Source organism: Quercus robur, chromosome 4 (genome assembly GCF_932294415.1).
Source record: "Quercus robur chromosome 4, dhQueRobu3.1, whole genome shotgun sequence".
In the NCBI taxonomy this organism is placed as follows: domain Eukaryota; kingdom Viridiplantae; phylum Streptophyta; class Magnoliopsida; order Fagales; family Fagaceae; genus Quercus; species Quercus robur.
The window spans coordinates 83,477,130-83,621,308 of NC_065537.1; the positions used below are offsets into that span (position 1 = coordinate 83,477,130).

At 33.8% G+C, this 144,179-nt stretch overlaps 3 protein-coding genes and 2 pseudogenes across 6 annotated transcripts; 1 reads left to right on the forward strand and 4 right to left on the reverse strand.

Moving 5' to 3' along the window:
• Positions 1 to 991: 991 nt before the first annotated feature.
• Positions 992 to 69,188, reverse strand: LOC126722789 (clustered mitochondria protein-like; annotated as a pseudogene).
• On the reverse strand, positions 10,915 to 16,414 carry LOC126724039 (receptor-like protein 13; annotated as a pseudogene).
• A 798-nt stretch (positions 69,189 to 69,986) lies between the features above and the next one.
• On the forward strand, positions 69,987 to 80,010 carry LOC126722790 (chaperone protein dnaJ GFA2, mitochondrial-like). Its single transcript, XM_050425936.1, has 18 exons — positions 69,987 to 70,067; positions 70,214 to 70,307; positions 70,590 to 70,664; positions 71,183 to 71,265; positions 71,963 to 72,046; positions 72,132 to 72,170; positions 73,159 to 73,245; positions 75,266 to 75,313; positions 75,379 to 75,466; positions 75,640 to 75,704; positions 75,791 to 75,865; positions 76,384 to 76,462; positions 76,869 to 76,894; positions 77,096 to 77,167; positions 78,485 to 78,541; positions 78,917 to 78,965; positions 79,508 to 79,574; positions 79,763 to 80,010. The coding sequence occupies exons 1-18, from the start codon at positions 69,987 to 69,989 to the stop codon at positions 79,857 to 79,859; spliced, it is 1,266 nt and encodes a 421-aa protein (XP_050281893.1). The 3' UTR covers positions 79,860 to 80,010.
• A 664-nt stretch (positions 80,011 to 80,674) lies between these two features.
• LOC126724043 (receptor-like protein 15) lies at positions 80,675 to 88,175 on the reverse strand. 4 transcript variants are annotated; one of them, XM_050428146.1, is made up of 5 exons: positions 88,007 to 88,175; positions 86,976 to 87,811; positions 86,735 to 86,881; positions 83,064 to 83,102; positions 80,675 to 82,975 (listed from the first exon to the last, which is right to left on the reverse strand). In XM_050428146.1, the coding sequence occupies exons 2-5, from the start codon at positions 87,067 to 87,069 to the stop codon at positions 80,814 to 80,816; spliced, it is 2,442 nt and encodes an 813-aa protein (XP_050284103.1). In that variant the 5' UTR covers positions 87,070 to 87,811; positions 88,007 to 88,175; the 3' UTR covers positions 80,675 to 80,813. The 4 variants fall into 4 exon arrangements, with proteins under 4 accessions (XP_050284103.1, XP_050284102.1, XP_050284105.1 ...); XM_050428145.1 differs by having other exon boundaries at positions 83,064 to 83,210; positions 88,007 to 88,174; XM_050428148.1 differs by lacking the exon at positions 83,064 to 83,102.
• A 32,467-nt stretch (positions 88,176 to 120,642) lies between these two features.
• LOC126724040 (receptor-like protein 15) lies at positions 120,643 to 127,540 on the reverse strand. Its single transcript, XM_050428142.1, has 5 exons — positions 127,007 to 127,540; positions 126,621 to 126,779; positions 126,381 to 126,455; positions 123,093 to 123,239; positions 120,643 to 123,015 (listed from the first exon to the last, which is right to left on the reverse strand). The coding sequence occupies exons 1-5, from the start codon at positions 127,389 to 127,391 to the stop codon at positions 120,782 to 120,784; spliced, it is 3,000 nt and encodes a 999-aa protein (XP_050284099.1). The 5' UTR covers positions 127,392 to 127,540; the 3' UTR covers positions 120,643 to 120,781.
• Between the last annotated feature and the right edge of the window lie 16,639 nt (positions 127,541 to 144,179).

The following is a 144,179-nucleotide window of genomic DNA, read 5'->3' on the forward strand; positions in this document are numbered from 1 at the left end:
TAATACTTTGACTTTACTATTTTTACACTCGTGAATGTGTCTCACACATATCTACAATTTTAAATCTGTTTTTAACTTTACTATAACCAGATTATCTTGGCATGTACTTTGCTATTTGATATCTAAAAATCTTTACTCATTACAGAATGCTCAACCATTTATTTTTCAATTAATTTGTATGCAGTTATGTAAATGTATCAATTGTTTTCTTAAAGCTCACAATAAACAATTAAACCAATATTGTCTTAATTTCACTATTTTTTTTACCAAAAAAAAAAAAATTTTAAAAATGGTTCGGGTTCGGGTCGGGTCGCGGGTCGGGTCGGGTTGACCCGCACAAAACACGGGTCGGGTCACGGGTCAACCCGTTTTTGCTTCGGGTCAAAAAAATCGGGTTCGGGTCGGGTATTTTCGGGTCGGGTCGGGTCGGGTCAAAAAATTCTGACCCGTTTTGCCATGTCTAAGATTGATGGCCTCCATTAGTAGGTGAGAACCAAGACACAAAATTTAAACCAATCCCGACTGGGTTTCAATACCCAGAATCAAATACACTGTAAAATTTATTGGAAGAAAAAGAAAATGCGAGCAAAGTGTAACAATGAAAGAGAATTGGAAAGGGTAAACTCATCTTATTGGTTACTGAATTCATACTTCAGATTCTGTATCAATTGAGAGAGATAAGTAATTGGCAGAGAGTATTGATCAGTTGAGAGGGAGCAATATGTTGCCATCGCAATCAAATAAAACAACAAGACAAAAGACCAATGGGAAAATTTTTATTAAATTTATAAACCAATCCCAATGACCAAATTTGGTACCCCTGCCCCTTTGTCAAGTTGATGTTCAATATATTTCTGATAACTAATATAGTATCATGATTTAACTAATTTCTGATATTCAGGTTAGCTTTTACTCTGTATAATGCTACTTAATTGTGCATTTCCTATCACTTTAGTCTTTATCTGTATTTACATTGTCTGAACACACTATCTTATAGGTTGGCCGTGAGATAACGAAGAGCTGTGTTCATATTTCCAATGTCTTGGTACATCATTGCAACATTTATAAAAGTTGCAGCGACATCATGGTGATCTGGGCCTGATGACAAGCTTGGCAAGAGCAATGCCGGAGACGTGCTGTAATGCAAGTTCTGCTTGGTTAAGTCCATGGTAGAAAAGAGCCATATTGCCATAACTGCAGTGAACCAAGAATTAGATCTCTATGTGACTGTGTAAGAGAGGGTTGCTTGGACACCAAAAGAAAACAAAATTTTCTCCTGTTATACTCAGAATTAGAAACAAATTTTTTTTTTTTTTTTTTAATATACAGAAACAAATCTAGTTCATATTTTTCTAACTCATTCTGAAAACCGCATCCACTTTTGATTTCATTATATGAGAATTCTTATTTTTTATTGGTAAATTATGTACACATAAAATAGGTCTTGAACTCATGACCTCACTCTCTAACTTGCACTTAGAATAGAGAGTCGTTTGAGAAAGAGCTCATAACTATTAACTTGTGGTAATTGAAATAACCACATCTGTAATTTTTTTTTTTTTTTTGGATTAGCAAATAACTATGTTCAATGAGTTTATATCATCAAACATTACAAATTGACAGATACTATTCAAACACCTTAGTGCATTAAAACAAATGAAAAGAATAGAAGAGCGTGCCTGAGCAGTGTCAGGGTGGTCCAAATCCAGGCACCATTCATTTATTATCAGTCCCTTGTACTGTTGCAATATCGCACCAGCCATGTCTCCTGCATGATACAAAACCATGGCAAGATACCCGAAAAGTTAAGAAAGGGAACACCGGTCAGGCTCAAGCAAATCATAAACAAATTTTCATATTGATCTGCTTTACTCTTGTAAGTACAGATCAATGGAAAATCAATCTTATAACCAAACAATTGCTACTTTGAAGATGCATAATTTTATAATCAGTCATGTCTTGCAGGGGAACATTAGTGCCTGATAGGTATGATCAACATCGAAGTACAAGATGCATAAATTTTTATATCACTAAGATCAACCAAACAATATCAGCAACAAATATGCAGAATCGTTTTAGTTGAGATGTCTACTGACAGCAATTAGCAACTTCCCGATGCATTGGACTAGTAACCTGCAACACAAGTAAGATAAAAATTTATAAACCATACCAAAGGAATTCAAAGAGGGCAAAATAATGGAATAACATATCTGCTGAAGTATTGAAAATGCCTCAGAAAATAATGTGTAGGCTTCACTAAGCATTCCCTGGAACAAAGAGTCACATGACTAAATACCATATCTTTCAATACAAGAATACGAAATAAAAAGTCATGACGAGAATCACTCAGCAGAAGTTTTAATCTTCTGTAATAGGTAGTCATGTGTGAGTTTTCATGAAATCTATCTAGACTGGTTCTACATAGTGTATGTTTTATCTTAACAGATGCCCTGGAAAAACTCTTTTAAAGATTCAATTTTGTACTAGATGACATTTTAATTTGGCCAAGAAATTATATATTTTATTGCCGATCAAAACCAATATTAATTGTTAAAAATATTTAAATTATAAGCCCAATATGTTAATTAATTTTTGTTGTTTTTTTAATGAGTCAATATGTTAACCTTAGACCAGCTTCTCAAAAAAAAAAAAAAAAAAAAAAAAATGTTAAGCCTTAACCTAACATATCAGTCCAACAAAAATACTAGACACTAGATACCTGTTTACCTGATAAAATTACAATCGACTTAAAAAATAATAACAATAAAAAAAAAAAAAAAAAAAAAAAAGGCTGAATATGAAATAGCATGTGCAATGTGTTAATATATTGTCTTCAGCCACGCACATAAAAACAATATATTCAAGTTGAGTTTGGCATTGGCTAAAAAATGCAGCATTTTTTACTATTCAGCTTATTTTTGTTATTATTCAATTTATTTTTACTATTATTTATATGTCTCATTGCATTTTTTGGTACTATTCATGGGTCTCACTTGTCAACCTTTTCATTTGAAATTGCCAAGTCCATGGCCACGTTCTTGGATAAGATCGTGAGATAAATATTAAAAAGTGTTACATTCATAACAATTTCACAACAAAAGTTACGTGGCAATTTGTTATTAATTTTCATTTAGGCTCACTATTAATATTACTTTTTTACCGGCTAATAATAGTTTGTCACCTAGAATTTGTTGTGTAAGCATTGTGTCCCTAGCGTTTCTCATAAAAATTGTTCGATTGGTTTTAGTTCTATCAATTTTGTGGCTTTATTTTGTCAATGCTTTTATTGCATAAGTGTTGCTTAACTTTTTTTTTTTTTTCTCTCTCTGTTTTTTCTTGAGGGCTGCCTTCTTTGATTTTAGTTGTATGGAAAATTTGGGCATTGCTTGTTTTGGTGCTAAACAACATTTATAGAATTCAAAAATTGTTAGGGAAGCAAACTCCCACCTAGTCCACATCTACTGCTAAGGAAAGAAAAGCAGGGGTCACATAATTGTACACAGTATCCTGTCTTTGCTTCGTGGCGTCTTGCTAACGCATTTGCCACCTGATAAGTGATTCATCTTCAATTGCTCCATTAAATGTATAGCGTACCTGCACCATGATAGTTGGGCCATCGAAAACAAATCTTTCTGAGTTGCATCCATAAGTTCCACAACAATTTCATCACACACTTAATCATAATTCTTACAAAGCCTAGTGGAAACATTATTTGCATTTGTAGCTTTGCTGTTTTTGCTAATGTCCACAGTTTGGTTTAAGCATGGGATGATGATGTATTGTAAACATTATCTACATTTGTAGCATTTTTTGTTTTTGTTTTAAAGGATGTTAATTTCCCCTTTGAAATCTAATGCAATATTTTAATTTGCATGCTGTGGCATTCTCTACTGTGGAGATTAGATATTCGAAGACTTCTTTGGTTGTAGACTTTTTTACTTTATTTATAGAACCTTTGAATCAACTATAAATCTAATTGACTTTTTGAAGGGTGTTTGGTTGGGAGGGAGAGAGGAAAAAGAAAGGTTGGGGTCAGGTGTTTTCTCCCCAGACCTACTAGAAAGTTTTCTCCCCAAAATGGGGAGAAAAACTGTTAAAGGGGGTGGGGGGAGTCTAATTTGTTTATTGACCAAAATGCCTATGTGCACTTGCACATGGGCATGTCAAGTATGTTGGCTCTTTTTTTATTTTTAATTTATTTATTTATTTTTTAGTTCCAGTTTTAAGTGTTTGGTTGTTTGTCACATTTTTGTTTTAATTGGGTATCATTTTTTAACAAGGGTATATGAATAAATTTATACAAATTCATTTTTTCTATCTATCCACTTTTCCACTCTCGATTATATAAAAAAGAGGGACATTATAATATTTTCCATCCTCTCATTTTTCCATGCTCCTACTATTTTCTATCATCTCACTTTTCCACCCTTCCAACCAAATAGACCCTTAGGGTATGTTTGTTTAGAGGGATTTTAGGAAGGATAGAAAATTGAGGAGAGAAATCTAGATAGAAAGAAGTTTTAGTGGGTGTTGTTTGGGAAGAGAAAGGGAAAAAATGTAGTGGGCCCGGGTGTTTTCTTCCTGAGCCCACCAAAATGTTTTCTCCCAAAAATGAGGAGAAAACTAGAGGGGGAAGTCAAATTTTCTTGATTGACAAAAATGCCCATGAGCAATTGCACATGGGTTTCATCCAGTTGCCCCCTCCCCCTTTTTTTTCTCATCCAGTTCTTGTTTTCCATCTCTCCACATTTCCATCCTCCTAGCCAAACACAAATGGGATGAACTAAATTTCTTCTATCCTCCCATTTTATCCCTTCCTAATTTTCTATCCTCCCATTTTTCCACTCCTCCAACCAAATGGACCTTTAAATGAAAGCAAAATGTGTAGAAGAGACAATGGAAGCAAAAATAGTAATAAATTAATAAAAATGAGTTAAAAATTAATTAAAGTAGAGCTAACCATAATATGTAGACTAGATAGGTGTGGACTTATGAAGAGAGAGAGAGAGAGAGAGAGAGAGAGAGAGAGAGAGAGAGAGAGAGAATTTAAGAAAAAAAATTGTTTGTAGGTGGTTGAGATATGATCAAAAAAAAAAATTTACATTCCGTTTGGTAATTTATTATATATATATATATATATATATTTATATTTATATATAGTGGTAACTTTGAAACAGTACATTAATATTGACCAATATCTAAATATATCATTCTTTTAGTTAAACCGAAATAGCTCCTAGTACGAAATTGTCTACTTTAATTATAATGTATTAAGAAACAATGATGTTTTGTGTTTTTTTGTGTTCGTTGGTAGATGATTGCATTCTAAATTATTAATGTATTAACTATTAAGAAACAATAATTTTGGTATTTGTCTTTATTGATAGTTTGTTAATACCATATGGATGTTTATTTGAAGTTTATTTTTATTATTTTTTATTTGGACAAGGCTTAGGTACAGTACTTAGGTTCTGTTCCTTAGGTTCCCCTCTTAAGATTCTGTTATGTGGATTTTTTCTCATAGAATGGAAGTGTATTTTTTAGTTAAGTAGCCACATTGCTCAATCTTAAGTAAGGAATCTAAGAAACAACACCTAAGGTATTGTAATTAAATTTTGTCATTTTTATTTTTACTTAAACTCCAGCCTCTATAGTTTGAAATTATGGTCTGTCCGTGCATTAGTTCTTTGTGGTGAACACTATTGACTTACTTCTGTTATTTGTTTTTCTCACGCCAATAATTTTGCAATTAGAAGATCCTCAACAAGAAGCCAAAGACTTTGTTGGTGTACTTTCTTCATAGATAATGTTTAGTGATGACTAACCTATGCCCTTGGTATTATGAGCATAGTATTATTTGAGAATACCTAAAATCAAGAAGAGGCTAGAGATTTAGGCATAAATGGTCCTAATAATAATGCAAAGCGCGTTTCTCTTAAAGCTATTCCAACGACAGTTTCGAAAAAATTTTCATCTCTTATTATTTCAAGGAAAATATCAAATGAGTAAAGTCCTTGATGAGATGATATTTCAGCATTTCAAGGACTCTAATCATTCTCCTTTTTCCTCTCTATCTCTTAATTGATTACCCTCTTTTTTGTTTTTTTGTAAGATAGTCTTCATTCAATTGGCAAAAAAGTTGCATCCAACACTAGTAATATACCAATTTTGCATTATTTAGGAAGACCTAAACAACTAAACTTAACAAAGATGCCAAGGATTTGGGGTCAATGGTGCTTTCCCTGCACCTTATATTAGGTTTTCTTGGATAATCCTTGCATTATTTGAGAAGACCTAAGCTAGAATAACAATAGTCGAAGACTTCGTGTCATTCCACTATCTACCAACCGGGATGACTTTTGCCAACTTTGTTTTTTGACAAATTAACTTATATGCCTAACGCTCTGTTTGTTTCAGCATTAACGTTTTCTGGAAAATGGTTCATTTTCCAAAGAGCATTTTCTAGAAAATTGTCTCATTTTCCAGTGTTTGGTAACGACCTTGAAAATGAGCTTGAGAATGTTTTCTAGTGTTTGGTATGCAATTTTTTAAAAATATTTCTTGTATAATTTAAAACATGTATATTATGTAAACCAACTAATGTAATCATTATAAATAAAAAACTAAGAATGAATTTGGTTTTCATACTAAAATTTTGACAATAGATACAATCAAAATTAACTAATTGGCAAATTTTTATGATCTCTGCCACTCATTTTGCTCATATATGGACAGTAACGTATGTACGCACGTACACACACACACACACACACATATACATCAACCATTTGTCTATATATATATATATATATATATATATTTCACAAGGGAATACATTTTCAATAAGTATAAATAACAATAACTTTTAATTGTCTACTCTTTTTGTTGGTATACTAATTGTCTATTATGGTCAATCACAAGTCTTCAATATTACTCTAAATTATGTATTTACATAATGTACTGCATAATATATCATCTCTGCATAGTATCTGCATAAAGTATCTTCCAACAAAAAAAGTATTTGCCAACAAATGCAATTCCCCTAAATAATTATCATTCATTATAGAACAATATTATTAGTCCAAGGTAAAGATTGTCCCATGTAGAAGCAATTTAGAGCAATATAGGTACTATGTTTAAAATTTTCATCTTTTACTTCATTCATTCTTTCTTCTTCTTCTTTTTTTTTTTTTTTTTTTTTTGCACTTTATGTACGAAAAAGAAGTAATTTTTGCTTGGAATCCATCAAACCGAAAATTTCTTAGAGAAAAAGGAAATCAAGCTTGAAATTCAAGGCAAAGAATTGGGATTTTGGTAGAGAGGAATGAAATAATTACCACTGCAAATTTGTTCTCCTTTGCAAGTTTGAGCTATTGACCGATCAGTAAAGTAGAAAAAAATTTAATCAGAGAATTGTGTTACAAAGGGGAAAAGAAGCATGGAGAAAAGAGAGAAGAGAGAAAGATCTATGGGAAAAGGAGAGACCAGAGTTAGAGATAGTGAGGGTGTGAGGAGAGAAAAAGTAAAGGGAAGAGAAAAAAGTGAGAAATCTTACCATGAGAGAGGGAAGGAGCCAAAAAATAATGTTTCCCACAGCTACAAACAAAGATAATATTTATAGGAGATGCAACGAGTGAGAGAGAGATTGTTTTCCAAAAATATTTTTTGGAAAACAACCTATAAAAAATAAGCCTTATTTTTATTATGATTTTCTGTTGACCAAAGATAGTTTTCCATTGACTAGTTTTTTTTTGTGCTACCAAACACTGGAAAATGTGGAAAACTATCTTTACAGAAGGTTTTCCAGCGAAACAAACAAAGCGTTATGCGATTCCAGCTTTTAGCCTAAAACTGATCCTTGGTTATTGACAGCTATGAGCTGCTTTTTTGCTTAGTTGAACTTTTATTTACTCCTATTTATTCTTGTTTAGAAGTCTAAGAGATGTAGAATCATGTTTAATGGTTGGGCCAAACTGAGTATCTTATTTTGAATAAATTCTATTAACATATCTTGAGAATTGAGCTGATGTCTGAGACTTTTCAAAACTGATTAATTTGGTTTTTAAAGCCAACTTAACACTTAAAATAGTTGAGAAAAAATTGATTAATTGACTTAACAATGTTTACGGACTAAGTTTGCTTTAGGGACCAAATTAGTCAATTTTGAAAAGCTTTGGACCTGGTTGGGATTTTTCCAAACCTCATAATATTTTAATGGAATTTACCCTAATATTTTAGCTCAAACCAATCGAACTCCAAGTCTGGTTCATGTTTGCATTGTTTTTCCTAAGGTTTTGTGTTCATAAGTTTGTTCATAAACAAAATAATTTGTTGGAGCACAACTTGTTTACAAATAGAGGTCTCAAAAGAATGATCAAGCTTGACTTATTTAAATATATATATAAACAAGTTGAGCTTAAGTAGAGCTCTCCATGAATAGTGATAATCAAGGCCTAAATAGCTAAACTTAACAAAGACGCCAAGGACTTGGGGTCAATGGTGCTTTCTCTGCACCTTGTACTGTGCTTTCTTAGATAATACTTGCATTATTGGAGAAGACCTAGCTAGACTACTATAGTGGAAGACTTCGTGTCTTTCCAGTTTCTACCAACCACCATGACTTTGTCTTTTTTTTTTTGACAAATTAACCTGTATGCCGAAATGTGCTTCTAGCTAAAAATTACCTTAGGTTGTTGAATGTGAGTTGCCTTTTAGCTTAGCTGAACTTTATGGATTGGGCCATGCTCATTTTTTGAAAGCCCAAACCAATTAAATTCCAAGCCTGATTCATGTTTGGATAATTTTTTTCTAAGGTTCTGTGTTCATGAGTTTGTTAAGAAACAAATCAATTTTCTGGAGCTCAACTTGATTACAAAACAACTCTCAAACAAACAAACATAAACAAGTTTTATACCAAGTTTTACAACCCTACCAAAGACTGACAAAGTTATTATCCAACTCTCATGTATGCTTCCAATTAAGCAAAATAGCTTTTGTGTTGAAATAGGCCACCAGCATCCTACTTATATATAGTTATAAAACCGGTCCACGTCACAGTAAAACAATTGATTGTCTTTTTTCTTTTTCTTTTTTGGGAACAATTTCTCTAATAATGCATAGGGTGTTGGTTAAAGCTTCAAATTTTCCTTTTACTATTTTACATAATATTCCTAATTGATGCAAAAATGTCTATATCTTAAAAGGATAAAATTTAGGCACAGTACTTAAGTGTTGTTCTTTAAATTATTTTCTTAAGATTTAGCCATGTAGCTTTATTTTTATTATTATTATTTTTTATTTCATGAGATGAAAGTGTATTTTTAGTTAATTATAGCCACATGACTATGGCATCCATGGTGAGTTTTCCACCCACTACCGTGATAATATTTTTCTATTTTATTAATATAAACTAAAAAGGTGGGAGAAAAGATTGGGGAAAGTAAGTTAAAAAAAAAAGAACACCACACTTTTAAATGGGACATATTAATTAAGTCCACAATTTTAAATGAAACATGCACTTCAAAATTTAAACAACAAACTTAAATAAGTAAAACACTGTAAAGTTTAAAACCGAGCTAGATTGGGTTTTTTTTTTGGGATATAAGCAAATGTTTGAAGTTTACAACCTAGCTAGATTAGTTTTCTTTGGAGCTGTCAGATCATACAAGTGCTTGTGCATAGGATTGGATGTCCTCAAATTCTGGTCAATTTATAATACTAATTAAGTATTATAGTATTTGACAAATAAACTTTAATTATTTTTCAATCATTAGAAAAATAGAAAATGTAAATTTTTTAGATTAATATAATTTAGAATATGAATCTACTGTAATTTTGGTGCGAGGCTTTTGGAGTCTGGATTTTGTTTGCATCACTCTAGTAGTGTGCAACACCATTGGAGAAACATTTTGTTTGAGTGTTGCTCAAGCTAGAATATAGAACGAGTTTGAATTGCTAGTTTGTGTGGAGGCTAGCTCTAGATAACGTAGAACAACCTTGAGGCTTTTATGTGATTGTCAATTTAGGCCAAGAGAGGTATGCTGAAAAAATCGCTATTAAAATTTTCACTGTTCAATGATTTGGGGGGGGGGGGGGGGGTTGTCAAGGGTATTTAGATTTTTCCTTATAAATCACAATGCTAGTATTATTTGAGGCAACGACATTTGATCACTTGCATCCAAAGTATCGAAGTTGTTGTTGTACATATTATTTATTGTTCTTTAATATTTTCCATTGTCACATATATGGAGATTTTTATTTTTATTTTTGAATAAGATTTCACTTGGAAGAAATCTTTTGACTATATATATGATTTATGTAGTGAAGCTTTTAGAAAGTTAAAAATTATTCAATTGGTTTTCGTTGGCACTGTCAGATCTGACAAGTGCTTGTTTCTCACATAGGATTGAATGTGCCCATATTCTGGTTTTAAGCATTATGAAGTCATGAGCATATTAATTCATTTTGGTCTTAATATACATGTCAAATTTCATGTCAATCAAATGTTATTTGTTATTTGATATATAAGTTTATTTTTTATGCATAATCTTATATCACAAAAATTGAAATTTAAACATTTGTTGATAATAAAGCTATTGATATTTGATTTTTTGAAAGTATGAAGGATATGAGAGGATAATGTAATATAATGGTGGATTTGTCAAAATTCACCTTTAATAAAAAGATATTGAGTGGAGTTGTAGCTATTGGCTCCCAACATATTTGGAGCCAAACTTTGTCAAATAAAAAAAAAATTACAAAATATTTTGAAAGAGTTTATGAGATTTAATATTTCCTTGCCATTACCTAACACTTCATGGCTAGTCTCCAAGCCCCTCGGGGGATGGTGTGTTGCACAACTCACATATTCAATTATAGCAAAAAATGCAAAAACACAATCGTATTCAATTAAAATTACACAGTAAATATAGATTTTGCACAACATAGTATTAAAATTCAATATTCAGATACAAAATCCAACAAGAAGACACACACATGTAGGTAATCAATAAAATGCAAGGCTTTGCAAGCCGAAAATTGAGCAACTCACAGTTATGAACCATGACAAAACAGTAGCAATGCAAGGCTATCCACTCCTTAAACTGAATAACTTACGGTAATGAACCACAACAAAACAGTAGCAAGTGTCAATACATACTTCAATGAGGTTAAACCACACCCTACGCCAGTATGGATTTATGTAGAGAACTGCAACAATTCCCAACATGACTGTTATGTAAGCCACCATGAAGCTTATGTAGAAGACATCCTTGTCCATGAAACTACCACCTACTTCCCCCTCATTATCCACTGGCATTGTCGATGGTGGTCTCAATTTGGTGCAACCATTACGTAATGGAGGTCCACATAGGAGAGGGTTCCCCTCATAACTGCTTTCATCAAAAGTAATGAATTGGTTTTTTCTATCAGGTGTTGTACCTGATAAGTTGTTGTGTGCCACACTAAACACCGCTAAAGAGGTCATTTCAGTTAACTGGGGTGGAATTTTGCCATTCAAATTGTTGAAGGAAAGATCCAGACTTTCTATCTCCTTTAAATTTGAGAATGTCACAGGGATTGGTCCGGATAGTTTGTTGTGTGACAAATTCAATGCACGAATGTTGCTGCTCATCCTACCGAGTTTTGGTGGGATTTCACCTGATAGGTTGTTGCACGAGAGGTCAACTCCAAACATGTACTCGAGGATGTCACCCTTGTAGGAGTAAGTTCTACTTTTTGATGCAAACTCTACTTCTTCAAAAGCATTCACATCTCCATTGGACATATGCATAAAATTATTTAGATCTTCAATATTTCTTGATAATGACAAACTATTGGACAAAAATAACTCTCCATATGAATCTCTTGAAAAAGTTCTTTGGGCAGATGCATCGAAAGTAATGTTACTCAAGCAAAGAGGTATCGAACCTGAAAATTTATTGTATGAAAGATCCAAAATGTTTAAGTTCTGCAAGAGGCATAATTGAATTGGAATCTGACCTCCTAAATAATTTGATTTCAAGAGGAGAATTCTCAATGCGGAGAGGCTTCCAATCCAATTGGGAATGTTGCCAGTTAGATGGTTATCTCGAAGATTCAGTACAAGTAGATTGGAGTTATTTGGGAAAGCAGTTGGAATTGGACCGCTCAAGAAATTTTTATTTAATTGAAAAAATTTGATACTTGAGGAATTGAAGCAAGATGGAATAGAGCCAGACAAATTGTTGTCAGAAAGGTCAAGAAATGTAAGAGAAAGGAGTTTGCATAATTCGATTGGAATAGGACCTTCAAAATGATTTTTGGCTATAACAATTTGCATTAAAGATGACATGTTCCCCATCCATGTTGGAAGCATGCCTGAGAAGTGATTGTTGTCCAAATGTAAAAATTGTAGCTTAGTCAAATTAAAATTGGTAGGAAATATTGGTCCACTGAAGCTATTGTTTGATAATGTGAGAAGTTCTAACTGGTAGCAGCCCATTATGAAATGTATTGGTACTGTTCCTGAGAAATTATTCCCAGACAAGTCTAGACGCCGTAAGAAAACCAAATTCCCAAAAGAAGAAGGAATACTGCCTTGAAATTCATTGTTAGACATTTTTAAATAATCTAAATTTGGAAAAATTAGACAGAGGTTTGTGGGAATTGGACCATGTAAGTAATTATCTGAAATATCTATTGTAAAAATTCTGGGACGAATATCATATGGCACTACGAAAGGCCCCGTAAAAGAGTTATTGTTTAGAATAAAAACCTCCAATCTTGTATTGTTCTATAACAGCCAGTTAGGAAACTGCCCAACCAACTGGTTGTGAGAGAGAGTAATTGCTCGCAAATCATATTGGTAATGAAGAAATTTGGGAAGTGTGCTATTGAGAATGTTAAATGAACAATTCGACAAACTGAAAACCTTTAATTGGAACTTTGGAATCCAAGTATGGGAGTCAGATTCTAAAGCCAATATATTGTTATCACTTAATAAGATCTTAAGGTTTGAGAGGTTGAAAAGGAATGACAATGTGGATGGGATCAAGAAGTTGTTATTTGAGAAAGAAAGGTACTCAAGTGATGACAAACTTGATAGTGGGGACTGATCAATGTTCCCATTAAAATTATTGTAAGAGAGATCCAATACACGGAGTGATGTCAAGTTCGCCATACATGAAGGTAGTATCCCTTCAAAGTTATTGTAGCTGAGGTCTATCTCTTGGAGCTTCCTAAGTTCACACCAGCCTGTAAAATGAGATAATTAATTTTTAGGTTCTACTATTGTAATCATTATTTTTCTTAAAGAGGATATTCTAATTATTCTAAATAGTATCATTGTAGAGAAAAAAAATAAATAAATAATCTACCTTGGGGAGGTAAGCTGCCCATCAGTCCACAGCCGTTCATTTCCAATATATTAAGAGAAGTCATAACTCCAATTTTATGAAGAAAGCTTTTATCAATTGATGAATATTCCAAGTACAATTCCTCAAGGTTGTTTAGTTCACCCAACTCTAAAACAAAAACAATTTTTTTAGAGGTAAGTAAATTAATACATGTTAGTGTATAACTTAGACTAGTTTAGCCCATTGGACTTAGCCCAATATACTATACTTGTAGTTTACTCCTATTATTTGTTCTACACACATACCTAGCCTATATAAGGCTCTTTATTGTACATTGTTATTTACACACATCAATATACAGATTATTCAGTTTTTTTCTCATACTTTATATTGTTAACAATACAAATAGGTCGATATGGTAGAACACGAAGTAGTAATTGCAAAACATATCAAGATACCACACAAAAATTATGAAGTGTGTGAAGGTGAGTGCAATTTATTTTGGAACTAAAACAAGTTAATGTACCATCTAAAATTAGAAGGGAAGTTAATGCAATTTTCCCAATTTAAATTAATCAAACATATATCATATATAAATATTTTTTGTCAAACTTTCATGTGCATCACATGTGTTAGCAACTAATATACTATATAATATAAAATGTCTTTCAATATATATATATATATGTAATAAAATGGGTCAAAGAAGTCATGATTGCATAAAATGTTATCCTCTCTCTTTGCTACATAGCTAAATTTTAACATATACTTAATTAAATTACATAATTTCTCTATACTTTCGTAATTTCAAATTAAACACTAAATTTAACTAAAAAAGAGAAATAGTTACTATGATACTTACTAAAGACAACAAGTTTAGTTTCATTGAATTTCATGAATTTTTTTTTTTGAGTAAATAGTAATACTAATTAGAACACAAACGAAAATAATAATAGTGTTTTAAACCGAATTTATAATACATTATATAATCAGAGTACAACTACAAAGGGGCCTAATCTTTGTAGCTATAAACTAGGATTATAAACAGGGGACACTAGACACACACAACAAATATGGGATAAATATCCCTATTCTTTTTTTAAGTAAATAGTAATACTTATTAGAACACACACGAAAATAATAATATTGTTTTAAACCAGGTTTTGATTGTAAATATTTCGAATAGGTTTGTTATAGCTTATGCTTTTTAACGGTTATAATACCACCACCTTGTCTTATCCAAAAAAAAAAAAAAAAAACCACCAACTTGATGTTAAGGGTATAACGTACCTTTAGTGGTAAACAATCCTTTCAAATTATTAAATGAGAGATCTAATGTCTTCAATGATGGAAAGGCAGCCAATGACTCAAGAATTCGTGCATTAAAATTGTTCGAACTCAAGTCTAGGAGTTGCAGCTTACTTAAGATGTTTGTATCTATACGGCAAAATTAAATATATCAAAGCATTGATGTGATAATATCATTTGACATACCATATAAAAGAATTATTTGATTTTAATCCATATACAACCTATCCTACCTTTTTTTGTCACGAATTCATTGATCTCATTGCCACGCATGTAAAGATTCTCCAAATTGCTAAATTCTTCAAATTCTACATTAAAAAAATATTACATAAAAAATCATGGAAAAATAGGAACTTCAGTTGCATAAATACTTTCATGTAAAAAAAAAAAAAAAAGTGAAATTTAGTTGCAAAAAACACAATAATTGATGTAAGGGAAATAAACAAAAAAAAAAAAAAAAATTATGTTCTCGATAAGCATATGAAACACTGTTCCAATCTTCCTTTGCAAATTAAGGAGAATTTTATGTGGATTGATCCATTCAAATTGTTGACGCTAAAATCTAGTTCCTTGAGCGAAGCAATGACACTAAGGGATGAAAAAACGCTATTATTGAAATTATTACTTTCCAAGTGAAGCACCTCTAGCTTGCTCAACAAAGATAAGCTTCCAAAACCTGCAGTTAATTTAGATGCTTTAATTTGCAAGTCCGCAACTATATATTCCCACAAAACGATACAAAATGAATCTTAACATACGTCTAATTTGTGGTCTACATTTATTTTTAAAGAAAAGGTTAAAAGAAAATAAAAATTCAAGCAATTTATTTTGGACAAACATATTAATTGGAGGAGGGGAACCAAAAAGTTTACTCACTCAAGAATTAAGCACTATTCCTTTGCAAATTAATGAGAATTTTACCTTGGATGGGGATTGATCCATTCAAATTGTTGGACCCCAAATATAGTTCCTTCAGTGAAGCAATTCCACTCAAGGATGAAAGAATGCTATTATTGAAATTATTATTTTCCAAGTGAAGCACCTCCAGCTTCTTCAACGCAGAGAATCTTTCAAAACCTGTGATTTAGATTTAGATGCTTCAATTTGCATGTTCACAATTATATATTCCCACAAAACAGTATAAAATGATTCCTAACATAAAACTTATATTTTTGCCAACCATATATACATATTTAAAGAGGTAATAGAAAAAATTAGAATTTTGACAAATACTACCTATTTTTCTTAGGATATAAACTTGGTACCTTCATTTGGGACCCATCCACGAATCCTATTTTCACTCAAATCGAGGTACTGGAGCTCTTCAAAGGGAAGAAACAGAGAGGCATTAAAGTACCATCCTCCTCCACTTTCTCTACTCCAATAGGATATCGTGAGATTAAGAGCAAGTTGGATTACACGGCCAATAGTGATGTTGCACTTCACTCTTTCCCACTCACAGCAATCATTCTCTTTGTCGGCTGAGTCCCAAGGTGTAAAAAAATATTTATCAGTGTAGTTGACAGTGGAAACTTTGTATTGCAAGAGAGCAATTCTCTCTTGCTCCCAGCAACCAAAGCACCCATTCATACCAAAATGAACCAAAACTAACACCACCGGCCACCACCAAAAACGCCCCAACTCCATAAATTTTTCTTTTTCTGATTTTCAATCACAATAAGACTGACAAAGTTTTTGTCCAACTCTCAGTGATTATGATTCCAAATGATCTTGAGTTTAAATAGGCCACCAGCACCATCCATATATACTGTTATCAAATAGTCCACATCAATATTACGATTTCTCTAATAAATATTGTAAAGCGCGTTCTTTTGTGGTGATAACTGATCACCATTGACCAAAGAGCATTGAATTGACTTTGCTAGCTGTTAATGTTGTTTTTTCCCATTTCGTATTTAATATGTTCCTGTAAAATGTTTCATTATTTCATAGTGATGACTAGCTGTTTCATACCATAAATTAATATTAGGGCCATAATATTTTAAGCTTTCCATTATTTGAGGATACCTAGAGTCAATAAAATGCCAAAGACTTTTGGCGTCAATTGTCCTTTCTTGGCTCGTATCATGTACCTTCCTAGAAAATGTTTCACACTAAATACTAAACTATGTTTATAAATATACAATAAATTTTAATTGTAGATTGTTTGGGTAAGAATTTAATTTCAGTTGTGAGTTTAAATTTGAATCAACTGTAATAACTTACTGTCTAGAACTTGTTATAATTTGTTATGAAAGTGTTACAAACCACATACACTTCTCATATCACTAATATCATAAATTTTGCATTATTATTATTACTAGTCGCAAACCCACGCGATGCGTGAGAATATGTAATTATTTTGTAATATGCTATAATCTAAAATTTTTTGAAGATAATATGTTCACCTTAAAAATTGAACTTTTTCTAAAAGTATTTTTCAACTCTCTATCTATACAAATATATCATTATATTATTTTGGGTTTTTTTTTTTTTTTTTTTTTTGAGATCTGATATTTGTAACCTAATAATGGAAGGACATGACAACACAACATTAGATTTCCTTTTTTTTCCTTCATGTGATAAGATTGTATCATATTTTAATTCTTTTGAATTTTCAAGTGCACTCTTCTTACCCGCTACATGGATCCTTAATTCCTAAAAATGATGTCTAGTTAGTTGCCAATAGAAAATGATAAGACCACCAAAAAAAAAAAAGATTAAAGTAGGGTTTAACCGGTTAGAATCATCATATACAAAAATTTATCTACAATAAGGTAAATAAATAAAATATGTTTTAAACAAACCTTCAATAAAATGATCAAATTTAATAGATCCTCACATATACAAATTTCCCTCAAAGACCAAATTGTTAAACAGTATTGTGTCATTGATTCCACCCATGTCCATCACACACATTCATCAGTGTGTCCATATACAAATTACCCACCTGTCATTACATTCATTTTATCAAAGTTCTGAATTCTCACAAAGAATTAAAATAGTGTGTATACAAATTGTAAGTGAGTTAAGAACATAGGTGTATATATTATATCTTACTAACCTGACCCCACACACACACACAGATATATATATATATATATATATATATATATATATATATATATATTTGTGGTCAGACATAGCCTTCCCACATTAAGTCCATATTTTAATTGCATTCAAGCTTGTTCTCCCCATTGGTTCATAGTGGTATAGGTAATGTTTATGAATTCAAAACGTCTGTCATAAAAATAGTTAACGCATGACAATCAATCCTATGATTTGAAAAGCTTGAACACAAAGCCTTTAAGTTTGTGGTCAAAAACAATTAAACCATACGTTATATACTATATGAGATTAATTGTTAAATAGAAAGCAATTTACAAAGCTTAAAATTTGGTAAAAGAGAACTGATGAAAAGGATATGAAAAATAAATTAATTTGATCTTTCCACTCAAATGACCATATTAAATAATAATAATTTTATAAAAATTGTCCAATACATTGTGGTCAAAGTCAGTGGCAAATTTGCTGAACTCGGCCAATTGTTATTGTCTGGGAGAAGATGGCTATTAGCATTCTAGCTCATGAACTTTAAATGGCTACAAGAAATTGTTAGATTGTATAAGCTGCTATGCCCCTAAAATAGTAGTTGTTATTGTCTTCATTGGATCACATCAGCTATATCATATTGTGTTTACTAAAGAAAAAAATAGCAAAATCCAAAATTTTTAACTTGTGGTATAGTAGTTTTGTTAAGTTTTGTATAATATTCATGTACACAATATTCTAGACATTCAAGAGGAGAAAATTCTAAAAAGAAAATAAAGTTGTTGAAAAAAATAGCATAATCCAAAATCCAAAACCCAGCTATTGTTCGTGTGCACAATATAATATATAGGTATTCAAGAATCAAGAACCAATTAGTTTTTCCATCCACACAACAGTTGGCTTAAAGCTAGATATTAATGGAATTTAAAAAGAATTCAGTTTTTTGAATTTTCTCACTCCTAAAATCCCAAACAATTTCTCAAAAGCTAAACAATTCCAGCCATAACACAACAGCCTACGTAAGCTAAAGTACTTTGAAGAAATTATGTTTCCTTTAAAAAATTAAGATTAAAAAAAAAAATTAAACCATAACACCCCAAGTTCCATAAAAAAAAAAAAAAAAAAAAATTAAGATTCAAACACTACAAATGGTCCAATTAAACAATAAACAACAAATTATTAATATAAGGAAAGAGAAATCTAATATAGCTATTATGTATTGAACCATAAAAAGCAAATTATCAAGCACCATCCAAGAAAAACAACAAATTTATTCCCCTTAGCTTCAAAAGGTTCTAAGAAAAAGTGGTTACCAATTGATTGGTATGACCTTCAAAAGAATAAAAAGCTTTCACTGATTGTGCAGCTTGATCGTTGACATCTGTCAATGAATTGACAAACAGAATAGAGATAAAAAGAAATTTAGTTCATCATATAAAACCACAGGAAAAAGAGACAATAGCAATTTCTCTTTGAATGGTGTCTTTCCACCCACTACAAATTTACAATGACAACCTTTTCTAAATGGAAAAGGCGGAAGAAGATATTTTCTTTTCTTTTGATGAATGAATACTTACATTGTGAGAAGAAAAAAAAAACCGATGACCTTGTAGATATACTTTTATGAAAGGGATTTAACTTTTGGTTGATCTCATAATGCTTTTGCTTGAGTCCCAAGATGTAAAATTATTTTCATATGTAAAGTTGATTATGCAAGCTTTGAGTTGTAAGAGAGCTAGGAACAGTTTGACAATGTCAGTGGTGGCTCCAGGAATTTTGTTAAAAGGGTCATTAAGAAACTTAAATTAAAATAATAATAAAAATAATAAAAAGAGAACTTGAATATATAATGTTATCAACTAAAAAAAAAAATGAAGTTTTACAATTTCCTTCTACAAATTTTCAAATTTTGAATTGTTACATGATAGTTCATTACGAGTAATTTATTGCCAATGTGAATAACTATGACCATTTTGTTTTGTTAAGTTTGTCTAACATTTTTAATTTTTTGCAGTTGTTATTATCTATTAATTTGTCATTGTTTTTATAAAAATATTTTAAACTAAATGAATAAACTTAACTCATTGGCACTGTATTAATTATTGATGCACATAACCACACTCATTTATACATAAAATAATAAACTACGTGTCTACTTAACCAATCAAATGCTTGAACAATCACTAAATTTACGCCACCGTGCACCCTTGGTGTGGTGGTCACTCCACAAATATAAATGCTTATGGGGTGTGAAGGGCAAGAGCCAGGGTTCAAGTCTCCAAGAGGGAACTTCACACACATATACACTTAGATTATGTTATTGTAGAAATTCTATCTTGTATCAAAAAAAAAAAAAAAAAAAACTAACTTTACAATTTTTCTTCTTCAATTTTTCTAACTTTATAACAAAAAGTTATTATAACATGAATACAAAACACACACATATAATAAACGCTCTCTATTTCTTAATTATTAAATTATATAAAGTTATATTATATTTATACTGTACACACAAGCATCCACACACATCATTATTTATACAAACAACATTATAACAAAAAGTAATGCTAACAATTAATATTAGACTCATTGACACACTTATAATATAAATTTATAATAAAGAGCGATACTTATAGTTCACAAACACTTACTCGTACTCTTAGAGTTAGAAATATTTGTAGTAAGGGTGTATTAACATCTAACTGAAATAATGGCCAACCCAAATTAGCAGCCAAGGAGATCAAAATCCGAACAGAGGAAATTTTAGCAACAAGTGAGAATGTCTCGGCATAGTCAACACTGTATGTTTGGGTATAACCTTTGGCAACCAAGCGAGCCTTCAAACGCTCAATAGAACCATCAGGCAAATACTTCACAGTATACACCCAACGACAACCAACAATAGTTTTCCTTGGAGGACGAGTAACTAAAGACCAAGTAGCATTTTCAGACAGGGTAGACATTTCTGCCTCCATAGCAGATTTCCAACCCGAGATGGACATAGCCTCCTGGATAGACTTAGGGACAATAGTAGAATTCAAGGATGTGGTAAAGGCATAAAGAGATGGAGACAAGTGACCATAAGAGACAAACTGAGAGATAGAGTGAGAGGTACAAGAATGCTTACCTTTGCACAAAGCAATTGGAAGAGAGGCAGGATCAGGAGTTGGATCACTAGGCAGGGTAGAGGTCTCTGTTGGAGGTTTCCGCCGGCGAAAATATACCTGGAGTGGTTTCTGAGGAGATTCAATAGGAGACACAGGTGGTAGGAGAGGAAGACAAGGAGGAGAACAGTCACTAGGAATCGAAGGAGAGAAATAGGACTGAGATTCATCAAATGTGACATCAGCACTAATGAAACGACGCCGAAGAGTAGGTGAGTAACATCAGTATCCTTTCTGAGTATGAGAATACCCAAGAAAAACACATTTAATGGATCTAGGATCAAGTTTGTCACTCCCTGGACCTAAGATATGAACATAGCACATGCAACCAAAGATCTTAGGAGGTAGATGAAACAAAGGTGCATCAGGAGAGAGCACAGTATAAGGGATCTGACCACCTAGAACAGTGGAAGGCATACGATTAATTAGGTGACAGGCAGTGAGAACAGCATCACTCTAATATGATTTGGGAACATGCATATAAAACTTTAAGGCATGAATGACCTCTAACAAATGACGCATTTTGCGTTCAGTAACACCATTTTGTTGTGGAGTATGGGGGCATGAAGATTGGTGAATTATACCATGATCATCAAAAAATTGAGACAAAAATGTATGAAAATATTCACGAGCATTATCAGACCGAAAAATACGAAGCGAAGCATTAAACTGAGTCTTTATTTCCATATAAAATGATTTGAAAATTGCTTACAATTCAGACCGTTCTTTCATAAGATAAAGATAGGTGACTCTAGAATAATCATCAACAAAAATGACAAAATATCTAAATCCCAACAATAAGGGAGTGTTTATTGGACCCCAAATATCAGAATGAACTAAATGAAAAGGACTACTAACACGACTCTCACGCCTAGGGGCAAAAGGCACCCTATGGTGTTTACCCAACTGACATGCTTCACATTGTAAAGACTCAATTTGATGACACGACGGAACTAATGACTTCAAATTCTTGAGAGATGGATGACTAAGGCGACAATGATGCTGAAGAGGTGAGATAGACAAATGAGAAGCCACTAAACGGGAAGAACCACATCGATCCAAGTAATAAAGTCCACCGGCTTCATGCCCTCCACCAATAATCTTCCCCGTCTTGAGATCCTGAAAGATACAATGATTGGATAAAAAAAGGGCAGCACAATTCAAAATTTTAGTAAGCTTAATAATTGACAAAAAGGTTAAAAGGAAAATCAGGAATATATAAGACAGAAGAGAGAGAAAGATTAGGACTAAGATTGGCAGTGCCCAAACCAGAAACTGTAATGGCCGAGCCATTTGCCAATGTAACATTGGGAAGACTACTAGATTGCTCAAGGTCAGAGAGTAAACTTGAGGAACCTGTCATATGATCAGTAGCACTTGAGTCAATGACCCAAGGGTCCTAAGTGGCAAGACAAGCAGTGGAAGTACCTTGTTGAGCCAAAGTAGCAGTAGAATCAGACCCAACAAAGTTGGAATGCAGAGACGAGAGGCGATTGTACTCTTCCTCAGGAATAGAGACTACTCTAGATGTCGGTGGAAGTGATTGTGAATGTGGTTCTTGAACTTGAAAACTAGCTTGGTTAGCTGAGGGTTTACCATACAACTCCCAACAAAAGTCTACTGTATGATTCTCACCATGACAATAAGTGCACTTATGAAGACGACGTCCTTTACCACGACCCCCTTGTTCACTCCCACGACCCCCTTGGTCGCGACCTCCATGGCCTCGGCCCCCACGACCTCGACCTCCACGACCACCTCTATTACTCCCCATATAAGTGGTAAAGGCAGATTTATCACTAGAAGGTAATGCATTAGTATGGGAGGAAGAGAAAGGGTCAATACTCAAATCAGATAATGTGGCCTATCGAAGTCTACCAAAAACTTCACTCAATGAAGGGAGGTCTGGACTAGCTAAGATTTGTGATTTTACTGGATTCAAACTTTTAGGCAATCCAGAGAGGAAGCGAGCAACATGCATAGAATCTCGTTGTTTCTTCACAATTTTAACATCAGAGGAGATAAGCTGATAAATATTGAGTTCTTCACATACACCCTTAAACTTGTTATAATAGTCTTCTAAAGACATATCACCCAAACTCAAGGAGAAATAATTTTGATGAAGATCATAAATCCGCTTCAAATTGTTAACACCAGAGTAAAGTTCCTTGGCTTGTTCCCAAACAAGTTTAGCAATTGGTAGGAAAAGCAAACTACAACTGATCTTAGACTCCATGCTATTCCACAAACAAGTCCTAATTTGTGCATCTTTGGCACTCCAATCAGCAAATTTAGGGTTTGTAGGTACAGGAGGTTCCTTAATCATGTAATCAAACTTCTTTCTACCAAGAAGAAAGACTTCAACTGCCTGTGTCCATTGAGCATAATTATTACCATTTAGACGAATGGAGGTAATTGATAACATATCAGGAGATAAGAAATAATTAGGGGGCTGGGCACTGTCTTTGGACTCCATAATAGCAATCTGAAGAACAAACTAACACTAAAGAAATAAGCTAGACTGAATTAAAACAAACTCCAACCAACAACCAATGTACTTCAACCAATCAGCCACGTCAACAGTAACTTATCTATCAACGAATCAACACCAAACTATTAAAAAAAAAAAAAAAAAAAAAAAACAAGGCAGCAACAAATCCATACCAACACCAAAAAAAAAATAATTGCCTAATCCACCACTAAACATCAACCTAAGGTTGCCTGAACAGATACGCAGAGAACGTATTGAAGAAGAGAAGAAAATCAGACCATGGTTGAAACCCTCAACTGAAAAAAAAAAAAAAAAAGGCTCCGGCGGCGGCGCTAGGGTGCAGGAGCAGCGGTGCGAGGACCGGCGAGTAAAACCTTGCCTCTCTCGCGATCAAGCGACATCGATTTGGTGTTGCGAGACTGGAGAGAGGGTCACCGGCGCTGGGCAATTCCTTCAGCCACTAAATCGAGATCGTCGGAGTCTCTATTAGGGTTGTCGAAGCTAGCGAGTAGGGATATGGTTGTCGGCAACAACAATATCGATGGGTGGTGGTCGGAGGGTTAACAGCAGCGGCGGCTTGGTGGCTCTGATACCATGTTGTTTACTGTGAAAGTTTTTTAGGGTTTGATAAGTAAACCCTAACACATAAAATATTATTTATATATAAAGTACATGATATTACTGTTTTGCCTCTATTACTCATAACATTTAAAAAGATTAGATTCTTTTCCAAATGCATATATTGCTTATAGAATATTATTAACAATACCTGTTACAGTTGCATCTGCAAAAAGAAGTTTTTCAAAATTAAAATTAATATTTAAGGTCTACTATGTCACAAGAAAGATTAAGTGGATTAACTATATTATCAATTGAAGAAGAAATGTTAGAGGAACTTAAATACAAAAACTTAATTAGTAATTTTGCATCTCAAAAAGCAAGAAAAATAGATTTTAAATAAAAAAAATTAAATATATATATTAATTGATTAATATTTAATTATAAAAAGGCCCCATTTAAAATTTTCGCCTAAGGCCCCAAAAGTTGTTAAGCTGGCCCTGGAGTAGAGTGTTCACCTTTAGTGAAGATTTTGCTGATTTGACAGTAATTCTAACTTGTGCTGCTTCTATTGTGTTTGATTGGGAGAATGAAGGAGAAAGAAAGAGAGGTTTGCTTAATATCCAAGAGTAAAAGTTAACATGAAGTTGTATGCAAGGGCGGCGGCGTTACGTGCTGGCCAGGGGGTTCATTTGAACCCCCTGGACCCCCTGGCCTGGCATTTTTTTTATATATATAATTTAAAAAATAAATAAATAAAAATTGTTTTAACTCCCCTAAAATAAATATTTGAACTCACCCTCACCATAAATTTTGTTTAAATTCAGCTAAAATAAACTTGAATATAATAATTTTAATACTACTTTCACAATATTTTCACAATATATAATTTACTTCATAATGGAAGGTAAGTGACAAGTTGTAACTAGTTTTTACTTTTACTCACAACTGACATCACTTTTTTACCTTTCTTTTTTTGCTAATATATCACCTTTTTTTTTACCTACCTTTAACAACTTGTCACCTATATTTTGTTGTGAAATTTTTGTGTAAGTGTTGTGTCAACAGCACTACTCTTAAAATATTTAATTTTATAATAAAAAATGTTTAAAAATTTTGCTTATTCGTTAATAAATAAATAAATAAATAAACATCCTATCTAGGACTTTGGCTTACTTTTCCATTGACAACAAAATGAAGCTGTTTTTCCTTACACTTTTCTTCCTCATCAGCAAAAAATTACACTATCGTTCCAACCATCATATCTATATTTATATATGTGATTATTTCCTCATTTTCTCTATCTCTCTTTCTCCGTTCTCTGTTTTCTTAGCTTTTATCTTTGTTTGATCAAGTAGTTTTCTTAACTTTTATCTCTGTTTGCTCCAATTCCAAGAGAGTGACCACATTTATGGTTAAAAAGTCATACACTTCAAAAATAAAAATTTATATCAGTTTTTTTTCTTAGTTTCACGTACTCCTAGTCCTACTCCTAGGTTTGTTATTATTCTTCTTTATCCACACAGATATACACTTACATTAAATTAGAGTAGAACTTCTATTCTGTATCCAAAAAAAAAAAAAAAATTTATTATTCTTTATCATATATTTTTATTTAATTAATATTACATATAAATATAATAAGTTATTATGCATTTAATGGTTGTTGTCTTACTAATCTTTAAACTATTAATAAATTTGTTAGACTATTATACGATATAGTTGTATTGTATACTAAATTGTATTTACTTTGGATTACTGTATATAATATGGAAGTTGTATTTATATATATAAAAAAAAATTAATCATTTTATTTTTTAATTGCCCCATAACAAATTCCTAACTCCACTACTACTGATCGCCCTAAAAAAAAATCCTAGAGCCGTCACTGGTTGTATGCTTGCCATTCTCTCACCATAATGACAAGTGCCAACTTAACATGAAGTTGCATTAAATTAAAGTATTCCCTACCAATTCTATCTTATATATATATATATATATAAGTATTCCCTACCAAATGCAAATAGCTTCGGTCTAAACCGCATGGATGGATCATCCTCAAATGTGAATGAAAAACATTCTTAAATAAACGGACCAAAGTAGACCGAAACGGACCAAATAGATGGAAGTGGACCATGTTAGATCGAGATGGACTAAATGGACAGAAGTGCACCGAATGGACCAAATTGGACTGAAACGGACCAAATGGAATGAAGTGGACCAATTTAGATCAAAATGAACCAAATGTACAGAACACAGAAGTGGACGGAGTGGACCAAAGTGGACAGAAACGGACCAAAGGGACCGAAGTGGACAGATTTAGATCGAAATGGATTAAATAGACAGAAGTGGACCGAATGGACTGAAGTGGACTAGAAGGACCGATTTAGACTGATGTGGACTATATAGATGGAAATGGACCGAAAGGACTGAATTAGACGGAAGTGGAACAAATGGACCGAAATGGTGTTTTTATTGATTTGGAGTACCACGTCAATTTTAGTCCCTGAGTAGCTAAAAGTTTCCCATGGAATGGAGGATTTTCTTCATCAAAACCATCATTTCTAAATTTATACAAAACAAAGAATTAGGAAGTGTGATGTTCTCAATTTTTTACAAAAGAAAAGGAAATATGGTCACCTCATTTTACATTGAAATATGGTCACCTCATTTTTTTACGTTGAAATTCTTTCACATGATAACCCGAAATTGTCTCAAAAAATTTAATTAAAAAAAAAAGAAAAAAGAAAAAAGAAGAAGCTAGGAAAACAAGAAGATGGACACATCGAACTCAATTACCAGTTTAGAGATTGCATAAGCAAGCACTTCTTAGAAGACTGTTTTCCCCTGTAATCCGTCTGACTTCGGACCCATGCAGGAGACTGTTTCTCTTCCTCTGATTCTAATTTTCCTAGTTTTCCATAGTTTGGTGTGCTTTATTTTTACTTTGATTCTGTTAGATTCTGAAAATCCTGAGCATAAAACTTATTATTCAAAATCACATGTGTTTTGCATTCTACATTGATAGGCATGTTTCCCCTCTGACCTTGTTGTTTTTGAGCTGGGATCAAGACGGAGAACTCTTTCTCATTTGGTGATCAATATGTGCACTTCAATGTCAGGATTCCAGCGTAGGTTTCCTTGTTCTTGATCAAAATCAATAGTATCATATGGGAAATTCACTATACTTTCTTGATTAAAATGTGCTTGATTTGGAAAATCCATATATTTTGCATGAATCAGACCCCAAGGCAATGTGAATTAATTTAAGAGTTTGCCAAAGAAGAGCAAGGGCAATATAATTAATCACTGTGCTACTGCTGGAGCATCTGTGTAAAATGTAGACCAGAGATGGCTTCATTGTCTGCATTTGTAGCTTTTATTTTGTGTTTAAGGAGGTTAATTTCACCTTCGAAATCTAATGCAATATTTTCATGTGCATGCTGTGGCATTTTCTACAATGGAGACAAGATTTTTGAAGACTTCTTCCGTCATAGACTTGGTGGTGAAGATGTCAAGGTTTGCTTGCTGTTTATGCGCATATCATTTGCTTTTATGTTTTCGATTTGGTTCTTTCGACCTGCATTTCATCATTGATTAATCATCATAGATCACAGGTATCTCTTGAACTATCCTTCATGGAGGCTGTTCAGGGATGCACCAAAACAGTGACATTTCAAACTCATTTGCCATGTGAACCTTGTGGTATGGTGGTTTTTATTCACTAATCAAGTGTTTCAAATGATTCTGCAGTTTTACTGCTAGCAGATATTTTTCCAGAATTTTGGTTGTTTTGCTCTGTTTGGTTGGTAGAGTAAATTTAATTTCGAGGAAAGGTTCCCAACGTAAGATTTTATTCTGTTTCTGTAGTTTTGCAGGTGGGCGTGGTGTTGTCCCTGGAGTCAAACCAGAAAAATGTACTCGCTGTAAAGGTTTAGGAACGGTCAGTTTTGCTAGGAAGAAGAAACCTATACATTTTTATGGAGGATAAAAATTACTCGCAATCATTAACGTAAATCTGAAAGTAATCAATTGAATTGCACTTAAAAACAAAAAGATCATCAATTTAATTGTGCCAGTATGTTGCATTTATCTGAATTTACTCGCAATCATTAACATAAATCTGAAAGTAATCAGTTGAATTGCACTTACAAAAAAAAAAAAAAGAAGAAGAAAAAGAAAAAAAAGATAATCAATTTAATTGTTTCTCACTTTTCTATGGATATTTCATAATGTCTCTTTGGAAAATACTTTTTTTGTAACATAAGTTATTAATTCGTGATTATAGGTTGGCATTGTCTACCTTTTCAATTGGTTTTTGGCTTCTCTCATATATATATATATATATATATATATATATATATATATATATATTCAGGTAAATTTATTATGTGTCTGTCCTCGTGGGTTCAACAATTTTATAAGTCAAAGCCCCCCATCTATATTTCTTTTAAATCATTTATTTTATTTTATTTTATTTATAGAACCTTTGAATCAAATTAAAAAGTTCACTTTTTAAGAAGTGATCAACAATTGTTAGACATAATTTTTTTAGCCTTCTCATGCTGGATGACTGGATGTGATAATTGCAGTTGTAAGTTTTGGGTTCTAGGGAAATTCAGGGATAGCTTTTAGATGTGGGGCTCATCTGCAAGTGAAGTTGATGCCAGTGTGAAACTTTTTGCAATTTAATCCGTGTACTATACATGAATCTCAGTGACTTTATTAGGCATTGATAATAAGTGGTTTCTTCACTTCCATTTGTGTTGATTTTGTATGATGGTTGGTGCAAAGTTTACTTAAATTGCTTTTAGAGTAGAATTGATGAATTATTTAATTTATTTTGAAGGTGATATTATTTTATATTATGATATCTACAAAGAAAATAAATAAAAGATGCAACATGAGAATTATTTTGTGGATTATTCATATTAGACTTTTAGTCTCCTTATTAGTTATGGAAAATGATAAGAGATTAGAACCTATTTGGATTAGGAGTTTAAGTGTTACTGGAATCTTTTAGAGTTTTAGTCTATCTAAACAACCTTAATTTGAGTTTAATTGGGAATTAACTTCTTGGAAGCTTATTTAAGTTTTAGTGGGACTTAAACTCTAGCTCAAGTAGGAGTGTCATTTATGAGTACTAATTAGAGTGAGATTGGTCTTCCTAGACTGAATTGGAGTGTTATTGTAGAGGTAACTTCATTTAGAGGATTCCATTCTTTCAACTGGACTTTTATATAGTTCACAAATACCCTTATTAATGAAGGATAACTTCATTTAGAAATAGGGTCATAAATGTCAAATAACAAATTCATTTTGAATTAAAAAAGAGAACCCTTAAAAAATAAATTGTAGTTACTGCTTATCTCTAAAGTTTATCCTTTTTATTTGTTTAAAAAAAATATTTCTAAATTATAATAGATGTAAATTATTAACTTTTATCCAAAAAAATAGAAGAGTCTTTAAACACATGCGTGAATGCGTGCTAAGATGCTAGTACCATATATAAGAGGATATCCCTTTTTCAACTGAACTTTTATGTAGTTTAAAAATACCCTCATTAATGAATGGTAACTTCATTTAGAAATAGGGTCATAAATGTCAAATAACAAATTCATTTTGAATTCAAAAAGAAAACTCCTAAAAGAGAACCCTTAAAAAATAAATTGTAGTTAATGCTTATCTCTAAAATTTATCATTTTTATTTGTTTAAAAAAAAATAAATAATATTTCTAAATTATAATATATGTAAATTATTAACCTCTACTCAAAAAAATAGAAGTGTTTATTCTCTCTCTCTCTCTCTCTCTCTCTATATATATATATTGGGTCTCTTTTTTAGTCAGCTATGTGAAAGGTAGAGGGAGACTGCAAGATTCAGGAAAAAAAAAGAAAAAAAAGAGAGAGAAGAAGTCAGTGCTTAGCGTATAAAAGATTAAGAATAGAGAATTAGGGTTTCTCAAAATTGAAAGGAGAAAAGACCATGGTACTGCTAGGGGCAGCCAGCAATTTCATTGTTTTAAGGTAAACATCTATTTATGCATGCCCTATTGATATCTTTGAACACATACTTGATTAAGGAACCTTCATCTCTAGGCTGCTTGAAAGTATTAGAATTATACTAACAGTTGCATAGGAATAGAAGTTATCATGGAAGTGTTATTATAGACATGCATTATTTTATTTGATTTTGAAACAGTTGCTCATATATGTACGTTGAGTAGCATCACATCCTATATAGGTTAAGCACTTGTAGATGTCCTTGGGTGGTGCTCAGATGGTCTACGTGTACTTATATATAGGTATAACAAATTTTAGTTTTAGGGAATACACTACAATTATATAAAATCTAGAAAACGTATGATGTATATTAGTGATGATGCCGAAAATTCATCAGTAAGCTACATGGTTCTCACGTGCTCTTGGACAAGACTTGCATAGCAAAGAAGAAAAAGAAGAAGACCCAAATGAGAGTACCGGTGTGGTACTGGTCAAATACCCTCCAAAGGTTATGTTAGAGAACTTTCATAACTCTAGAGTGTCAGAGTTAGGGTAAATTTTGCGTACCTTATTTTCTGAGGGTTTTGGGTTTTTATAGTAGTGTAGAACCAACCTTTGTTTCTTGGTGAAGAAGATGTTTCCTTGTGGGGGAAGATCCTCATAAATACATGTATTTTGTGGGATTCTTCCCATATAGAGATTTTGTTGACTAGGGTTAATTGTAGGGTGCAAGACATTTCCATTTGGGGTTTCTTGGAGACCACTCAGGCCATGTAGATGCCATGTTGCTTTGCTATCTATCCCCCCTTTGTCTGTTTAGTTGGAATCCGTTCACTACAGAGGGTCAGTTAGTCTATAGTTCGTCATCTTGTCCATATGCTTTGACCATCCCCTTTTGCTTAGTACCGTTGCCTATGGCTGGCCTTTTTGAACGGATCCGTCTACCTCAATTTTCCAGCCTCTCATTTTCATAGTAGATTAAAATGCTTGATCTGTGCAAGAATTTAACCCCCAGGCAACGTGAATTGATTGAAGAGTTTTCCAAAGAAGAGTGAGAGCTCGGATTTGTGTGAATAAAACACAAGAGCTTGTTTAGACCCTCGATTAAAAATTACGACTAGATTGCTTTTACTCTTGCTTAATCAAAGTATGGAACAAGAGTAAATGTGCGCAATGAATTGATACTACTCTAGTGCATAAAAATGAACAACAAACAATAAAAGTAAAGCACAAGAGTAAGGGAAGAGAGATGCAAACACAAGATAAAACCAAGACGTGTTATCGAAGAAGAAACCGAAGAACTCGGCGAAAAACCTCTCCGCAACCTTCCAAGTCGAAATCGATCCACTAGAGAATAAAGTTGGAGTACACGAATAACAAAAGACCCTCCAAGCCTAGTCTACCCAATGAACTTGAGCCCTTCAAGCTCTTGTTACCAATGGACTTCTCGGAGTCATGTCTTTTCTAGCTTTTCGGATCCCGCAATAGACTCGATTGCATCCGCCAAGTCTCACCGACTTCTTTTGGCAAATTCCCAAAGCTTCCCAAGCTCCAAAACACTCACTACAATCTAAAAATGTGTGGGATGCGTTTGGATACAAATCTCCTCTTAAGGTATGACATTGGGAGAGAAAAGGAGAAAAGACTAGAATGATTTCTCACTAAGGATGAGTAGCTTTCTCTCTAAAAGATGGGTGTGTGTGCTATAAAAACCTATCTAGGGTTTTTATCTCTGAACGGCCTCATACTTTTGTGGGTAATAAGGGTATATATAGTATGAGTGAAGGGTAAAAAAGTCACACTTAAAAATCCTTCAGGCAGAATGTTTCGCGAGTATTTCTCAAGAAGGCCTTACCCACGAGACACTCACGAAATCAACAGCCTGGCATGACTCTTCAGCTTCTGGCATGACTCTTCAGCTTCTGGCATGTGCTCCTCATGTGACTTTTAGCTGTCTTGATCAAATCTCCACCACTTAATACTAAACCCATTATAAATAAATCCCACAAAAATACAAGGAAACAAATTTATGCAATTACAACACTTTTTGTCATGGAATAAACCAACACTAATGTTATGAGAAAAATCATAACTTAACAAAGAGCAAAGGAAATATGAAAAGCATGCTATTGCTGGAGCATCTAGGTAAAAATGTAAACCAAAAAAGGCTTCATTTCTTTGTGAATTCATAGAAAGTCAAGCTTAGCAAAAAAGGATAAAGGCAACTGAAGGAAAAGCATCAATTGTTGAAAGACCCACCCACTCTAAGTTTTGTAGGAGTGACTCTGGGTCGTTTTTGTCCAAGCTGTTTTTTTTTTTTTTTTTTTTTGGGGGGGGGGGGGGGGGGGGGGGTTGAGGGGGTGGTTGTTAAGGGTATGTAGATTTTCTTACAAATCACAATGGTAGGTATTATTTGAGGCGACCAAATTTGATCACTTGCATCTAAAGTATCGAAGTTGTTATTGTACATATTATTTATTGTTCTTTAATATTTTCCATGGTCAAGAACATCAAGTCAATTTATTTGTGGTTTTTGTATTATGTTATGACTAATGTCACATGGAATAAATCTGAAAGTTGACTATATAGATGGTTAAATATGTAGTGAAGCTTTTAGAAAGTTAAACGTTATTCAATTGGTTTTTTCTTGCTTGTTTCCGCAATGGGATTGGATGTGACCCTATTCTAGTTTTGAAATTTGTGAATTCATGAGCATGTTAGATGCAATTTGGCAGAGTTCATGGCAATAAGATTTGACTCCAAACATGTTTGGAGTTAATGGTTTACAACACTCACTAAAAAAATTAACGTAATTATATATTTTTGAAAATATTATTGTTGGACTGTGTGTTTTATATGTTCTCTAAGTACATGCTAAATTTTATGTTAATTGAATGTTATTTATTATTTCATTCAAGAATTTATTTTTTGTGCATAATCTTATGTTTCAAAAAACTTGAAATTTAAACATTTGTTGATAATATAGCTATTGATCTTTGATTTTTTTGGAAATTTTGCAAATATGAAGGATATAAGAAGAAAATGTAATTTAATGTGGGAATTGTCAAAGACTCTCAAAAGTAAAAATTCACATCAATATCAATATATATATATATATATATATATAAGCAGAGATCTCAAGTGGGAAAGCATGGGGTTCTATAAAGTGACTCATTTTATGTAAAGAGAATTAAAATATTCTCAAGTGCCACATCAGAAATAAGAACAAATGAAATGTTGACTTTTTGTTTCATTTGGTTCACCGTTTTAGGACTTTTGTAATTAAAAAATAAATATTCTTTGTATCCTTTGGTTCAATATTTCAAGACTTTTCATCCCTCACACATACACAAAAATCTCTTTGCACTTCTACCCTTTTATATGTACTTACCCATAGCCCTTCATGCCATCTCATGTCAAATACATGATGTCATTTGCCTTTAATCTTTCGACGACACCTACCTAGCTCTAACATGGTTGTTTCATCTAATCCTAACCTATATGAATTGGCAACAATCAACAATGGGGGACTTGCCTTTTATATTAAGTGACAACGACAATTACAATTTTGATGTTAAGTTCAGAAGTTGTAAATTTGTGAGTTTTGTAAATGATATAATTAACTGTGGGTGTTTAGAATGTGTATTTTGTTTTAGAATTAAGGAGAAATAGAAAGATACATTTTATATAAACTTTTATTCTACAATATTCTTTCAAAGTTGTTTTTTTTTTTTTTTTTTTTTTTTTTTCCTCATCTTTACTTCAATTGAATAATTATAATAGATATGTGTGTGAAAGCTCAATTAGTGTGAAAACACTAATGCTTGTTTGGACCCTCAATTTTAAATTACGGCTTAATTGCTTTTACACTAACTTATCTAAGTGCAGAACAAGAGTAAATTAAGCACAATAAACCAGAACACTACTCTGAGCCCTAAGCAAGTACAATTAGTGATAAATGTAAAGGTTAAAGAGTAGGGAAGAGAGATGCAAACACAAGATAACACTAAGACGTGTTATCGAAGAGGAAACCGAAGTACTCGGCAAAAAACCTCTCCGTGGCCCTTCAAGATGAAATCGATCTACTAGTGAATAAGTTGGAGTACACGAATATCAAAAAGACCCTCCAAGCCTAATCTACCAAATGTACTTGAGCCCTCTAAGATCCTGCTACCAACGGACTTCTCAGAGTCTTGTCTTCACTAGTTATCCGAATCCTGCAATTTTGCCCGATTGCATCTGTTACTTAATGGCTTCTTCTAATGCTTTCCATAGGCACCAAAACTTCTCTCAACACTCAGAATGGGTGAGGTAAGTGTTTGGGCTAAGAACCTCTCAAGGATGTGTAGATGGAGAGGTAGGAGTAAATGGAAACTCTAGAGAAATGATATAAAGAATTGTGGGTAAACAATATCTAACTCTCAAGTGTTTGGCTAGGGTTTTCTCTCTCAAAAGTTTCTTGTGAATGCTCCTTGCTCTTCTTACATTTCGTGAGTAATGAGGGTTTATATAGTGTTGGTAAAGGAATGAGAAAAGGCACACTTAAAAAGAAATCAGGTAGATAGTTTTGCGGGTCACTCACGACTTGGCCGAAGTTGCGAATGACTCGCAAAATCCATCCTGTAAAAGATTCTTCAAATTATAGCATGTGCTTCTCACGTGGCCTGTTTCATGAGTCAAAAGTTGCGAGCCAGTCATGAGCTAGTTGTGAAATCCTCATCTTCACAAATTCTTTACCAAACTTTTACACATAACCCTTACATTAAATCCCACAAAAATACAGGGAAATAATTGAACAGAATTACAATCAAATTTGACATGAAATTAAAGCGAATATAAAACATAGTTTAGTGATCACTAACCTATGCCCTTGGAATTTTGAGCATTGCATTATTTGAGAATACCTAAAATCAAGAAGAGGCTAGAGATTTAGGCATAAATGTTGCTTTCCTGATTCATACTATTTGTATTATGTGTTTTGCATTATTTGAGAAGACCTAAACTCAACAAAAGATAGAAGACTTGGCATCAATTGTTCTTTCCCAACTTGCATTTAGTGCCTTCTCGGAAGGGTTTCATAGTGAACACTAGTTCATGATATTATGAGTTCTGCATTATTTGAGAAGATCAACACTCAAGAAGAGGCTAGGAACTTTGGTTTCAATAGTGCTTTCATGGGAAATGTTTCGTAGCGATGACTAATCCATAGCATTGGTATTACGAGGTTTGCATTGTTTGAGAATACCTAAACTCAAGAAGATGTCAAAGATTTTGGTGTCAATGGTTTATGATTTTTGCATTATTGGAAACTTTGGTTTCGATATTTTTTCACAAAAAATCTATTGTAGTGATGACTAGCCCATAGCATTGGTATAACTCCGGTTATTTTTTTTTCTTTTGTTTGTAATTTTGCAGTTATGTCCTACTCAAGAAGACCAACACTCAAGAAGAGGCCAAAGTCTTTATTTGGCTTCTTCTTCTTCTTTATTTATTTATTTATTTATTTATTTTTAAGATGGTTACAATATGTTGTTAATCTTGCAGCTAGAACTCTCTCTCCCCCTAAACCTCCAAGCATTTTGTACATGAGAAGATGTCATTTAAGCTACATTGCATTTGAGAAAGTCTCATTTATTTATTTATTTATTTGATAAGCACTTGAGAAAGTCTTTATTTGACTTGAATGGTGCTTGTCCTAGCTTCGTATTTAGTACTATCTGGGAAAATGTTTAGTAATGACTAATCTATTGGTAGTTTTTTTTTTTTTTTTGAGCAAAACTAATCTATTGGTAGTTAATTGAGAATACCTAAACTAAATAAAATTAAGGCCAAAGACTTTGGCAACAATGGTTTATTCCTAATTTGTATTATATGTTTTTGGAATATGTTTGATAGTGATGACTAGCTTATATGGACAAAGTTTGACTATTGATATCTTTTTATTGGATGTGAATTTTGACAAATCCTCAATTGGATTACATTTTTTTCCTATATATTACATAGTTAAAAAAATTTCAGAAGATCCAAAATCAATAGCTATGTAATCAATCATGTATTTAAATTTCAAGTTTTTGTAGTTTAAAATTATGCATAAAAAATAAGCTTTTGGATTGAATAGTAAATAAAATCTAATTGACACGAAATTTAATATGTGTATTAAAAACATAAAGAACATGAAATCTAACAATTATATTTTCAAAATATAGAGTCATGTTAATTTGTTTTAGTGGGAGTTTTAGCCTTAGGTTACAACCAAATTTATAGCTAAACTTTGTCAAGCTCATATGGTTTTGGTTTTATTATTTTTTTTTTTTTTGAGTTAATACTTAGTTATTTTGGATGTGAGAATTTGAATTATATCAAAAAAAAAAAAAAATCTTGGCTATGCATTTGAATGTGCCAATTAATTATTTGAGTAATATTAAAAAGTATTTTTACTATGAGTTTTGATTATCATGATAATCTTCTGTAAGAAAATGAGCAATTTGGATAATTTATTTGAAACTTAAAAAGTTTAATTGCACAGGGAAAAAAAACATAGCACACTATAACAAAATTTCAAAGAATATGGACCACCTCATAAAGGATTAATATGCATCAAACACACCCAAAATAATAGAATGATATATTGGTAAACAGAGAAAGATGAAAAATAATTTTAGAAATTGTTTAATTTTTAGAGAGAACAAATTATTTTCAACAAATTTAGAAAGCAAATTATACATTATACCACAATTACAACATAATTATTTATTCTTACGCATTGCGTGGATCTGCAACTAGTATAAATTAAATCAAAAATGCAAAAACAAAAGCTTAGTCCATTAAAATTACATAGAAAATACAAACTTTGAAGAACATGAATCCAACAAGAATAGACACATGCATGTAATCATTTGTAACTAAGGCTATGCAAGCCTGAAATTGAACAACTTATGGTAATAAACCACAACAAAACAGTACCAAGTGTCAATGCACTCTTCAATAAGGTTAAACCACGCCTTACGCCAATAAGGATTTATGTAGAGAACTGTAACAATTGCCAACAACACTATTATGTAAGCCACCACAAAGCTTATATAGAAGACACCGATGTCCATGAAACTCCCACTTTTTTCCTCCATATGATCCATTGGCATTATAGATAGTGGTCCAATTTTGGTGCAATCTTTATGTAATGGAGGTCCACATAGGAGAGGGTTCCCCTCATAACTATTTTCATCAAAAGTCCCAAATTGATTTTTTCTATCTGGCAATGGACCTGATAAGTTGTTATGCGTTACACTAAAGACTTCTAAAGAAGTCAATTCAGTCAATTGAGGGGGGATTTTACCATTCAAATTATTGTAGGAAAGATCCAAACTCTCCATCTGCTTTAGGTTTGAGAATGTCATAGGGATTGATCCGGTTAGATAGTTGTATGACAAGTTTATGGCACGGATGTTGCTGCTTATCCTTCCGAGTTGGGGTGGGATTTCACCTACTAACATGTTGCACGACAGGTCAATTCCAAACATGTAGTTGAGAATGTCTCCCTTGTAGGAGTAAGTTCTACTCTTTGTTGTGAACTCCACTATTTCTATCAAATCAATTGTTGGTGCATCAAGTGTATATGCCCATGTTGGACTCTTTGGGTATATAAATTCCTGGTAGGAGAGACCTCCTAAAGTATGTTCATGGGCTGATGCATTAAATGTAAAGTTACTTAAACAGTGGGGAATTGAACCAGAAATTTTATTGTAGGAAAGATCCAACAAGTTTAAATTTTGCAGAAGGCATAGTTGAATTGGAATCCTACCTTCTAAATGATTTTCTCCCAAAAGGAGAATGCTCAATGATGAGACACTGCCGATCCAATCGGGAATGTTTCCACTTAGGTAGTTATCTCGAAGATTTAATGTAACCAGGTTAGAGTTGTTTGGGAACACACTTGGAATTGGGCCACTCAACGAATTTTTATTTAGATGAAAAAACTGGATTGTTGACGAATTGAAGCAAGATGGAACAAGGCCAGACAAATTGTTCTCAGAAACGTCAAAAAATATTAGATAAACGAGCCTGCATAACTCAATTGGAATAAGACCTTCCAGTTGATTGTTGGCCATAACAATTGCCTCTAAAGATGACATGTTCCCCATCCACATTGGAAGCATGCCTGACAAATTGTTATTACTAAAATCAATGTTAATAACTTGAATTTTGAGGATGCTATTTGGGATCTTTCCTGAGAAGTGATTGTTGTCCAAAAGTAAATGTGACAGATTAGTCAAATTAAAATTGGTAGGAAATATTTGGCCATAGAAATTATTATTCGACAATTTGAGAACTTTTAAGGAGTAGCAGCCCAATGTGAAATGCACTGGCATTGTTCCTGATAAATTATTTTTAGACAAATCTAAATGCCATAAGGAAACCCAATTCCCAAAAGAAGAAGGAATACTACCATGAAATGCATTGTCAGCCATGTTTAAATACTCCAAATTTGGAAAAATTAAACCGAGGTTGGTAGGAATTGGTCCTTGTAAGCAATTACTTGAAATATCTATCTCTGTAATGTTGGGACGGTGATGATACGACACCAGGAAAGACCCTGTGAAAGAGTTATTTCTTAAACTAATAACCTCCAATCCTGTATTGTTCTCTAACAACCAAGTGGGGAACTTCCCATTCAAATTGTTGTTGGAAAGATCAATTTCTTGCAAATCATATTGGTAATGAAGGAATGTGGGAAGCATTGAATTGAGTCCATTAAATGAACACTTTGACAACCTGAAAAACCTTAATTGGAAGGTTGGAACCCTAGTATGAGAGCCTGTTTCAAAAGCAATTTTGTTGTTATCACTTAAGAGGATCTTGAGATTTGAGAGGTTAAAAAAGGAGGAGAAGGTGATTGGGTTCAAGAATTCATTATTTGACAAGGAAAGGAACTCAAGTGATCTCAAATCAGATAGGGATTGGACATTCCCACTGAAGTGATTGTTAGAGAGATCCAAAAAGTGAAGTGATGTCCAGTTTGCCATACATGAAGGCAATATCCCTTTAAGATGATTGTTGGAGAGACGTATCTCTCGGAGGCTCCTCAGTTCACACAAGCCTGTAATATGGGACGATTAGTTATTGGCTTCCATTTAGAATGAAGTCAATACTTTAAGTGAAGTCATAACTCCAACTTTACGAATGAAGCTTTTATCAATAAATGAGATTTTTTGAAAGAAAGAAATTTGATTTTATCTAATTATAGTGTATAGACTACCACGTAATGTGGCAGTCTATATATACTTTCATATTTTAGAATTTAATTCAAATTATGAAATTAATTTATTTCAATTAGAGATGATGCTTTTCCTTGAAGATTTTAGTCTTATTTTAAGAGTTGTGTTGTTAAACCTCCCTTTTTTTTCCCTGTTTTCTACGACATCTAAATCATTAAATTTGTTGTTGCTACAATTACTTCCAATTTAGGTAAATTCCTTTTTACACAAATCATATCAAAACCTTTTTTCTTTTTATTTGAACACTTCAATTTGTAAAATCTAGCTGATGTCCCACTTGATGTGGGTGTATGCTATAAGTTTATTCTGAAATATTTGATAAGAAATTATTTTTATGATCAATTTATAATACTAATTAAGTATTATAATATTTGACGAATGAACTTCAATTATTTACAAGTCATTAGAAAAATAGAAAATGTATTTTTTTAGATTAATATAATTTAGAATATGAATATATTTTAATATTGGTGTAAGGCTCTTAGGGTGTGGATTTTGTTTGCATTACTCTAGTTGTGTGCAACACCGTTGAAGAAACATTTTATTCATGGGTTACTAAAGTTGGAATATAGAACGAGTTTGAATTGCTAGCTCTAGACAATGTAGAACAACCTTGAAGCTCCTATGTGATTGTTGGTTTAGGTCAAGAAAGGTATCCTAAAAAAAACCGATATTAAAATCTCCACTACGTAGTCTTTGTTTTTAACATTTTAAATACAAAATTTTAACAAGACAAAAATAAATTATGATAGTTATGAAAGACAATAAGTTTAGTCCCATTGAATTTCAAGAAATTTGATTATCAATATTTAGAATAGGGTTTTTATAGAGCTTTTCTACTATTATGCCAGTGATGAAAAGAAAAACGTAAAACAACGCCACTTTGATGTTAATGGTATAACATACCTTTAGTAGTAAACAATTCCTCCAAATTGTTATTTGAGAGATCTAGTGTCTTCAACGATGGGAAGGCAGTTAATGACTCAAGAACTCGTGCACTGAAATCATTCTCACTCAAGTCTAGGAGTTGCAGCTTAGTTAAGATGTTTGAATCTATAGGACAAAATAAAATATCTCAAAAACATTGATGTGATAATTTCAATTGACATACCATACAAAAGAAACATTTGATTTTAATCCACGAACATATATTTTACAAACTATCATACCTCTTGTTGTCACAAAGGCATTGATCCCATTTCCTCTCAAGTAGAGATCCTCCAAGTTGCTAAATGCTTTAAATTCTATATTAAAAAAAAGCACATGAAAAATCATGGAAGAAAAAAGGGACTTCGGTCGCATAAATACTTTCATTTAAAATAGCTAAGAAAAAAAAAGGGTGAAATTTAGTTGCATAAATATCAATAAGCATGAAACACTCTTCCAATAATATTCCTTTGCAAATTAATGAGAGTTTTACCTTTGATGTGGATTGATCCATTCAAATTGTTGAAACTCAAATCTAGTTCCTTGAGGGAAGCAATTCCACTCAAGGATGAAAGAATGCTATTATTGAAATTATTACCATCCAAGTGTAGCACCTCCAACTTGCTCAACGCAGAGAATCTTTCAAAACCTGTAATTTAGATGCTTCAATTTTCATATTTGCAACTATATATTCCCAAAAAATAGTATAAAATGATTCCTAAAATACAGTTATTTTTTTCTTGACCGTTTAAAAAAAAAAAGAAAAAAAAAAGGATGTAATAGAAAAAATTAGAATATCAACAAATTAAATACTTCCTACTTTTCTTAGGATATAAACTTGGTACCTTCATTTGGGACCCATCCAGGAATGGAATTATCACTTAAATCTAGGTATTGGAGTTCTTCAAAGGGAAGAAACAGAGAAGCATTAAAGTACCAATCTCCCCCACTTTCTCCACTCCAATACGAATTTGTGCTATGAAGAGTAAGTTGGATTACATGGCCAATAGTGATGTTGCACTTGACTCTTTCCCACTCACAGCAATCACTCTCTTTGTTGCCTGAGTCCCAAGATGGAAAATAATATTCATAAGCGTTGTTGATGGTGGAAGCTTTGTATTGTAAGAGAGCAATTCTCTCTTGCTCCCAGCAACCAAAACACCCATTCATACCAAAATGAACCAAAAATAGCAGCACTGGCCACCACCAAAAACGTCCCAACTCCATTACTTTTTGTTTTTCAAATTTCCTATGACAATAAGACTAATAGTTTTTGTCCAAATCTCAGTTATGATTCCAAAATGATCTTGAATTGAAATATATAGGTCCTAAATATGTACTGTTGTCAAACACTCCATATCATTATTACGATCGTGGACAGCTATGAGTTCCCTTTTCACTTAGCTGAGCTTTTGTTTACTCCTAATTGCTAGACTACAATAGTCGAAGACTTCATGTCTTTCCAGTTTCTACCAACCACGATGACTTGTGTCAACTTTGTTTTTTGACAAATTAACCTATATGCCGAAATGTGCTTCCAGCTAAAAATTTCCTTAGATTGTTGACAGTTATGAGTTGCCTTTTCACTTAGCTGAGCTTTTGTTTACTCCTAATTGCTAGACTACAATAGTCGAAGACTTCATGTCTTTCCAGTTTCTACCAACCACGATGACTTGTGTCAACTTTGTTTTTTAAAAAATTAACCTATATGCCGAAATGTGCTTCCAGCTAAAAACTTCCTTAGATTGTTGACAGCTATGAGTTGCCTTTTCACTTAGCTGAGCTTTTGTTTACTCCTAATTGCTAGACTACAATAGTCGAAGACTTCATGTCTTTCCAGTTTCTACCAACCACGATGACTTGTGTCAACTTTGTTTTTTTAAAAATTAACCTATATGCCGAAATGTGCTTCCAGCTAAAAACTTCCTTAGATTGTTGACAGCTATGAGTTGCCTTTTCACTTAGCTGAGCTTTTGTTTACTCCTAATTGCTAGACTACAATAGTCGAAGACTTCATGTCTTTCCAGTTTCTACCAACCACGATGACTTGTGTCAACTTTGTTTTTTAACAAATTAACCTATATGCCGAAATGTGCTTCCAGCTAAAAATTTCCTTAGATTGTTGACAGCTATGAGCTGCCTTTTCACTTAGCTGAGCTTTTGTTTACTCCTATTTGTTGGGAATGTAGAATCATGTTTATGGGTTGGGCCAAGCTCATTTTTTTTTAAAGCCCAGACCAACTAAATTCCTAGCCTGATTAATGTTTGGATTGTTTTTTTCTAAGGTTCCGTGTTCGTCAGTTTGTTAAGAAACAAAACAATTTTCTGGAATATATATGTAAAAACAAAACAAAAAAAGCTATATTCATGTGCTTTCTTCTAAAATCATTGAGAAGACCTAGACTAAGACTTGGCATCCATGGTGACTTTCCAACCGACTACCATGAGAATATATTTCTATTTTATTAATATAAACTAAAACATTAGGAGAAGCAATTGGGAAAAGTACGTTAAAAAAAAAAAAAGAACACCACACTTTTAAATGGGACATATTAACTAAGCTCACACTTTTAAATAAGACACTTCAAATGAGATGTTTTAAATGGTAAAAAATTTGGCATGAATGAATAGTACTGTTCCAAATTTAGCCTAACAGGATTTTTCAATATTTTGACAGGATTGTTTTTTGGGTCCAAGCACTATGGGAGTTCATAAAAGACACAACTCACAAATAAAATTAAAGGTGATAATTCCTTATAATGAATATATGCTCTCTTTCATAAGGAAGATTTTTAATTATTAATATATGCTCTCTTTCATAATGATAAATAATCATGCCTAAAGTCAATTAGAGAATCTTTTAGATGTGGCAAAACAGGTGTGCAGTTTGGGTCGGGTCAATCGGGTTTGAGTTGAAAACATGTCCATGTCAAAATGGGTCATTTTAAACATATAAGAAACGGGTCGTGTTGATTGGATTGTAGGTTGGGTCAGTTTGGGCAAGGCAACCCGTATTTTCCACATGAATTTTTTATTTAGGGTAAATTATAATTTACCCACTGTGATTTAACCGAAATTTTAGTTTCTTATCTGTAGTTTGAGGAAAAAAAAAAAAAAAAAAACGGTTGATTAATCTCTGTATTACGATTGCTCTTAAAGCTATATTCCCTTAGTTCCCATTGTTGGCATTGGCTTTTTTTTTTTTTTTTTTAATCTTTTGTAATAAATTAATTAATTAGATTCATTATCACATATCAATTTGTAATTTTTTTTTGGTAATAAATAAATTTTGTAATAACTTAACATTTCCTTTAAGATTACCTACACAACAACGATTGAAGACTTGGCATCAATGGTTTGTCAAATTAATCCAAACCAGACACGAGGAATGACCTTTGGTTGTCGGAAGCCAAGACTTGTCTTTCTTATTTTTATTTTTATTTTTTGTGGGGAAAGGTTAAGAAATATAAGGAAGCATGTTTAGGGGCAAGGCCAAAGTTTTGAACATTTTAAATGATAAAGTTTTCCTTAAAATCTAGTTGAAATTCCAACCCATTTTGTGACTGTTTTATAAGATTGTATATACATGTATATTAAAATATATATATATATATATAATTCATAAAATTATTTAAATAATCACATGATTATTATTATTTTTGAAAACAATCACATGATTATTTACTAAATCATGTAACTAAAATTAAAAGTATACATTTTTTTTTAGAAGATAAATAAAAGTATGCATGGAGACAAAACAAAAGACTTTAGCCATACACGGTACTTTGTCATCGCATCGTGGTCTCTTGCTAGCACATTAATTGCCACAAGATAAGTGGTCCCGCTTCACTTCCATTAAATGCATAGAGTACACTATAGTGCACAACAATTTCATCATCCATTTTTCTCAACAAAAAAAAAAAAAAAAAACCAATTTCATCATTCCCTTTATCATAATTTTTGTCAAGCCAAGTGTACACTATCTACATTTGTAGCTTTTCTTTTGTTGCTAATGTTCACAATATGGAGCCAGAACTTGGAGTTAGGGAGAGTAGTTTTAGTAGTGTCGGCTTTATACTATATCAGTAATTAAGGCAGTCGTCTAGAGCCCCAAGTATATAAAAGGCCTCCAAATTTTAACTAATATGATTTTTTTTTTTTTTTTTTTTGTAATAGTATTAATTAAAACCAAATATTAGTCAATAAATAAAATAATATTTTTATATCAAATGAAAAACAAGAAAAAAAAAAATAGTACATCCATAACATTTTTCACACAATTTTTATAACAAATCTTAAGTAGCATGATATTACGAGCTGTTATTGATCATAGCAAAAAAATAATTTCAGTAATGGATTGAAATTAGAATTTAGAAACAGTAACAACTTAACATCTAGGATTTGATGTAGCACTTCTCAAAAAAAGAAAGAAAAAAAAAAGCAATACACAAAAAAATTTACAACATTTTTCATAACAATTTAGTTGGCAAAGTTTTATTAGTACTCATTTAGATCCACCACTACTATCACTCTTTTACTTACCACTATCAATCTATATTTGGTGACAAAATTTTCTTGTAATTAAAATTTCAATTGCTTTGGAATTTGTATTTTGTGGGTTACTTATAAGTGGGAGAAAAAAAAGCAAAAAGAAAAAGATACAACCCGATAACTTACTACAGGCCCAAACTCCAATTTAGGCTGGAATGGATTGAAATAGACTAAAATGACCCGTAATTTTATTTGAAGGAGAAAGGGGGTTTCTTGTTCCAATTTGCATTCCGGAAAAAGGTATTGACAACATTGGTAGGAACCCAAATGACTACCTGACTCGTCATTTGTGAATGAATCTGACTCCAAAGCAACGTGAATTGAAAGAGCATGCCAAAGAAGAGCAAGCAGAATATGATAAGCCCATCATTAAGGCAGAGAACATTTAAATTCTTGCATCCAGATATCCAAGTTGTTATTGTATATATTGTTTATTATTCTTTACTATTAGAATTGATGTATGCATGTTAATTGTAAAGTCAGTCTATCATTTTAAAGTATCACATCTTTTTGAATTTAGAAACGACAAACAAGAAATTTATCATTTGGCTTTATTGTTTATTAATCTTCGTTTTTTCTAGGTTCAAAAAAAAAGAAAAAGAAAAATAGCCGGTAACTTGGATGATATAAGAATGCTTAAAAACCTGTCCATTTTGTAGGTTTTTTTTTTGCACACGTTTAGTAGGCCATGGTGAACCTCAATACTTGTATAAACCACATGTATCAGCTAATTAATACTACCATTGAATAGGTTCGCACATAACTTGATAAGAGAGGAATTTAATTATGAGACAAAAACCACCACGTTTGGTGTGAGATCTAATATTCCTTTGCCTTTGCCTAGCACGTTAATTGATCTGTTTACATTTTAGCCACTTTGTTGCTGTGTCAATTTTGTTTTTTCTCAAAATTTTCCTCTGACTTTGTGCAGGGATCAAGACGTTTAACTTGAATGCAAATTTCCTATACCTTTTTTTTATGTACTATTCTATGTTTCACCAATAACAACTGACTATATATATAATTTTTTCTATTTTCAACTCCAATTATTTTATAAGGAAAGTAAAATCACTATATGGAAAATTGTTATTGGTGGAACATAGAGTGGTACAAAAAAAAAAGTACAGAAAATTTGTATTAGTGTAACTCATACTCATTTGGTGATCAATATGTGCACTTTGTTAAAGGGAAAACAGAGCTTAAACGACATACAAAGCTAAACGGCAATAAGAAGAATATAGAACAGAAGAGAACGACAGAAGGAAAAGCAGTTACAACACTTGCCAGAAGGAAGAAGTGGTGTATTACAGCTGTCAAGCACTGATTGGAGTTTGCTAAAGTTTGTTAAGAAGTTATTTTGGGCGGGAAGTTTAGCCCCTGTTTTATTGGTGTATATAAATAGGAAGTAGTTAGTTTTTCATTTTGTAAACATTCAATCAATGAGAAGTTTCTTTCTTTACATGGACGTTCGTGCCTCGGTCGACGGTCTTGAAGTTGTTGAAGATGAGCTCGTGTTTGAGCTTTATGGTCATGTCCGCAGAGAATATAATCCTGTTTTTTGAGACAAAAGAAACGTAGACTGTTATGTGTTTGATAAAATGCCTAAGAGAGAGTGTGTTTGTGTTTTTAAGTGAGAGTAGTACCAGAGGGGTTCGTCTTGGATAACGGCATGGCGGAGAGTGCAAGTTGAATTTTTTATTCACTAATCAAGTGTTTCAAATGATTCTGCAGTTTTACTGCTGGCAGATATTTTTTCAGAATTTTGGTTGTTTTGCTCTGTTTGGTTGGTAGATTTAATTTAGTTTCGGGGAAAGGTTCCCGACATAAGATTTTATTCTATACATTTTTATGGAGGATAAAATTATTTTTCCATTTTTAACTTGAAGTTTTGCTGCCGATCCAGATTTCCATGCTACAGGGCCCATTTATGGTGCAGATTACTTGTCCTCAGTGTCATGGAGAATGGGAAATTGTACGGTTCTCTTCGTGATGAAAAAATCTATTGTAGTTGTGATATCCACATTTTTACCAATAGTCGTAAGCGACGTAGCATGGTTAGGGCGCGTTATTCTGATTTGAAGTGTAATCATCTGTGGTTTTACGGTGAACCTCACAGACGATTACAGACGAGATTCGGAGACTTAATGCAAGGTGATTGGAATCATGTTGATATTTCATGTATAATCGATCACTGGGCAAGGTACATGTGGAATGCATATGTCCTGTCCTCAGAATTCCGTTATCATCCAACACAATTCTCAAAATATTGATGACTGACACAGAGCTGCTCACCTTTACTATCTCAAAATGGTTCACATATGAATGTTGGTATCTCAACGGACTCAGACACGGGAGACCCTTCAAGCTCCTCTAGTCCCTGTGGATTTACTCAGCAGATGGCAATGGGTTCTTTAATAGCCAATCCCTTTATAAAAAGATGACTCCATTTTCAATCTATATCCACTGTCAAAGAAACTGAGTCCAATGCAAAGAAATATGCCCAGGTATGTTGCATTTTATCTGAATTTACACGCAATTATTAACGAAAATCTGAAAGTAATCAATTGAATATCGTGCCAGGTATTTCTTTTTTTATTTTAGGTTTTTTTTTTTTTAATTATTTATGTTTTTGTTTCTTTTTTTGGCTCTGGTGGTTGTATTGCTAAAATATCGTACTGTTGTCAAGCTATTCTTATCCGTGTAGAATAAATTCCTCTGCTACAAAGTCTAATGCATGATCTTATCAATTCAGGCCTTAAAATTTGTATATGGTTTGTTAGGATATAGTAGAGTAGGTATTTGGGAATGAAATGGATGGGCTTGCAGGCTTTTTATTTTATAATTACAGGTCTGTTTGCATCAGGTAGCAAAAATCAGATTTCGTTTTTTAAGCTTTAAGAAGAAAAGAAAAATAATCGGTTTTATAGGATTTTTATATGCTAGTTTTTATAGGTGCTTGACTCTCCTCCTTTACCATTTGCAGGAGTAGATAATTATAAGACCACAAAGGTGAGTAGAAGTGGTGCGCAGATCCTGATGGAAATCAACCTGGTGATCTTTATATTGTCATTTAGGTCACCTGTTATGCTGTTTCTTAACACCTCCTCAGTCACCTGTTAGCAATTAATGGAAGAGGGGTTTAGGGTCTATAGGATGATTATGGTTTTAAAAAAGATAGAATATAAATGTAAAGATAGCTGTTCTTAAAGATATATTTCAGGAATTTTCTGGCAGCAGAAAATTTTAGGTACTTTTTGATTTGTTATCTAAAATCCATTAGAGGAATGATAAAAATAATTGAATTACATTTGTAGAAACTTATCTGTTTCTGTATGGAATAGGAAAACCTCCTAATATTAGTAAGTTTCTTGAAAATTTTATTTACTTATTAGCCAATCCCAATAACCAAATTTGGTACCCTAGTCCCTTTTTGCAAGTTGACGATCAATATTTCTGATAGCTATATTTGTATATATCATTTGTCTCAAGTTACTTTTATTTTTGATCTATTTGATTTTTGATGTTCAGAGTCTACAATTCATCTTTCGATTTGATTTGCTTGTTTTTGGTTTTAAGTGTTTTGTGTTTATCATTGTGAGCATAGAGTACTTTTTTTTTCTCTGTTAATAAAATCTTTATTACTTATAATTAAAAAAATAAAAAATAAAAACTTTTATCTTTGGTCTAGTTGTTTAATTTAGTGGGTTTATTGGATTGCAGGCAATTTTGGGGGGAACAATCCAGGTCCCAACTCTCACAGGAGACGTAGTCGTCAAGGTTTGTTTAATGTTTGTATATGATTAGTGCTTGTGCAATGGGAAAATTTCATTTGGAATTTTCATTTGATTGCTTTGTTGAGGTTCTGTCATTTCATTTGGAATTTACTCATACAACTCATGCGACTTGATTATTGGACTTGACCCCCAGATAGGATGATGACTGGGTCAGTTAATAATGAGATCTGGTTTGTTTGTTGAGGTTCTTTCATGTCCACCCTTTGTTGGGACTATGAAAACCAAAGCCAAATAGCATCTCTCTATGCCTCCATGTCATTCCTATGGGGTTGGCCTTTAGCCTAAGATTACTGGCTTCTTGTAGAGGTTCTTTCTTGTTCTAGTTCCTATAGTATCATGGCTTAACTATTTTATGATGTTCAAGTTTGCTCTGGCGCCCAGCTTGGTCAAATGGTAGTTTTGAAGAAGAAAGGTTGGTGAATTAGACATGCTCATTACGTTCATTTATAGAAAATTTTGTGTGATAAATGATTCTATTTTGGTTTGCCACTTGCATCCTTCTCTCTATTGAGAATAGTGTGTGACATAATTGGTCCTTTAACATTTTAGCTACTTTGTTCCTTGTATCAATAAACCCTCAGAATTTCAATTGAAGCAACTTCCTCAGCTTGTGTCAATGTGATCTTTTCTTATTGCCACAATTTATTCTTTTTCTTTTTATAAAGTAAGGAATCAACATGAAATTTTGACAGAAGGGTATCCTCTATGACTAAAGAGTCCATATGAGTCGCGTTAGATATGCAATTTGTTGCTAATCATCATTTCAATGTGAGATTTAATGATTTTACCCTAGTTAAGCAAGTTATTAGGTGTAATATCATTAATTTTTATTACTTATATAAAAAAATATATTGCTAATTTTTTTATTTTCTGTTAAGATTCTAAAAAACATTAGTAAAATTTATTTTCTCAAAATTATGTGTATTCCCTCTGACTTCGTTGTTTTTTTGCAGGGATCAAGACGAGGAACTCTTATACATTTGGTGATCAATATGTGCACTTCAATGTTAGCATTCCATCATAGGTTTCCTTGTCTTAGCCATTGTTTTTGCAGTGTTTTTCACCTTCCAAAACTTACTTTTATGATTCAGTTCAATCGAGTGTGTGGACTACAGAATGTGTTTGCAGCCTCTCATTTTCATAGTATATTAAAATTCTTGATTTGTGTAGGAATTTACCCCAAGGCAAAGTGAATTGATCGAAGAGTTTGCCAAAGAAGAGCAAAGGGAATATGGAAAGTGTGCTACTGCTGGAGCATCTAGGTAAAAATGTAAACCAAAAAAGGCTTCATTTCTTTGCCAATTCATAGAAAGTCAAGCTTAGCAAAAAAGGATAAAGGCAACCGAAGGAAAAGCATCAATTGTTGAAAGACCCACCCACTCTATAAGTTTTGTAGGAGTGACTCTGGTTCGTTTTTGTCCAAGTATTTTTTTTTTTTTTTTGGGGGGGGGGGGGGGGGGAGGTGTTGTTAAGGGTATGTAATTTTTTCCTTACAAATCACAATGGTAGGTATTATTTGAGGCGACTAAATTTGATCACTTGCATCCAAAGTATTGAAGTTGTTATTGTACATATTATTTATTGTTCTTTAATATTTTCCGTTGTCAAGAACATCAAGTCAATTTATTTGTGGGTTTTGTATTATGTTATGACTAATGTCACATGGAATAAATCTTAAAGTTGACTATACAGATGGTTAAATATGTAGTGAAGCTTTTAGAAAGTTAAACGTCATTCAATTGGTTTTTTTTTTTTTTTGGCTTTGTCAGATCTGACGAGTGCTTGTTTTGCAATGGGATTGGATGTGACCCTATTCTAGTTTTGAACATTGTGAATTCATGAGCATGTTAGATGCAATTTGGTAGAGTTCACGGTAGCAAGATTTGACTCCAAACATGTTTGGAGCTAATGGCTACAACACTCACAAAAAAAAATTAACATAATTATATATTTTTGAAATTATAATTGTTAGATTGTATGTTTTTTATGTTCTTAAAACACATGCTAAATTTTATGTCAATCGAATGTTATTTTTTATTTGATCCATGAATTTATTTTTTATACATAATCTTATATTTCAAAAAACTTGAAATTTAAACATTTGTTGATAGTATAGCTATTGATCTTTGATTTTTTGGAAATTTTGTAAGTATAAAGGATATGAGAAGAAAATGTAATCTAATGTGGGATTTGTCAAAGACTCTAAATTCACATTTAATAAAAAGATGTTAAGAGGAATTGTAGCCATTTGATTGAAGCCAAACTTTGTCAAGTAAAAAGAGAGTTAACAAATTTTTTTTAAAGAATTTGCAAGATTTAAGATTTGTTTGCCATTACCTATCACTTCGTACCTAGTCTCCTAGCCCCTTGGGGGAAGGTACATTTCTCTGTCTTTGCACAACTCACTTATTCAATTAAAGCAAAAAAAAAAAAAACATTCTTAGTCCATTAAAATTATATAGCAAATACAAATTTTGCACAACATAGTATTAAAATTCAATCTTCGGATTCAAAATCCAACAATAAGAGACACACATACATGTAATCATTAAAATGCAAGGCAATGCACTCTAAAAATTGAACAACTTACAGTAATGAACCACAACAAAACATTAGCTATGCAAGTCTGAAATTGAACAACATACGGTAAAGAACCACAACAAACCAGCGGTAAGTATCAATACACACTTCAATGAGGTTAAACCACACCCTACGTCAGTATGGTTTTAAGTAGAGAACTGCAGCCATTTCCAACAAGACTGTTATGTAAGCCACCACAAAGCTTATGTAGAAGATACCCATGTCCATGAAACTATCACCTTCTTCCCCCTCAAAATCCACTGGCACTGTAGATGATCGTCTCATTTTGGTGCAACCATTATGTAATGGAGGCCCACACAGGAGAGGGTTCCACTCATAACTGCTTTCATCAAAAGTAATGAATTGATTTTTTTTATTGTGCGTTATACCTGATAAGTTGTTGTGTGCCACACTAAAGACCGCTAGAGAGGTCATTTCAGTCAATTGAGGTGGAATTTCACCATTCAAATCATTGTAGGAAAGATCCAAACTTTCTATCTCCTTTAGATTTGAGAATGTTATAGGGATTAGTCCAGATAGATTGTTGTGTGACAAGTTCAATACATGAATGTTGCTGCTTATCCTACCTAGTTCCGGTGGGATTTTACTGGCTAGGTTGTTGCTTGTAGGAGTAAGTTCTACTTTTTATGGCGAACTCTACTTCTACGTCAACATTCACAACATCATTGAACATAAAGAAAAAATTATTTGGATCTTCGATATTTATTGACTTTGTGTACCAACAAAATGAAAAACTATTGGAACTAGACATCTCTATATATGAATCTCTTGAAAAAGGTATTTGGGTGGATGCATTAAAAGTAATGTTACTCAAGCAGTAAGGTATCATACTTGAAAATTTATTGTAGGAAAGATCCAAAATGATTAAGTTCTACAAAAGGCATCATTGAATTGGAATTTGACCTCCTAAATAATTCGCTTTCAAGAGGAGAATTCTCAATGTTGAGAGGCTTCCAATCCAATTAGGAATGTCACCAGTTAGATGGCTATCTCGAAGATTTAGTGCAAGTAGATTGGAGTTATTTTGGAAATCACTTGGAATTGGACCGCTCAAGAAATTTTTATTTAATTGGAAAAAAGTGGTATTTGAGGAATTGAAGCAGATGGAACATAGCCAAACAAATTATTGTCAAAAAGGTCAAGAAATCTAAGATCAAGGAGTTTGCATAACTCAATTGGAATGGGACCTTCAAAATGATTTTTGGCCATAACAATATGTTCTAAAGATGATATGTTCCCCATCCACATTGGAAGCACGCCTGAGAAGTGATTGTTGTCCAAACGTAAAAACCTTAGATTAGTCAAATTAAAATTGGTAGGAAATATTTGTCCACTGAAGTTGTTTGATAATGTGAGTGTTAGCAACCCATAATGAAATGTATTGATAATGTTCATGAGAAATTATTCCCAGACAAGTCTAGGCGCTGTAGGAATACCAAATTCCCAAAAGAAGAAGAATACTACTTTAAAATTCATTTTTTCAAAATTTTTAAATAATTTAAAATTTTCAAAATTAGACTAAGGTTTGTGGGAATTGGACCTTGTAAGTAATTATCTGAAATTTCCATTGTTAAAATGTTGGGACGAATATCATGTGGCACTATGAGAGGCCCTGTAAAAGAGTTATTGTTTAAAATAGAAACCTAGGCCTCCAATATTGTATTGTTCACTAACAACCAATTACTCAATTAGGGAACTGCCCGACCAACTTACTATGAGAGAGATTAATTAGTCCCAAATCATATTGGTAAGAAGAAATTTGGGAGGTGTGTTATTGAGAATGTTAAATGAACAATTAGACAAATTGAAAACCTTTAATTGGAAGGTTGGAATCCAAGTAAGAGAGTCAGGTTTCAGAGCTAATATATTGTTATCACTTAATTGGATCTTAAGTTTTGAGAGGTTGAAAAGGAAGGAAAATGTGGATGGGATCAAGAAGTTGTTATTTGAGAAAGAAAGGTACTCAAGTTGTAAAGTTGTGATTTACAACTATGATTTATGTTGGCTTTATTCCATGACAAAAAGTGTTGTAATTGCTTTAATTTTGTTCCTTGTATTTTGTGGGATTTTATTGTATTGGGTTTAGTATTAAGTTGGTGAAAAATCGAACATGTACTGAATGAACAAGTAGATTTTGCGAGTGTTTCGCAAGAAACCTACCTGCAAAAGAGCCACATGAAAAGCACATGCTGGAAGCTGAAGAGTCGTGCCGGGCTGTTAGTTTCGCGAGTGTCTCAAGAGAAGGGCCAACCTGCGAGATACCTGCAAAACTCTCTGCCTGGAGGATTTTAAGTGACTTTCTTACCCTTCACCCATACTATATATATCCTCATTACCCACAAAAGTATGAGAGGTCATTCAGAGAGAAAAACCATAGATAGGTTTTCTACATCATAACACACCCATCTTTTAGAGAGAGAGCTACTCATCCTTAGTGAGAAATCATTCTAGCTTCTTCTCCTTCCCTCTCCCATTATCATATCTTAAGAGGAGATTTGTACCCAAACACAACCCACACCTATTCAGAGTGTAGAGAATGTTTTGAAACTTGGGAAGCTTTGGGGATTTGCCAAAAGAAGCCGGTGAGGCTTAGTGGATGCAATTGGGTGTATTGCGAGATCCGGAAAGTTAGAGAAGATATGACTCTGAGAATTTTGTTGGTAGTAGGAGCTTGGAGGGCTCAAGTACATTGCATAGACCAGGCTTGGAGGGTCTTTGTTATTCGTGTACTCCAACTCTATTCCTAGGTTGCATCGACTCGCCGGACTCCGGTGTCTTTTTTTTTTTTCGCTTCTCCGACACGGCGCCGACACGGTGTGTCGGTTTCTTTACCTGCCGTACCGAAGTTATTTCTGTTATACTGGAGAAAATTCCGGATTTCGGCCGGTAAATCTGAACCGGCAGGTAAAAAAAAAAAAAAAAAAAGTAAAAACCTTACCGTTGCTTGCCACCGCAGATCCAGTCACCGACACAACGTCGATCTCAGAGTTCTCTGCTTTTTCTTCTCAGCCTCACATTGCTGCTACTGCTGCTTCGTTCTCTTCTTATTTTAGCTTCCATCTTCATCTCTTCCTTTTTTTTTTTTAGTTTTCTCTTTATCTTCCTTTCTCTTGTTTTATCCGCCCCTAACCCATGAGAGTTGAATAGTTTTTTACTAATTGACACACTTTTTAAGGAACTGACATCGGTTTGAACTGTGAAAGTTTAACAAATAGTGAAAATTTGAATGTAACTTTTTAACTATCCGAACTCTCTTTTATCTCATCAATCAGTAGCCAGTGAAAGTCCCACTCATGTGTTCAACACTTCAACTAAAGGCTTTATTTTAAAATTCATTTTTCTCTTTATTTTAATTGTCTAACTACATTTAATTCTTTCTTTTTCTTTTTTAAATGTATATAACTACATGTAACTTATTCACTTTTAAAAAAATAAACATATATCCCCTCATTATTATTATTATTGGTTAATTGAATAAATTAGGCATCTATATTCAATTAGACATAGATTTGTAATTTTTATAAAATTAGCGGTAATTTTGAAACAGTACACCGGTATTAATTGGTACCGAAATATTTCCTACCTCTGACCAAAACGAAACGGCCATCGGTACGGTATTAAGAATGATGACTATGTTGATGATGATGATGTTGTTGCTCTATGATAATCTTGAAAGTTTCAAACTTGTTTTCCTTTTATGTTTTTAGTTTGATGTTGAATGTAGCCTATTTAAACTTTTGGTTTGCACTCTAAACATTTTATGTGCATTATTGTACTACTTTGGGTGTTAGTTTACTTATTTGTAGTTCTTACATAATTTAAATTCTAGACATAAACGTATTTTATGTCTAAAAATATTAAAAAATATGCCTAAATATAAAATTTAATTAATTATTTAATTACCGTATCCATGCCATGTCATACCCTTATTTTTCAAAAAAAAATTGCCGTAACCCCATATCCATACCCGTGTCATTACCATACCCGTGTCCATGTCGGTGTAACTTAGGTTGCAACTATACAAATTGCGATTGAAATAGCATATTCTGGGACTGCTATGATATATAGTGAAAGTTCAAAAACGTGTACAAAAACACTTTTGAACGTTTAGACCCCCAAAAATCAACTTAACCAATACAAGCAATATGTCAAACAACTAGTGTGCGGAAACTTAACATATGCTATAATATGAAATTGGTTATAAACTATCTAAGCCATAACAAAATCAAATCCACAGCAGATAATATAAAAGCAAAGATAGAGAGGAAGGAAGATGCAAACACAAAGACAACACGCGATGTGTTATCGAAGAGGAAACCGAAATCCTCGGCGAAAAACCTCTCCGCCGCCCTCCAAGCGGTAATCAATCCACTAGAAAATACAGTTGGGATACAAGGACAGCAATAGACCCTCCAAGCCTAATCTACCCAGTGCACCTAAGCCCTCCAAGCTTCTTGCTCCAACGAGGTTGCGCCGAACCTTTTTCTTTTCTAGCTTCCCGGATTCCGCTACTAGACCATAGCATCAACCAATGAAGATTGGCTCCTTCCTAACTGCTTCCCAGAATTCCAAACGACTGTCTCACAGAGATGATAATGGTGAGAACCAGGTTTGGTATAATGCCTCTCAAGGTTTTTACAATGGAGAGGAAGAGAGTGAGGGAATTTGAAGAGACTCTAAGATATAGATTGTGGATGAAGCAATCTGGTTTTTCTTTAGGGTTTCTCTCTCAAAATTCTCTCTGGATGCTCTCTTTCAATCGTGGGTTAAAGGGGTATTTATACTAGAGTGGAGAGGAATGTGAAACGTCAGGTTTTGGCAAAACAGGGGTGGCTCGCGGCTTGACCTCGCGGCTTGACCAAGTCGCGAGATCCAGTCGCGAGTTAACCGTATGGCCAGTTGTCCTGTTTTGTCCTGTAGTGCTCCAGCTAGCATGACTGTTCTTCTTCCAGCATGCTTGGCACGTGTGCAGCTTCTGGCGGCTTGCAGCCGCGAGTCCACCCGCGAGTCCCAGCCGCGACTCTCTGTTTTCTTGCACACTTTTGAGTAATCTTCACTCTATCTCACTCACTACCCTTACAACAAACCCACCTAAATACAGGGTTACTAAATGCTGAATTACAAGCAAATTTGGCACGGAATAAAGCCAATTAGATGGTTGAATAAATTCAACCTTACAATCTCCCCCTTTGGCTATTCCGTGACAAAATCCTAAAACAGACTCTAGACTTAACATGTGAGTTGGGAACAGTTGAACAAAACTCACTCACACCTAACTCTAGAAGCTGTGAAGCACTTGAATCATATGAACATAAACTCCTGAAACACAACAATACACCATGATCATTGTAAGCAGAAAATTATAAATGCATATGAAACAGGCAATATGAGATCAAGCAAAGATGGAGTTAATAAACAAACCATGGCTTGATCAACCAAGTGAACACCACAAGGTAGTGATCGCAGTGCTCATTCACACTTGGAATGAACACAAGGACATACAAGTTAACAAGCACAAGGCAAGACACTTGTATGCTCAACACTCAACCAATGCATAGCACACAAGGCATATGCATCTAGGAACAATCCTACAAGGGCACAAGAGTGACAGTACATAAACTAAAATGCATAACATTTAGATTAAAGTACTGATTTCAACATAGCATAAAGGCTGCACAAAGCAAGGTACATACCATAAAGCCTACAAACTATGCATAAAACATTAACCCTAAAAGCTTACAAAAGCACATGGGTACAAATACACAGAATATCCTGAATACCAGTTTTACAAAACACAATATATCAACTTAAAGAGAAAAATGAAACTGAAAAAAAATAAAGACACTCCCCCTTAGATAATGACGCTCCCCCTTAGGGTAATATCCTCCCCCTCTGATTATGCCTATCACTCCCCCTTTTTGTCATGGAATAGGCTACTCATCCTCTTCTAGCTTTCTCTGAATTTGATCCAATTGAGTTTGAAGAGAAGTAAACTTCATATCCCATCGGTTGCTTTGATGGTGTAGAGAAGCAATGAGTCCAGACATCTTTGTATTCAACTCGTGGACAGAGGAGACAATGCGATCAAGTTTCTCATCGAGGGAGAGATTGCTGAACTGAGAGTCACTGTGAGATGCAGAAGTTTCTGGTTTGGCTCTCTTCCGACTATGTCCAACACTTGCATTGTATGTACGCATGTTGATTGGACTCGGTTTGGGGATAGGAGACTCATCAGCCGTTGGATAAATTCCCTTGAGCTTCAAGATCCGTGAAATGAGACTGCAGAAAGGAATGCATATCCGAGACTCACTTCGAAGAACCGTTTTGCGCAGAACATGAAAGATATGAGCACAAATGTCGATTTTTTCATCAGAGATTAGATCATGAAGAAACAAAGCACGTCCAAGGTTCATATACCCAGTACTTGATAAAGGGTACAAATTGTGAAACATCACAATTGTAAGCACTCTCAGTTTCGGAGAAAGGGAGGAAACACTGATGGATTTGCCATTGGGTGAGAACTCCAAGTCTTGACCAAGACTTTGTTTGAGAAGCTCCTCATCAGGACATAGATCATCGTAGACCGGCGAATGTCGAAAAATGGGTCTGTTGATGTGAAGAATTTCTGCCAAGTATGTAGGAGAGACAGAAAAGCTCCTTTGCCGAACCTAGCACTTAAGTTCATCTCCTTCCACAATTGCGTTAGCATAAAATTCTTTAACCAACTCTTCATACACGATATCCGGATCAGAGAGAAGGTAATTCCAATCCTTGTGTGCAAACCATTTCGGAATGTCAGTGTTATGAAGTGAGGATAGATCCACAGCTCTCTCTAGTAATGGTGTGGCATGAAGAAAAAAATTCTCATATGACTAATAGGCTGCATATGATCTGAACTTATTGGGATCGAATCGCTGTGATGAAGAGCGAGTCACTTTCGGGAGAGGTGTGTCTTCATCAACATCAATTACGGGTTCCTTCCCTTTGGAAGAACCTCCTTTCACAGCAGCCTTTTTGAATGGAGACATGACCAGTCTGCATTATAAACAAGGGAAATGACAGAACACAATCCAACAGACTATATCAGCAGTGGGTTAGTGAAAATTTAGGGACAATGAAGAAACCCTAACAGCTGGATTAAAATTGTCAGACAATAACAATGAGAGACACACATAGCCCAAATTGAACTACACAGAAGAGGGAGGCCAAAAATAACCACATAATCAGCTGGAAAAGGACCCACATTCAACAATACATCAATGGATTACCACACAGGATCATAGTGAAACATGATATCAACAGCAGATCAGACAAAAATTAGCTAACCCTAGCTAAGCACATGATGAAGAACACAACCAACAAAATAAACTAGCTAAAAACCAGAAGCACAATCTACCATAAGCTCAGAAAGGACAACGAGAAACAGTTGAGCTAAAAACCCATCACAGAACCACACTCAAAAGTGAATAATCCAGAGGGAAAACCATGACAGCTAGAAAAATAGAGTGCAAGACAGAAAACCATACCTGTTAGTCGACGATTTTTAGCTGAGAAGAAGCAAACAATGGAGATCGACAATGGAGGCACGGTGTGAATGGGAAAGTGCAGAAGAAAAAGACAATGAACAGTCACAAAAAGATCGAGGGAAAACAAAAAATTTTAAAAACTGCCCCTGTATGTCCAAAACACGCGATTTTCGCGACTGAAACAAGTCGCCACACAGTCGCCAGATCAAGTCGCCAAATTACTCAAAACAAAAATTTGAAAAATTTTTCTAAGTGTTTTTCGCGACTGGAAGGTCTACCCGCGAGTGAGTCGCGAGCTGAGCCGCGAAAATCTCTGAGTGAACCTCGCGACTGGACCTTCCACTCGCGAACAAGACGCCAAAAATGACCAGCGAAGATGCGACTGAGTCTCGCGACTTGACATACCCGCGACTGAGCCGCCAAAACAGGGCAAAACTGAATTTTTTGAAATTTTCAGATTTATCAAACAAAATACTTTCCAAAAACACCTAAAAACACTCAAAAATCTTTTTGTGCTTGAATTAACAAAGATTGAGCATGTGAAAACATATTTCATCAAGTACAATCACACAAATGAATATGGCATTTATTGAACATAAACTTGTGTGTTGTGTGTGGATATCAACAATGAGATAGTCCTTAGTCTAATGTGAAGCTTCAATGATCAATTCAACCAAGGAATACACAATTAGCACTAGATCATGTGACCCATCTCAATTATAGAAATATGAATATATGACCTCCCACACAACTTGACAACATAACTTGGAACTTTTCATTTGACTCCACTTTTAATCATAACATCTGATCTTTTTGATCTTTTGAGGCAGACATCTCTCATTGTGAGAGGGATATATAACATTTCTCTTTGAAGAACAGGCCTTTAGCCTTTTTGAATGAACATTCACTTTTAATATAAGGTCGCTTACCCTTTTTCCTAGTCAAATACTAGAATGTGCGACAGGCTTTTGCAGCTCAATATCTCTTTTCATTTGGAGATTTACATTTGGTGAGCTCTTTTTAGCAAAACATAAATAAAAAGTGGGAAGATATATAGACACAAGTCTATGCATGTTTCAAGATCAACATAGTCATTCACTAATCATTCATGACAAGTTTGAAGATCTATTTACAACAATCACATAGGTTTCAAGATTTTTCCCACAGTGATAAAAGTGCATGAAAACAAGCAATGCTCGAAAATGCACAAAGGTACAAGGCAAAACAAATTTTGAGACAAAACTCAACAAAGTCAATCAAGCTTTTTGATTTTCTAAATTTTTATGTGATTTTTGGATTTTTGGATTTTTTTTTTTTTTTTTGACACAAGAAACAAAAATGATTGAACAAACATAAAAAATAACCAGCAGTAATCACAAAAGGAAAAACAAACAAGAAACATGTTGCACAAAAAGGCTAAACAAAAAAAAATGTGTGCCCCAACACAGACAGATTTAACATATTCAAAAAAAATGAAGCACACAACACACAAGAGAGTCAAGGAATTGTACCGACACCAATGGTCTTACGGAGTGATTCAAACCGTGGACCATCGAGAGGCTTGGTGAAGATATCCGCCTTTTGATTGTCGGTGTGTATGAACTCAAGACACACAACTCTTTCCTCTACCAAATCCCGAATGAAATGGTAACGTATCTCTATGTGTTTGGATTTTGAATGCTGAACAGGATTCTTGGAAAGATTGATGGCACTGGTGTTGTCACAGAAGACACACATCGTCTCTTGAGGAATTCCATAGTCATGAAGTAATTTCTTCATCCAAAGAAGCTGAGTGCAGCAACTTCCAGCAGCGATGTATTCTGCTTCTGCAGTAGATAGAGACACTGAATTCTGCTTCTTGCTCATCCACGAAACAAGATTGTTACCAAGATAAAAACAGCCGCCTGAAGTGCTTTTCCGATCGTCTACACTGCCAGCCCAGTCAGCATCTGAATACCCAGCAAGACAGGCATTTGAGTCTTTTGAATACCACAGACCATAGTTTGCAGTACCATTCACATATCGAATGATTCGCTTAGCAGCAGTCAGATGAGATTCCTTCGGATTAGCTTGGTACCTGGCACAAACGCCCACACTGAAAGCAATGTCCGGTCTACTTGCTGTAAGGTAGAGCAAACTTCCTATGATGCTCCTATACAATGTAGGACTTACTTCAACTCCTGATGAATCCACATTCAGTTTAGTGGAAGAGCTCATGGGGGTGGAGGCATGTTTTTTGGAGTCTAGGCCAAACTTCTTGACTATGTTTCTGGCATACTTCTCTTGAGATACAAATATACCCTCCTTCTGTTGTTTGACTTGAAGACCCAAGAAGAATGTGAGCTCCCCCACCATGCTCATCTCAAACTCCTTCTTCATCTCCTCAGAAAATTCAGTAGCACGATCTTCGATAGTTGCCCCAAACACTATGTCATCAACATAGACTTGTGCCACAAGGAGATAATCTTCATCATTTTTGACAAACAGAGTTCGGTCGGCGTACCCTCTCTTGAAACCTCTATCTAGAAGATAATGTGTAAGACGATCGTACCAGGCTCTAGGCGCTTGTTTTAAACCATAAAGTGCTTTCTTCAATCTTAATACATGTTCCGGGAAATGAGGATCCTCAAATCCTTTTGGTTGCTCAACAAATACTTCTTCATTTAAATACCCATTCAGAAAAGCGCACTTAACATCCATTTGATAAAGCTTGAAATTCAAAGTACACGCAATGGACATGAGGATTCGAAAGGATTCGAGTCTTGCCACCGGAGCAAATGATTCATCAAAATCCACTCCTTCTACTTGTGTGTATCCTTGAGCCACTAACCGAGACTTGTTTCGAATTATCTCTCCATCTTCATCAGTTTTGTTTTTAAAAATCCACTTTGTGCCTATAACATGAACGTTCTCAGGCCGTGGAGCAAGTTCCCACACATCATTCCTCACAAACTGATTCAGCTCTTCATGCATTGACTCAACCCAATTCTCATCTTGAAGAGCCTCTTCAACCCTTTTTGGTTCAAATTGTGCAAGATAACAGTGATATGTTACATGATTGGCTAGCAGAATATTTCCTTTCCTGAGGCGAAGACCGTCATCAAGTGATCCTATGATATTACTTTCCGGATGATTCTTGATAATTCTTGAAGATGGCCTTTTTGAAGTGGAAACTTCATCACTACGAGAGATAGGAGGATGAACTTCTGGAGGAGTAAGAGGACTTGAAGTTCTAGACATCGATCTCGTTTCCATTCTTGGGTTGATGGGAGTCGATTCTACTTCTGGTATAGGTTCTTCACCTTCTATATCCAAAGCTTTTACCTCAACATCAGGCTCTTCGGTGCTTGGCCCTTCTACATCATCAATCATTTCCACCTTAGGTAAGGCATCATCAATCTTGACATTTATGGATTCCATCACAGCCTTTGTTCTCTTGTTAAACACTCTATACGCTCGACTTGTAGTAGAGTAGCCAAGAAAAATACCCTCATCACTTCTTGCATCAAACTTCCCAAGATTCTCTCGATCATTTAAGATATAACATTTACTTCCAAATACCCGGAAATACTTCACTTTAGGCTTCTTCCCATTCCATATCTCATATGCAGTCTTCTTTGTACCAACTCGAAAGAAAATCCTATTGCCAATGTGACACGAGGTGTTGACAGCTTCTCCCCAAAATTTTTGAGGTATTTGTTTGTTAAGCAACATGACTCTTGCCATCTCCTGAATCACACGATTTTTTCTCTGTACCACTCCATTTTGTTGTGGAGTTTTGGGAGCTGAAAACTCTCTTTTAATACCATTCTTCTCACAGAAGGACTCGAATCTTGCATTCTCAAATTCTCTCCCATGATCACTTCTAACTTTGGCTATCGGAATCCCCTTTTCATTTTGTAGTTTCTTGCACAGAATCTCCAGCCTCTCACAAGCTTCTGATTTCTCTCTAAGGAATTCAACCCAAGTGTATCTTGAGTAGTCGTCCACAATGACCATAATGTATCTTTTTCCCCCTAGGCTTTCAGTTCTGGTGGGCCCCATCAGATCAACATGAAGTAACTCCAAACACCGAGAGGTGGCTATCACATTTACCTTGTGATGACTTGCCTTAGTTTGCTTCCCTATTTGACATGCACCACAAATGGTCTTCTTCACTTTTCCAAACTTAGGAAGTCCCTCGACTGCTTCAAGTTTGGAGACTTTTGCTACTTGTTTGAAGTTGGCATGCCCAAATCTGTGATGCCACAGCTCCAACATATCCACCCGAGCACTTCTACACGATATTGGTGCCGTGGGGACTATTCCATAACAATTATCCGTAGTCCGATTTCCTTCCAAAACCTGAATCCCCTCTTCATTGATGATCAAACATCCTTTCTTAGAGAATTGTACCAGGAAATCGTCATCACAAATTTGAGTGATGCTCAGCAGATTCGCTTTCAGCCCTTTTATGAACAGCACATCTTTCAACAGAGGCAAACTGGGTATCTCAATGGTTCCTTTGCCTAGGACTTGAGCATGGCTTCCATCCCCAAAGGTCACATAGTCACCAACCTTTTCTTTGAGTGACTTAAACAGTGACTTATCCCCTGTCATATGGCGAGAACACCCACTGTCAAGATACCACAAACATGCATTAAACACCTTTAATGAGGTATGCACAAATAGGTTCACATGTGACAGACATTCCTGACCTTCAAACACAAACTCATCATCAGGTTTCATGCTTCTTTTAGATTGATTTTTCATTTTCAGATTCTCAATCATCTCACACAACATTCTATTCTTTCTTTTATATTTCTTAATCAATGATTTAGATTCAGATATGCTACTGTGTAAGACAAGATTCTGATTTTCAAGATATTCCAGCATGTGAACAAAAACTCTAGCATGTTTCTTAGTTTTTAATAACTCTACAAGATCATCAGTAAGACACCTTTCAGACATATGCATAGAGACATTTTCACAAACACTTGAGCTACAATTCAGCATGGTATAAACGAAAACAACAACCACAACTCAGGGGTCCAGGATCACACTTAGGTAATAAAACCAACAGCAGTGTACCCGCTCTGATACCAATTGAAAGTTCAAAAACGTGTACAAAAACACTTTTGAACGTTTAGACCCCCAAAAACCAACTTAACCAATACAAGCAATATGTCAAACAACTAGTGTGCGGAAACTTAACATATGCTATAATATGAAATTGGTTATAAACTATCTTAGCCATAACAAAATCAAATCCACAGCAGATAATATAAAAGCAAAGATAGAGAGGAAGGAAGATGCAAACACAAAGACAACACGCGATGTGTTATCGAAGAGGAAACCGAAGTCCTCGGCGAAAAACCTCTCCGCCGCCCTCCAAGCGGTAATCAATCCACTAGAAAATACAGTTGGGATACAAGGACAGCAATAGACCCTCCAAGCCTAATCTACCCAGTGCACCTAAGCCCTCCAAGCTTCTTGCTCCAACGAGGTTGTGCCGAACCTTTTTCTTTTCTAGCTTCCCGGATTCCGCTACTAGACCATAGCATCAACCAATGAAGATTGGCTCCTTCCTAACTGCTTCCCAGAATTCCAAACGACTGTCTCACAGAGATGATAATGGTGAGAACCAGGTTTGGTATAATGCCTCTCAAGGTTTTTACAATGGAGAGGAAGAGAGTGAGGGAATTTGAAGAGACTCTAAGGTATAGATTGTGGATGAAGCAATCTGGTTTTTCTTTAGGGTTTCTCTCTCAAAATTCTCTCTGGAAGCTCTCTTTCAATCGTGGGTTAAAAGGGTATTTATACTAGAGTGGAGAGGAATGTGAAACGTCAGGTTTTGGCAAAACAGGGGTGGCTCGCGGCTTGACCTCGCGGCTTGACCAAGTCGCGAGATCCAGTCGCGAGTTAACCGTATGGCCAGTTGTCCTGTTTTGTCTTGTAGTGCTCCAGCTAGCATGACTGTTCATCTTCCAGCATGCTTGGCACGTGTGCAGCTTCTGGCGGCTTGCAGCCACGAGTCCACCCGCGAGTCCCAGCCGCGACTCTCTGTTTTCTTGCACACTTTTGAGCAATCTTCACTCTATCTCACTCACTACCCTTACAACAAACCCACCTAAATACAGGGTTACTAAATGCTGAATTACAAGCAAATTTGGCACGGAATAAAGCCAATTAGATGGTTGAATAAATTCAACCTTACATATAGTAGTTGCTTATGTTTAGATATTAACAAATCAATACTCGTGGAACATGATTTAAGGCATAATAAGTTAGACACGTCCAACTATAAAAGACCCGAACTCCTGACATGTATAATAGGAAATATCTAGACAAAGCAGACAATAGCATGAGAAAGCGCCAAGCATAAGAAGGAAAATGCATAAATGTAAGACATCATACCATAAATATGCAATTGAACTAACCTTAAAACTATTGTCCATCATTCAGAGCATGTGCTCAACATAATTTTTTTTTTTTTTTTTTTTTTTTTAGCATTAGGCAATAGTAGCATAAAAACGGACAATCATTTTTATTTATTTATAAAGAATGGGAAATCATATTACAAAAGGACAATTTCAAATCTTCTGTCTCACTCTTCCTGCTCCACTTTATACTCCACAAATAAAAACATGCCACATGTCCATCTAATTTATTAAATGCTAAATTTATACCTTCTATTATTCCAATTTCCTAAAATAAATAAATAAATAACTCATCATATTTAGGTAATTGAAATAATAGAAGGCATAAATTTAGCATTTAATAAATTAGATGGACATGTGGTATGTTTTTATTTGTGGAGTATATAGTGGAGCAGGAATAGTGGGATAGAAGATTTGAACTCCAAAAGGACAACACCCCTAATTTTCACTGCAACATATTGTGGCGTTATGAAATTCAAACGGGAATCAATTTGAGAAGATGAACTTATAATCACCTTCAGGCAAAGATTCCGTATAATAGAAACTTTCTTTACACGTGACCTTGCATCCTCTGGCAACTCGAACTACAACAATGAGAAAATATATTTCAAACATATACCGACACACATTAGACATGAATCACGGAAAGAAGAAAGAATGTGCTTGAGGATCCCATATGATACAGATTAGTCCATTTTATTTTCTACAGCATCAAAAGGAAAAGGACCAATCTAAAATGTGATCCCATTTCAGAATATGGCCCCTTGACCTAAGATGATGTACTATTGGAAAGAAAAACCACAGTAAAAGATCTCCCGATTGCACAAGTTTTTTAACTAAGCATGGCAAAAAAAAAGTAATAATAATAATCACCTAATTAAATTTTTTTTTTTTATATAGCCTAAGAAATTTACTCGGATGCAACCCAAATTTTTTTTTTTTTTAATTTTATATACTTTTTGCAGGAAATGACTCCTTCAACCTTCTAGAAATATCCAGTGTCCTTGTAGAGACTTGATAAAAACTGATACCTGATATTTGAGTTTAGCAAATTCTTGTATGTCTGACCATAGAGTTTCTGAGCTAAGATTCATAAATGACGATTGATTCTTCCTTGCAGACGCCCCACCTTTAAACCTTCCTAGCCCCTTAGAAGGCTTTCCTGAACATTGATGGTCTCCTTGGTCCTAAAAAAATATGAAACATAAAGAACAGCCTTGGGCCAAGATTTCTCCATCAAGAGTAAAATTTCATTTTACCATTTCCATTACGAAAATTGAGTGAATTTAGTAAAGATTTTAGATTGTAAACATCATTTAATATTTCAAGAAAAAATTTAAACTTTCTTCCGAAGAAAAAGATGCAACTTAATTGCTTTGATTGTTGTACAATTACAATGACGGACCACAAACCGAGGGAACATATGGCCTCAAGAGTTAGCTCACAAAAAGCTCAAAGCTGAAAGCAGTAAAAGCCAAAAAAAAAACCATAAGAAATCCTGGAACTATTGATCCATGTGACACATACCTTTTTGTGGGTTCTGGACTGCATATTGTTGGCAGCAACTTTTGAGCCAACAGCTTGAATACTTCCAAAAAAGCAATTGAAGAAATGTGATATAGCTGGCGCAATATCATGATCCTCTCTATCTCTCAAAACATCCTGCTCAAGATGGAGTCAGTTTAATCAGACTGGGAAGGGAAGTGTGGATGTGAACAGGAAATGTGTTTCCACATGCATGTGTGCAAGCTATGCCAGACCGCCCTCTTGTAGGCAAAGTTGATGGTGTCTATCTCTAACACAAACGGCAGGAAAAAGATGTCACATTTTACAATTGACGTAGTAACATGCGACACCTCTTTGCAAATTATTGTGGTGAAACTGTGGAATTAATTGAAACAATGTATACACACTTTGTAACATCATTTATAATGTAGAAGCTGCTTAGATTATGCTTATGAGCTTATCACCTTGAGGATGTGCTTTGCAGACCTAACAACAATCTCATTAGAACAAAGATCCCACAAATGTGGTAAATGTTCTGTCCCATCAGCCACCTGTAGCAAAGCTCCAGACATGTCAAAAGCAATACAATCATTTGCAGAAAGATGGAAAAGTTATGAACATGACAGTTTTAACAAAAATAATAAATTTCAATTCAGGCATTGATTTATATTTATTTTCCATAGTTACATGCTAATATTTAAGCATTCACAAACGCTTACTTTTCCAATATAGCGAACATTAATTCCATGAGCATGGATTGCTTCAGTTAATGTTTGTCCATCCATAGGTGAAACTTCAAGCGTGCATGCAAAGATCTTGTACAAACTTTGGAAGCACAACATTTGTAAGATATGAACTCACTTTCCTTTTCTTCATCTTCTGCTATCTCCTAGTGAAGGCAAAGGGTCAAAAACATATCAGATATTTCTTTTCATTTTTTTATTTATTTATTTTTTTTACTTTCTGGCTGAAAATTAGCAAATTTAGAATCTAATAATCTTGACAAACAATATTAATAGGTTCAAACTTGCATCTTGACTCCCGGACAACTTAAATTCAGTTAAGGCAGTAGGGTTGAAAAGAATGTCCTCGTGTGGAAGAAGCACAATCCTTAACATTCTCATCCCTCCCTTCTTTCGTTTCAGCCTGTGAACAGAAACAGAAAGAACCACATATTGCAGATTACTAAGAGGAAATTCAGGGCACAAGCTATTTCTTATTATAATATATACCGAACAGCAATTGAACTGGTCTTACATGATGATAGTAACATAAACATGTGATTTATAGTTTCATGCCCAAATCCAAGTAAATACACAATTCCTTAAATGAAAATGTACCCCCACAACTACTGCACCCACCAGATTTTTTTCCGTTAATTAATTTTAACAAAATATAAAAATATATACTCCAATTCAACCTTGGAATTTGCTAATTCTATAGGCCCGTAAATATCCCATTCACTAAACACACTAGTAAACCAGAAATAATAATGACACAAGAAACGGACCATAGGCATGATGGAGGTGCTACTCCAGAACCATAACCATAAAAAAAAAAAATAATAAAAAGGAGAGAAAGAGAGCGAGAACACGCAGAGTTACAATTTCAAGTATGGCAACCTTTACTGCAAGAAATAGGCAAATTGCTAAAAATGACTCCAATGGGGGTAAGTGTATAACTCAATTTGTTGCTTCAACTATAGCAGCTATATTCACACTAAAGCAGCTTCTAGAAACACAAACATGACAGATTCTGCTAATTCAAGGGCATGGAGATATTGTCATTTAATAAACACGCATGCATTACACACACAAAAAGTTCAAATCACTGCTAATTCCATTGTGAATCATACCGCAACATATATAATTGGCACATAAAGTGAGTTAGCAGTAGGTAGTCCAAGAATACAAGGTGGGGAAAAAAAGAGACAAAACCAATAAAATATAAATAAATATTTAATCACCGAATAAACTTTCAAGGATGCAATACACTCCTAACAAAAACACCACTATACAGCAATCAAAAGCTGCGGTTGCATTTGCCACTCTTCTCACCTGTTCTTTAACACCTGCAACTGTTGAAGAATCAGTGGTCACATGAGCATCTCCTTCAGACTTAAATTTTGACCTTTCTTTAGCTTGGGCCTTCTCCCATAAAAGCAAACGTTTATATTAAAAATGGAACATATAAAACAAGTTCCAAAGTGTAGTTAATATCAGAATGTCATTACTTACCTGGCAAAAGGCAGTAATTAGTTCTGGTCTCAAGATACGGAATCTGGATCCAGGTCCAGTATAGTTTGCATCCAAGTAAGAGAGTAGGTTCCGGAGCTGATATATTGTTATCACATAATTGGATCTTCAGATTTGAGAGGTTGAAAATGAAGGAAAATGTGGATGGGATCAAGAAGTTGTTATTTGAGAAAGAAAGGTACTCAAGTGATGTCAAGTTTGCCATATATGAAGGTAGTCTCCCTTCCAAATTTATTGTCGTTGAGGTACTCTTGGAGCTTCTTATGTTCACACCAGCCGGTAAATTAGTTATTAGGTTCTACTATTGTAATTATAATTTTTTTAAAGAAACTATTCTAATTAGTCTAAGCAATATTATTGTGAAAAAAAACCTACCTTCGGCAGGTAAGGTGCCCTTCAGTCCACAACCGCTCATTGACAATACACATTAAGAGAAGTCATAACTCTAATTATTTTATGAAGAAAGCTTTTATCAATCGATGAACAATCCAAATACAACTGCTTGAAGTTGTTTAGTTTACCTAACTCTTAAAAAAAAAAAAAAAAAAAAATTAGAGGTATGTAAATTGACAAAAAGTGATCAATATGATAGAACATGAAGTAGTAACTGCAAAAAAAAAAAAAAAAAAAAAAAAAAAAAAGAAGTAGTAACTGCAAAACATATCAAGATACCAGACAGAAATATAGAAGTGAGTAAAGGGTAAAAGAGAAATTTTACCATTTTTAAGTGAGTGTAAAATGGGAATTTCAAATAAAAAGTGGAAGTAAAAAGCTTCAATATATCCATTTCCATAGTGGATTTAATGGTGTTAAGGTGTAGGGGAGGTGAATGCAACTTATTTTGTAAGTAAAGAGGTTATTGTTCAATCTAAAATTAGGAGGGAGCTCAATGCAATTTTCCCGGTTTAAATATCATATAAATATTTTTTTTGTCAAACTTTCGTGTGCATCACACACGTTAACAACTAGTATAGTATATAATATAAGATGCCTAACGAAAACACACACACGGAGTAAAATGAGTCATAGAAGTCATGATTGCACAAAGTAAACCAGAAATAATAATGACACAAGAAACGGACCATAGGCATGATGGAGGTGCTACTCTAGAACCATAACCATAAAAAAAAATAAAAATAAAAAGGAGAGAAAGAGAGCGAGAACACACAGAGTTACGATTTCAAGTATGGCGACCTTTACTGCAAGAAATAGGCAAATTGCTAGAAATGGGGGTTAAGTGTATAACTCAATTTGTTGCTTCAACTATAGCAGCTATATTCACACCAAAGCAGCATCTAGAAACACAGGCATGACATAGTACGCGCCTCGCTCGTCGCTCTCTTTCTTCAATCCCACTTCGATTTTCAAATCAATTCCCTAATTTTTTTGGTGGGTTTGTGAAAAAAGTTTGAATTTTTGGTTGGTTGGTTTTGTGGGGTTTTGAATCTTGCAGATATACAAGACCGTGTGTAAAGGGGCAGATAGGAATTTCATTTCTGGGGTTTGTAACCCTTCTCGGATTCTTGGGAATTACACTTCCAAAAATGGTAACTTCAATTTTTGTTTGTTGGGGTTTTGAGAATTTGGGAATATGAAAATAAAATTGAATTTTTTTGAAGTTTGAATGAATAATACCCAATATCCCATTTCAAATTAGGATTTTATTTGTCAGGTTCAATTCTTGTTTTATTAAGCTTTCATTTCTTGAGTGTTGTTTGCAACAAAGTGAGCAGTGTGCTTGTTTTTGTACTGATTATTGGATTAATTTATTTGAATATAGTATAATTTTAATAATATTGAGCTAATATTTTGTGTATTGTGATATGCAGTTAGTCAGAAAAATTGGTTGTTATTGGGAGCTCTGAATGCCAATTTTGGCTCAGCTAGATTAATTCATGGCACTGGTATTGAATACGAACTCACCACACTTACACTTATATATGTGTCTATATGAATGAGATGAGATCAAGTTACACATGTTCCACCATCTAATAACTTTTTATTGGATAAATAATTTGAAAATCCAATGTTAGATTATATGTTCTTTATATTCTTAACATGCATGCCAAAAATCACGTTAATTGGACATTATTTACTATTTGATCAATATTCATAATTGCACTTTGAATATTTGATCGATGATATGTTTTCCTTTGATAATTTGTTCAGCAGAATATTTTTGCTGAAGAGTATGTTCCCCCTCTATCATGTCAACCTAGATAGATAGATTTTTTTTTTTTTTTTTTCTTTTTTGGTCAAAAAGTTTTCAGAAAATTTCTGGAGCATAATGTGCCACTGACTCTTTTTGTCTTCTTCCTTGCTCTATGAATGTTGTAATTTGTTTATTACTTAATATTTGATGATGAAAATAAACTGAGGAAAATATTTACTGCATTTGTATTGATTTATTTATTTTTATCAGCGCCTATGGGGAGAGATTATTATGATGTACTTGGTGTGAGCAGGAATGCAAATGCATCTGAGATTAAAAAAGCTTATTATGGGGTAGGTTGTTTGCCTTGTCTCTTGTTTATTTTCCCCCTTCCTCTTTAATATCACATTTTTATATAGAAATTCATGGAAAATTTCTGGCTGGTTTCTATGGTATATATCTATTATGTATGTAGAACATGGATAAAGAATACCGATTTTTTACTCTGATTTTTTTCTTTTTTGATGAGTAATATTTACCACTGATTTGTTGATCACACATTGGCATGATCGTTTCTTTAATTATAGAATGAAGAAGAGCACTGAAAATTTAAAGAGAGAAAATCTGCATGTATGGATCACTGCAATGTCATACCTTGAATATTTCGAGTGTGGCATTATTGTTTTCTTTGTTATATTTTTGAAACGCTTAACATTTTAGATGGAGATGTGAATCTTTTTTTCTGAAATCTTAAAGAATGAATGATATAGCATGCTGGTTTCTATGGTAGGAGGGAAAAAAGGTATTTTCATGTGTATTGATGTAAATGAATAAAATTTATTCATATTCATTTCTGTAAGAAGGAAAAAAAGGCCACACCTAGTGCACAAAAATCCCACTTTTTGTGGTTTGGGAGGTGATTGGTAGGCAGCCTTATGATTTGTGTAGTTTGCTAGGACAGTATAGTCTGTATATCTTAACTTTGTGTTTTTTGCTTTTAATTGCCTCCATTTATTATGATTTTTTGGTTAATCTGGCATTGTTCTGCAGCTTGCGAAGAATCTGCCTCCAGATACAAATAAAGATGATCCTGAAGCTGAGAAAAAGTTTCAAGAAGTTCAAAGAGCATATGAGGTTTTATTTTATTTTGACTTTAGAATCTCCTAGACACCTTGTCAAGACTTTTTAATCTAATCTATTATTCTTATTGTTGTTGTAGGTTTTGAAAGATGATGAGAAGCGACAACAATATGATCAGGTTTCACATTTAATCTCCCCCCTCCCCTCGAAGTTATAGCTTTTGTTAACTTACAATTATATGTTGACCGGCTTTCTGCTGGAATATTTCTGGTGGATTTGAATAATAGTAATTTCCTGTTACCATGCAAACTCCTTGGGTTTGAAATTCTTGTTGATCCTATTGTTTGAAAAGTAATTGGATAGATGTCATTTCCTGGATAACACAAAAAAGGATAGGAAAAACTTGCATGGAATTAAACCTTTCTAACTGCATGGTCATATTCTTTTCATAGTATAAACCTTTGAAAGATGTCCTACATACAATATGGGCATTATTGGAAGAGTATTTCTTGTTCCTTATGGGTTGGGAGTTCTGTTAACACTGTTCTTAAGAGCATTCTTCCCTTTTCTATAACCTTGGAGTTTTGTTATCTTTTTGCATGAGGGAATTCGTGTTCTTCAATTGCAGACTAAAACCCCTGAATGGGATACTGAACCAGTTTGATAAGCTCACAAGAAGCAAACCCAGTCAAATCCATTAAACTGTTGGTTTTGTATAAACCTGTGCCCACAATTGGGCTGTTACAACAACTTGGAGCTTAAATACACGCACGCACACCCTTTTAGATTTCAATGGCAGATGGTATGTGTTCAATCCAAAATATCATGCATACAATTGTAGTTCTTAGTTACTGGGATGAACAACTATAGTCCGACATTGAAAATCAAACTCATTTACTGTGGACAGTGGGCTTTAATCACATGTTGAAAATCTTAATTTTGCTAACCTTGATGAATTATTCTGTTTAATTTTTTATTTGAGTGAGCAAACCAACTTGCTTTGCCTTTATATTAGCATCTCAGTAAAACTACTCTGTATAATACTACTTAATTGTGCATTTTAGAAACTACATTAGCTTTCCATTTTTTAACATAATTCAGCACTTTTCTTCCTATCACTTTAGTCTTTATCTGTAGTTACATTGTCTGTACACACTATCTTATAGGTTGGCCATGAGGCATATGTACAACAAGGAGACAGTGGTGTTCCCAATGATTTTCATAATCCATTTAAAGATTTCTTCCAAGACAATGTAAGTACATTTTGATAGGCCAAAAACGAATTGACCTCTAATGATAAATTAACCAATTAATTTAGCCAAATGAATTAATTAAGTTAATTAACATACAAAGTGCGTGGTAACACAAACAAATCACCAATTAACTAAAGTGCTACAGAAATTAAATTGACATGACGATTTATTTACAAATAGGGAAAACCAACACGACAAAAACCTTATCGGGTGATTTTAAGGTCACCACTCCCGAGAATCCATTATTATCACAACAAGCGGTTACAAGTAAAGGAATCCCAGTACCTTATACCAACCTACAATTTAATCCTTATCCCAATACCCAATTGGACATATTCTGTAGTAACAATTTCTCCTTATAATGCAAGACTCCTAGTACGTGACTAACCAATTGCGTGGATCCCAGTATGTGACTTCAATCACCAACTAGAGAAGGTTGTTGGCTGCAAAGTTCTTCAGTTCATCCAAACGATGAAGATCAAGAAGATGCTTGGCCACAAAACCCTATGGTGCACAAACACAGCAATTTCTTCACAAGAACGATGAACTAGGGCAAAATTGTGTCTCCGATCACAATTTGCTTGAACAAACTTTGCTCAACACTTGTGCAATTTGTTCCACCTTTGACGGTCCTTAAAATAATCCTTTTATATATCTAGGGTTATGAAAAAAGAAAGTTCAAATACATAATGACGGATTAGAGTCAAAACAGAACTGAAATTCTGTTTTTCATAAACCTCGACAGATGGCTATCTGTCAAGCTGCTGTCGAGCCTTGGGGCTGGAAAAACTCTTCAAACTCGATAGATGACTAGCTGTTAAGCTTTAATGATAGGCACTTTTCAAACTTGAATCTTGAACAGACTTGAATCTTGGACAGACTTGCATCTTGGACAGACTTGCATCTTGGACAGACTTGCATTGCTTCAACACTTGATCTTGAAACAAAGTTTCTTGAAGCATTAAACACATCCTAGATCTACCCAAATACAAGTAAAGTGCGTTTTGTCAAAGAATTAGCCAATTATATAAAATAGTGACATATGTTCCTAACAAGTGAATCACATATGTCCTAACACATTCTTTCAAAATTGTTCTACTGGTTTTAGTTTTATCGATTTGTGGCTTTATTTTGTTAATGCTTTTATTGTATAAGTGCTACTTAAATCTCTCTCTCTTTTTTTTTTTTTTTTTTTTTTTTCCTTGAGTGCTGCCTTCTTCAGTTTTGGTTGTATTGAAAATTTGGGCATTGCTTGTTTTGGTACTAAACAACATTTATAGAATTCAAAAATTGTTCACACCACAAATGCTAGGGAAGCAAACTCCCACCAAGTCTGCATCTACTGCTAAGGAAAAAAAGGCAAGGGTCACATAATTGTTCATAGTATCCTGTCTTTGCTTCGTGGCCTCTTGCTAATGCATTTGCCACCTGATAAGTGGTCCATCTTCATTTGCTCCATTAATGCATAAGTACCTGCACCATAATAGTAAGGCCATGGACAAACAAATCTTACTGAGTTGCATCCATAAGTTCCACGACAATTTCATCATACACTTGATTATATTATTTTTTTTTTTGGGATAAATATATTTAGTATGCGTTTAGATATTGCTTATTTTGCTGAAAACTGAAAACAATAAAAAAAAATCATTTTCCAGTTATTGTTCACTTTTAAAATTACTGTCCGCATGCCTATTTGCAATGTTCATGACATGAACAGTGCAATAGGCGCTGGTTTAAAAAATAAAAAAAGAAGAGGCCTGAAACACGGACGTGCAAACCAAACAAAGCTTTAATTATAATTCTTAGAAAGCCTGGTGGAAACATTATCTGCATTTGTAGCTTTGCTGTTTATGCTAATGTCCATAGTTTGGTTTAAGGATGGGATGATGATGTATTGTAAACATTGTCTGCATTTGTAGTTTTTTGTTTTTTGTTTTTAAGGATGCTAATTTCACCTTTGAAATCTAATGCAATATTTCAATTTGCATGCTGTGGCATTCTCTACTATGGAGATCAGATATTCGAAGACTTCTTTGGTCGTAGACATGGAGGTGAAGATGTCAAGGTTTGCTTGCTGTTTATGCACATATCATTTGTTTTTATGTTTTCATCATTGATTAATGATCACAGGTATCTCTTGAACTATCCTTTATGGAGGCTGTTCAGGGAAGCACCAAGACTGTGACATTTCAAATTCATTTGCCATGTGAACCTTGTGGTATGGTGGTTTTTATTCACTAATCAAGTGTTTCAAATGATTCTGCAATTTTACTGCTGGCAGATATTTTTCCAGAATTTTGGTTGCTTTGCTCTGTTTGGTTGGTAGAGTGAATTTAGTTTGGAGGAAAGGTTCCCAATGTAAGATTTTATTCTGTTTCTGGAGTTTTGCAGGTGGGCGTGGTGTTGCCCCTGGAGTCAAACCTGAAAAATGTACTCGCTGTAAAGGCTTAGGAATGGTCAGTTTTGCTAGGAAGAAGGAACCTATACATTTTTAAGGAGGATAAATTTACATTTTTAACTTGATGTTTGGCTGCCTATCCAGATTTCCATGCAACAGGGCCCATTTATGGTGCAGATTACTTGTCCTCAGTGTCATGGAGAACGGGAAATTGTGCCGGTATGTTGCATTTATTTGAATTTACACGCAATCATTAACGTAAATATGAAAGTAATCAATTGAATTGCACTTTAAAAAAAAAAAAAAAAGATCATCAATTTAATTGTTTCTCACTTTTCTATGGATGTTTCATAATGTCTCTTTGGAAAATACTTTTTTTGTAACATAAAAGGAATGATGGTTGACAGAATTTAAGTTATTAATTCATGATTATAGGTTGGCATTGTTTACCTTTCTAATTGGTTTTTGGCTTCTCACACAGATATATATATATATATATATATATATATATATATATATATATCTGTGTGTTTATTAGGCATTGATATTAAGTGGTTTCTTCACTTCCATTTGTGTTGATTATGTATGATGGTTGGTGCAAAGTTTACTATATTATATATTTCTATCCCTATTTTTTTTTTTTTTAACTGGTTTGTTATATTAGAGATAAAGAGTTCATGGTTTTTCTAAGTCTCTAATACCAGTTAATTTTTTTTTTTTTTTTTTTTTTTCCAGAGCCTAAGTATATCTACAAGTCATGCAAAGGAAGGCGAGTTGTATTAGGAACGAAGTCAGCCAAGCTTAATATCGTGCCAGGTATTTCTTTTTTTATTTTATGATTTTTTTGAAAAATTATTTTTGTTTTTTTTTTTTTTTAGGATCTGGTGGTTGCATTGCAAAAATTCCGTGCTGTTGTCAAGCTATTCTTATCCTAGCTTGGTGTGGAATAAACTCCCCTGCTACTAAGTCTAATGCATGATCTTATCAATTCAGGCCTTAAAATTTGTTTATGGTTTGTTAGGATATAGTAGAGTAGGCATTTGCTAATGAAATGGATGGGTTTGCAGGCTTTATTTTATAATTACAGGTCTGTTTGCATCAGGTAGCAAAAATCAGATGTCGTTTTTTAAGCTTTAAGAAGAAAAGAAAAATAACTGGTTTTATAGGTTTTGTATATGCTAGTTTTTATAGATGCTTGACTCTCCTCCTTTGCCATTTGCAGGAGTAGATAATGATGAGACCATAAAGGTGAGTAGAAGTGGTGGAGCAGATCCTGATGGAAATCAACCTGGTGATCTTTATATTGTCATTAAGTTAACTATATATCTATATATATATATATATATATGTTTAGTGTGTCATCATTTGTTTATTTTTAGTGGGTACTTCACTGCTTGGATGCCTTCCCCCCAACCCCTAAACTGTAAAATATCATTTTCTTCTCTGCAGGTTCACGAAGATCCTGTTTTCCGAAGAGAAGGTGCTGACATTCATGTAGATGCTGTTTTGAGTATTACTCAGGTAATGCTTTCCAATGTCTTCATTTTGTAGGCATCGGTGGCCAGTAGTGCATGGATGTCTTGAACAGTGTGTTGTATGAGATTTTTGAATAAAATAGCTATTGTGTTTAGCGTTAGGAAATATTAATTGCATTCAGGTCTTTGCTGAGAAAAAGCTTCATGCCTAAGCTAAAATTATCTTTGACTTTATTGTGAATATTTATGCTTTGTTTGTTTCAGCATTAACGTTTTTTGAAAAATGAGTCATTTTCCAAAGAGCATTTTTTGGAAAACTATCTCATTTTTTACCCATCATCTTGCTCATATATATGGATAGTAATTCTCATAATTCAAAATAAGCATAAGCTCCATTTTAAATAGTTCAAAATGCCACATAGGCCAAATAGTTTAACCTACAAAATAATCTAGTACTAATAGTTTGATAAATACCAAAATGCCTAATTGTTCAAATTGACACATCCAAATTCTAACAAAATGCACCTACATAATCAAAATTGGCTTAAATAATTGTCAAAGAAGTTTTGCAGCCACTGTCTACGAAGCTTGTCATTTTTCAACATTAATGTATAAGTATAACTTACACTTACTAGATATTGGACTAATGGGCAATTTAGTAATCTGCAATTACGAAGTGAATAGAGGTTAAACTTAAATGTCAAGACACATGGGAAACTGACCTGGTGATTCATATATATTCTTAACATGTATTTGTGGTTGATTGAATCAACATTTTTGGAGGTCAGCCTATTTTCTGTCCTATGGACAGAAACATCTCAAATAGTATATATTTAATGGATGAAAGAAGAGTACCCACAATGTACTTCTTCTCACTATGTATACCAGGACGAAGATTGGAAATGGACTAAAGTGTATGGTGATAAAAACGATAAGAACTAATACTTGAAAATGTGGAAAATTATCTTTACAGAAGATTTTCCAACGAGTTTTTCAGTTTTGTAGACGAATTCCAGGAAGTCACCTATTATGCTGTTTCTTAACACCTCCTCAGTCACCTGTTAGCAATTAAGGAAGAAGGTTTTAGGGTCTGTAGGTTGATTATGGTTTCAAAAAGATGGAATATAAAGCTAAAGATAGATGTTCTTAAAGATACATTTTGGGAATTTTCTGGCAGCAAAAAAATTTAGGTACTTTTTGATTTGTTTCTATAATTATTAGATTGCTAAAAGCCGTCAAAGGAATGATAAAAATAATTTAATTACATTTTTTCTGTTAATAAAATCTTTATTACTTGTCAAAAAAAAAACTTTTATTTTTGATCTAGTTAAATTTTTTTTTTTTTGGGTTTATTGGATTGCAGGCAATTTTGGGGGGAACAATCCAAGTCCCAACTCTCACAGGAGATGTAATCCTCAAGGTTTTTTTATTGTTTTTTTTTTTAATAAGTAATTGTGCAATGGGAAAATTTCATTTATGACTGTTTTCTTTGTTGAGATTCTATCAGCTCATTTGGAATTTACTCTTGCAACTCATGCGACTTGATTATTGGACTTGACCCCCACATGGGACGGTAACCGGATCAAAATGAGATCTGGTTTGTTTGTTGAGGTTCTTTCATGTCCTTGTCCCTTTGTTGGGTCAAGAAAAAACCAAAGCCAAATAGCATCTCTCTATTCCTCCATGTCATTCCTATGGGGTTGGCTTTTAGCCTAAGATTACTGGCTTCTTGTAGAGGTTCTTTCTTGTTCTAGTTCTCTATAGTATCATGATCTAACTAATTTCTAATATTTAGGTTCACTCTGGCACCCAGCCCAGTCAGAAGGTAGTTTTGAAGAAGAAAGGTTGGTGAGCTAGACACGCCAAATTTCATTATGTTCACTTATTAAAATTTGTGTGTGATAAATGATTCTATTTTGGCTTGCCACTTGCATCCTGCTCTCTATCGAGAATAGTGTGTGACATAATTGGTCCTTTTACATTTTAGCCACTTTGTTCCTTGTATCAATAAACCCCCAAAATTTTAATTGAAGCAACTTCCTCAGCTTGTGTCAATGTGGTTTTTTCTTACTGCCATGATTTATTCCTTTTTTATTTTAAAGTAAGGAATCAACAAGAAAATTTGATAGAAGAGTATCCTCTATGGCTAACGTTAAGAGTCCACATGAGTCACATAAAATATGCAATTTGTTGCTGACCATCATTTCAATGTAGGATTCGATGATTTTACCCTAGTTAAGCAACTTATTAAATGTAATATCATTAATTTTATTTGTCTGTTAAGATTCTAAATATCTTGAGAGTAAAAACTTTTGTTTTATTTTATTTTCTTTTTTTATATTGAAATTGTGTGTGTTTTCCCTCTGAATTCATTGTTTTTATGCAGGGATCAAGACGAGGAACTCTTACTCATTTGGTGATCAATATGTGCACTTCAATGTCAGCATTCCATTGTAGGTTTCCTTGTTCTTAGCCATTGTTGTTGCAGGATTTTTCACCCTCCAGAATGTATTTTTATGGTTCAATTCAATCCAGTGTGTGGACTATATATGGGAAAAAAAGTGTCATATTATAGCATCATATGGGAATGTGTTTGCAACCTCTCATTTTTATAGTAGATTAAAATGCTTGATTTGTGCAGGAATTTGACCCCAAGGCAACGTGAATTGATTGAAGAGTTTGCCAAAGAAGAGCAAGGGGAATATGATAAGCGTGCTACTGCTGGAGCATCAGGGTAAAATGTAGACCAATTGGTGTCATTTGTTTGCTAATTCTTAGCAAAAAAGGATTAAGGCAACTGAAGAAAAAGCATCTATTGTTGAAAGACCCACCCACTCTATAAGTTTTGTATGAGTGACTGGGTCGTTTTTGTCCTTCTTTTGTGTTTTTTTTTTTGTGGGGGGGGGGGGGGTGTGGAGAAGGTTGTTTGGGGTGTGTAATTTTTTCCTAACAAATCACAATGGTAGTTTTATTTGAGGCGATAACATTTGATCACTTGCATCTAGAGTATCTAAGTTGTTATTGTACATATTTATTATTTTTCTTTAATATTTTTCACTATCAAGAACATCAAGTCAGTTTATTTGTCATTTTTGTATTATGTTATGAATAATGTCACGTACATGGATATTTAGATGTCACTTGGAATAAATCTTTTGAATATATATATGGTTCAATATTTACTGAAGCATTTAGAAAGCTAAACATTATTCAATTGGTTTTCTTTGGAGCTGTCAGATCATACAAGTGCTTGTGCATAGGATTGGATGTCCCCATATTTTGGTTTTGAACATTGTGAATTCATGAGCATGTTTTATGTGATTTGGCAGAGTTCATGGTGAGTAGAAAAATAGTTAGACAATATTTTGAAATAATTTGCAAGATTTAAGATTTTCTTGCCCTTATATGGCACTTCATGGCTAGACTCCTAGTCCCTTGGGGGTAGCTGTATTTCTGTCTTTGCATAACTCACATATTCAATTAAAGCAACAATGCAAAAATACAATCATAGTCCTTTAAAATTACACAACAATACAGATTTTGCACAGTGTAGTATTAAAATTCAATCTTTAGATTCAAAATCCAACAAGAAGAGACACACATACATGTAATCATTAAAATGCAAGGCTATGCAAGTCTGAAATTAAACAACTTATGGTAATAAAACACAACAAAATAGTAGCAATACAAGGCTATGCAAGGCTGAAATTGAACAACTTATGGTAATGAACCACAAAAAAGCAGTAGCAAGTGTCAATGCACACTTCAATGAGGTTAAACCACGCCCTACGCCAGTATGGATTTATGTAAAGAACTGCAAGAATTCCCAACAGGACTGTTATGTAAGCCACCACAAAGCTTATGTAGAAGACACCCATGTCCATGAAAATATCACCTTCTTCCCCTTCATTATCCACTGGCATTGTAGATGGTGGTGTCATTTTGGTGCAACTATTCTGTAATGGAGGTCCACACAGGAGAGGGTTCCCATCGTAACTGCTTTCATCAAATGTTCCAAATTGATTTTTTCTCTCTGGTGTTGTGCCTGATAAGTTGTTGTGTGCCACACTAAAGACCGCTAGAGAGGTCATTTCGGTCAACTGAGGTGGAATTTTGTCATTCAAATTGTTGTATGAAAGATCCAGACTCTCTATTTGCTTTAGATTTGAGAATGTTACCGGGATGGGTCCGAATAGACTATTGTGTGACAAGTTCAATGCACGAATGTTGCTGCTCATCCTACCGAGTTCCAGTGGGATTTTACCTGCTAGGTTGTTGCACGAGAGGTCAATTCCAAACATGTACTCGAGGATGTCACCCTTGTAAGAGTAAGTTCTAGTTTTTGTTGTGAACTCTACTTCTTCTTCAACATTCACAAATCCATTAAACGGAGATATATCATCAGGCAGATCTTCGATAATTATTGATTTTGTGTTCAAATATAATGACAAACTCCTTAAATAAGCTTCCCCTAAAGATAAATGTGTTAAAGAAGTTCCATGGACAGATGCATCAAAAGTAATGTTACTCAAGCAATGAGGAATTAGACTTGAAAATTTATTGTAGGAAAGATCCAAAATGTTTAAGTTCTGCAAAAGGCATAGTTGAATTGGAATTTGACCTCCTAAATGATTTTCTTTCAAGAGAAGAATTCTCAATGATGAGAGGCTGCCAATCCAATTAGGAATGTTTCCAGTTAGATGGTTATCTCGAAGATTCAGTGTAAGTAGTTTGGAGTTGTTTTGGAAAGAACTTGGAATTGGACCGCTCAAGCAATTTTTATTTAATTGAAAAAAACGGATACTTGAGGAATTGAAGCAAGATGGAACAGAGCCAAAAAGATTGTTGTCCGAAAGGTCAAGAAATGTAAGAGAAACGAGTTTGCATAACTCAATTGGAATAGGACCTTCAAAATGATTTTTGGCCATAACAATATCTTCTAAATATGTCATGTTCCCCATCCATGTTGGAAGCGTGCCTGAGAAGTGATTGTTGTCCAAATGTAAATTTCCTAGCTTAGTCCAATTAGAATTGGTAGGAAATATTTGGCCACTGAAGCTATTGTTTGATAATATGAGTAATTCTAAATTGTAGCAACCCATTATGGAATGCATTGGTATGGTTCCCGAGAAATGATTATCAGACAAGTCTAGACCCTGTAAGAAAACCAAATTCCCAAAAGAAGAAGGAATATTGCCTTCAAATTTATTTCTAGACATTTTTAAAGATTCTAAATTTGGAAAAATTAAACCGAGGTTTGTGGGAATTGGACCATGTAAGTAATTATCAGAAATATCTATGCTCAACATGTTGGGACGAATATCATATGGCACCATAAAAGGCCCCGTGAAAGAGTTATTATTTACAATAAAGATCTCCAATCTTGTATTGTTCTCTAACAACCAGTAAGGGAACTGCCCAACCAACTTATTGTGAGAGAGTTTAATTATTTGCAAATCATATTGGCAATGAAGAAATCTGGGAGGTGTCCTATTGTGAATGTTAATTGAGCAATTTGACAAACTGAGAACCTTTAATTGGAAGGTTGGAATCAAAGTAAGAGAGTCAGGTTCCAAAGCTAATATATTGTTATCACTTAATAGGATCTTAAGATTTGAGAGGTTGAAAAGGAAGGAAAATGTGGATGAGATTGAGAAGTTGTTATCAGAGAAAGAAAGGTACTCAAGTGATGTCAAACTTGATAGTGGAGACTGGACAATGTTCCCATTGAAGTGATTGTTAGAGAGATCCAATACCCGGAGTGATGTCAAGTTTGCCATACATGAAGGTAGTCTCCCTTCAAAATTATTGTTGCTGAGGTCTATCTCTTGGAGCTTCTTAAGTTCACACCAGCCTGTATAATGTGATAATTAGTTATTAGGTTCTACTATTGTAATTATTCGAAGCAATATCATTGTGAAAAAAAAAAAAAAAAAACCTACCTCGATCAGGTAGGGTGCCATTCAGTCCACAGTAGCTCACTGCCAATACATTAAGAGAAGTCATAACTCCAATTTTATGAAGAAGACTTTTATCAATCGATGAACGATCCAACATCAACTGTTCAAGGTTGTTTAGTTTGCTCAACTCTAAAACAAAAGCAAAAAGCTTAAATTAGTACTAATTGATATGGTAGAGCATAAATTAGTACTAATTGCTGAAAATTATTAAGATACCACACAGAAGTGTTAAAGTAGCCAAGACCACTTTCTTAACTAAGATTCTTTGAAGGAAAGTAATTTTATTTTATCTAATAATAGTGTATAGAGTATAGACTACCATGTAATGTGGCAGTCTATATACTTTCATATTTTAGAATTTAATTCAAATTGTGAAATTAATATATTTCAACTAGAGATGATGCTTTTTTTTGAAGATCTCAGTCTTATTTTAAAAGCCATGTTGTTAAACCTTTTTTTTCCCCTTTTTCTATAACATCTAAATCATTTTTTTTTTTTTTTTTTTTATTGATGCTACAATTACCAGCTCAAAAAGAATTTCGGTCAATTTTGGGGTGTTCCCTGTGTTTTGGTCCGTTTCAGATAATTTCGGTCGAAATATGAATTTCGCCCGGTATGAGTTTTGGATTTTATTTCCCTTCTTGAAGCTAAAATATGTTGTTTTCTCGCTGAAACTCGGAACCATACTATTTCTCATTTTCTCCTTTAGCTTGATCTTTGAGCCACTGCCCTTCTCCGCCATTAGCATTTGCTTTCCTAGAGATTGGAGCCACATGTATTGCTTGCATTTGTTAGAGTAGTTACCTTGCCTTTAAGTATGTGTATTCTTGACCTTGTGTTTCTTGAGCTCCTGCCAATGCTTCCTTGGTGGTGGATGAAATTTGTTTGTGAAGAGACGGAGAAAGGAGATCTGATGAGGAAGAAACTAGGGAGATGAAGTGAAGAATGGTAAAGCACTTGTTGAGTAGTAGAGCCTAGAGGGAGTAAGGAAACTTCTAGGACACTTCCTACCAATTAAAAAAAAAATCCTAGACTCTCCTTTATTTACCAGAATTCCATAAAGTAATAAGTTAAAAATTTTCCCTTAATGTTTTTAATCCACTTCTGACTTCACTACATATTATTATTATTATTTTTTTACTTTTAAGGTAAAAGAGTAGGCATATATTATTAATTTTTACGGGTATAGTAATCTCAAAACGGTAAACCGAAATAGATTGATACCAAAACATTTCATTTCAATTGACAAACCGAAATGAGCACCAAAACAATATTCATAAAATTGGTTTGCACTAAGCTACTTATTGTTCATTCGACCATATAATAATAGAGGAAGGGAGTGGCAACGGTGGGTTTGGAGGGTAAAATGGAGATTGCACTTGAATAGTGAGGGTAAAAACATAAATTTGCCAATCTCAGGAGATGTGGACATCCTAACTTGCAACAAATAAAATTTATACTTGGAAAAAAAATTTATATACATAATTATTTTTAAATTAATATGTTTTGTCTCTCCTAAAAAATATATATTGTACACCTTGACTTGTTAATTCCAAGAATTTGTGTTCAACAAAAATAATCTTGACCCCACAATCATAATTCATAACCACTTAAAGAAAGAAAGAAAGAAAAAAAAAAACCCCAAATAATAGCAAAAATAGCCCAAACAACAAAAAATGAACAAAATATTTAGCAAAAAGCCTATTAAAAAACAAAAAATAAAAATAATTAATTATTCAAATTCGTAACTCATTCAACACATTCCATAAAAATTATCCTTAATTTCTTATTTCCTAAAAAATGGTACCCATAGAGATACTATGATCGTGTTTTCTCTTTAGTGGCATTAGCAGCTCGGCTCTCCTCGACAACTCATATTGCAGTTGTAGCAAGTATTATTCGTTGTTCTCTGCCACTCTCTCTTTCTCACTTTCTCCCTTTTCTATAATCATTTCAAACTCTCTCTCATTTTATTACTTTTATCTCAATATTCTTAGTTCCCACATTATCTTTCATTGATCTCTTTTTGCCTTTTTATTTTGTTAGAAGAAGGAAATTGTAAAATTTTATATATTTGCGTACTTTTTTTTTTTTTTTTAATGACAAAGGGGCTTCAGTTGGAGTTGGAGAGCCAAGGAAAAGAAAATCTAAATGTGCGCAAATGTGTAGTCTAAATTTTTTACGAAGAGAGAGGGGGGGGGGGGGGGGGGGAGCTCATGCTAGGTCTTTGTATTGAGCTAAAGTAGTAGTGGCCCAATTTTTATATCTAAAAACAAGTAGAAAAGCATTTGGGCTCAAGTTAAAACCCAAATTTTAGTAAAAGAATCCATTTTAAACCAAGTTTTCATGTATCTCCCGATACATATGATATGATATCATTCAATTGATATGCATCTATGTATTGTACAATTCATGAACACTTCTAATACACCCTTACAATACGAAACTTTTTGTATGATTTTGGGAATCTGGTTAGGCGAACCAAACCGGTTTGCTGTTTAGTTCCCACACTAGGCTGTGAATCGAGTTGTAGAACAGTTCTACCATATGGGTTGTGTTTTTGTGTAGGGTTGGGCTTAATGATTTGGCCTAAATCAATTTTTCAACAGAGCTTTAAATTGAGCTTGGGGTTTGGGTTTGCTATATAATTTGTTTGCATGCTGTGAGTTTAATTTTGATTGTGAGCTTAATTGAAGAACCAAGTTAAGGAACTTGGATCGAATTGGTGTCATGAACCGGGCTAGATTTTATGATTGGATCAAGACCACCAAAAATGGTGTCATTTTGCCTTTTGGGTTGGTTTCCTTCTTCTTTCTTCACAGACTCAATCAACAAAGGATTGGAAGAGTTGTGGGCCTCGCGATCTCATTGGACTAGTGATTAGGCTTGAACGGGTAGTTGAGGAACTTGAATCGGCGATAACGGTTGGATCTCTACCTATAGCGACTTGGCTTCAAATACCGACAGACTTCCTTGAAACGTATCTAAAGATGTCACAAAGATTGCCTTTCCTCTTTGTGATGATTCGAGTACTTTCTAACCGAAATGTTTTCCAATAAGTTGGGAAAAGGTATATCCTTACACAAATACTATTTCATTAAAAATCATCTACAGAATAACAAATCCTATGAATATGAAGTAACACTAGGTACCAAGTGGGGTCTATTACGCCTGTGAGGAGGTTGCACCATGACCATGTTATAGGGTGTGTTCCCCTATTAAAATTGTAAACTAGCATTAACAAATGAGAATGGTCTTAAAATATGTGCAAATAATGATTGAATTAGAAGCTTTTTATTGGCGGGAATGCAAATAGTTATTGAGAATATTAAAGGAATTGGAAAACAAGTTCGACCAAAATAAAGCATGATGGTAAGGGGGAAAAAAAAAGTGTGAGTTAGCTCTCTGTATTTGACTTCCCTATAACCAAAAAAAAAAAAAAAAAAAAAAAAAAAAAAAAAAAAGGAGGGAAAAGAAAAGAAAAAGCTCAGTTTCATTTATTTTCAATATATTTTGTTTCAGAAAAAATGAACAATATTTAATAATAATAAAATGTTTTATTATAGCTTCTGCTTTTCTGAGATTATGTCAGTAATGACGAAAAAGAAAAATGCAAAACAACACCACCGTAAAATGTCCATGGTACAATTTACCTTCAGTTGTAAACGATCCTTCCAAATTGTTTCCTCTCATTCTTAAGATCTTCAATGATGTGAAGGTGCTCAATGACTTGAAAATTCGTGCATTAACTTTGTTCCAACCCAACTCTAGGACTTGCAGCTTAGGTAAGTTGTTTGAACCTATAGGCAAAGTAAAATAGATAATTTGACATACCATATAAAAGAAGGAATTGATTTGAATTCATGAACATATATTTTTAAAAACAATCGTTACCTTTTGTTGTTGTTTTCACGAAGTCATCGATCTCATTGTCATCCAAGTAGAGCTCCTCCAAGTTGCTAAATGCTTTGAAGTTTGAATTCCACATATATATATATATATATATATATATATATATAAATCATAATATTCATCAATTGATTTTGACTGGATTATTTTAAGGTTACATTTGCATTTGATAATTTAAAATTATTATTATTTTTTATTATTTAAAATTATTGATGATCTAAAATAATAATTGATTTTTTTTTTAATTGTTGTTCGACATAAACTATAACGACACAAGATGAATTTGATTTTTGAGAGTTTTTCTCTAGCATAAGTGCATTAACACTTGTGTAATTAATTTGAAATCACATTTCACCCAAATTATTTCAAATCCACAAATTGATAAGGCTTTAAATTTGTTCACGATTTTATTAATTTAGAAATATTTGTACTTCTCATAATTTATTCCAATTGCTTAAACTAAAACTGAAATCATAATGATTCTCTTCGGTAATTTAATTTAAAAGAGCCAAGAAAAAAAAGTGAGATTTTAGTTGCATAAATCTCAATAACTAAGAGCAGAAATTCTCAAAATACAAAAAAGAAGCAAAAGTTTACACCCTCAAGTGTGAGGCACTCTTCCAGTCTCTTTGCAACTTGATGTGAATTTTAGCCGTGAGACTTACCTGGGATGTGGAATGATCCATTCAATTTATTAACACTCAAATCTAGTATCTTCAGCGAAGAAATTCCACTGAGCGATGACAGGATGTTATTGTTGAAATGATTAATAGCCAAGTAAAGCATCTCTAGCTTGCGCAACGCTGAGAATCTTTCAAAACCTACAATTTAGTAGAAGCTTCAGTTTCCATGTCCACAACTATATATTCCCACAACCTATTTAATAGTATAAAGTGAATCCTAAGCCACAACTAATTTCTCATTTTTTGAAAATTCAAAAAGAAAAATATAAGGCAGAAGTAAAACATAATTTCGACAAACACTACCAATTGACTTTGCTGAAGACATGAACATACCTTCATTTGGGACCCATCTACTAATCTGATTATCAACCAAATAGAGGTACTGGAGCTCTTCAAAGGGAAGAAACAAAGACGCATTTAAACACCAATCTTCCCCACTCCAATTGATCGTATAATTAAGATCAAGTTGGATTACACGCCCCGTAGTGTTGCTTTTTTCTTTTTCTGATTTTCTATGACAGTAAGACTGACAAAGTTTTTGTCCAACTCTCTCACTTATGATTCCAACTGATCTTGCGATGAAATAGGCCACCGGCATCCCACATATATACTGTTATCAAACAGTCCACATCATCATCACAATATATCCAATAAATGCTTACCAAAAAAAAAATCTAATAAATGCAAAGCGTGTTTTTTTCTTTCGCTTTACAGTTGGCAGGCACTAAACAAGAAGACTAGAAGACCAAAAGTCAACAAGAAACTACAGACTTTCTTCCTAGATAATGTTTACTTGTTTGGTGATTACTAACCTATATCCAGTCCTGGCAAACGGGTCGGATTGAGTCGACCACCTATTTTTTGACATGATTAATATATATATATATATATATATATATATATATATATATATATATATATATTTGACACTCTTTTTTTAGAATGATATATATTTTTGCTGAATTAGAATGATTTTTATTTGACACTCGGTAAGTCATCCAACAAATAATTACCCAAAAAAGTAAAAGACTAATCTTTTAACCATCAAACTTGGAATGGAAAATGCACAATTCTTTAACAAATTCCAACACTTGGGTTCAAACCACCATAAAAATTCAAATAAACCAATTTAAAGGTATATATTTAAAATTTAAACAATTCAAATTCAAATTTCACTAAGGATATTATAACCATAAAATAACACACACACAATATTATAAATTGATGTCATGGACCATTTCAAGTTATCACTTATCAACCTTCCTAGATGTGCCTATTCCAGTTGCATGTAAGATAAAATAAAGTTATATTATTAATTACCTTGAGAGATAATTAAATTAAAAATAAAACATAACATATTAGGTAAATTAGAATAAGTAAATATTTAATATGAATTGCACTCAATCTACTCAAGGTTAGTAGCAAATCTAGCATTGAAAGTCTTTATACTTGCAAATTACAACTCAAGTTGTCAAGTAGTTTTGCTAATCACTTCATCTATAATACAAAATTTTAATATAACTTAAGTATACCATGAAAGTAAATCAATAATAAAGATTTAACTTTTTATAACTATCAATTAAATTACTTTCGAATCCATATAAACAACTTTTTGTGCACAACAAAACTTGCACATTCTTAGGCAAAATCATAAACTATTGACCATAATGCAGAATCATAAACTACTAACCTTAGGGTTGTTCCAAAACAGGCGAGACCTTATTCTGACATTTAAACTAAAATTTATTAAGAAAAAACAAATATTACTATAAATAGCAAAACCACTATTTTTGGGGCCTTAATGAAGTAATTCACCGAAATGTTGGCGACATTCATTTCATGATTCTGAATCAGAACATTGTTTTCCTTCAACCTGCCAAATTTCATACAATTTTGACACTGCCACCCCGATGGCCTCTATTAGCACCCCCCCCCACCCCTTTGATCTTGCATTATGACTTCGTGCGCTCCTGCTGCTGTAGGAAGGCAGATGCTGTTTGTTCTACATCAGCTTTCCTGGAAAGTGTTTCATAGTAAATTCTAGTCTATATAACTAGTATTATGAATTTTGTAGCTAGACCACGTGAGTTGAAGATTTTAACATACATTGTATCCTTACACCCACCACCATGGAAATTTTTTTTCAACTAAACTAAAAGGTGGGAAAAAATTATTCATTTTCATTTAGAAAAGAAAAAAAAAAAAGAAAAGAAAAGAAAAGAAGAAGAAGACAGAATATGTGCTTTCACCAAAGAGGTGAAAATGCTATGAGTATTGTAAAAAGATATAAGGATGTATCTCCAACGTGAAAAAATAAAAAATATTGGCACAATGGGCCATGCTGGCCCTTGGGCAAGGCCACTTAAGCCATTGCCTCGGGTGTCAAAAATTTTAAATTAATAACTATTTTTTATAATTAAAAAAAAAAATTGAATAACTAAGGACCTGTTTGGTATATGGGTTTAAAAACATATTTTCAATTTTTAAACAATATTACACGTATTTCTATACACTTTTTCACCCCATGTATTTTCAAAAAATACAAACAACGTAACCAAATGGCCCCTAAACTTCTTAGAAAGTGTTTCATGGGAATAATAAAAACCCAACTCATTTGAAATCCTAAACTTCTTGGAAAGTGTTTCATGGTGAATACTAGTCTATTTCACAAGTATTATGAACTTTACATTATTTGAGATAACATAGAACGTAATAGTTGAAGACTTCACATCCAGTGATATCTTTCCACCCACCCCTTGAGAGTTTTTATTTTTTATCTTTCTTTCAACCAAAATAAAATAAAATGGTAAAAAAAAATTCCTTATCAATGAAGAAAAAAAATTACCATATGAAACAATCTCATGGATCATTCCTCTCATGTTTGATGGTCCCCACACACCTGAAGATTCACATGCTGTAAGAGGGATGCACCATGAGATAATCTCATAAGAAAATTTTCCTATAGATAGAGGTCCTTACATTGTGCATCTCTCTTAAAAAGAAAATAACCACCATGAGACAATCTCATAAGATAATTTTCCTATAGATAGAGGTCACACATTGTGCATCTATCTCAAAAGGAAAATAACCCTAGATTTTCAACTTTTAAAATTACTAGCAAATGTGGCTTTAGTTTCTTCCTGCAAGAACCTCTAAAACAAATTGTTTTTTAAATGATGAAACCTCTTCATATTTGCTAAATTGGATTATTCTAAATTTATTACTGTGAATGTGAATGTGACTTTTGCTAATGGTTTGAATTAGTGCCACAAATGTGACTGTTGCTATTGGTTGGAATGAAAAGTTGCCAGTTCAACTTAAGTCATATTTTGGAATGAGGTAGCTTGGAACTTAAGTCATACTACTTGAATTATGTGTTTTGCATTATTTGAGAAGACCTAGACACAACAAAAGAACAAAGACTTGGAATCAATTGTACTTTCTCAACTTCTATTCAGAGTTTAGTGCCTTGTTGAAAAGGGTTTCATAGTGAACAATAGTTCATAATATTATGAGTTTTGCATTATTTGTGAAGATTCACTTAAGAAGAGGCAAGAAACTTTGGTTTCAATTGTGCTTTCATGGAAAATGTTTCGTAGTAATGACTAGGTCATGTTATGAGCTTTGCATTATTTGAGAATACCTAAACTCAAGAAGGTGCCAAAGACTTTTGTGTCAACAGTTTGGAGAGAGAGAGAGAGAGAGAGAGAGAGAGAGTTAAAAAAAATTGTTTGTAGGTGGTTGAGATATGGTTAGAAAAAAATTTACATTCCGTTTGGTAATTAATTAAATTATATATATATATATATATATATATATATAGTGGTAAAACAGTACGTTAATATTGACCAATATCAAAATATACCATTCTTTTAGTTAAATTGAAATAGCTCCCGGTACGAAATTGTCTACCTTAATTATAACGTATTAAGAAACAATGATGTTTTGTGTCTTTTGTCTTCGTTGATAGATGATTTCATTTTAAATTATTAATGTATTAACTATTAAGAAAAAATAATTTTGGTGTTTGCCTTGATTAATAGTTTGTTAATATGTTTATTTGAAGTTTATTTTTATTATTATTTTTTTTTACTTAAACTCCCACTATAGTTTAAAATTCTGGTCTGTCCGCGCGTTAGTTCTTCGTGGTGATCACCATTGACTTACTTCTGTCATTTGTTTTTCTCACGCCAATGACTTTGCAATTAGAAGACTCTCAACAAGAAGCCAAAGACTTTATTGGTGTATCCAATACTTTCTTCATAGATAATGTTTATTGATGACTAACCTATGCCATTGGTATTATGAGCATAGCATTATTTGATAATACCTAAAATCAAGAAGAGGCTAGAGATTTAGGCATAAATGGTCCTAATAATAATGCAAAGCGCGTTTCTCTTAAAGCTATTCCAATACAGTTTCGAACAATTTTTCATCTCCTATTATTTCAAGGAAAATATCAAATACGTAAGTCCTTGATGAGATGATATTCCAGCATTTCAAGGACTCTAGGCATTCTCCTTTTTCCTCTCTATCTCTTAATTGATTACCCTCTTGTTTGTTTTTTTGTAAGATAGTCTTCATTCAACAGCCAAAAAAGTTACATCCACCATTAGTAATATACGAATTTTGCATTATTTAGGAAGACTTAAACAGCTAAACTTAACGAAGACGCCAAGGACTTGGGGTCAATGGTGCTTTCGTTGCACCTTATATTGTGCTCTCTTTGATAATACTTGCATTATTGGAGAAGACCTAGCTAGACTACTATAGTCGAAGACTTCGTGTCTTTCCAGTTTCTACCGAAAAAAGAAAGGAAAAATTCATTAAAATTGATTTCTAAAAATAACGTAAGAGGAAAAAAAAGCTATTGACTTGAACAAAAGTATGGTACTTGATCTTAACTAATTATGTGACACTTGGACAAACAATAATATCATAATTTTGGATAATTCATTGAAATTGAGAATTTAAAAAAATAAAAAAGTAAGCAAATTATAGACAACTTATGATATAAAGATCGAAATCTAATGTATTGAAAATAACAATTAAATCCTTAGGTAAAAGTAAAGCTTAAAACACAACAAACGAGCAAGAGACTGGATAGTTTGGTATGTCATTCAATTTGTTCATCGCCAGGGGAATGTACATTTGAGGGAGTATATATGCATCATAATAGAGGTACAATATAGAGTGTAATTGTTGAGCTTTACATGGGGAAGGTGAATTCTCTCTCTATCTTTGCACGAATCACATATCAAATTACCAACAGCAATTAAACCAAAAATGTGAAACACAATCTTCGTCCACTAGAATTACACGAAGAAAAATTCAAAATTTTCAGTCATAAAGATCAATTAAAAAAATTCAACTTCGGAATAAAAATCCAAGAAGATGAAACACGTGAACATGCAATCATCAAAATGCAGGCAAGAAACACGTGGCTATGTCAGTATTTCAACAACTCTAATCATTCTTCTTTTCCTCTCTATCTCTTAATTAATTACCCTGTTGTTTCTTTTTTGGAAAGATAGTCTTCATTCAACAGGCAAAAAAGTTGCATCGACCACTAGTAATATAATAATTTGCATTATTTAGGAAGACCTAAACAGCTAAACTTAACAAAGACGACAAGAACTTATATAGTTCTTTCTTGGATAATCCTTTCATTATTGGGGAAGACCTAGCTAGACTACAATAGTCGAAGACTTCGTGTCTTTCCAGTTTCTACCAACCATCATGTTTGGAGTGTTCTTTTCTAGGGTTTTGTGTTCATGAGTTTGTTAAGAAACAAAACAATTTGATGTAGTACTTCTCCAAAAAAAAAAAAAAAAAGCAATACACAAAAAAATTTATGACATTTTTCATAACAGTTTAGTTAGCAAAGTTTTACTAGTTCTCATTTAAATTCACCACTAACATCACTCTTTTACTTACTACTATCAATCCATATTTGGTGCCAAAATTTTCTTGTAATTAAAATTTCAATTGCTTTGGAATTTGTATTTTGTGGGTTACTTATAAGTGGGAGGAAAAAAAAAAAAGATACAACTTGATAACTTACTACAAGCTCAAACTTCAATTTGGGCTGGAATTGACCGAAATAGACTAAAATGACCCATAATTTTATTCAAAGGAGAAAAGGGGGTTTCTTGTTCCAGTTTGCATTCCGGAAAGGTATTGACAACATTGGTAGGAACCCAATTGACTATCTGACTAATCATTTGTGAATGAATCTGACTCCAAAGCAACGTGAATTGAAAGAGCATGCCAAAGAAGAGCAAGCAGAATATGAGAAGCCTATCATTGAGGCAGAGAACATTTAAAATCTTGCCTCTAGATATCCAAGTTGTTATTGTAAATATTGTTTATTATTCTTTACTACTGGAATTGATGTATGCATGTTAATTGTAAAGTCAGTCTATCATTTTATAGTATCACATCTTTTTGATTTTAGAAATGATGAGCAAGAAATTTATCATTTTGCTTTATTGTTTATTATTCTTCGTTGTTTCTAGGTTAAAATTAACAAAAACAAAAAAGCCCCGGTAACTTGGATGATATAAATGAAAAAAGTATTGCCTACCAAATGCAAATAGCTTCGGTCTAAACCGCATGGATGGATTATCCTCAAATGTGAATGAAAAACATTCTTAAATAAACCGAATGGACCAAAGTAGACTGAAATGGACTATAGGGACTGAAGTGGACTGAGTTAGATTGTTATGGACGAAATAGACAGAAGTGCACTGAATGGACCGAAGTGGACGGAAACGGACTAAAGCGACCGAAGTTGACTGATTTAGATCGAAATGGGCTAAATGGACAGAAGTGGACCAAATAGACTGAAAGTTGACCGGAAGGAAAGAGTTAGACCGTCGTGGACTGTATAGACGGAAATGGATGAAAAGGACTGAATTGGACAAGAGTGAAACAAATGGACCGAATTAGACCAAACTGGACCAAAATAGACCGAAATGTTGTTTTTATTGCTTTGGAGTACCACGGTCCACATCAATTGTAGTTCGTGATTAGCTAAAAATTCCCATAGAATGGAGGATTTTCTTCATCAAAACCATGATTTCTAAATTTACACAAAACAAAGAATTTCAAAGTGTGATGTTCTCAATTTTTTACAAAAGAAAAGGAATTATGGTCACCTCATTTTACGTATTAAGCATTGAAATTCTTTCATATGATAACCTAAAATTGTCTCAAAATTAAAAAAAAAAAAAAAGAAAAAAGAAAAAAAAAAGAAAAGAAAAAAAGAAAGCTAGGAAAACTAGAAGATGGACACATCGAATTCTATTACCAGTTTAGAGTTTGCATAAGCAAGCACTTCTTAGAAGACTGATGGACTCCAGCAGGAGACTGTTATTCTTCTTCTGATTCTAATTTTCCTAGTTTTCCATAAGATTTTATTCTATACATTTTTTTTATGGAGGATAAAAATTAATTTTCCATTTTTAACTTGAAGTTTTTCTGCCGATCCAGATTTCCATGCAACAGGGCCCATTTATGGTGCAGATTACTTGTCCTCAGTGTCATGGAGAACGGGAAATTGTGCTGGTATGTTTATTTTAATAATCAATCGACATGTGGATGTTGATTGAATTGCACTTAAAAAAAAAAAAGATCATCAATTTAATTGTTTCTCCCTTTCATGTGGATGTTTCATAATGTCTCTTTGGAAAATACTGAAGAAATCAATGTCTAGTGCAAACAACTATTGAAGCAAGAATCCAATTGTAAACAACAGTAAGTCAGTAACAGAGAAACTGAGAAGAAGAAAAGGATGGAGATGAAGAAGAGTGAGAGAGAGAGGGAGAGAGAGCAAAGATTGTAAAACTGAGTAATTCTTGCTTAATTAATTTCAGTGGTATACAAACGTATTTATAGTATTAAGCCCAATCCACATTATACGGATCTAATCCGTGATTCAAGGAGCTAAGCTAAACAGATTTTCGCGCCAAGTCTAACAGTTTCTGAGTTCACAGAGAACGACACCGTTTTAAGACTCAATTACTAACGCATATGACATAAGCAATACGGTGCATTCTGATAAATGCATTCTAGTGAGAAACGGTGCGTTTTGCTTCTTAATTCAAATTCTAACGGTAACCCTCATAGTCTATCTTCAACCTCAGGCGCTGCAATCCCTAAAACCAGACTCTTCGTGCTTTGCTTTTTTGAATTAGATTCGAAAGCTCACTTTTTAAGAAGTGATCAACAGTTGTAGACATAATTTTTTAAGCCTTCTCATGCTGGATGACCGGACGTACTAATTGCAGTTATAAGTTTTGGGTTCTAGGGAAATTCAGGGATAGTTTTTACTTTTTAGATGTGGGGGCTCATCTGCAGGTGAAGTTGATGCCAGTGTGAAACTTTTTGCAGTTTAATCCGTGTATTATATCCGTGGACGGTGGACTCACAGTGACTTTATTAGGCATTGATATTAAGTGGTTTCTTCACTTCCATTTGTGTTGATTATGTATGATGGTTGGTGCAAAGTTTACTATATTATATATTTCTATCCCTATTGTTTTTTTTTTTTTTTTTTTTTACTGGTTTGTTATATTAGAGATAAATAGTTCATGGTTTTTCTAAGTATATCTGCAAGTCATGCAAAGGAAGGCGAGTTGTATTAGGAACGAAGTCAGTCAAGCATAATATCATGCCAGGTATTTCTTTTTCCATTTAGGATTTATTTTAAAATTATTTTTGTTTTTGTTTTTTGTCTCTGGGGTTGCATTGCTAAAATTTCGTGCTGTTGTCAAGCTATTCTTATCCTAGCTTGGTGTAGAATAAATTCCTCTGCTACTAAGTCTAATGCATGATCTTATCAATTCAGGCCTTAAAATTTTTATATGGTTTGTTAGGATATAGTAGAGTAGGGATTTGGGAACGAAATGGATGGGTTTGCAGGCTTTTTATTTTATAATTACAGGTCTGTTTGCATCAGGTAGCAATAATTAGATTTCGTTTTTTAAGCTTTAAGAAAAGAAGAAACATAACCGGTTTTATAGGTTTTGTATATGCTTGTTTTGACTCTCCTCCTTTGCCATTTGCAGGAGTAGATAATGATGAGACCATAAAGGTTAGTAGAAGTGGTGGAGCAGATTCTGATGGGAATCAACCTTCTGGTGATCTTTATATTGTCATTAAGGTAACTATATATATATATATCGTTTAGTGTGTCATCTTTTGTTTCTTTTGATAAGTCACTTCACTGCTTGGATGCCTTCCCCCCAACCCCTAACTGTAAAATATCATTTGCTTCTCCGCAGGTTTGCGAAGATCCTGTTTTCCAAAGAGAAGGTGATGACATTCATGTAGATGCCGTTTTGAGTATTACTCAGGTAATGCTTTCCAATGTATCATTTTGTAGGTACCGGTGGCCTGTAAATAAAAGAGTTATTGCGTTTAGCGTTAGGAAATATTAATTGGATTTAGGTATTTACTGAGAAAAAGCTAAATGCCTAAGCTAAAATTACCTTTGACTTTATACTGAATATTTTGTATGAGTTTTTAAGGATTGTAGATGAATTCCAGGAAGTCACCTGTTATGTTGTTCTTAACACCTCCCCAGTCACCTGTTAGCAATTAATGGAAGAGGGGTTTAGGGTCTATAGGTTGATTATGGTTTTTAAAAAGATGGAATATGAATGTAAAGAGAGCTGCTCTTAAAGATACATTTCAGGAATTTTCTGGCAGCAGAAAAATTTAGGTACTTTTTGGGAAAAAACTGGCTTTTGCCCCTTTCGAAAAAACAATTCAGCATTTTATCTTATTTCCCAAATTAATTAGGGAAATACCCCTCTAGTAAATTAATTAGGTATCCCAACTACATTCTTTAGTAGATTGTTTACCGATTGGAGGACGGCGGAGAGGTTTTACGCCAAGGGCTTCGGTTTCCTCTTCGATAACACATCGAGTGTTGTCCTTGTATTTGCATCTCTCTTCCCTTAATCTTTTCCATTTAATTTCTGCTATGGATGTGAATTTAATTGGTTTAGAATCTTTATCAATTCTGTATTAAGCTTACGTTCATTTTCCGTACATTAATTGTTTGATATTAAGCTTGAATTGGTAATTTGTAAATTGGGGGTCTAAACGTTCAAGGTGTTTTATATACTTATTGAACTTTCAATTGGTATCAGAGCGGATACACCCTTATTGGTTTCATTACCATAATGTGATCCTTGACCTTATATTGAGATGGACCGGTCTCAATCTTTAAATGCTCCACCATATTTTGATGGTAGCAACTATGCCTTTTGGAAGGTAAGGATGAGAGCATTTCTGTGTTCTATTGATGAGGCTGTTTGGGATGCTGTTGAAATAGGTTGGACAAAGCCAGAGGCAGCCAAATCCACTTGGGATAAGGTAGCTCTCACGGCGTCAAATGCTAATATTAAAGCACTTAATGCAATTTTTTGTGGTGTGTCCCCAGATGAATTCCATCAGATTTCTCATATCACCGTTGCCTAGGAAGCATGGCAAATTTTGGAAACCACTTATAAGGGTACAAAGAAAGTGAAAGACACAAAGCTACAAATGCTGACTACCTGGTTTGAGGAGCTCAGGATAAGCGAGGATGAGTCATTTGACTCTTTCTATAGTAAGCTAAATGAAGTGATCATTGACAAGTTTAACCTAGGAGAGAAAACGGAGGACTTGAAAGTTGTAAGAAAAATTCTTCGTTCATTGCCAGAGAGCTTCCGTGCAAAGGTGACTGCAATAGAGGAAAGCAAAGACCTTGATGAAATCAAAGTCCAAGAGTTGATTGGTTCTCTCCAGACGTATGAACTTTCATTACCAAAGCAAAGAAAGAGCAAATCACTGGCTCTTAAGACAATAAATGAAAAGGTAGAAGGTCATGGTTCATCTGATGAGGATGTAGTAGAAAAGGATGTTGCCTACCTTGCAAAGAATTTCCGCAAATTTCTAAAATTCAAAAATAGTGAGAAATTTGGTGATAAAGGGAAATTTATGAGTTCCAGAAAGGAGAAGAAAGACTTCAAAAAGAGAGAAGGGAAGGAATCCCAATCTACACAAGGAGTCACTTGTTTTGAGTGTAATGGACAGGGTCATTTCAAAAAGGAATGTCCTTATTATCTAGGATCGAAGGGCAAAGTGTATGCCACCACTCTCAGTGACTCAGATTCCTCCACCTCTGATTCGGAGGATAGTTGTGATGAAGAAGGGAATTTCTCAGCATTCATGACTATTGCTCATGTTGAGTCTTCGGAGGAATTGAATTTTCTTGTGGAAGAACTTGGGGAGCATAGTGATGAAGAATTCGTGGGAATTGTAGAAGAATCAAATGCTGAAGAAGATGAAGATACAGCTGGTCTGAAAGAGAACTACAATTCTCTACTTGAGAAGTCAGGAGAATATGCTAGGGTGGCCAAAGCAGCTTTGAAAAAGATGAAGAAAGCTAAAGAAGACTATAAAAGTCTTCTAGTGAGATATAAGGAAGCCAAGTGTGAGATAGAGACGCTAAATGGCGAGCTAATTGAGGCTTACACCAAGTTAAAATTCCTTGAGCTTGAGGTGATTCAAGCAAATGCCAAGGTGGAGCGAGTCTCTACAAAGAAGCTTGATGATGTCCTTTCTTCTCAAAAGACCTTCTCTGACAAAATCGGATTAGGATACACTGGTGAAAGTAGTTCAGCTGTGAACATCTCCAAAGAAGTGAAGTTTGTGAAGGCCAAAGAGCCGGTTGAAGTTGTCCCTACTGTTGAAAAGGCAAATATTGAGAAGAAGAAGAGAGCCGGTTGAAGTTGTCCCTACTGCTGAAAAGGCAAATATTGAGAAGAAGAAGAATGTCACTGACCAGTGAGTGTTGAACAAGCCCCGTAATCAATCTGTGGTCAGGTTTGAAGGCAGATCAAAATCTCTTCCTTGATCGCAAAAAGGTCTTAGAACGAATCATGTGTGCCATCACTACGGACTTCAAGGGCACACCCGACCCAATTGTCATAAGCTGAGAGCATTGAGGAATGTTGGTGACCAAAGGTCAAGAAGGCCAAGAAATGACAAGAGGACTTGGGCTGTTAAGTCATCAAGAGATCGAAATGTTGATCTCAGAATGATGGATGTGATGAAGATGATTGGTGCATTCACCAATTGCTTGGAAAGCTTCACTAGAAGGTTTGAAAGTCCTAACTCTCGTACCCAATCCTATGCAGATATCACCCCAAACGCACGTGACGTGTGGGTGATGAAGGGTACTCATGCATTAGCATTACCACATGTCCATGCATTAATTCTTCCTATGTTGTATGACTATTGGTTTGTTTATTGATTATGAAATTTGAAAATTGTATGTTTGTTTAATTTTTGTTGTTTGTGTTTACATTATTGCCTCTTATCAATCTTTTCTTTCTTATGTGTCAAAAATCCAAAAACCACATAAAAAGTAGAAAATCCAAAATGATTGATCGACATTGTTGAGTTTTGTCTCAATATATGTTTTACCTTGTACCTTTGTGCAAATGGCTTTGTGCATCCACGAGCATAGCTTGTTCCCTATGCACTTATATCATTGTGGGAGAAATTTTGAAATCTTTGTGACTGTTGTAAATAGTTCTTCAACCTTGACATGAATGATTAGTGAATGGTTTTGTTGATCTTAAGACATGCATAGACTTGTGTCTATATATCTTCCCACACTTTATTTTATTGTTTTGCTAAAAGAGCTCACCAAATGTAAATTTCCAAATGAAAAGAAATATTGAGCTACAAAAGTTTGTCACACATACTAGTATTTGACTAGGAAAAATGGAAAGTGACCAAAATATTAAAAGTATATGATGCCCAAAAAGCCAAAGGCTTACTCATCAAAATGAAATATAAAAAATTTCAGGCATCGATCTCAAAATGAGATGTGTTGATACAAATAGATCAAATGTTATGTCAAACATGAAGCCAAATGAAAAGTTTCAAAGATATTGTACTCAAGCCTTTGTAGGAGGTCATATATGCATATTTCTATAATTGAGATAGATCACATTATCTAGTACTAGTTGCGTATGTCTTGATTGAATTGATCATTGAAACTTTACATTAGACTATGAACTATTTCATCTTTGATATTCACACACACAACACATGTCTATGTTCAATGAATGCCATATTCATTCGTGTGATTGTACTTGATTAAATGTGTTTTCACATGCTCTATCGGTGTTGATCTATCACAAAAAGATTTTTGAGTGTTTAGTTGTTTATAGAAAGTACTTTGTTTTTGTAGAAATTTCAAAAATTGTTTTGCTCTGTTTTGGCGACTCAGTCGCGGGTAGAACCAGTCGCATGCCCCAGTCGCGAGTCCATCACAAAGATTGTTCGCGACTCACTAGCGACTCATTGGCGGGTAAATGCTTCAGTCGCAAAAAAGACTTAGAATATTTTTCAAATTTTGGATTTTCATGCTTTTCGCAACTCAGGTTGGCGACTTGTTCGCCAGTGGAAGATCCAGTCACGAGGGGTACACAGAGATTTTCGCAGCTCAGTTTGCGACTCTCTTGCGAGTAGAACTTCCAGTCATGAAAAACACTTAAGAAAATTTTCCAAAATTTTCTTCTTAGTGTTCTGGTGGTTGGTCCTGGCGACTTGCACACAACTTGTCTCAGTCACGAAAATCACGTGTTTTGGGCAAACTTGGTCAATTTTTAAACCTTTTCAGTCTTCCCTTGAACATTTCTGACTATTCATCTTCTTCCTTTTCTGAAAAACTCTCAAACTCACTGTGTCACTCTCCAAAGAACTTCCATTTTGAATCATTTCTTTTTCAAATCTTCAAGAAAAAGGTATGGGTTTTCTCTCTCTCACTACATATTTCATTTTTTGAGCTTTATTTTCTTGGATTTGTGATTCTTTATTGAGTTTTTGTGATATTTGTGGTTTCGTCTATGGGCTGGGTTCATGTTTGTTGTGTTTGAGTGTTTGGGCTTGATTGATCTTGTTTGGGCTAGGTTGCTATATCTAGTTACTTTCATGTGTCTCTTCACTATTAGAGTCTATTATTTGTTCTATGTTGTTTGGCTTATCTCATACCCATGTTCATTAGTCACATTGTCACATGATATTGTTTTTGTGATATTCTCTGTTTGTGAGTTTTTTCGTTTCGATTTGGTTAAGTTCTATTTGTTTGGTTATAATGTCTTGTCTGCTTGTTGCTATAGTTTCTTATTCACATGAATGCTACTATTGTCTTGAGGATACTATTTACTCTATGTTAGCTTGATCATATCATAATCATTTAGATACGTCTCATAGACATATTTGTTTTGGCATTCCTTGCTTCAATTCATCTGAGTAGTGGTGATACATTTGGTGCTTGGAATTGTGATCTAAAATGTTTGTGTTTGAGTTGTTGTGTAAATAGGTTGTTCTATTTCTCACTGCTTTGAACTTTCTCTTTCTACACCTGTCTCTGAACTGTGTCTTGATTAAGTGCTTTGGTGATATATTTTTGACAATAACATGTTACTAATGCTCTGAGTGTCCCTCTATTGTGCTCTATATTGTGGCCTTTTCTGCTTGTTCACAGATGGCACCTTCTTCTACAAAGAAGAAGACTCCTGCTAAGAAAGCTGACAAAAGGTTGAAAATGGACCATAACCTATTTAGATATAGGGATTCTTTCTTGAGGGGTACCATCATTCAGGAAAGATTTGTTGACTTAGGGGATTTGAGGGACACCTTCATTCCAAGTTGCTTTGAGGGCAGAGGATGGGATAAATTATTGACTGACCTACCTGCTGTCTGTGAGTCTTTAATTAGAGAATTCTATGCAAATGCTGTAATAAAGGAGGATGAGTTGAGTTGTTGGGTTAGAAGAAAGGAATTCACCATAGATGCCCATGATATTGATGAAGTGTTAGGGCTTGAAGGATTAGAGGACTCTGACTTCACCAACTACAAGGACAGGATGCTTTCTATAGAAACTGTCTAAACTTGCATTGATGGACAACGAGAAGGGAGATTTCTCAACACTACCGCATTTCCAGTTGACATGAGGTGCCTAACCACCATCATGATGTTCAATCTGTATCCTGTGAGGAAGCTGACTACAATCAACAATGCCAGAGTTATCTTCCTCATGGAACTTAAGGAGAAAACTTTCATTGACATTAACTCTCACATTTTTGATACTATTGTGGATGAGACTAAAACCACCTCTAGGCCCAAGTTGATCTTTCCCAGCCTTCTTACGAGGCTTTTCAGAGCAAAAGGTGTTGAAATCCCTCAAGATATCAGCCCCATGCCTACACCTTTAGCTATCAACAAGCTAACCATCATCAGGATTCAAGTTCGTCTTCCAGGTGATGAAGAGGTAGGTGATCAAGATGAGGGTGACCAAATGGAGACTGGGACAGTGCCTATAGGACAAGCTTCAACACCCAGAAGCTGAGGCAAGAGGAGCAGAGCTTCAACCTCATCAAAGGTACCACCTGATGCATTTCAGATCATTCTGGAAAGGATTGATGGACTTAGAGAGGTCCAGAATGAGCATACTGACATGATGGCAACACTTCAGGATCAGCTCAACATACTTTCAGCCAAGTTTGACATCTTCGGCACCCAGCAGTAACCCTTTAGCCATTCTGGTCAAAAAGGGGGAGAACTTTAGATGGACAACAGTTCTTGAGGGGGAGTGTCAATTTAAGGGGGAGCTATTTATGTTTTGGTTTTACTTTATGTTTATTATAGTTTATGGATTTGATGTGTCTAATCACTTAGTTTAATGTTTTGGTTCAAAAACTCATGGATCTATTTGAAAACACTTTTGCTACTTTGATTTGTTAAAACTTAAAGTTGTTATTCAGTATTTTATGGAACTTTTTTATGGTAGTTTGTGCCCATGTTGCTTCTGTAAGCTTTTAGAGTTTGTTTCCATGAACTTGTAGGCTTTTATGGTCTGTACCTTGCTTTGCAGCCTTTATGTTCTATTGCCAATACTTCTAGCTAAATGTTATGCATTTTCTTTAAGTATTCTCACTCTTGTGCCCTTGTAGGATTTTGTTCCTAGATGCATATACTTTTAGTATTGTGCATTGGTTGAGTGTTGGGCGTGCAAGTGATTTGCATTGAGCTTATTAACTTGTATGTCCAAATGTTCGTTCCAAGTGTGAATGAGCATTGTGGTCACTATTTTATAGTGATTGTCTGTTTGGTCAAGCCATGGTTTATTTCTCATTCCATTTTGCTTGATCGCATTGTGCTTGCCTTATATGTCTTACAAGTTTTCTGCATACAATGATCAAATTATGTTGTTGTGTTTCAGGAGTTACTTGTTTATATGATTCAAGAGCTTATTAGATTCTAGAGTTAGGTGTGAGTAAGTTTTGTTCAACTGTTCCCAACTCAAATATTAAGTCTAGAGTTTGTTTTAGGGTTTTATCACGGAATAGCCAAAGGGGGAGATTGTAAGGAATTTTATCACCATCTTATTGGCTTTATTCCGTACCAAATTTGCTTATATTTTATCAATTAGTAACCCTATATTTAGGTGGGAATCATGTAAGGGTAGTGTGTGAGAGAGTGTGAAGAAATGCTCAAGATTGTGCAAAGAAGTAGGGACTCGCGACTGGATCTCACGGGTGACTTGCGGCTTGCAAGCCGCCAAAAAGGTGCACACATGCTAAGCATGCCAGAAGTTAAAGAGTCGCACCAGCTGTTGAACTACAGGATAAAAGTTCCAGGCTGGCTAGGCCATTAGCTTGCGGCTTGAACTCGCGACTTAACCCAGTCGCGAGGTCAAGTCGCCAGAACACCCTGTTTGGGAAAAACTGATTTTTCACATTCCTTCTCACCTTACTATATATATACCCTTATACCCACAATATTGAGAGAGCTTCCAGAGAGAATTTTGAGGGAGAAACCCTAGAGGAAAACATGATTGATTCATCCACAATCTTCACATAGAGACTTTTCAAATCCCTCTACTCTCTTCCTCTCTATTGTCAAATCCTTAAGAGGTACATTACCAAAACTTTTTCTCACCATACTCATATCTATGAGAAGGCCATTTGGTGTTTGGGAAGCAGTTAAGAAGGGACTAATTTCATATTGGTAGATGCTATGGTCAAGTAGCGGAATCCGGCAAGTTAAAGAAGAAATAGGTTTGGTGTAACCTCGTTGGAGTAGGAGCTTGGAGGGTTTAGGTACATTGGGTAGATTAGGCTTGGAGGGTCTTCTACTGCTCATGTATCCCAACTACATTCTTTAGTGGATTGTTTATCGCTTGGAGGGTGGCGGAGAGGTTTTACGCCAAGAGCTTCGGTTTCCTCTTTGATAACACATCGAGTGTTGTCCTTGTATTTGCATCTCTCTTCCCTTAATCTTTTCCATTTAATTTCTGTTGTGGATGTGAATTTGATTGGTTTAGATTCTTTATCAATTCTGTATTAAGCTTACGTTCATTTTCCACACATTAATTGTTTGATATTAAGCTTGAATTGGTAATTTGTAAATTGGGGGTCTAAACGTTCAAGGTGTTTTATACACTTATTGAACTTTCAGTAGCATCTTGCAAGTCTTGGAGAATGCTTTCAGAGTTCCCATTCTAATTATTTTTTGCCTCACTCATGGCAAGGCGTTTCTCTTCTTACTTGGCTATGGCTGCTGGCCCATTCTTATCAAACTTCACCTTTTCTTTCCACCGAGCTTTAATGTTGTTAGAAGCACCACTCATTGGCTTACCCTTCTTAGGAATGATACCATAGACAAAGCTGTGAGCTTTGCAAACTTCCATCAGCTTCAGCATATACTTGAGAATCCCATCCTATGCTCTACTTCCTCCGAGCCTGATCTTAGTGGTCTACTTGGGCTTCTGCTTCTCTACAGCTTGTTGGGCTGCAATCTTCTATCTTTCCTTAAGCCTCTAGAGTTTGATACGATCCTTCCACATTCGCCTTTCCAATTCTTCTGCTTCAATCTCATCATCACTCACATCTTTATCCACTATGTTGTCACACTTTAATTAAGTCATCAACTTCTAAATCCAAATTGTCGCCTAATGTGTCATCAACCAGCATAAGGTGGTCCATTGAATCAAATTACAACAACTCTCTGGTTGATGAGATCAACGCTAGGAAAAAAACAAAACAAAATCTTTAATCTTACTACTTATTTTGTTTCAGTCCCCAAGCTATACAACCACTCTAGGACTAAAACAAAAAGTTGTATCGAGCTCCCTAATAGCACAAGGTTCTATTACATTGACCATCAAAATCAAACCATAGTCAAAAACCCAAATTAATTTTCTATTCCAACCTTATCTCAAAAACCAAACAAAACATAATTATTGCTTAAATCTTATGAATTCACATATATTTTGCCAAACAGCCCCTTTCTTTATTCAATCAAACCCATCTTCCTGATGACCCCAAACCTATAAAAATCCCTAAAAAGTCTTAGATTACAACAATTCAAATATTAATATACAAGACCTAGCATCCTATAATAGATTTATAAACAAATCCACATTTCCAAAAAAAAAAAAAAAAATGATATATAAAACCCCAATTCTCTGAATTTCCAAAAATTGAATCTTTTAAACATATAGAAATGAATCAAACTCAAATTCTACAAAATTATTAAATTACTGTAAAATAGGTCCACAACAAAATCAATTCAAAGGACTAGATTAAGTTTTACAACAATTTTAGTAGCCATAAAACAAAGTGGTTGACAAATGATAGCAAAAGTTATACTGTTACACTACAAGTTCATTGAAATCACACAGGATAAAACCCAACCCAAATACTTACACACAAAAATGACAAAAAATACTTTCACATACCTACATAAATAGTCGTTGAAATCACACAAGAGAAGACCCAATCCAAAAATCTAGGCTCACATGATGAATACAACGTAAATAAACTCAAAATATTTAAATTAATCCCTATCTAACCAAAAAAAAAAAAAAAAACACTGGTGCAAGCCAAACAACCAGACAGCAGAGCAAGCTCTACATCATTCTGTATAGCATATTGCAGCTTTAGCTGCAACTTGCAACCTCCATATACAACACAAAGACTGATACTGTTACAGCAAAGGAGAACCCAAATTATAGGAAAATCACATGTACAAAACTATACAGATGAACCTAGTCCATTCCATTACTTGGACTTAAGGGATATTAGAATTGAGACTCCAATTCCTACATAAGGCTCTATCAAGAATTGAGTAATCATAAATGGGGCCACTCTCCACTCTATTAAGTAGAGTAGATGGAAAAATGAAATCATAAAACAATGGAATTAGAGACATTACTTATCATGCAAAATGGAAAAATCCAAGACTGGAAAAGGAAGAAAGAATATGATACATCCGGCATAACTTAGTCAAGGCAACTAGGATAGGGAAAAGTTTGTTTTCTTTATAATAACAGAATCCTTGCCCTGCAGAATTTTAAGCTGATTTGGTGTTCTTTTATTATGCATACTTTATATGAAGAATAGCTTATTGCATCAGGAATTTGTAAAAAAAGATTTTTTGTAGTCTATGAAACTTAGACTGTATGTGGGTTTTTTCTTTTTTTTTTTGAGTGTTTGAGTTTGGGCAAATGAAAATTTTATAGATCTGAAAAATTATGCATATGTTTCCTAAAATTTCCCATGGATCTAAGTAGACCCTTAATATTGTCCAAGATTGTTTCACATAAATTCTCCCAATAATCTAAGCTAGACAAATATTTCATTGCATACATCTTGCATTGTGTTATGCTGAGAAAGAAAATAATGACTTGGGTAGAAGGAGAAATTTAAATACCTAAACTTGTTTTCAGGTAAAAAAATTTCTCACTCTCCCCAATTGGATAATCATCAAATAGGCACATTCAAAATTTGGGAATTACACTTGGAAATAAAATAGAGAAAAAAAAATTAAGAAATCTATAAAAGAAAAGAGAGAGTAGAAGATGGACTAACCACATTGTTTTTGTATTACCATTGTGCAAACAAATCTAGAGCTTCTCTTATTTGGTTTGTCATCACATGCAGCTCTTGAATTTCGATCATTTGCAGCTGAAGAGAATATAACATTCTATTTTATTATTACTTCTTAAAGTATAACTGGAAATTTAAGAGAGAAAAAAGAAAAAGAAAAAAAAAGGAAACTAAAAGTGAATTTGGCAAACTTTGATAATTGTTTGGTTGATTCAATATGAGAAAACTTATGGTTGGGATCTGTCTTGGACTAATCTGCGCAGCTAGGGACGAATTTTAATAGCGTCAATACCTAAACATCGAATATGGGAAATTTTGGACCACTTTCTTTTTATTAATTTAGGGCAACCGCTCATATCATATGGGAAATAAGTCTGCATGAACTATTCAACCTCTCTCATTGAACAACATCTACATAAACCCATATATGACCCAAAACACAAAAGAGGTAGAACTCCAATTAAAAAACCCTGTTGGCTTATCCCTAGCAAGAACTTCCCCACATGTTAACCAAAACAAATTTTTGAGGTATCCACACAACAACACTACACGAAGAAATCAGAATCACACTAACCCTTATATGACCCACAATACAAAAGAGATAGAGCTCCAATTAAAAAACCCAACAATCAAAAATTCAACATCGTAAAAAAAATCAAATACAAAGAAAAATCAACATAACAATCATCTATATCACAGCATGAAGAGGCAGTAACAAATTTTTAAAAGAAAAAAAAATCAATCAAAATAATCTAATCCTTACATTGAATTATTACGCGGGGCAGTCACAAGAATGGAGCATAGATAACTGAACTGAATCATCCACCTTTTGTCAGTATTAATATATTTTGAGGAAAGGAAGAGACAAAGGAGGGAAGACAGAGAGACTGCTATTACAGGCTAGCGTTAGCAAAAGCTGAAGGGTTGCCATTGAGGAATTGAAACCACTGAAAAATTAATGCTGATGAAGGGTTGCTGTTTAAAAGGTAGGGAGACAGAAATCGTGAAACACAATAAACCAAAAAGTGAGGAGACAAAAGGAATTTGAAACCGCGAGACACAAGCTTGGGCTTGGGCTTGAGCTTTATTGTGGAGTTAAAAGCTATAAAGATTGGGCTTTATAGTTGAAATAAGACTGAGAATTATTGTCATATTTTAGTATTTTAAAATTTAGAAAAACTATTTTAAAATTATAGGAGAAATTCAAGAAAAAAGATGGTAATGAAATGGCTGCTGACATGGCTCAACGTGAGTGTAGCAACATTAATAGCTATACTTCAGCTTTTAGTATTATATAGAATAGTTTGTGCAATGTGATTTATAAAATTACTAGTTACGTGTGGTTATTTTTTTTTATGATCGTGTTACTATTTGAAATATTTTTGAATGTATTACTACTTAAGCTGCATTATATATGTATAAACAATATATTGTAGGATTCATGATGATAGATGTGGAAAGGATACAATCTCATCTGACGGTTATCTCAAAATCTGAATGTCATGTAGTTCTAAAAAATTAGGAATTTTTATTGAATTATTTTACAATCTCATTTGATAGTTATCTCAAAATTTGAATATCATGTGGTTTTAAAGTATTTGGAACATATTTTATTTATAAAATTTCCCCATTTTCCCAACTTGTCTGGGTTTTATATTCTTTTGTATCGTGGGAATGTAATTCAATAAAACTTCATATTGAAAGATAGACACCATAGCTGCAAACGTAACTCCATAGTACCTACCAACCATCATTTACTAACCATCATTATAGTAAAAGATCATTTGAAATAACTGGTGGATAACATGAACACCCTACCAATAATATGAGGACTATTTTAGCTAAGCATTTCATTTTAGAGAGACTTGAAGAAATATTCCAGCTTGTGTGAACTTGTAATTTAATAGGTAATCCATTATGCTTTGGTAGAAACCAAAAGATAATATAAAAATTATTTTAGCACACAAAAAGATAATATAATCTCAATTTTATAATAGCCTTTTCATTAATTGAGAGTTGGACATACTTTACGAAACAATCCAGTTGTTGAACTTGCGATTTAATAGATAATCCGTAATCCACTGTTACAAAATATGAACCACCTACACAACCGAAAAAAAAAAAAATTTAGCATAACCTTTTCATTTTATAGCTGTTCAACTTGCAATTTAATAGATATTCTGTAATCAACTACTAGGTTTAGCATAGCCTTTTCATTTTATTTATAATTAAAAGTTACAAATACTTGAAGAAACAATCTAGCTTAAAAACGTGTAAATTAACAGGTAACTTGTGAGCAACTGGTGATTAAAATAGTAATCAGAACAATGACAGGTGTCCACATCATTCAACACCAAGACCTTTTATGTGATATTTTTGCACCATTCATGTTTTTTCAATAGAAAATATCTAATCTCTAAAAATATTACAATCTCGTCTGACAGTTATTTCAAAATCTGAACATCATGTGATTCTAAAGAATTTGGAATTTTTACTGAATTATTTTACAATCTCATCTGACGATTATCTTAAAATTTGAATATCATGTGGTTCTAAAGTATTTGGAAAATTTTTTATTTATAAAATTCCCCCAAGATAATCCATTATAATTTGGTAGAAACCAAAAGATAATATAAAAATTAGTTTAGCACACCAAAAGATAATACAATCTCAATTCTATAATAGCCTTTTCATTAATTGAGATTTGGATATACTGTACGAAACAATCCAGCTGTTGAACTTCCAATTTAATAGATAATTCGTAATCAACTGGTAGAAAATATGAACAACCTACATGACCAAAAGAAAATATAAAAAATATTTTAGCATAGCCTTTTCATGTTATTTATAATTAAAAGTTACAAATACTTAAAGAAACAATCCAGCTTTTGAACTAAACACCCTACACAACCAAAAGATAATATAAAATTATTCAAGCATACCAAAAGATAATATAAAAATATTTTAGCATAGCCTTTTCATTTTATTTATAATTGAGTGTTGGACATACTTGAAGAAACATTCCAACTTTATTTACAATGGAATTTCCCAGCAAAGCAACTCATTCAACAATGTCCTATTTTTTTTGGTTATTTTCTTTGGTTACACAAACTGTTCAGGTAACAATAGAATTTCCCAGCAAAGAAACTCATTAAACAATACATTGCAGACAAGTAGAAGTAATATGTTCTGACTATGTGCAACTGTATCAAGCTCTGACCGCTCGCATATTTGTTTTTTATCTAGATAGACTGCTACCTCTGCCTCCATAGTGGTAATAGCTCTGGATCTATCTATGACACTTGCGGACCAAAGAGGCACATGGCTGATGTACTTTGGTTATTTATTGTGCGTTACAAAAGAGAATCTGCAAAATCATATCCCAAAAGGCATATGGGATACTATGGAAGGTGATGATGTGGCTTTTGTATCACAATTTGTGGCAAGAGACAATGGTTCAGATGAAAGTTTACCGGTATAAATGCTGTATTGGGAAATTTTCTCCAGCTACTACAATATTGCCTAAAATCTCAACATGAATGCCCCCCTCCCCAACCTTTCCAAATGGACTAAAACAGAAAAAAAGAAAAAGGAATTTCAACTTTAGTAGCAAAAAAAAAAAAAAAAAAAAGGAATTATAGGGCTATATTAGGAAATTTTCTCCAGCTGGTACAATATTGCCTAATTTTACACTACATGATTGTCACATTATTATAGCACTATTATACAGCACTTTGTAATATACTTGAAACAATAATATTATCCAATTGAGATCCAAGCTACCTAAATATCAAAGAAAATTCATCTCAACATGAATGCCCCCTCCCCAACCTTTCCAAATGAAAAAATAAATAAATAAAAGATTTTCAACTTTAGTAGCAAAATTTGGATCTACCAAACCTAGGTGCCTAAAAATTCCAAAAGTCTGACCTCAAATAAAAGCAACTCACAATCTTAATTCAAAATTTATTAATATTTATGTAAGGTAATAGATTTGTTTCCCCCCCCCCCCTGGAAAAATCAGGTCCAAAACTTGATTTAAATTACAGCCACAAGCGTTAACTTTCATTCACTTCACTATTTTGGGCTTCCATGCTCAATTTTATCTATTTAATATAATTTCTCCCTAATTCACCATATACTTGTATTTAGTCTAAAATACAATAGAAACTCACATACTTGACATCCAATGACTCCCTAAAATTTGGCCATACCCACTCCTAACAACCACTCAAACTTCAGTATACCACTATTGAGAAAATTCATCTCAACATGAATGCCCCCCTCCCCAACCTTTCAAAAAAAAAAAAAAAAAAAAGGAATTTCAAATTTAGTAGCAAAAAGAAAGAATAATGTAGCTATGACCAGACACAATTTCATTGGGCAAAAGCGAGGCTCTAAAGCAAGTGAAGAAGCAAGTTAGATTCTAAGTTGTTGAATATAGTACTAACCCACTCCACCCATATGCAAGTTTCATTCTAGTCCATTGGTAGGTCCTTGAGGCTAGGGCCATAAAAGATGTGCAATTTCCTTTATAGTAGATGCTAGATTCTAATAAAACAAAAAAAAAATTTTGGGTACACCAATCACAAAAGTGACAATTAACTATGAAAAATAAGCAATCGAGAGAGATGAAAACTCACCTTTGAATTCCCTTAGAATGGATGAGACGTGCCACCAACACTTTATACTTCACTACTTCAGAGTCTTACATTCTTCCAATAAGCCACAACACATTTAAGAAATGACACCTGAGATATTTCCAAGTAAACCAATGTAAAATAAAATAGTTTTTTTGGCAGTAAAATTATAGCACTATTGAAATGACATTCAGACAATCTCACAAACACATCAACGGCATGCCAAGGATGCTTGTCTAATATAAACACAAAAAAAAAAAAAAAAGAGTCTCATATTAATATAAATAGAGCATAAAAGTTTTGAACCAAAAAAAAGAATAAAAGAATTGAAACAAAGAATAAAAGTTTTGCACCCAAAAAAAAGAATTGAGACGTAGAGATACCTCAACCAAAGCAGGGAGGTTCTGTCGGTATTTATAAACCATGTGGAAAGGAATAAAGGGAGGAAGGAAATCAGATAGGCAGTCGTTACTGAGAAACGGCAGAGAAGGAAGGTGGGTAGCTTTCAAACTCTCTATTTTCTCACGCAATACTTGAAGGCTTCAATGGTTTTTTTTTTTTTTTTTTTTTTTTTTTTTTTTTTTTTTTTTTTTTTTTCCTTTTAAGCTTCCCTCTACATTACATATTTCAAAACCCTGAACGTAAAACCCTAAACGCTTCCTTTTTTATTTTTCTTTTTGTTTTCCCTTTAAGCTTCCCTCTACATTACATATTTCAAAACCCTGAACGCAAAATCTTGAACTCTTTTTTTTTTTTTTTCCCCTTTAAGCTTCCCTCTACGTTACATATTTCAAAACCTTGAACGCAATATTGCAAAACCCTGAATGATTCCCTTTTTTTTTTCAAGCCGGCTTGAACGTTTGATATTTTAATTTCTTTTTCCTTTAAGCTGAACTGAAAAGGCTTAGGGTTGGGCTTAATAGTGGAACTAAATAAATAAGAGGTGGGCTGGATTCATTATCCAAATTTATTATAGGGTGATAGTGGGAGTAAATAAATAGGTAGTGGGCTAAGGATTTATAGGGCTGTAAATTGTAAAAACCATTTAAAAATTGAAGGAAAAAAAAATATATTTTTTTTTAAAGAAAATGACGTGGCAGCTGATATGATGCAACGTGAGAGTAGTAGAATTAAATGCTACACTTCAGCTTTTAGTAATATATAAATTAGTAAAGTTATTGCTAACAAATTAAAGCCTTTGCTCAACTCTATAATCTTAGAGGCTCAAAGTGTTATTATTGCAAATAGACTTATTACTGATAACATTCTAATAGCGTTTGAATCATTGCATTACATGAAAAGCCAATGCTCTGGGAAGGAGGGTTTTACGGCCATGAAGCTTGATATGAGTAAGGCCTATGACAGGGTGGAATGAAAATTTTTAGAAAGAATCCTTTTGCAAATGGGGTTCCAAGATTCATGGGTGGCTATGATTATGCAATGTGTTTCAACAGTGACCTATTCCATTTTGCTTAATGGAGAACCTTAGGGGCTTATACGATCTTCTAGGGGTTTGAGACAGGGTGATCCTTTTTCTCCTTTTCTCTTTCTATTTTGTGCTGAGGGCTTAAATGCTCTCCTCTGCAAAGCTGTCGAAGATAATGAGATTAGAGGTTTATCAATATGTAGACAGGGCCCACAGATTACTCACCTCTTCTTTGCAGATGATTGGCATGAAGTTGCCTTAGGGCAACAGGTGAATTCAGCTAAAACCACTTTCTTTTTTAGCAGAAATACCCCTAAAAATGTTTAGCAAGAAATCAAGGCCTTGTTGGGTGTGCCAACCATAAAAAATTATGAGAAACATTTGGGTTTACCATCTTTTGTGGGGAGGTAGAAAAAAGCTTGTTTCAATAAGATAAAAGAGAGGATCTGGAACAAAATGCAAGGTTGGAAGGAGAGGCTACTCTCACAAGCGGGAAAGGAAGTGATGATCAAGGCGGTGGTCCAATCCATCCCTACCTATTCCATGAGCGTGTTTCGATTGTCATTAGGCTTGATAAAAGACATTGAAGCAATGATCCCCAAGTTTTGGTGGGGGCATCAAGATAATGCAAGGAAGATGCAATGGGTAAAATGGAGTACTCTTTGTTCCTTAAAATCCCTTGGTGGTATGGGTTTCCGGGATCTAAGACAATTTAATGATGCATTGCTTGGAAAGCAAGTATGGAGGCTTTTCCATGAGAAGGATACTCTGCTTTACAAAGTTTTCAAATCTAAGTATTTTCCCGATGGGAGTATATTAGATGTGGACATCAATCCACTAAGCTCTTTTGCATGGAAGAGCATTTTGCAGGCAAGAGAGGTGATTTATAAGGGGGCTAGGTGGAGAGTTGGGGATGGGTCAAGAATAAATATATGGACTAGTAGATGGGTGGAGTCATCTAGAGGAGGACAAATCCTATCTCCTCAGCACGATCCATCGTTGGTGGTTGTGAAGGATCTGTTTTTACCAGGCACAAAGATTTGGGGACAGGAGCTCATAGACCAAAACTTCTTTCCGTGGGAAGCGAAGGGTATTAAGAGCATTCTTGTCAGCTTACACATAGAGGAGGACCTGCTTATATGGCCTAGAACACCTGATGGTATGTATTCAGTGAAGAGTGCCTATCAGCTTATGGCAAATGAGCTTCAACAAGCACAAGCTGGTGTTGAATTGGGCCCGTGTGTGGCTTGAATTGCCACAAGCCCAAGTCAAGTCTAAATTCACTTTGCTTTGACCGAATCCTATTTGTAATAGGAAACCTTATTCAGCCGACCTTAATATATATATATATATATATATATATATTATATTTCAACTGTAGCCGTGTGCTGTGAGAATAGAGAAAAATTCCAATTAACCTAGTAAGCAGCCGCATGAGAGAAAATAGAAAAAAGAGAGACAGCCAGCTTCTATTCTTTTTTTTTTTTTTTTTTTTTTTTTTTTTTTTTTTTTGTGTGTGAGAGAGTGCTAGGGTGTAATTGGGATTTGGGTTTCTTGAGAGTGTTCCTGTGCACTATTGTATTTTCCTTGATAATAGTGAAATCCCTGCAACTCCGTGGACGTAGGCAAATTGCCGAACCACATAAATATTGTCTTGTGCGTGTGATTGTTTTCTTTGGCATGTGTTTTCTCTATTTGTTTTGTTTCTCACAGGTTGGGATTTTGATTAAATTCCCTACAGCTGGTTCATCGGATGTTGAAGTTGGAAAACGTCTGTGGAATGGACTTTGGAAGCTCAAGGTGCCAAACAAAGTGCGACATTTCTTGTGGCATGCGGAGTCAGAATCATTACCCACTAATTTTAATCTCTGTGCCTGGCGCATCATTCCTGATAATAGTTGTAACTTGTGCGAGGATCACCCAGAAGATGTGCTTCATTGCCTTTGGTTATGTGATTTCGCCAAGTGTGTGTAGTTCTCGAATCAGACCTTCAGTTTTCCACGTTCAAAAGTTTTCATTTATACTCACCGATACTTCCTCTAATATTGCTACCCTGTTTTCCATGGTCGCCTAGAGTATATGGACCCACCACAACAAATTACGAGTAAAATAGCAGGCCTGGGATGTGGGTGATATGGTCAAGAAAGCCAAGGAACAGCTGCAAGAGTTTTGGGATGTGCAGCGTTCTTCTACAAGGCCAATGGTTCCACGTGAGGTGGTACGTTCGAAGCCCCCTTTTGCAGGTTTGTTCAAGATCAATTTTAACGGTGCTATCTTCGAGAACATGGACCTTGCTGGTTTGGGGTTTGTCGTTAGGGACGAGCATGGGATGATTATCGCTACTCTTAGTCAGCGAATTCCCCTACCCAGCTCGGTGGATATGGTGGAAGCACTGGCAGCTAGGTGTGCTCTCATTTTTGCCCAAGAAATTAGTATTTCAACAGTGGAGCTTGAAGGTGACTCCCTACAAGTCATCAAAGCTATCAAAAATCTGAAGCAAGACAGATCGTGGCTGGGCCATATTATACAGGATATTAAGTGGTTGGGGTCTTGTATGTGGTTATGTAATTTTTCTCATATTTGTAGGGGGTAATAGATTAGCCCACTCCCTAGCTAGAAGAGCAGTTTTAGCTGCGGATACTAATGTGTGGTTAGAAGAGCTACCACAAGACTTAGATGATGTTTTTTAGTTTGATTTACCTTAATAAAGTTGGCTTATCTGTTTCTCCAAAAAAAAAAAAAAAAAAAAAAAACTATACAATGGCTGTATTGGTATTAACTTATTAGGACTTGATGAAAATCTTGAACTGTCAACATGCATATTCTCATTTGATGGTATCCTTACAGGTTATAATACCTCTATTAGCCTCAAAGACACAATAGTAGTAAGGAAAAGTAATATATTATGGAGGATTGTAGAGATGTTTAAAGACTAGTTAAAAAAAAAAAAAAAAAAATACTCGACAATGGCTGTATTGGTATTAACTTATTAGGACTTGATGAAAATCTTGAACTGTCAACATGCATATTCTCATTTGATGGTATCCTTACAGGTTGTAATACCTCTATTAGCCTCAAAGACACAATAGTAGTAAGGAAAAGTAATATATTATGGAGGATTGTAGAGATGTTTAAAGACTAGTAAATTATTAGAAGTGTCCCTACCATCCTTATGATATACATCAAGGTGGATTAATTATATAACTATGTTACTCCTTTACTTTTAGGTGTGGAGGAAAAGCTCATTTGATTTTGGATCTAGACTATGAGTATTAGCAACTAGAGGTAAGTGGATTTCAAAACATGATGTCTCTCAGGACGTATATATTTATATATATATATATATATATATTTGGTAAAAATATATTTATATATACATAATTGCAAAAGTGATGTTTCCAAATTTTTATACTATTGTTAATGCTTTACACATACCTGAATTTTATTATTTCTTGTATATCACTTTGAAACTGTATAAGTTAAGAATGACTCAAAACTATATTTTTGAGAAAGTATTTGTTATATGATATATGATTAGTATTGGCACTATTGTAATAAAGTAAGAATGTTTTCAAACAATCAACTAGACAGTCTGCAACCTTTACCAACACAAGGTTAAGTGTTGGTCTTCGGCCGATGTAGTGTTATTGTGGTGTGGTGTAGTGTTATCATTTGCTCTTCGGAGCCAGTGTGATTATTTGCTCTTTGGAGCCAGTGTTGCCCCTTTGAGGTTAGTTTTATTGTTCCCTATGAGAATCACCCACTGAGTGTTTAGCAGTTTATGTCTTTGTCTGGCTAATGTTTAATGTTTTCCATATCAATCTATTGTTTTATTGTTATTGGCCTTTATAAGTGGAAAAATTGTTTATTGCTATAATATGCTGTTTCTACATATTTAGTGTATTTTGGCCAATTAAAGTGGTTATTATTTTATTCTTGACAGTTTTACAGAGTATATTATATTACTGTTAAAACTATTTGTAAACGTTTTGTAAAACTTATATTTTATCAATGATACTATCGTTTCGTTTTGAAAGACATCCTCATATTATGTAATCTCTTATTGAGCTTCTAGCTCACCCCCTTTTTCCACCCTTCTAGCTTAGAATAGTGGAATGTCTTTTGGTGGTAGATCAGCAGAGCCATAGATTGAAGACTTCTTTTGGAGCTATGTTAGTTGATGGACTGTTTTAGTATATTTTCTTAGGATAGTGAGTTTAGCATTTGTGGAACTCTTTGAGATTGTATTTGGAGACTTTATTGTTAAAGTTTTAGTTTGATGGATTTTATAAGAAAGATTTGATGGTTTGATTCTTATTTGTGGATATTTAATTGCACTCCGTTCCATTATATTATTGTTGATTATTTATAAGATAGGTTGTGCGTCTAAATCCTTTGGCATGGGTTTGGGGTGTTACATCAAGTTAGATAAACTCGAGTTCCAAGCAGTATGCAGCAATATTGAATGAAACTCGAGTTTCTCAAACTCAAGTTCCAGCCCAAACTCGAGTTCCAAAAATAGTCTAACTTACAAAATAGTTTCATTAGTGTGTTACTTTCCTAAAATTTTCTAAAATCATGCTATTTGGCAAATTTTGCCTCACACACAAGATGTAGTCCTCAAGGTTTGTTTAATGTTTGTATATGATTTGGGCTTGTGCAATGGGAAAATTTTATTTATGACATCTGTTTTCTTTGTTGAGTTTTTGTCATTTCATTTGGAATTTACTCATGCAACTCATACGACTTGATTATTGGACTTGACCCCCACATGGGGTGGAAACTGGGTCAGTTAATAATGAGATCTGGTTTGTTTGTTGAGGTTCTTTCATGTCCACCCTTTGTTGGGACTATGAAAACTAGAGCCAAATACCATCGCTCTATCCCTCCATGTGATTCCTATGGGGTTGGCTTTTAGCCTAAGATTACTGGCTTCTTGTAGAGGTTCTTTCTTGTTCTAGTTCTTTGTAGTATCATGATTTAACTAATTTCTGATATTCAGGTTCGCTCTGGCACCCAGCCTGGTCAGAAGGTAGTTTGAAGAATGATTCTATTATGGTTTGCCACTTGCATCCTTATCTCTATTGAGAATAGTGTGTGACATAATTGGTCTTTTTATATTTTAGCATCTTTGTTCCTTGTATCAATAATCCCCCAAAATTTCAATTAAAGCAACTTCCTCAGCTCATGTCATTATGGTCTTTTCCTACTGCCATGATTTATTCTTTTTCTTTTTTTTTTTTTTAAAGTAAGGAATCAACATTAAGTGTGTGTTTGGTTCCAACGTCTGCTGTGTTGCGTTTCCGTTTCTGCGTTCTCTTTTTTTTTTTTTTTTTCCACGTGTTTTCCCCCTCACAAGCGGCTATTGTTCATGTACTGTACATAAACAGTAGCCACAACATTTGACCAGTTTTCCGTGAACAGTGCATCACGGACCCACAAATTTCATTTTTTATCAATTTTTTCATTAAAAATGGGTCCCACGATACTATTTACACATTTAAAAATTATTTTGCTACAGTGTTTTCAGTTTTCAGTTTTCAGTTTCAGCAAAATAAGTTCTATCCAAACAGACCCTAAATTTTGATAGAAGGGTATCCTCTATGACTAACTTAAGAGTCCATATGAGTCACATCAGATATGCAATGTGTTGCTGATCATCATTTCAATGTAGGATTTGATGATTTTATCCTAGTAAAGCAAGTTATTAGGTGCAATATCATTAGTTTTTATTACTTATAAAAAAATATTGTTAATTTTTTCTTTTTTTATTAAGACTAAAAAAATTGAGTAAAACTTTTTTTCTCAAAATTGTGTGTTTTCCCTTTGACTTCGTTGTTTTTATGCAGGGATCAAGATGAGGAACTCTTATTCATTTGGTGATCAATATGTGCACTTTAATGTTAGCATTCCATCGTAGGTTTCCTTGTTTTTAGCCATTGTTTTTGTAGGGTTTTTCACCCTCTAGAACGTATTTAATTTTATGGTTCGGTTCAATCAAGTGTGTGGACTACAGAATGTGTTTGCAACCTCTCATTTTCATAGTAAATTAAAATGCTTGATTTGTGCAAGAATTTGACCCCAAGGCAACGTGAATTGATTGAAGAGTTTGCCAAAGAAGAGCAAGGAGAATATGAAAAGCGTGCTACTGCTGGAGCATCTGGGTAAAAATGTACACCAAAGAAGGCTTCAATTCATTGCTAATTCATAGAAAGTCAAGCTTAACAAAAAAGGATAAAGGCAACTAAAGGAAAAGCATCAATTGTTGAAAGGTCCACCCACTCTATAAGTTTTGTAGGAGTGACTTTGGGTAGATTTTGTCCAAGTTTTTTATTTATTTATTTTTTTTTTTTTTTTTTGGAGGGGTGGGGGGTGGGTTGTTAAGGGTGTGTAATTTTTTCCTTACAAATCACAATGGTAGGTATTATATGATTCTACCAAATTTGATCACTTGCATCCAAAGTATTGAAGTTGTTATTGTACATATTATTTATTGTTCTTTAATATTTTTCATTGTCAAGAACATAAAGTCAATTTATCTGTCGATTTTGTATTATGTTATGACTAATGTCACATGGAATAAAGCTTAAAGTTGACTATATAGATGGTTAAATATGTAGTTTAGCTTTTAGAAAGTTAAAAGTTATCCAATTGGTTTTTTCTGGTGCAGGCAGATCTAACATGTGCTTGTTTCTACAATAAGATTGGATGTGCCCCTATTTTGGTTTTGAACAATTTGGCAGAGTTCATAGCAACAAGGTTTGACTACAAACATGTTTGGAGCCAATGTCTACAACCCACACAAAAAAATCAACATGGTTACATATTTGAAAATATAATTGTTAGATTGCTTTTAAAATACAAATTAAAAAAAAAATGGAAAAACACAATCTTAGTCTATTAGAATTACACAACAAAAACAAATTTTACCCAACATAATATTAAAATTCAATCTTTAGATTCAAAATCCAACAAGAAGAGACACTCATATATGTAATCATTAAAATGGAAGGCTATGCAAGCCTGAAATCAAACAACTTATGGTAATGAACCACAACAAAACAGTAGCAATGCAAGGCTATGCACTCCTGTAATTGAACAACTTATGGTAATGAACCACAACAAAACAGTAGCAAGTGTCAATACACACTTCAATAAGGTTAAACCACGCCCTACGCCAGTATGGATTTATGAAAAGAACTGCAACAATTCCCAATAGGACTGTTATGTAAGCCCCCACAAAGCTTATGTAGAAGACACCCATGTCCATGAAAATATCACCTTCTTCCCCTTCATTATCCACTGGCATTGTAGATGGTGGTCTCATTTTGGTGCAATTATTTTGTAATGGAGGTCCACACAGGAAAATGTTCCCATCGTAACTGCTTTCATCAAATGTTCCAAATTGATTTTTTCTATCCGGTGTTGTGCCTGATAAGTTGTTGTGTGCCACACTAAAGACTGCTAGAGAGGTCATTTCTGTCAACTGAAGTGGAATTTTACCATTCAAATTGTTGTAGGAAAGATCCAGACTTTCTATCTGTTTTAAATTTGAGAATGTTACAGGTATTGGTCCGGATAGACTGTTGTGTGACAAGTTCAATGCACGAATGTTGCTCATACTTCCAAGCTCGGGCGGGATTTCACCAACTAATCTGTTGCATGAGAGGTCAATTCCAAACATATATTGAAGGATGTCACCCTTATAGGAGTAAGTTATTCTCTTTGTTGTGAACTCTGCTTCTGGTTTCACATTCAGAGAAGCGCCCCAATGAATTCTGGGAAATTCCTCATCTGGTGGGGTTGTATACTTTGTTTCAAAGTATGGCAATGAAGGAAGAAAGCTATTAGTAGAACCCAATCCTGATGAGAGACCTCGTAAATCATCTTCTTGAAAAGATGCCTTCAAAGTAATGTTACTCAAGCAATGAGGTATTGGACCTGAAAATTTATTGTAGGAAAGATCTAACATGTTTAAGGTCTGCAAAAGGCATAATTGAATTGGAATCCTTCCTTGTAAATGATTTGCCCTCAAGAGGAGAATTCTTAAACTTGGGAGGCTACCAATTGAATGGGGAATGTTTCCGGTTAGGTGGTTATCTCGAAGATCTAGCCCAATTAGATCGGAAGTGTTTAGGATTAATGAACTTGGAATTAGACCACTCAACGAATTTTTATTCAGATATAGAAATTCAGTGCGTGACAAATTGGAACAAGATGGAATGGAGCCAAACAAATTGTTGTAGGACAGGTGAAGTAATTGAAGATCTAGTTTGCACAGCTCAAATGGAATAGGACCTTCAAGCTGATTTTTAGCCATAGAAAGTAAATTCAAACCGGACATGTTCCCCATCCATGTTGGAATCATGCCCGATAAATAGTTATTACTAAAATCAATTGACCCATAACTTACTATTGAGATGCTTTTCGGGATCTTTCCTGAAAATTTATTGTTGTCCAAATACAAATATGACAATGCTGTCATATTAGAATTGGTAGGAAATATTTGGCCACTTAAATTATTATATGACAATTTGAGAAATGCTAATGAGTAGCAGCCGACTGCGAAATGCATTGGTATTGTTCCTGATAATTGGTTCTTAGACAAGTCTAGAATCCATAAGGAAACCAAATTCCCAAAGGAAGAAGGAATACTTCCTTGAAGTGCATTGTTGGACATGTTTAAGTACTCTAAATTTGGAAAAATTAAACTGAAGTTTGCTGGAATTGGGCCTTCTATGTAATTAACTGCAATATCAATGTACCTAATGTTGGGACGAATATCATTTGACACCCTGAAAGGCCCTGTGAAAGAGTTATTCATTAAAACAAGACAGACCAATCTTGTGTTGTTCTCTACCAACCAAGTAGGGATCTTCCCAACCAAATTGTTGAAGGAGAGATCAACTACTTGCAAATCATATTGGTATTGAAGAAATCTGGGTGTTCTTTTGAGTCCGTCAAATGAACAGTTAGACATAATGAGAAATTCCAACTGGAAGGTTGGAGTCCCACCATGAGAGTTAGGTTCGAAAGCTATTTTATTGTTCTCATTTAATAGGACTTTAAGATTTGAGTGGTTGAAAAACCAGGACAAACTGATAGGGTTCAAGAAGTCATTATTTGACAAAGAAAGGTATTCAAGTGATGTCCAACTGGATAATTGGGAGAGGGCAATGTTCCCATTGAAGTGATTATAAGAGAGATCCAATACTTGAAGTGATGTCAAATTCGCCAAACATGAAGGCAGTATCCCATCAAAACGATTGTGACTGATGTCTATCTCTTGGAGTTTCTTAAGTTCACACCAGCCTGTAAATTGATATAATTACTGATCAGATTATACTTATGCAGTGATCCTAAGTAATATCATTGTGAAAGCAATCTACCTTGGGCAGGTAAACTGCCACTGAATCCACAGTGTGACATTGTCAATACATTAAGAGAAGTGAGAACTCCGACCATATGAAGGAAGCTTTTATCAATGGATGAATCATCCAAACGCAACTGCTTTAGCTTGTTTAGTGCACCCAACTCTAAACCAATAATAACAAGTAAGTTTTTGAGTCATGGAGATTAAAAGAAAGTGAGTCATTGCACAAGAGTATCAAAGATATCAAAAATCTATACTATGTACGAAAATTAAAGGAAGTTTAACATTTAATTCCGCTCTTCTTTCTGTTGTGTCACTTAGGATCCTAACTCTATTTTTTTTCTTCTTTTTTCTTTATTCTTTTTTAATTTTTCATTTTCTTTAATTATTATAAATTACTTATTAAATTTTTTTTTTGGGCCTTCCTCCTTTCCTTGTGTTTTTTCTTGTAATTGAAAATTTTCTGCACATTGGACATCAAAAGCATGAAAATATACTTTTGATATCTGAATTTTCTTCAATCCTGTTAGGTTTTAAGACTTTAGGAACTAATGTATTAGAATTTCAATTTGTAATATGTTGGCAAACCATGATCAAAACATAGAGTCCAGGTTTAGCCTTGTTCAAAGTGTCATTTATTGTAAAATTGGAATCGAGTGATTGCAAAAAGTATTGGACAAAATCTGCAAGGCTCAATCGATCGAAAATTAGATTCGATCGATCAAAACTCGTGTAGATTTAATTTTCTGCAAAATTTCCAATTCAGCCCAAGCTCATATGACGTGTAGGGTTTTGTGTTTCACTCCAATTATAAAAGAAAAAACCCTAGCTACGTTTTAGAAGTCTTTGGAGAGTTGTGTGTTGAATCTTTTGGGAGATCTATAGGTGTTTACCTTCATACACACACATAGGGCTATCAAGATCAAGATTCACATTAAGAACTTGATGGTTATTTCAATTGCTGCACAAAGAACTTTCAAGAAGATCTGAAACCTTTTGAGTGGAATCTCAAAGTCACAAATAGGAGAACTTGTGGTTGCTGTAGATCAAGGAAAGAAGTAGTTCGTGAACTCAGAGCTGTCATGTGGTCATGGTAGTAAGTTTTTTACTTGAGGTAGTAATAGGATGTTAGTGGTCTAAATTCTATTGTAAAAACTTCAATTATTTTATAATGGATCTGTTTTACCTTGAGGATAGTTAGGTTAAATCCTCCTCAGGTTTTTACCAGTTAAGTTTTCCTAGGTTATCATATCGTTATGTTCTTTATATTTTCGCATTATTTACATGATATGATTTTATTGTGTTAATCTAGAACTGAATAATTTATCTAAGTAATCACTTGGCTAAATAACTAGGTTAAACAACTTATATTAAGGGGTCTAAAAACGTACAAATCCATCTGTTGTTTTCTCAAAGAAAGTGATTTAACAAACACGACAACCTTTTTTGAATTCTCTTTGGAATATTGTTAGGATTAGATTTCTTGGGTTTTGAGATACAAAGAAGGGTAAGTAGATGTAAACTTAACTAAATTTTAGTACTTGATTATTTTTATTCCCAATAGTTTACATCTAATTACCCTTCTTTATATCTCATAAAACCCAAGAAATCTAACCCTAATTTTCAGAGAGAGGTATATTTACATCTAATTTCCCTTTTTCAATCCTCTTAAGTTTTTTGTTATTACACTTACCTCTTACTTTAGTTTGGAATAAGTCATTACCTCTCCCAAAATGCAAATCATTTATAGTTACCTCCCTTGAATGATCAAAAAACAGGTTTAAAATTTTTTTTTTAATTTCTTATTTACCTTCTACTTAAACAGTCATCTATGCCCCTCGCTAATAGGAAATTTGGGATTGTTTAATGATTTTTTGGGAATTTTTAAAATATTTTTTCAGGCATTTAGGCAAGGTCAATATAAATAGTTTAAATTTTAGGAGAGATTAATGTTTTATTACAAACTGGCGAGGAAGTGTGTGTTTTAACAAAAAGCTCAAGGGAGGAGAGGTCAGTGGAATTTTTCCCATATTTAGAGTAAATTAATTGTTAAATTTTGGTTGAATGATTAAATTCACAATTTTGTAATAACTTAATTAAAATGTTGGGATAATCGGTAATTTAATATGATATCAGAGAAAGAGAATTTGAGTTTGATCCATATATCTACTCTACATTTAGGACAATTGATAGTTTACCATTAATAAAGGTGAGATACTTCTAAGCAGTATTCGATTATTGCTTAAATTCTTTGAAATATTTCTGACATTAGACAATGCAATTCATTTTCATTATTTATATTATTATTATTATTTTTAATTTAGTGTTACTGATTGTGCAAATCAAGACCAATTTTGATTATGACTGGTAATTTACTTAGTTTTTTAAAACATTTTTATTGCAATAAACTTTTCTTTTTTCTCTGCGTGCCTTGATTTATATATCTTTGAAATTATTTTGATGGTGGTTGGTCTAAATACTTAGTGAGCATTTGGATACACCAGTGTCTGTGTTGAGGCTGGCATTTAGCATTTTGTGTGGGTCCTGTGCACTATTTATAAGACCTACAAACCTCTTTTTTAAGCAAAACTTTCATTAAAAATGGATCCCACGACACTATTCACACATTTAAAAATTATTTTACTACAGTATTTTCAGTTTTCAATTTTCAATAATAAATGATATCCAACCAGAACCTTAGTGAAAATAAGATTATCTTACAAATAGGATTTCATTATGGTTTTTAACTACTAACCCTACAAATCAAAGAATTGGATTTCATTATGGTTTGTTCTTGCAAGTATATGATAATAGTTCAGATGTTAATATCTCATTAGGCAAAAGAGCAGCGGCTAATATGACTAAAATAAAGCACAACAATAAGGTGAACAAGGTTTTTTTTTTTTTTTTTCAATTAATTTTCAAGAAATGAGATGAACAAATATTTTAAAAAGGTTTGTTATATCTTATTCTTTTCCAATATTTACAATTATGCCAATGACGATGATGAAAAGGAAAAAAGCAAAACAACAACCCCTTCAAATGTTAATGCTATAATTTGCCTTTGGTAGTAAACGATCGTCCCAAATTGTTTCCTGCGAGGTATAATATCTTCAACAATGGAAAGGCAGCCGATGTCTTAAGAATTTGTGCACTAAATTCGTTCCAAGACTAGTCTAGGAGTTGTAGCTTACTTAAGATATTTGAATCTATAAGGCAAAATAAAATATCTAAAAAATGTGGATATCATAAAAAATGTATTTGATTTGAATCAATGAACATATATTTTTACGACCTTTCATACCTTTTATTGCCACGAATCCACTGATCCAATTTCCCATTAAGTAGAGCTCCTCCAAGCTGCTAAATGCTTTAAATTCTACATAATAGAAAATCATGGAAAAATTAGTTGCATAAACACTTTCATATAAATACCTAAGAAAAAAAAGTGAGATTTAGTTGGATAAATCTCAATAATTGATAGGAGGAAAACCAAAAATACTACATTCTAAAGCGTGAACCAGTCTTCCTTTGCAAAGCTTACCTCGGATGTCGATTATTGCTCCATGCAAATTATTGTAACTCAAATCTAGTTTCTTAAGCGAGGCCATTGCACTGAATGATGACAGAATACTGTTATTGAAATTATTACCATTCAAATCAAGCACCTCCAGCTTGCTCAACATGGGGAATCTTTCAAAACCTGCGATTTTAATAGTTTTGCAGTCATGTTGTTCCACGTACGAAACTCGAATCTTTAAAACCTACTGTGACAGAGATGCTATATAATTTTTCAAAAACAGTGTATAATGAAGCCTACATACAACTAATTTCTCATATAAATATTTTGTAGAAAAATAAAGGAAGATAATAAAAAGATAAAGGTAATAGCTAGAAAAAATAGAATTTCGACAAATTCTATAAACGGACCTTCATTTGAGACCCATCCAGAAATGAAATTATCCCTCAAATGGAGGTATTTGAGCTCTTCAAAAGGAAGAAATAGAGAGGCATTCAGGTACCAACTTGGACTTTCGGAATACAAAGGAGACCAAGAGCACACTTGATTAAGATCAAGTTGGATTACATGTCCAGTAGTGATGTTGCACTTGACTCTTTCCCACTCACAGCAATCACTCTCTTTGTTGGTTGAGTCCCAAGATGCAAAATTATGGTTTCCATATGAGCAGTTGATCATGGAAGCTTTAAGTTGCATGAGAGCAATTCTCTCTTGCTCCCAGCAACCAAAACACCCATTCATACCTAATTGAACCGAAACTAACAATACCCACCACCAAAAACGTCTCAACTCCATTAATTTTTTTTCCTTTTTCTGTCTTTCTCTGACAATAAGACTGACACAATTTATGTCCTACACGCTCAGTTAACTTATGATTAGAAACAAAGTGGCCTTGTGAATCAAAATTGGCCACCATCTTCCGACATATATACTGATTACTGATATCAAACGGTCCACGTTAATTACACTATCACGGCTGCAACATTTTATGCAAACCGCGTTTTTTGTGGGGATCATTTTTGATTCTTGTTATTACTTTTATTTGGTCCTACGCAAGATGACAAGAAGGCCTAAACTCAACAAGAAGCCAAACACGTGGTCGTCAACATGGGCGGCTGTTCTTGTTCTTCACGTTTTCTGACTTCAAAATAATAATGGTAATAATATATATACAATTTTTTTTTATTAGTTGAATTTATCTTTACAAATATTTTGTACATCCTGATCACATATTAACTTCAAAATCGTACACTAATATTGACCAGTATCAAAATATGTCATTCCTTTACTCAAATCAAAACAGCCTCACATACAAAATTTTACTCCCTTGATCATAATGTGTTAAGAAATAATGATATTTTATGTCTTTTGACTTTATTGGTAGATAGTTGCATCTTAAATTCTTAATATATTAAGAGAAAAATGATTGTTGGTCTCAGTTGAAATGCTGATTCTATATGTCTGCGTGTTAGTTCTTTGTGGTGATCACCATTGACTTACTTCTGTTATTTGTTTTCTCTCGCCAATAATTTTGCAATTAGAGCTTAGAAGACCCTCGACAAGAAGCCAAAGACTTTGTTGGTGTATCCCGTACTTTCTTCTTAGATAATGTTTAGTAATGACTAACCTATGCCCTTGGTATTATGAGCATTGCATTATTTGAGAGTTTCTTAAAGCTATTAATTCCAATGACAGTTTCCAACAAATTTTCATCTCCTATTATTTCAAGGAAAATATCAAAAAGATGCCAAGGACTTGGGGTCAATGGCGCTTTCCCTGCACCTTATATTGAACTTTCTTGGATAGTCCTTGCATTATTGGAGAAGACCTAGCTAGACTACAATAGTCGAAGACTTCATGTCTTTCCAGTTTCTACGAATTGTGCTTCTAGCTAAAATTAGCTTAAGGTTGTTGACAGCTGGCCTTTTCGCTTAGCTGAACTTTTGTTTACTCCTATTTATTCTTGTTGGAAATGTAGAATCATGTTTATGGGTTGGGACAAGCTCATTTATTTTTAAGCCCAGACCAATTAAATTCCAAGCCTGATTCATGTTTGGATTGTTTTTTTTAAGGTTTTGTGTTCATGAGTTTGTTAAGAAATAAAACAATTTGCTGGAGCTCAACTTGTTTACAAAATGAGCCTCAAAAGAATGACCAAGCCTGACTTGTTTACAAAACGGAGGGAGTATGTTCTTGGAAAATGTTTCGTTGTGATGGGTTGCCCATGCCATTGACATTATTTGAGGAGACCTAGACTCAACAAAAGGCCAAAGCATCAATTGTCATCTCTTAACTCATATTTATTACCTTCTTGGAAAAAAATTTCATAATAAATTTAGTCTATATCACTAGTATTATGGACTTTGCATTATTTGAGATAACTTACACCATGACAATTGAACAAAGCACCAATTATTTTATAAATCATATCTAGTGCCTTCTTGGAAACTCTTTCATAGTGAATACTAGTCTATATCACTAGTATTATGAATTTTGAATTATTTGAGGTAACTTAGGTCATGACAGTTGAAAAAAGCGACAATCGTCCTTTCTTAACTTGTATCTATTGCTTTCTTGGAAAGTCTTTCAACACACACACACAATGTAAGTCTATCATTATCCTTTATCACAATACAAGTGAAAAAATTGTGCGATCTAAATGGTATATTTCTTACACTGCTATCTAATATCTACCACATTTATGATTTTTTCCTTGGGTTTTTGGGATTTCTCTTTTCTTTGAAAAATATTAAAAATATTATGCATTTTACTACATAAACTTTTATTGATTAATGTGGTAATAAGTGCAATTGTTGGATTTTAAAATTTTAATTAATGAGTGTTTGAATTTTATTTATTTATTTATTTGTGATTTGTGATACGATAGTTTGTAAAGACAATATAGTAAAGTTTAGGGTTGGACTGTGACAATTTTATGCCTAAGGCAACAATTTTATTTGAGGCTTTTTATTTTTTATTTTTTCAAATATCATTTAGATGTCATTATAAAATTTTATATTGTAACTCTAATTTTTTTAATTTCATTTTTCTTGCTTTTTTATATACAAAATTACTAGCTATGTTTCTAAATTTAAGTTTTTCTAACATCTACTTTTAAATTTTGAGCCGATTTTGTAGTATCAAGTGCAAGCATTTCAATGTTTGATATATAAAAAAGTGTTTATTTCCCTCTAAAATGATGTGAGTTTACTTGCTTTTGTTATGTAATTCCAACATGCTTTTAATGTGGTATTATCTTTTTGCATATGACTTTTATGGGTTTGCTTTTAAAATGATGTGTGTTTCAACACAGTTTCTCCCATTGCAAATGAAGCAGGGATGCTTCAAAATTTTATTGTTTGCTAGTTGTTTCCTTTTTCCAAGTTTGGTAGGATTTTTTTTTTTTTTTTTTTCATTCATATTAAGGATAATCAATCCATGCTGTTTAGACAACATCTATATTCATTAGGTCTGGAATGCTTTGATTGAATGAAACTTCATGTTAAGTTGGCACTTCTCATTACGTTGAGGGAATGGCAAGTATACAACTTCAGATTTCACTGCTCAGTGAAATCCCATTTTCAAGGTGCAATTTTACTCTTTGATATACTAATCAAACCTTTCAATGTTTTCCCAATTGGTGCATTCTTTGTTAAGAGAATTGAAATATTCTCAAGTGCCACATCAGAGATAATAATAAATTAAATTTTGACTTTTTATTTCATTTGGTTCAATGTTTCAAGAACTTTCATATTAAAAAATAAATATTCTTAACTTGTTTCCTTTGGTTCAATGTTTCAAGACTTTTCCTCCCTCACACATACAAATTCTTCGCATTTCAATTCACCATTTCCTGCCTTATATAAAGTGATAAATGGTGAAATAAAATTGAAATCTAATTTCTAAATTTGATTTTGGTATTGAGAGAGAGAGAGAGAGAGAGAGAGAGACATTATTTAGTGTGTGGTCATGTGAAAGATTGGATGGCTAATACTGACAATCCATTGTGTGGGAGAGAGACATAAAAAATCGAAATCTCAAGTTGTTATAAGAAATTGACTTGAATGATAATTTGATGCGTTCATATAATTTTATTTTTGTTTAAAAATTTAGGATTTCATATCAGTTGGGTTTTTATTATTCCCACCATTTTAGAGGCCTTCTCGAAGTGAGGGAGCTCACATTATTTTTAATTATAAAAAAAATAATTATTAATTTAAAATTTTTGCAGCCCTAAGGCTTGGCAATGGCTTAAGTGGCCTTGCCCAAGGGCCAGCCCAACTCATTGCGCCAATATTTTTTTATTTATTTTTTCACATTTAAAGTACATCCTTATATATTATTATAGTATTCATAGCATTTTCACCTCTTTGGTCAAAGCACATATCCTTTTCAGCATTTTGCCTTTTCTCAATGAAAATGAATAATTTTTTTTCCACCTTTTATTTTAGTCAAAAATCAAATTCCAAGGTGGTGGGTGTAAAGATATAATGTACGTTAGAGTCTTCAACTCTTGTGGTCTAGGTTATTTCAAATAATGCAAAATTCATGATACCAGTGATATAGACTAACATTTACTATGAAACACCTTCCAAAAAAGCATTGGATATGAATTTATAAAAGGTAGTTGATTTGTTGTGATCTAAGTTCTCGGTATTTAGTTGAGTCCAAGTCTTCTGGGTAAAAGTTAAGGGACGCCTTACCAATTGCCCCAAAGCCTTTGGCCTTAATTTTCTTGAGTTTAGGTATTCTCAATTAATGCAAAGCTGGTAGTACAAATAGACTAGTCATAACTAAGCATTTTCCAAGATAGTACTAGATACGAAATTAGGATCAACACCATTCAAACCAAAGACTTTGGCCTGTTCTTGAGTGTTGGTTTTCTTGAGTAGGACATAACTACAAAATTACAGACGAAGGAACACAAATCACCGTCTGATATAAGTATATGTAGCATTCTGGCTCTATCGTTGCCTACCTTTGTATTAGTAGTGGATGTAGTTTTCCTGCTTGTTGAATGGATTAGACAAAAACTAAGATAGAGAGGAAAATGTGAATGAATTAGATAGAAATATAAATAAATAAATAAGTGTGTCATTTTTCTTCTGTTTCTTTTATTTTTGTCTTTCACGGATCTAAGAATTTGGTAAACTTTTGTAAAAAAGTGCAACAACATTATGAGATCAACCAAAAGTCAAATTTCATTTGTGTGAAACTATATTAGTAAGGTTTACTTCCCTCAATCAAAGTATTTACTCATCAAAGGAAAATAAATTATCTTCTTGCACCTTTTTTATTTAGAAAAGATCATCATCATAGCTGGGTGGAAAGACACCATGTTGTGAACTGCGAAGTCTTAGTCCAACTAATCTCAGATAATGGATGAACAGGACTCAGCCGACAAAGAGAGTGATTGCTGTGAGTGGGAAGGTGTCAAGTGCAACATCACTATGAAGCATTTTGCAAGAACGTATTACATGCAAATTACGAAAACACCATTGACACCGAAGTTTTTGGCATCTTCTTGAGTTTAGGACTTTAGGTATTCTCAAGTCATCACTATGAAACATTTTCTATGAAAGCACTATTGAAGCCAAAGGATCTAGTCTCTTCTTGAGTGTGTAGACTTCTTGAACCAAAGCTCATCATATCAGTGTCATGAACTAGTGTTCACTTTGAAATACGTTTACGAAGGCACTAAATGCGAGTTGACTTGGGGAAGCACAACTGATGCCAAATCTTAGGCCTTTTGTTGAGTCCAAATCATCTTAGATAATGCAAAAACAGCAAAACTAATAAAACGGTATGGGATAGTCATCCATAGCAAACATTTGTCAAGAATCTATTAGAGATGAATTAGGAAAGTACCATTAAGGCCTAAATCTTTGGACTCTTCTTGATTTTAGGTCTACTCAAATAATGCAAATAGAATAATACAAAGGGTATGGGTTAGTCATCAAAATAATATTTTCTAAGAAAGTACTTGATAAAAATTAAAGCACCATTGACGGCAAAGTCTTTGGCTTCGTGTTAAGTTTAGATCCTTTTGTGTAGGACCAAATTTTCAAATTATAAAAGAAAGAAAAGTTCTATGAAAATAAATCGTTTACGCAAGATTAAAGAAAAGAGAAAAAAAAATTAGACATAGAGAATTTATGTGCTTTGACAATTTGCCTATGTGTATAGACGATAACAAAGAAAATTCCCACTATTAAATAAGGAGATTACAATAGTAGTACATGTTAGGTTCTAAAGTTTAGGACTTTGTGTATTTAGAACTCTAATTTGTATTGTTGGCAAACCATGATCAAAACAATGTGTTTAGAAGTGTTTAAAGTTAGCTCAAAGTTGTATGTCAATGTAAAGTTGGAATTGAGTGTAAAGCAGAAAGCACTGTGACTTTCAGCCTGGCTCGATCGATCGAAGCTTAGGCTCGACCGATCGAAGCTCGGGCAGATTGCTTTTCTACAGAATTTTCCAACTCAACTCTAATTGTTTTAAAATGTTTTTAGGGTTTCTTATTTGTCCTAAGTATAAAAGGCAAACCCTAGCCACATTTTAGTGTTGCTCATATTGCGGTTTGTGTAAATCTCTTGTGAGATCTAGAGGAGCTTTCCTTTACACAAACTTAGGATTTTCAAGGAGGAGATATTCTCTACACCTTGATGATCAAAACAGTTGCGGCCATTAAAGCTTAAAGAATACACAAGCGGGGGTGCTTGTAGCTGGTGGGAATCCAAGAAAGAAGGAGTCCGTGGATTCGGAGCTTGCACGTGGTCGTGTCAGTAAGTTCTACTGGTTGGTAGCATTAGGAAGTCAAGCGGGGGTGCTTGTAAGTCCTTTTGTATGAACTTCGATTCTTTCTGATAGTGGATTCAAGTTTACCTTGAGAATAGCTAGGTCAAATCCTCCCCAGGTTTTTACTAGTTTGGTTTCCTAGGTGATCATATCTTGTGTTATTTATTTTCCGCTGCTTTACTTAATTTGATCTTTATTATTGTGATAACCTAGACTTGCTTAATTGGACTAAGTAACAACTTGGCTAATTACCTAGGTTTAATCAATTGTTTAAGGAGTCTAAAAACCATCAGTACACACGCACTTTCACAATACCAAAACCCCAAATACACCCTTAATTCTCTCTCACAAAGAATAAAGAACACCCTATTTTATTTTCCCTAGAGCTTGTAGCACCGTTCTTTCTTACACACATAAACATAGTCACATAACCATATATTCATATTAGGCTAGGCTGATTTGTGCTTCCTAATTCTATTTAGAGTAGGAAGTAGTAGTCTTGTCTTACACGAATCCAAAACCATTTAGGAAGCTCAACATTCAGCCTTATTCATTTAGCTATTTTATCAAGTGTTCTGTTAAATTTCTCAGCTCTTCCATTTTGTTGAGGTGTTCTAGGTACAATAAAATGCCTCTTGATTAGGGGCGGTTTGCTGCATTTGAGGGCTTTAGGTGAAAATTAATTTGACTTTTTTTTTATATATTTAAATGACTTTTTTTGAGAAAAAAAGATTTAATATTACTTAAAATTCTATTATCTTATTTTAGATACAAAATTACTAATTAATCACGTAGAATTTTTTTTCTTCAAAAAATTTATAGACAAAAAAATTGACAAAACTTTTCATAGCTGTTGATGTGTCAAATTGATAGTTGTAAGTAAAAAGGTGATGTCAGTGGTAAATCTAGATGAAAACTAGTAAAAGTTTGCCAACTTAACTGTTGTGAAAAATGTTGTGAAATTCTGTAAACCCACCACTAAAATTACTTTTTTGCCTACGAATAACAACTAGTAGCAACTTGTCACCTAGGATTTGTAGTGAAAAATGTTGTGGACGTATCATTTTTCTCTCTCCTTTTTCTTGTTTTTCATTTGATAAAAAAATATTATTTTATGTTAGGACATATGTGTTTCACATGTTAAGAACATATGTCATGATTTTATGTAATTGGATTATCTTTTGACAAAACGCACTTTACTTGTATTTGGGTAGATTTAGAATATTTTAAATACTTCAAGAAACCTTGTTTCAAGATCAAGAATTGAAGCTTTCAAGTCTGTTCAAGAAAACAAGTTCAGAGTGCAAAATCATTAAAGCTCGACAGCTGCATCTATCAAGCTTAAGGAAGCTGTTCTTCATTCAGTGTGCTCGACACCTGCTATCTGTCGAGATTTAAGATTGTCAGAACTCCAATCTGAATTTCTTGGGATCCGTGAATGTGTTTTTGGGCTTTCTTTTCTCCTAACCCTAGAAATATAAAAGGATCGGTTTAAGGGCCGTCAAAGTGTTCACAAGTTGCACAAGTTTTGAGCAAACTCTATTCAAGCAAATTGTGACCGGAGAAGAAGTTCTTGCCCTAGTTCATCTCTTTCTCTTGAAGAAGTTGCTATGTATGTGCACCGTAGGGTTTTGTGATCAAGCATCTTCTTGATCTTCATCGTGTGAATGAATTGAAGAACTTTGCAACCAACAACCTTCTTAGTTGGTGATTGAAGTCGCGTACTGGAATCCGCGCAATTGGTTAGTCACATACTGGGAGTTATGCATCTGAAAGGGGAATCGTCACTACAGAACAAGTCCAATTGGGTATTGGGGTAAGGATTCAACTGTAGGTTGGTAAGGTACTTGGATTCCTTTACTTGTAATTGCTTGTTGTGATAATAGTAGAGTTTCGGGAGTAGTGACTTGAAAATCACCTGGTGAGGTTTTTACCGTTAGGTTTTCCCCATTCGTAAATAAATCACCGTGTTATTTATTTTCCGCTACATATTTAGTTTGTTGGTGATTTGTTTGTGTTACCACGCATTTGCATGTTAAATTGATTAATTAATAACTTGGCTAATTAATTAATTAATTAATATTTGGGCTGAATTAATACTATTACAATAAAAAAATAAAATTACTCTATTCGTTGAAATTTGGAGGTCTTTTTCTACTTGGGGGCCTTAAGCGACCGCCTCATTCGCTTCTATAGTAGAGCTGACCATGTTCTTGATGTCATGCTTTTCACAAAACTTCAAGAACTCCTTATTCATGTACTCAATGCCATTATCAATTCTAACGCACTTGACCTCCCTTCCAATTTGGTTTCCACTTCTTAAATTTTGCAAAGACATCAAACTTGTTTTTTAAGAAGTAAATCCAAACTTTTTTGAAATAGTCTTTTGGGTCAAGTAATGTCTCTATATGTTATATTAAATGCTCAGTTAATGGTTGTCCATGTTATTATCTTCCCAACAAAAACAAATAACGGAAGTAAGTAAATAATAGTCACCACAAAGAACATGCTTTGCATTATTAGACCAACAGCAATACTATAACGTGGATCGTTTGATGTAAGTATATATGTAGCATGCTTGTGGCTATTTTAACTAAAGAACACTCTGTTTGGAGAAAACTTTGTCTTATTTTTGTCACGGAAATTCAGGAAAAGAAAAATTAGATGAGTTGAGACGTTTTTGCTTTTTGGTGGTGTTAGTTTTTGTTCAATTGGATTTTAATGGGTGCTTTGGTTGCTGGGAGCAAGAGAGAATAGCTCTGTTACAACTCAAAGCTTCCATGATCAACTTTACAAATGAAAATAATTTTACATCTTGGGATTCAAGCAAAAATATTATGAGATCAACCAAAAGTTAAATCCCTTTCATAAAAGTATATCCACAAAGTCATTGGTTCTTTTTTCTTCTCTCAATGTATGTATTCATTCATCAAAAGAAAAGAAAATATCTTCTTTTGCCTTTTCTATTTAGAAAAGGTTGTCATTGTAGTGGGTGGAAAGACACCACGATGCAGAGTCTTAGTCTTTGGTCATCTTGTTTCTCACATAGAAAAAAAAAACAAAAATAAAAGATTCTTGGTCATCTCACCAAATAATGGATGTTACTTTTTTGCTTTTGAAAACAAGCACAGATATGATCTGAGAAAGCTCCTTTGTATAGGGTGAAGCCAAGTGGGATCCAAAAGGGCCTGGGCCTCGACCTTAAGGGAAAAGGAAAAAGTATATTCTCCACAAATTTATATTTGGCTTCTTCTTTCAAAAGTCTTGGCCCCCTTTTTCTTATAATTTTACATTGATCTCATTAATAATCTAGTAAGAAATAATAGTATTTTGTGTCTAGTAATGTACCATGTACAAAACAATGTTTTTGTGTCTTTGTTCTTTGTTATTAGTTTATTAATACTAAATTGAATTTTTTTTTTTTGGATTTTATTTTTCTTATACTTTGCCTTACTAATTCGAAATTTTGGCTCCATCCTTGCCTACCTTTGTATTAGTAGTGGATGTAGCTTTGCTGCTTGTTGATTGGATTAGACAAAAACTAAGATAGAGAGGAAAACATGAATGAATTAGATAGGAAAAAAACAAATATGTGTTGTTTTTCTTCTATTTTCTTTTATTTTTTTCTCTCAAAGATCTAGGAATTTGGTAAATTCCTATAACAAAGTGCAACAACATTATGAAATCAACCAAAATTGAAACCTCTTTTGTGTGAAACTATATCAACAAGGACATTAATTGGTTCTTTTAATTTACTTCCCTCAATCAAAGTATTTATTCATCAAAAGAAAATAAATTATCTTCTTGCACCCTTTTTTATTTAGAAAAGATCGTCAGGTGGAAAGACACCATGATGCACAAGATATGATATGAGAAAGTTGTATGTGTAGTGGGCGTAGCTTTCCTGCTTGTTAAAGGGATTAGATAAAAGGGAAATTAAGAGAGAAAGGAAAACGTGAGTATGTATTAGATAGGTAAAAAGAAGAAGTTAGGAATGAAAAAGTGTTTGAAAGTTTATCAACTCAATAATGTACATAGTATTGATGATTGGTGATAATTGGAAACTTGGAATAGCTTTAAGAGAAGTGCTTTGCATTATTTGAGCAATTGTAATTTTGTGTAATGCTATTTTGCACGGACATTGAGATGATATGGGTACGGGGTGCAACAATTCTTGCAAAACAAGAGTACAATATGTTAGGTGTTAGACAACTAATTAATATTTATATTTAGGTATATTTTAAAATATTTTTAGACATAAGTTTTTTATTTTAGGTTTTAAATTAAGTAATAACAGTAAAAAAGTACAATAACACCCAATGAAGTACAATTCTCCATAGTAGAGCACTTGAATTGCCTGATTCACTAGTGGAAAACTATCAATCAATCTATCAATACTCATTTTATGTAAAATATTTAAATTTAATAAACAAACAAATTGTACCTAATCACAACAAATGCCAAACAAAAAAAACAAATGCTAAACAAAAAACACATAAACTTATAAAACCCAGAAAACCAAAAAATATAGTCTAAAAGAGGCTCGTACCAAAAGTTGTTTCAATTTGGTCAAAGAAATAAAATATTTCGGTATCATTTCAAAATTATGGTTAATTATATATATATATATATATATATATATACACCATATATATGAGTTGGGTTCAAGTTACATCTGGTGTAACTCTAAGCAATGTTACACCACCCAATAACTTGTTATTGAATTAATATTTTGAAAATCCAACTGTTGAAATACATGTTCTATATGTTCTTAACATGCATGCCAATTTTAATATTAATCGGATGCTATTTACCATTTGATCCATAAACTAATATTTTATGCATTATTTTAAACTACAAAAATTTGAATTTTAACAATTGATGATTGACATGGATATTAATTTTTGATCATCTTGAAATTTTGCAAGCATAAAAAATATAAAAAGATAATATAATCTAACGGTGGATTTGTAAATATTCGCATCCAATTAAAAAATATTGAGTGGTGTAACATTGCTTAGAGTTACACCAGGTGTAATTTAAACCCAACTATATATATATATATACACACACACACACACATATTTAAAAGTCTTTATTATAATTATAATTTTATTTGTCTCACATAATATATTTTAATAATAATAACTATACGTAGATTTTTATTTGTATCACTTTATTTAAGGTAGGAAATGGTGAATTGAAATGCAAAGAATTTGTATGTGTGAGGGAGGAAAAGTCTTGAAACATTGAACCAAAGGAAACAAATTAAGAATATTTATTTTTTATTGTGAAATGTTTTAAAACATTGAACTAAATGAAATAAAAAGCCAAAATTTAATTTATTATTATCTCTAATGTGGCACTTGAGAATATTTCAATTCTCTTAACAAAGAATGTGCCACTTGAGAAAACATTGAACGGTTTGATTAGTATATCAAAGAGTAAAATTGCACCTTGAAAATGGAATTTTACTGAGCAGTGAAATCAAAAGTTGTATACCTACCATTCCCTCAGCATAATGACAGGTGCCAACTTAACATGAAGTTGCATTCAATCAAAGCATTCCAGACCTAATGAAAATAGATTCTGTCTAAACAGCATGGATTGATTATCCTCAAATATGAATGAAAACAATCCTATCAAACTTAGAAAAGGGAAACAACTAGCAAACAATAAAATTTTGAAGCATCCCTGCTTCATTTGCAATGGGGGAAACTGAGTTGAAGCACACATCATTTTAAAAGCAAACCCGTAAAGTCATGCAAAAAGATAATACCACATTAAAAGCATGTTGTTTTACATAAGAAAAGCAAATAAACTCACCTCATTTTAGAGGGAAATTAACACTTTTTTATATATCAAACATTGAAATGCTTTCAAATGATACTCCAAAATTAGCTCAAAATTTAAAAGTAGATGTTAGAAAAACTTAAATTTAGAAACATAGTTAGTAAGTTTGTATATAAAAAAGCAAGAAAAATGGAATTAAAAAAAATTAGAGTTACAATATAAAATTTAATAATGACATCTAAATGATATTTGAATAAAATAAAATAAAAGGCCTCAAATAAAATTGTTGCCTTAGGTATAAAATTGTCACGGTCCGATCCTAGACTTTACTATATTATCTTTACGAACTCTCGTGTCGCAAATCACCAAAAAAAAAAAAAAAAACAAACAAACTTTCACTAATTAAAATTTTAAAACCCACCAATCACACTTATTACCACATTAATCTATAAAAGTTTATGTAGTAAAATGCGTAATATTTTTAATATTTTTCAAAGAAAAGAGAAATCCTATAAACCCAAGGAAAAAATATTAATATGATAGATACTAGATAGCAGTGTAAGAAACCACTTAGATTGCCCAATTTCTTAACCTGTATAATCCTTTCTTGAAAAGTCTTTCATAATGAATACTAGTCTATATCACTAGTATTGTGATCAAGGATAATGATAGACTTACATTTTGTGTGTGTGTGTGTGTGTGTGTTGAAAGACTATCCAAGAAAGCAATAAATACAAGTTAAGAAAGGACAATTGTTGCTTTCTTCAACTGTCATGACCAAAGTTGTCTCAAATAATTCAAAATTCATAATACTAGTGATATAGACTAGTATTATGAATTGTGCATCTCACATTTATGGCATCAAATTGTGCATCTAACATGGAATAACCCTTTATTTTCATCTTTTAAAACCGCCAGCAATGTGAGTTTAGCTTCCTCCCACAGGGCATTTTTAGGATTTTTGTTTTCTTTTTAAAAATAATACCTACCTCATCATTTTTACCAAAAAGAGCTTATTCTTGAGTTCTTATGGTTGCTCCAAATGTGACTTTTACTTATAATACGAAACAAATGCAAGTTACCTACCTATAGCACCCTTCAAACCACTTGAGAGTAAGTCCAATGATCACAAGACTACTGTTGGTTTTTAGACCCCTCAAAACCATAATCAGATTAACCTAGGTAATTAGCCAAGTGATTACTTAGTCGAAATTAGAAGTTTAGGTTATCACAATCAAAAAATCATATCATGCATAGCAGCGGAAAGATAAATAACACAACGATATGATAACTCAGAAAAACCAAACCGGTAAAAAAACCTAGGGAGGATTTAACCTAGCTATCCTCAAGGTAAAAAGCAAATCCATTAGAAAGAATCGAAGTTCATACAATAAGACTTACAAGCCCCCACGCTCGACTTCTTATTACTACCCACCAGTAGAACTTACTGACACGATCACATGCAAGCTCCGAATCTACGGACTTCTTCTTTCTTTGGCCTTTGCAAAACACAAACACCCCCGTTTATGACTTTGAGATCCCACTCAAAGGTTTAGCAACAAAAACTCTCCTGTTTCTGACTCCAAAACCACCCTTGAAGGTTTAAATCATCAACACCTTTGATGACAAGAGAAGGCAGCAACTTCTACAATATCAAATCTTGAGATTCAATAAGGAATAACACCGGTAGAAGACATAAGAGAGCTTTTGGGTACAAAACCCTAGATCTAAAAAAGAGGCATAAGATGCACTCTAATCTCTATAAAAAAAAAAACTCTCAAAACCCCACCTAGGGTTAGCTTATAATGTCCTTTAAATACTGGAAAAAACGGCTTGCAGTTTGGGCTTCAAACGAATAAGTTATGGCCTTTTTACGTTTTACTGATTTTGCTGATATGCAATTTTCAATCAATCGAAAATCCCTAGCATCAATCGAGTATCAATCGAACCAACCAACTTGTAACTCATTTGTTTTTATCCCGAACTTGAGTTTTTTGTCTTGGGCTTCAATGTCAGCAATCGAGTTGATCATCAAGGTGTAGATAAATCTCCTCCTTGAAAACCCTAAGTTTGTGTAAAGGAAAACTCCTCTAGATCTCACAAGAGATTTACACAAACTGCAATAAGAGCAACACGAAAACGTGCCTAGGGTTTGCCTTTTATACTTAGGACAAATTAGAAACTCTAAAAACTTTTTAAAACAACTAGGGCTGAGGTGGAAATTCTGCAGAAAAAACATTCTGCCCAAGTTTCGATCGATCGAGCCAGGTCGAAATGCATAATACTTTCTGCATTAGCTCAATTCCAACTTTACATAATTTACAACTTTGAGCAAGAATAAAACACTTCTTAACATATTATTTTGATCATGGTTTGCCAACAATACAAATTAGAGTTCTAAATACATAAAATCCTAAGTCTTTAGAACCTAACAAACTCCCCCTTTGGCAATCCGTGACAAAACACAACTTAGAAGCTCAAAGTTTACAAAATAAAAGCCCTTTACAAAAATAATGTTCATAAAACAAATTCAATCCTAACTATTATCCATCAATTGCAAGTGTAGACAGTAGCTCAATTGAATCAACCTGTATATTTCCTGAAACACTAAACAAAATGCATAACCGCATGTGTGGAAACAATACAAGTAAACAAATTAAATTCCTGATTTCAAACAACTCACAATAAAGACATATATCAATGAATAACTCATAAATATAAATCAATAAATAGTTTGCAACAAGAAACATATAAAGTACCAACAAAAATACTCACCCTAACATGAATATCCCATCAAAACATGGCAAGAGCTAAAAAGGTAAAATACAATGTGAAGCACTTAAATACAATCTAAACTCCACAAGCTCCAACCAAAGAAATACTCTCCCCCTGAAAACAAAAACTCTACAAAGTACTCCCCCTTTTTGTGACGGAATGCTAAAGGGCAAACAAACTCCATCATCAAAAGGGAGGTGGTCTAAACTGTGCCAACTCCGCACGCAAGGCACAGATCTCATCGAGCACGTCCACCAAAATCTGTCCATGAGCCGCCTGAACGGTCAAGACATGATCCAACGTACGTTGAATGTCTGAATCATCTGAAGTTGTCAGTGGAGGAACATTAGCATTAGCAGCAGCAACACCCGATGTCTCAGCAGCATCAACACCTGTAGAAGAGGGAGGAGGGGGAACAACACTAAATGACGTACCCCTAGGTCGCGAAGGAATAGCTCGCATGTGAGCAGCCCTCTGTCTAAGAAAGGTGACACCTATGGGAGCAACGACATGAATAGGCTCACCAGACGAAAAACCATCTAGACCTAAAAAGAGCAAAATCCTATGAATGAAAATAGGATAAATAAGCGCATGCCCTACGGCAGAACTCCTATGAACCTCGTTCAAAGAACGAAGGAACAAATGAGGGAAACTGATTGACACACCAAAAATAAAAGCATACAAAAACACACATCGCTCTAGAGGGATGGTGTGGAAATGAGAAATAGGCCACAACGAATGACACGCTATCCTAAAGAAAAGATAGGCAGTCTCAGTAAGCTCAGCGGACGTGATCCGAGGATCAGAACCCCACTGGATAGATGACCCAATGATGTATGACATGACAACATCTAAAGAGGGTGACTCATCATAGGGATAGTCAGGCTCCCGAACAACTGGAACCCCAAGAGCCTCAACCTCTACCCGAGGGGTAATGGTGAACTTAACACCTCATATCCAACTCCTAACAAGGGTGTTGGAATCATAGACGTGGCAAGAGAGGTTCGAGAAGAACTCTCTAATCAGGGCGGTCGGGGTTGGATGATCTATCTCTAAGAGAGGCAACCAACCTCTAGACTCAAATTTAGCCCTAATGGTCGAATCAATCTCATCTAAAACCACAGCTCAGCCCAAATCTTACGCTTACTGTTCAAAGTATCAAAGGCCTCTCTGCACTTATCATTCCTAAACATCTCACTCCTAGAGGGAGACTCAGAGGAAGTGGAAGGGGTCCTATAAGCTCTAGTTTTTCTAGGCATGGTGCTAGGATAAGGACCAAAACACAGAGCAAAAGAACAAAAACACAAAAGAAAAAAACCAAGGGTAGACTGCAAGTTAGTACATAAAAAAATATAGAATAAAAATCTATATGATGCATGAACAATTTAAATGGCATGATGCATGTCCTAATGCAGTGCAATTAAGTCCAAATAAGTTCAAAATCACAAAATTGGCTTGAACATAGAGGTATTACACAAAAACCCCAAAATTTGGAAAACCACTTGATCAATTTGAAAGATATTGACTAATTGATCATCTTACGAGATAGATTTCAGAAAATAATGACCAATTACATCAATTTAACAAGCCAATTTCATCAATTTAACCCAATTTGAACAAAATCCCCAATTTGGATCAATTACAAACCCTAGAATTTTCAATTTTTCACAAATCCCCAAATTGATCAAATTAACCAACATATATCATGAATATAACAATATAGAGAGAAAACCCAATGATCAATTTCAGAAAAAGAGGATTGAAACATCAAAAACCCCAATAATTTATGAAAACATGAAATAAAATGCAAAAGAGAGGGTATAAGGGTCTTATCGGCCTTGGGAGACAAAAACCTTGCAAAAATTTCGGAGGAAAACAACAAAAAATCCTTAGTGGAGCCTAGCCAAGTAGGAGAGAGAGAGAGGAAAGTTTGAAAAGTTTTTAAAAAGTGTCTTTGAAAAAGTCCAATCTGACTTTTAAAAAACATGATTCACGAGTTTCGATCGATCGAAACAGACAGAGACTTTGACAAAACAATTTTAAAAAAATTCGATCGATCGAAAATCAATTTCAATCGATAGAAACAGACAAAGGCTCTCTCTAACATATTTAAAAATTTTCGATTGATCGAAAAATAGAATGGATCGATCGAAATGGGCAGAGATTCACTAAATTTGAGGAAAAACACAGTTTTTTTGAAAAAAATTCAAAATCGAC

Coding starts and splice junctions, on each gene's coding strand:
- LOC126724040 (XM_050428142.1), bottom strand. CDS start 127,391: ATGGAGTTGAGACGTTTTTGGTGGTGGGTATTGTTAGTTTCGGTTCAA. Junction 126,780..127,006: donor TGGATGGGTCTCAAATGAAG/GTCCGTTTATAG, acceptor TTAAAATCGCAG/GTTTTGAAAGATTCCCCATG. Junction 123,240..126,380: donor TGGATTCGTGGCAATAAAAG/GTATGAAAGGTC, acceptor TTATTGGTTTAG/AGTTGGGTGCACTAAACAAG.
- LOC126724043 (XM_050428145.1), bottom strand. CDS start 87,069: ATGTGGAATTCAAACTTCAAAGCATTTAGCAACTTGGAGGAGCTCTAC. Junction 86,882..86,975: donor CGTGAAAACAACAACAAAAG/GTAACGATTGTT, acceptor CTTTGCCTATAG/GTTCAAACAACTTACCTAAG. Junction 82,976..83,063: donor TGGCACCCTACCTGATCGAG/GTAGGTTTTTTT, acceptor CACATTATACAG/GCTGGTGTGAACTTAAGAAG.
- LOC126722790 (XM_050425936.1), top strand. CDS start 69,987: ATGGGGGTTAAGTGTATAACTCAATTTGTTGCTTCAACTATAGCAGCT. Junction 73,246..75,265: donor AAGATTTCTTCCAAGACAAT/GTAAGTACATTT, acceptor TATGGAGATCAG/ATATTCGAAGACTTCTTTGG. Junction 78,966..79,507: donor GGTAGTTTTGAAGAAGAAAG/GTTGGTGAGCTA, acceptor GTTTTTATGCAG/GGATCAAGACGAGGAACTCT.